Here is a 117,864-nt window from a genome sequence, read left to right on the forward strand (position 1 = left end):
GATTGTTTGTCTCTACATGTAGAACTGTGATAGAATGGTGACCTGTCCAGGGTGGCCCCTGCCTTCACTGTAAGTCAGCTGGGATAGCTCCAGCCCCCGCGACCCTAATGAGGATTGAGCAGTGTATAGATAATGGATGAATGGATGACTCCAGATCCACCGAGATTAAAACTGGCTGCCTGACGCAGCAGCCACTCATACATAGTTAAACTGTAGATATTAACTGTTCAGTGATCATCTACACTGCTTTGTACAAATTCAGCCATTTGTCACCAATTTTAGGAATATTGCTTGTGCAGTAATGTTGCATTACAGCCACATAGTTGTGGTAAAACTGCTGTGAAAATGTGTTTTCTTTTTTTAACCTGATTTGGCAATAAGCAGGTAAAGAACTATTTAAAATGTTGAGTCATGGTCTGAATGAATCAAATGTCTGCTCTCTGTTTGGAAGCTGTAAGTGCTGCCAATAAATTACAAAACTTCTGGAAAAGTCCTCAGGCCTTATGACTGTCAAGTGGAAAAAAGTAATGACATAATGACAGAAAGAAAACTTCAGATTTCAAAATAAAGTTGTTTTCTTCAATTTCTAGAAGAGGAACTGAGTCTAAACCAAAGCCATATAATCTATTGTCGAAACAGAAAATCAGTTATTCAAATTGGAATTCTAATACAATTTTGACAAAAAATTATTTAACACCATTAGAAGCAATCTACTGATAATATATTGTAAAATGAAATAAAAATTGAATAGGCTATTCATTAGAAAACACTTTGACAAAGAAGTAATCAAATTGCTTAAATTAAAAGTAATTTAAATAATGCACAGGATTTGTAGGTGTAAGCAAATAATGAAGACTAATGTATTTCTATTGTTTTTGCTTGTTTGTTTTTGACTTTGTCTCTGCTTGTATGTTAGCATTAAAGTAAATTTATTTCAAAAATATTTAAATACACACTTACATAGCACTTTTAAATCTTATTTTAAATGTATAAAGTGCTTTTCATTCACCTTTTCACATGCACACTCACCTGTATTGATTGATAATGAGAATAAAATGTACAGCAAGAAAATCTCTTAAATCACCTTGCTTTTTGACTATAAAGTTTGATATTTAAATATGATGTTAGCAACCTCTTAGCTTAGCGTAGCATAAAGCCTAGAAGCCAACCGCTGGTATCACTCTCTCCAAAGCTAAAAAAAAAATGTATCAACCAACAAAACTATATTTCCTTAATCATTTGTTGCATTTTTTATTTGGTACAATAAACAAGTGTTTGACAAAAAAACGTGTTTTTCAAGACAGTAATTTGACATTTGTTATATTTCCCAGTAATAGTAAAATGATGTTAGCGAGCAGTTAGCGCCACAAAAGCTCACTGGTTAACATATTATTACTCTGCCAAGGAATGCGATGTAGTTATGTGACGATCAGTGTTGGTTTGTCCATCTGTTTGTCCATCTGTTTGTCTGTCCGTTCAAAACATTACTCAAAAATGAACAAGTGAATTTGGATGAAATTTTCAGGGAAGGTCAGAAATGACACAAGGACCAAATGATTAGATTTTGGCAGTGATGCGGCTAATTGTCTGGATTCACGGATTTGTCAAGGATTTCCTTATCATTGCGAGATAACGGCACAGCGTCACTGTAACTATGACTACAAGTGAACACTGTGTCAGCTGCCTGCTGACGATCACATGATTGTGATCCTACGACAAATCAACCACGAACTGTTTAAAGATTTCATCCATCAGAAATCATACAACGACTGAGCAGCCTTGTTGGAGTATTTCACTCTCTTGGTGCTTTTCTTGTTTTTAATCTGTGCAAAATGAATGAAAAGAAGAGTTTGTGGTGCTATGTAGTGGCCTTTCATGGTCAGGTGAAGTAAGCTAATGTTTATCCTGCAAATTTGAGCCTATAGATAAGCTAATAGGCGTACTGCACAAACAAACAAGCCAGTGCTCCCAAAATGTTGAGCTATTCTGTCAGTAGTTACAGGCTTTTAATGCCACTTGAGATTTTAATACACTGAGCGAAAAATAAAATAAAGAAAAAATTATGTATCCTTTTATGAGCACATTGTGAAGTAACCAGTTTGCTAGTGATTTATTTTGAAGCTTACTACAGGAAATGGGCTTGTACATGGCGGCAACTTCACCATCGGAGCAGCGGCAGCAGGCTGCTTAGTGAATCACATGTCTGCACCGTCCCCGTTATCCGCTGTATAAAGAGCAGCAGCAGAGAGTCTGGACAGCTGCAGACGGTCTGGAGTGTCAGGAAACACACGGAGGTGAGTCACTTTATTTGTTCAGTGTCGCAGCTAAGTGATGCTCAGAGGGAAAATGCTCTTTTTATGTGCAGACTGTGATGGTTTCTTCTAGTAAATTAAAATAGAAAAGACAAGAAGACACAATGCAAGACATTGTATTTTTCAGGTTTAGCTGATGAAATATCAGACTGCAAAAAACAAACAATAAAAAACTTGATAATTAGAGGGTTTCTCATTCATTTTACTCCATGCAGTTGTTTTCCATGGTGCAGAAATGCTGCCTTCATGGCTGTTATGATGACTGCTGTTTTTATTGCTTACTCATGGGTGTGACCTCCATCTCTGGATCAAAACAACTGGATTAGGGTGGATGACGTCCTGTTGTGGTTGGTTCACCTCATGCAAGTTAGCTTTAAAAGATGCAGCAATTCTTGCTACAGAAATTAAAATAAATAACCAACCTGATGATGAACTTTTGAATGATGTCATTTTCAGATTGACAATGTGTGAAGGAATAAAGGATGCCTGCAGGGCATTATATTCTAATTCTATTTCTGCAGTACGGAAGAGAATGACGCTTTTACAGCACTGACAATAGCTTAGAACTGACCTTAATTTCTCCATAGGACAAGTGACTCCTCTGTATGCAGAAATCCCCAAACACTTAAAATAAGGATGAAATTAGGCCATATGTGCCAGTGTCCCATTTATGACAAATGAAGGCCCAGATCATGCAGATTAGTTAATTGTTCCTTCTTATTCTAGCGTTGGGAAATTTGTTTGTGGGGGATTGAAAAGGATATGGAAGCAAAATTAATTAACAGCCACAACAAGCACCTATAGGGTAACCTCCAAGTGTCAAGTGCCATTTACCATGCAGGATATTGCTGATTAAATTTACATGTTTCAGCAGCACACAGACAGACAAAAGGGTAAAATTAAGGATGAAATGAATAATAGAATAAGAAATGAGACAAATTACATTTTACAACATCTACACTACCGTTCAAAAGTTTGGGGTCACCCAGACAATTTCATGTTTTCCATGAAAACTCACACTTTTATTCATGTGCTAACATAATTGCACAAGGGTTTTCTAATCATCAATTAGCCTTTCAGCACCATTAGCTAACACAATGTAGCATTAGAACACAGGAGTGATGGTTGCTGGAAATGTTCCTCTGTACCCCTATGTAGATTTTCCATTAAAAATTTCCAAAAATTAAAAGTTTCCAGCTAGAATAGTCATTTACCACATTAACAATGTCTAGACTGTGTATCTGATTAATTTAATGTTATCTTCATTGGAAAAAATGCTTTTCTTTCAAAAATAAGGACATTTCCAAACTTCTGAACAGTAGTATATGTTACAGTATATTCAACTATATGAGTGAGTGAAATTTTTTTTCCAAAAATAGAGTGAGGGGCACCCATGCCAACTAAAATTGTATTAATAAATACAATTATGATAATATAAGAATATCTTACACCATGTAGGTGTTACAGTAATAATGCTACACAATGAAAGAATGTTATGATTTAGCATATGACACATTCTACAAGCAAAGTTAGGACTGCAACTAATGATTTTGATAATGAAGCAAGGGACTGTTTTTGTGGCTATGAAGTAAAAACTGAAAGTAGGAAATGTTCATGTGTTCAGACGCTTCATTTTGTCTGCCCAAACACCAAAAATATACAGTAAACTCTAATATAAAACAAGAAAAACAGCTGAAACTGGTAAATATTTGCTTTAGAGATGTATTAAGCAATGAATCAATTAGAAAAATATTGTAAATAATTCTTTAAATATGGACTAATTGATTAATCAACCAACAGTGTCAATCCGCAGAACAAAAATAGCAACTGTGTGGCAATGTTGTGTTATTGTGTAATAACTCTGAAATCATTTTTTTTAGAATTCGATTTGTAGAAAACACCTGTGAAAGTGTTCACCACGAAAAACAGGTTGTGTGTAGCACCATGTTCTGTCATAAAAACTGAGTGGTGTTTCGCTTTTGTAAGTTGAACTTTGTGTAAAGCCTTGCGGGCAACATCTGGAGTGGAGGAGTGTTGATGTTGTAGTTGTGTAACCAGGATCCCTGCAGCTGCTATTCAGAAAATAATACAACCTGGCCCCTGCATTGTAAATGACCTTTTTATTTGTCTAATTTCCTGTGTGCCTCTCATTTTTCCTCTGTTTAACTCTCTCTGGCTCGGTCTGCGTTCCTCTCCTCTTTAGCGTTGCTCATTCTTTCTCCTCGGTGCACATCAAGACTTATTGACTCATTAGAAAAGGCTGCTGAAAAGCAATAATTCCCTGTTTACAAACCTTTCCCTTCCTGGCGTTGCTGTAATTCAGCCAGAGGTTTATTATCGTGTGCAGAATGAGCTCATTGTGTGTGTCGTAGTTTATGTGTTTAACTCCTGAACACATGAGCTCATACAGGGAGGAGTAAGTGGGACATTTCTTTGCTCTCGGTGGACGTCCAGTCCTGCTGGGTTTGGAACAGGCGATGACATCGTTTGGTTTTTCACTGCAGATTATAGTACCGCAGAGATATCCAGGAACATTATACCATCAAGGCTTTGACTTTATCTCTAGTGCCGCAAGAACGTAGACTCCACAAACTTTCATTGTGCTGAGCTGTGCAAAGGTGAGAAAACCCAACCCTGCCCCAATGCAGGACTGAATTATACATCATCCAAAAAGGCAATGATGTAGCCTATTTTAAGATAGTACAACAACAGTAACTCCTTACTATGCAATACAAGGAAATATACACTAAAGTTGTAGTTTTTTATCTTTTCTGTCATCTGTACAGGCACAGACATGTTGAATCATTACATTGTTTTCAGCTTACAAAATGCTTCAAGGCTTTTTGTAAAAAGAAATAGAGGGATGGAATGGGATTGAGATGTAAAAGTTTCTAAGCATCTGTAAGGCTGAATGTTTGGGGTAGTTTATGTAAAATGATGTGGAACAAATCTAAAGTAGTCCCTTTTTATTGAGTGATGCAGTCACAAAAATGCTGTAAGTTTGAATGTGTCTCAGCACAAACATTGTGAAAGAAGCTGATCCTGCACATATACAGTCAGACAGCGAGGAATGAAACGTGGAAGTGGGGAAATTGTAGATTAAGAGGTAAGCTAACAAACTAATGTAAAATGTTTTTGTGTTGATTGGATAGATTTATTCCAAATCTGGTGCAAAGACAACATGCTCTGCATACTTTACTTTGCCAGTTTCCATAGAAACAGGAGGTGGGCGAGCAGGTGACTGAGCTAACACTCTCTTTCTCACTGGAATTAGTTTTACATATGAACTTAGTTATATGAGATGTTTTGCTTATCTGACATTCAGTATAGATTAGTTAATAAAAACCAATAACTACACATACATTAGTTGACACAAACTGGGACACTGATGACAAATAAGGTAGATATGCAACAAAGCCAATTAACTAATTATGTGTTGAAAAAATATAATAGAACCTAAACTAACAGTGGCAGGGGTAGGTGAGTGCACACGTGGAAAGATGGAGAGTGTTGTATGGTGCAAAACTAGCTGGGTGTCCCAGGGAGGAGAGCACCAGTACCTGAGCACCAGAGAATGTTTAGGAAGCAGCACTGATACTCCAGACCTGTGTCCTGCCAGTGCTGCTGATGATTCCCTCCTCCACAACCTGCCTGGAAAGCAGCAAGTAAGAGGCAGGGACAGAGTGGGTGGTCACATCGTGTACTTTTAATATTTCATGGTTTGGGCAGAACTCCTTAGTTCTAGTGAAAGGAAATCACTTTCACGTGTAGTTTGTTACCTTTTTTTTTCCAAAACATGGTTTGTTTCAAGTTCACTGACTCATTACAAAGAAACAAGAGGCACAGGCTTGCCTTTGTATGCATTTTGTCAGCTTCCAACTTTGCGGCCACAGTTAAGGAAAGAGTCTGTCCTGTTTCAACATGACAGATGCAGCCAGGCACAAGCTTAACTTTACTGTGGAAAGACACAGAGCCGACACCAGGAACCTTCTTTATTAATGAAAACAAGTTCCTGCAGTCACAAAAAAGGTCTTTTAGGCATCCTTTCTCTTATATAATATAATTCCTGCTTCTCCCTGGTCTTACTGTCACCAGCATCAGGCCAAAGTGACTCCAGCAAACTGCAGCAAAAAATGTAACTCCAAGTTCCAAAAAAAAAGAAAAAAAAAATCCAAATTAGAAACTGAAAAATCGAACTGAATTGAATTTAATTGAAAACCGGCCTGCACAGTGACTTGGTGGTTAGCACTTTTGCCTTGCAGCTAGAAGATCCCCGGTTCTCGTCCCGGCCTGGGATTGGGATCTGTCTGCATGGAGTTGACATGTTCTCCCTGTGCATGCGTAGCTTTTCTCTGAGTACTCAGGCTTCCTCCTACAGTCCAAAGCTCAGGTTAATTGGTAACTCTAAATTGTCCGTAGGTGTGAAATTGAGTGTGATTGTTTGTCTATGTGTAGCCCTGTGATAGATTGATGACCTATCTTCCTGCCCTCACCCTAAGTCTGCTGGGATAGACTCCAGCCCCCTACAACTCTAATGAGGATTGAGTGGTCTATAGATAATGAATGGATGGATGGATGGATGGATGGATGGATGGATGGATGGATTGATGGAATCGATGGATGGATGGATGAATTGGAAACCAGCTTTACACCTGTGAGTCAGTAGACACTGGAGTTATTAACTGTCTCCTAAATATTCTAAACTGTGCCTCTACCAAATTTAATGTAACAGAAGCAAAGCTCAAACATTCTTAAATTCATTTTGATCATAGTAGATAATCTTTCTGCTACATGTGTGTGCCAAGCTTTGCAACCTTCTCAACATGGCTTTAATAACAGATTTGAAAACCTCTGACTGCATTCTGTGGCTTAAGTAATTATGAAGATAGTTTAGTGGTTCATTACAGGTAGACAAACAGATGAACAATCTGACAACTGATCAAGCTTCTCCCACTGACGAAAGCTTCAAGATGTGACAGAAAGCCGCATAACATAACAGTGAATCAGCAACGTTCCAAGGTCACCAGTGACCTTTCAAGATCAACTATTGTAAAATAGTGTCAGTTAGCCTGCTGCATTTGTGTTTGGAAGAAAAAAAGAGGATCATGGCTGACTGCAGAAATATTCAGCAGAGATTAGACTGACACAGAGAGATATTTGTATTGCCTAGGAAACGCTGCGCAGAGAGCAGAAAAAGCCCGTCCATGTGTCGGATGAATTTCTCTCTCTTTGTCCATCTTGTCTGTGTGTGTGAGGAGAAAGAAAAAAATATCAGAGGCCACAGTCACCCTCTGCTGAATCTGTCATTGTTGAATAAACGGGCAGCTGACCAAGCACACGTCAGAGAAAAAATGGGTAAACACAGAAAGAGCCTGCTGTTCTCTTTATATAATAGGTTTGAAAGGCACACTCAGTATCACAGGAAACACTGATCTGAGGTCAGTTTGGTCAGAACGTCTCCACTCTATTGATTGAAATTGTAGAAGAAGAAGGTGATCCTTTCATTTGGCATAGCTTTGAATTATTTATTAGCATTGATTTGTTCAGTTATTTTTATATTTTGCTATGTAAGGCTGGAAACTGCTGAGCAAACACGGTCATTTTTCCACTGCGTAGCTCCGTCTGGTTTCTCTGCAGCTTATGTCGCTCTCTGGTGGACATGAACCGTCATTACAATAACACCAATCTGTACACCCAGTCTGTATGGCAAAGCACTGAAATAGCGCTTTTCTTCCTCAGTGGTACTCAGAGTGCTTTCCAGTGTGTTTCTCATTCACCCATTGACACACACATGGCGACAGAGCTGCCATGTAAGATGCCTGCCTGTCACTGGGAGCAACTTCAGGTTCAGTGTTTTGCCCAAGGACACTCTGACATCTGGAGGGGCCAGAAATGGAATCTTCAACCTTGTGATTAGTGGAAAATGTGCTCTATTAATATTTTTGTGCCTTTTGCTTTCCAGGTTTTTTTCATCATTGCCTGCTGGCCCTGTGAGAGTCAGAGAGGATGTTAATGATGATGATGATGATGAAGAAGAAGGGCTCGAAGGGGTCTTTGGCCGTGGTGGCTCTTCTTCTGGTGTCAGCCAACTGTCTCCTGCTGCCATCAAGAGAGGATCTCAATCGTAAGTTTATGGAATGAACTGGGATTATTTAGAGTGATTTTTTTTTTTTAATGAGCATATTAACGAAACTCAAAACCACAAAATATTGGCTTTAGCTTGTATTTTGGTTGAACTGAACCCTTGAAATCATCCTATTTTGTCAGAAAGTAGTAAAGCTTTTGGAGAATGATAGAAAAACTACCTCAGGTGATTGTTAATGGAGATGTGAAAATGGTGATCTAGGAGACTGTGTGAGTGATATTAGTGCATATGGATCAAGTTAAACAAACTCTCACAATAAATAATAAACAGAAATATTACAAGTAACTCTCATAGTCTGTTTGGAAGAAGATTCAGTTTCACAGCAGAAGTGCAGAAGCACGTTGCAGAAGTTAACCGATTTTCTATGTGGTTTGCAGAAATCTCCCTTCAGGGAGAAAAATATCTGGACAAACAGATCGAAAATGCTATTAATGGAGTGAAGGAGATGAAGAGTGTGATGCAGAAATCTTCAGAAGACCACAAGAAGTTTTTGGATGCTCTGGAGAAAACCAAGGAGCAGAAGGAGGTGATAATATTATGATAATGTGAATGAGAACTGTGCATTCATGTCATGTACTAAACAGTGTAACAGTGATCTTGCACACATTGTGTCGGTACAGTAGGTGGAGATGAAGCTTTTTTGTCACGACTGAGGTGTCTGGAGATTGTAGGACACTCGCTTTAATCTAGCAATTCACCGTTAAGTATTAAATCCAGTGGTTTACGGTGACGTGTTTTGCTGCAGGAAGCGATGCGTACGGCTCAGGAGATGGAGGCCAAGCTGGCGCAGGAGGAGGAGGTTTGTAATGACACCATGAAGGCTTTGTGGGAGGAGTGTAAGCCCTGTCTGAAGAGCACCTGCGTTAAATACTACTCCCGCACCTGCAGCAGTGGATCTGGACTGGTGGGACGCCAGGTCAGGCACTAAATAAGATACTGTGTACTGTGTTGCCACTTGACTGTTGTCTGGATGGTAGCTGGTCAGTGTTGTCCTTTATAGCTGATTCAGTGCAGTTGATTACACATTCCTGTTGGTGATCTATAAGACACTCCTAAGATGAAATGTTTTTTTTTCTTTAAATATGTAAGAATATGTTTCAGATGAGTATAGTATACCTCTTATCTCTCTCCTGTCTTGCTATCCTGATATAATATGCTAAAAAATAAAGATGGTTTAATTTGAAATTAAACATGATCCTCGTGTCTGTAGCTGGAGGATGTGCTGAACAGAACATCTCCTTTCTCCATCTGGATCAACGGGGAGAAGATCGACGACCTAATGCAGGAAGGGCAACGACAGAACAGAGAGTTCAAAGACCTGGAGGAAAAATATACAGAGATGGCCGATGGTGTGGATACCATATTCTCAGACAGTATGAAGGTACTGTTTATACGTTTCTCAGTCATGAGTTTAATGCACAATTAAAACAAAATCTGTCATTGTGACTTTCTTATAAGATATTATGTAGTCCAATAGATTCTGAACCCTCACTGTACCTGTGGAACAGAATTCATTCAGGAAGACTTTTTAAGTTTGAAAGTTCTTTTTTAAGAACGATCTGAGATCAGGGCAAACGTTTTGTAATGCCCCCCTTGACTCTAGGATGTGTGATGGGTGTTACTTTATTTGGGTGTTTGAGCTTTACTGTATAAATGATTTTGTATATAGATAGAAATAGGGAGCAGTACCTCTTCTCTTATTTCAGTATGTACATCTTTGATTCTTGTCCTCACCTGCTCTTTAATCCCTTCCACCAGAGAAGAGAGGAGACAATGAAGAGACATAAGGAGAGAAGAGACCAGGCAGCATGCATTTCAAAAAATTAGACATCCTTTGCTTCAGAGCTGTCATATTAAAGCAACATCATGAAAATATGATATGTGATACAGCTGCATCATCTGGTCATTCACTGTTTTGTTGTAGTTTATTTTTCATGTGCACACATTCACAGTGAAAAAAAATCATACACAAATTATGATTCAAAGTTAAATAATTCTGTGTTTGATCATGCCTGGAGGCATCTTTAAATAGAACACATAGCACGTCTTTTCACTGCAGTCATTTTGAATTTGTCCTGTTAGGAAAGGCGTAGGCATTATTAGTAACATACGTAAGTGTAATGCACAAGAGACCTCTCTCACTGTGTCAACAGCACTTATACTATAGTTCCACTAAATGTCCCAGGAAGCCAGGAGAGTGAAGCACACTAGCAAGACCTCCTATAGATGGAGTGCAGCCATCGTGCTGCATGCCCAAGTGTCCTTGGGCAAGACACTGAACCCCAAGCAAACACCCTGCATAGCAGCCCTGTTGCCATCGGTGTGTGAATGGGTGTAAGGGAAACATTGTAAAGCACTTTGAGTACCACTAAGGTACAAAGGCGTTAAGTGTAGACCATTTACAAAACTGAGAATCAATATATGAGCAAGAGCAACAGTTAACAGGGTCATAAGCTTTAAAATCTCCACAAGGTAAAGAGTACCTTAATCCAGTCCTGCAAAGACTGGTATATAGATAAAGAATATTCAAGGTAGAGTAATGTGTGAATTGTGCCTCCTACTTCACTGTGATTAAAAATTAGAACTGTGATGTTTATTGGAAGCTTTACGAACAGGAGAGAAACACAAGAAAGCTGAATCAAATTTTTAAAGTCTATTAGCAATGAGAGTGAGCAGATAGATGAGCATACACACTCCTCACTGTCACTGCTGGATGACATCAGCTCCCTGTGTGTTTGTTTTTCAGGTGGCTGATCACATTCACGACACTCCTCCCGTGTTCTTTTTCCCTAATTTCCTGTCACCACACATTCGTCGGAGCAGGAGCGTCCATTCTCTGTTCCACGATCCTTTCCATGGCTTCCAGAATTTGTTCTCCCCCATGATGGGAATGAGCAGGAACTTCTTCAGTTCCATGGGCTCCATGATGGACATCGATAGTGACACTCCTCCTAATGAAGGTACGTTTTTTGCTACCTGGTTTACTTTTTGGTTTGCAGGACATTTGGCTGACAGTAGCTATGGCTACATTCAAACAAGATGAAAACATGGGAACCACAAGTTTCTGAAGTCTGCTGTGTGTTTGGGTCTGGACACAGATGGCAGTGTGAATGAAGATGTCGTCATCACCAAACCTTTTGGTAACGGCAGGATGACGTGCAGAGAGATTCGTCGCAACTCGGCTGGATGCTTCAAGTTCCGTGAGGAATGTGAGAAGTGCAAAGAAATCCAGCATATTGGTGAGACAGCTCTCTGGTCAAATGCTGCTTTTTAAAAAAATTCTGTTCACAACATAAACTTGGATACAAGCATAGAGATAACAATGACATAGACTTTGAAAACTGTAGTTAAAAGTTGGTTGGAAAACTACATAAATGAATCATAAATTGCTGTTAATTAAATACATTTTCTAAGAAGCCATCTAACAGCTAATAAGGCCTGTTAAACATCCTTTCATCCAGCCTCCTCTGGCAAGAAGCCAGACAAGGAGACTTGAATAATGATGTTTTTATAAGACCACCACAATTAGGATTTATGGTAATGTTGCTTCGAATAAATGACTGGGGATTCACAGAGAGACTAATTTAATCATGTCTTCCTTTGTGCTGATGATGTTTTTGTTCCTTTGCCGTGAACCAACAGCACAGGTCTCCAACAGAAATGATGCAGAGTCTATTTAGAGACATTTGGAAAATACAAAGAGGTTCGTGCTGGTTTCACATTCCGAGAGATGTCTCTGCTAATTGATAGAAACAGTAGCTCCCCAGATTTTCCTCTGGTGAACCCCCACAGCCCTGTGAGATGCTCTAATGAACACCTTCATCCAGAAGTGTTCATTTGAACTTGTTTTAAATTGGATCTTATTTAAGTCTCGGAACCTCAAAACCTGCTAGTGAATTTGAAAGGCATGTGTGATATATATATCCATCCATCCATCCATCCATCCATCCATCCATTATTTATACACCGCTTTATCCTCATAGGGTCACAGGGGGGTCTGGAATCTCTCCCAGCTGACTTACGGTGAAGGCAGATCGCCAGTCTGTCACAGGGCTACACATAGAGACAAACAATCACTCTCACATTCACACGTACGGACAATTTAGAGTTATCAATTCACCTCAGCGTGTTTTTGGACTGTGGGAGGAAGCCAGAAAACCCAGAGAAAACCCACACATGCACAGGGAGAACATGCAAACTCCACACAGAAAGATCCCATCCCCACGCCGGGACACGAACCGGGGATCTTCTAGCTGTAGGTGACAGTGCTAACCACCAAGCCACTGTGCAGCCCTCATGTGTGATTTAATCCTTTTTAAAATGCCAAGCAATATTAAAAAACTCATCCTTCTCTTAATTGATATGAGCCTAATGTAGCAGTGAAGGGATTTTTCCAGCCTCTTGTGATAATGTTGGTTTGCTGGGTGTTTTCTTCACAGACTGCTCTGGGAAGAGACCTCTGGAAGGCCCTCTCAAGGAAGAACTGGAGGAGGCTCTGGCCTTGACCGAGCGCTTCACCCAGCAGTACAACTCCCTCCTGAAGAGGTTTGAGGAGCAGATGTTCAACACCTCATCCATCCTGGATATGTTCAACAGGCAGTTTGGCTGGGTGTCATCTCTGGCAAACAACACTCAGGACGGCATCTTCCGTGTTCAGACAGTATGTAGGACCTCTGGTTGAATTCATCTGTCAGTGGGATTCACTGTAGTCCTGTATCAGTGTTTGTTTGTTTATCTTTCTCTTCTAGAGATTGAACGTTGATTGCTTTATTTGTGAGATCAGAAAAAGAGAGAACACATGAGAGTAGAGTACATAAGTGAAAAACAGTGATAAAACCTGAAAAACTCTGAACCCCAAATCCCACAAGTGAGTTTGAAAGGCATGTTGGCTTTTATAAAATTGCTCAAAATGAGGAATTTTTAATTCATCAAAGCAGGAAACTGTAAAAACAGAGGGAATTGTTGGATTGTCAACTTTCTGACAGTGCTTAAACTACTCGCCTATCACATGTTGGGAAACAGCAAAATTTTAGTTTAAAATCATGATATCTAATCAAAATCATTAGTAAATCCTAAAAAATTCTGCACGCCTTGGCACATCTGGGACGCAATTAGTTACTCAGTTGTGACCAATAGTGAGAAAAATTCAGTGACTTCTTGGCTGAACTGCAGGATGTGTTTACACCAAGCAGACTGATACAGACTGAAACAGTTTTTGTAAAATAATTGATCAGAGAAATGACATTTTATTTTTTTTATTTTTTCAAAATTCAAGATTTTTAAAAAATTTATGGCATTATAGCTGTGTCATACTGCTTAACTGCATAACTGGGTTCTTTTTACTTGTAGTCATGGTTGTGCTGTTTCCATAGAGATGCTATATAAAAAATATAAAAAGAGAGACTATATGTACACTACTGTCCAAAAATTTGGGGTCACCCAGACAATTTCATGTTTTCTATGAAAACTCATACTTTTATTCATGTGCTAACATAATTGCATAAGGGTTTTCTAATCATCAATTAGCCTTTCAACACCATTAGCTAACACAATGTAGCATTAGAACACAGGAGTGATGGTTGCTGGAAATGTTCCTCTGTACCCCTATGGAGATATTCCATTAAAAATCAGCTGTTTCCAGCTAGAATAATCATTTACCACATTAACAATGTCTAGACTGTATTTCTGATTAATTTAATGTTGTCTTCATTGAAAAAAATGCTTGTGTGCAGAAAACACTCAGAAACCGCTTGGGATTGAGGGATTAAGGTTGCAATAAATACATTTCAGAGCATCTCTTTAAAACTAAAGAGAATTCCAAATAATATGATGATACAATGTATGTGTAGTCTCAAAAAACTTAAGTTTTAGAAGTTAAAACATGCGTAGCTCTCACTATGCAGCTATGTAGGTATAGTCATGCTGTTTGCAGAACAACCAGCTAAAAGGAGACACTGCCTCCTTGTGCTGCAGGTGATTTGCAAGGACACCGAGGAGAAGACAGGTGAGGAGGACCAGCCTGCAGAAACCAATGTCTCTGTGCAGCTTTTCGATGCTCCAGTCCTGAACATCACTGTGCCGGGCGACATCCCCTGGACCGACCCGAAGTTCTCTGAAGTGGTGGCCCAGGAGGCTCTGGACCGCTACAAGGAAACCAGCGTGTGAGTGTCGGACAGGACGACATTTAAAGGGACAGTTCAGCATTTTAGGAAATAGCGTGATATGAGGAGATTGATACCACATATTACACCGATCAGCCACAACATTATGACTACCGAGAGGTGAAGTGAATAACATCAATCATCTTGTTATAATGCAACATTCTGCTGGGAAACCTTGAGTCTTGACATTCATGTGGATGTTTGACATGTACCATCCACCTAAACATTGCAGGTCAAGCAACCTCTCAACAATGCTTATTGAGCATCTGTAGGGTGTACCAGGATAAACCTGATCTAGGTAGGTCTCACCCTGTAACCCACAGGACCCACAGAATTCACTGCCACCATCCCAGTGCCACAAGACGTCCCCAGAAGTCCTGTGTCCATGAACCACTGGGTCAGAGGAGTTTTAGCAGCATAAAGGGGACCAACACAATATTAGGCAGGTGGTCATAATGTTATGCCTGATCAGTGTAAACTGCTGTGCAAAGTAGGTTTGGTTAGCTTAGCATAAAGACTATAGGCAGGAAAACTGCAAACGTAATCAATTATTAACACATCATATCTTGTTTTTTTTAAGTTTTGTGGTTTTCAGTGGGAATTTTCATTCATTAACAAGTGTAGCAAGGACAAAACCTGTCCTGCATACCAGCCAAATTAAAACCATATTTTGTATTTTTACACTTGGATTTTCATACAGAGAGGCACTGCTAGGAAGATATTTTAACCTTTGTGCCGAGTCAGATTAGCAGTTTTCCCCTGTTTGTCCGATTTTTAATGCAAAGTTAAGCTAATCGGCTGCGTCAAGTCAAAAAATGTGGGTCACACTCTTTTTTCAATAAAAATGTGAGGCAGTATTTGAATTCTGAGAGATTTTGCTACTACATTTATAGTTCAGAAGGATGTATGTTACTTATTGCAATGAATTTAACTAGAAGTTTCAGTTTCTAGGAAATTTGTTGATAAGGATTTTTTACCTGGTAAAAGGTTATTAACTCTTAATTTATTCTCTTTCTTGATTCCTGTTTTCTGCTTTTTTTCTGTCTTTTAGTTCTTTGTTCTTTTCTTAAAGTAACGTAATTCTTTTCTTCTTTTCCTCATTTTCTTCGACAGCTGATCTAAAAATATAAAAATACCCAATACTAGGGCTGAACAATTAATTGCAAATCAAAATCACAATTTGAAACACTGCAATTAGCAAATCACAAAGGATATATGTGCAGCGATGGAACCAGACAGTTTTTATAGGCAGGTTAAATCACTGGCTTATATACAAAAACTTTTCATGTAACCCTTATTTAAATTAGATTTATAAAATCTAGAACAGTTGTTCCAATTTGTGTTTTTTTATTTTATTTTATTGTAAATATTAAAATTTAAATCACGTTAGGGTTAGAATGTAACACCAGTTCTGTGGGTGTGTGTCACCCTCAAGCTTCACTATTTTTAATATGGGATGGCTAGATTTTAGACTGTACTCCAACTCTAGGCTGTGGCTGTCAAACAATGAGACTAATGTGGTAATTCAGTTTTACTAAGTCTGAGCAGATTGAAACTTTGATCAACATACTATATACCACATGCAAGAGCTACACCTGTTCAACTGTTGAACTAAAGCTTGGCTTTAAAAAAAAATTGATTGCAAATCAAATTGCAAACCATTAAAATTTGATTTTTTCCCCAGTTTCATTTTCATTCAGCCCCACTCAGCACAGGATTTAAATAAAAATAAAGCTCTTTTTAACTTTAGGCATATGTTTGAAATCACATTTTCTGTGTAATGGCGTAGCTTTGCACTTCCACTTAAAGTGATTTTATCTTTAAAATCGTATTCGTTTCGGTCTGTTTGCGAATTTATTATCCTGCTATCGTGCTGCCCTCACTTACGTTACCAGCAGCTGTATTACAAAAGAGAAAAATTCACATCAGCTTGTTTTAATGGCAACACAAAGCATCTCTTGTAAATTCTGTTCATCCTCTGTTTCTTTTTCCCCAGGGTGGTGAAATAAACTTCAGTTCAACCAGATTTGCAGCCGAACCTGCAGTGTCTGCTGACAAGAAAATGTTCTGGATTCATCAAAATACACTTGAGATTCAGACAATAAACGCTGCTGGAAAACCCTCCTGAAGCCAACCCACTGATTCCACTGTTCCTCTTTAAGTCCTGCTTTTGCAAACAACACAGTTTAACCTCAGTGGTTTATATTGTTACATTAGTCCTGCTGTAAGAGAAGATATTAACTAGATGACTGGCCTGACTCATGTCTATAGAGCCTCCAACGTAAGGCTTTATGTTGGAGGTGTACCATAGCTGAGCTGGGCTTTGCAAACAAGGGCCATAGTGCAAACACTATTTGTGCTTGTTTTACTTGTGTGAATTATTATTCTTCGCATTCAGCTGTTGTAACACGAGATATATTCTCATAGCACAGTTCATTAAGATCAAGTTTTTGATGCAAAAATTTGTAGGAAACTAAAGTTTATTCAGTATGTTGCAGTGATTTTTTTTAATCTGATCTTCCCTTCTACAGAGCTCAGATACTAATTATCTGAGTTGGTTCAAGTGGTGGATTTAGCAGAATTAAAATCATTGATCTGAAAGATTAAAGTTGTAAAATGGAAACAGAAATTGATGATGTCCAGGATGCTTTGAGCCACTCTGTAAAACAGCCTAGCAACAAAGCAAGATGTAGAGATTTAAATAAAACCTGCTCACACCTGTTCTGTCTCCTGTTCTGTTTTTACAATTTGTTCTTCTTTTACAACTTGAAGCACAGTCATTGTTGTCTTTTAAATAAAAAAAAAACTCATATATAAAGCAATGCAGAGTGAAAACAAGAGCATCAAACCTAGAACATAACAAGACATTCCTTGATTCCTCAGAAGTGCTTTCATCTGCCAAATTATTTGACACCAAGTCCTATAGTGGAACATTCCGTATTTTTCCTATTGATGATTTTAAAAAAGTTGTTGTAAAATGCCAAGTCTGCACCACTACCCCTGCATCAGTTCATTACATGATGTGCATTAATATGATTCTTCTGGTGTAGTTTTTGGTTATGAACAAGTACAGAAATGACAAATGAAAGTTATTTAAAATGTATAAATTTGTTATTAAAATGCAGATCAATGTGTTTATCTTTGACTCTATTAAAGGATAGGTTCAGTTTTTTCTAAGTCCGTCTACAATCAGGAGTCCGTCAGTATGGTGAAACTAGTTTTGCTTTCTGAGGTCATTGCTGCTGTTGAGAGTCCACGCAAATGTTGGATTTGATCTTCTGCTCCATGTTGATATGTTTTATCACATTCATACAACAAATCCCCTGTTCTGTCACATCCCAAAGGTGTTCCACTGAGACCACTGAAGTCTGCTGAACTCACCGTCATGAAACCAGTTAGATATTGACGTGTGCTCTGTAACATGATGTAGGAAGTAGCCATTAGAAGATTGTGTTCCTAAAGCGGGGATGTCAAACATACGGCGTGAGGGCCAAATCCGGCCCCCAGAGGGATGACTTTGCAAAGTGTAAAAATTACAGGGGTGAAAATGAATAGATACTGTGAAAACTTTTAAAGATATTGAACATTTTGCAGTATAGTCAGTCAGCACAGCAGCTTCATTACAAAGAGTTTGATTTGGTGGAACCCTATTGTTCATGTACTGCCACAACTTTTATATTTTCAATGTAGAAATTTAATACATCTACAAGACAGGAGGGCGACTTAACCCTCTTCCTAAGTTGTTCCCACTTTAGTTTATATGATGTTGGTTCAGGTGGTCAGGATTAACACACAGATGTGAAAATTTCTAGATCTTGACGTTGTTTCAATCATAAAGTAAAATACTATATGTTCCAAATACCTGAGACAGAATGTTTTGTGCCTTTGTAGATATTCTGTGATCTGTAAGTTGTAATGTGTAAATGATAAACTGAAGCATAATAATATATTGTTGAAATTGCACTTATTTTTCTTAGGAAATTTCAGTTTGTTCATAATGTTTTGTAAAAAGGTAGTTCAATAAATGTGAACATTTTTAGTGTACTTTTTTTGCACTAAAACAAAGGGGAGTATATGGAGTTGTGGTTATTCATAGGTTATTATGCTCTGATTTTACAGGTCTGGCCCACTTGAGAATGCATTAAAATGCCCCTGAACTAAAATGAATTTGACACCCCTGCACTAAAGAGATGCGTTTTTGCAACAATACAGCAATGAGTAAAGAGAGCAGTGTTTAAAATATTGTGCCGTTTTTTTTATTTTTGTGTAAAAATCACACAGCTGCTAGTTGACTCTGCAGAGATACAGTACATCCATGCAGTTAAACATCTAGGATCCCACAGCCAAGAGAGAAGGAATTAAATAGAATATTCTTTCGCTGTTAGTCAGCAATTAATGCAAATTTACATATGAGTCCAAAAGTGTGTATCATATACAATATACAAGACAGATCTGGGAGCAAATAGCATTCAAATCCCATCAAAGACTTCAGTAATGACTGATTGCTTCTGCCTGCCTGGATTGCATTTTGGGTTTAGGGATGAGGAGGGAGCTGTTGTGCTGGCAAACATCAATCAATCCCACTCGAAGGCGTTTAATAGGGTTTTAAATGGTATTAGTTCCAGGTCTGCAAACAACATAACACACGCACACACACGCACACATACACACCAAGTACATCATCGTCCTCAACAGCAGAAAAAAGAAGGCGAGCCTTGATACAACAAGGAAGAGAGGTCAGTCAGCCACCGTGGAAACCTGAACGCCAGTCGGGGGGAGTAAGGCTTTAGAAGAAGACTGATGCTTCACCAACACATAGGGACAAAACATTGATAAAAAAAAAAAAACAAAAAAAGTGACCAAACAAAATAAGACATTTAAGGACACGCTGGCACAAAAACCTTACAGTTTCCAATCTGTACTGTAGAAATAAAACTCAAGTGGTTCGTCCTGTTTTTCTTCTCATAGTATCTTTGTTTTTTTTTTTTTTAAATATATGCAAGAGATGAGAACAAACATGTAGGTTAAAAGTAAGCAAATAGGAACATAACAAATAAAAGTAATAATGAGGGAGGTGGGTGTGGGGGGAGGGAGTTCAGTTCAAAGTGCAGTTGGGTCATTCAGGTCTCCCATTCTGTTGACTGGTCTCCTGCTAAGCTTCATCTACACCCAGCAAGGATATTATCTTGCAGACTTCAGGTGAAACTGCCCTGATAAAAACACTGATCTGGAGTTTACTTCCCTCTGGAGCGGAAGCAGGGGGAAGCGGACCGCTTGTCAGTACCAAAAAAGGCAAAATGAGTCACAAACATACAGTAGATGGCGTTCTGGAAGATCTACGATACAAAAAACAGTATACTGTTCACACAGTTGCTACTATCATAGTACAAACAGCTAAGTATAGTTGGTCTATGAGGATGTATCGCCCATACTTGCATAGTGCTGACTGCCCGATTGGAAAACAGCTCAATTTTTAAGTCAACTCTACCTGCACCATCAGTTTGGATCTGAAGAGAAATCACAGGAAAACTTCTCCCTGATCAGCAACGTGATTCTTCATAAACGCTGCCTCCTGCAGTCAAGCAGCTGGAATATCTTTAAGCCTTTCAAATGAACGCCTGTTTAGACCAAATGCTATCCCAAACAGGTGAAGTTAAGATCGAAAATAACCGCAGCGTTCAAGAGTAAGAGATTAAAAAGTAAGCTGAAATGTGGAGCCACAGCAATGTTTCAAACAAAAATCAAGAAAACCTAGTAGGAAAGGAGAAGAGGTTGCATTTTTCCTCAAACACAGCCCAAGTAGAGGTGAGTGATAGTTCAGTCATTTGGCATAAAGTTAAACCATTCAGTCACAATCCTCAAACACTGTGTAACATTGAGAAAAGAAAACAGAAGACACAGCACTTCCATTCACTGCATCTACCACACACACACATACACACACATTTATATATGTAGTCTTGAAGGGGCAGTAATAAGAGGAAGGTGGGCTGAATTCATGTCACAGGATGAGTCAAAAAGCCTTCACCATGATGATTTAGCCATTAAAGGCCTCACACAAACATACACTCAGTCCTGACCACAAGTCACCCAGTATGTTTTACAAAGGAGGTGAACACACCAAACTCCATTCAAAAAAATGGCAATTTATTATACATTGCTCACTGGCCTCTATAGACTGTGGGCTTCCCTCTGTTTTCAAAGCCTCTTTCAAACAGTTTTGAAAAATAGTGGACAACCAAGGACAACCAGGTAGCAAATGTTCAGCAGAACAGACTATTTCTGACGATATTCGAAAAAAAAATACGACCTCCAAGCAGCTGACTATTGTCCAGTTTTCAATAGTATAGTATAAAAGCAGACTATACTATACTACTATAGTATACTATAGTAGTGAGATTTAAGGTACGGTTTTGAACATTTTGGGAAATAACTGGATTCACATTTTTTCACAGGAAGTTTTAGCCTACTTTTACGTGTGTGTGCACTTTAAATGAGTGAGACCAGACATGTTAATTGGTAACATTCAGAGGTATTCGTAGGTGTAATATTTATGTTGGAGAGAGCCGGTCTAGCTGTTTTCCCCTGCTTCCAGTCTTTAGGCTTAACTAGGCTAGGTATGTCCCAAATTGTTTAACAGTTCTTTAAATTTACCTGATATTTAAAGGGAGTTTGGTGCAGCAGTGTCAAGCATACTGACACTAGCCTCCAAGTAAGTCACTAAACAGGAACACAAATGCACGAACAATCACACACAAACAAGAAATACACTCTGCAATACACTCTTTCTTCTTCAGTCATTCAGAGAATAAAGTAATCAGACCCCAGCAGTTTGTCTTCAGACCAGACTCAAAGTTGAAGCGTCATGTCCAACACTCCTAACCGTCTCTCAGTTTGCTGTCATCCTCACCTTCACCTCTCTTTAGAAAAAATTGAAAAGTGCCAGTTTGTAAAATCCCCTCTTGTCGCCTCCTCCCACTGTGAGACTCTGCTCTCATGTCCATCCGGTTTATGATTCAGTGTGTGATTGAGCATGAGAGTTTTAACGGGACACCCTGCGGCAGGTCAGTGCCTCCGGGGCAAGTTGAGGTGATGGAAGGAGAAAAGAGGGGAGGGATGGAGGGGGGAGTCACATCGAGGGCCACAGCCTTGCTTCGGATGAACTAGAGCAGAGTTTTCCTCCATAGGTTGGTTAAAGATGAGAGAAAGGTCTGAGCTGCTCCAGCTGGACTTCCAGAGATATCCTCTCTTCAAGCAGGTCCTGCAAGAAAACAGCACAAAGTCACGGGTGAGACGTCTCCTATTTACCAAAACTACAAGTTGCTAATTTCCTCCATACCTTCAGCTGCTGCTGCAGTTCACTGTTCAGTCGTGCCAAAACTGTGTTTGTCTCCTTGTTCCTTCTGATTGAAGCTTGAATTGCCTTTTTGTCTTTTCCAACTGACCTAGAAACAGAAAGACATAAAAATTCAGCCACTAACAGTTACAACACCCTGAAAAGTCTTCTCAAACAGCGCTAGTGTCCTACCTGGGGATGGAGGGCTGAGTGGCCAGGACAGCAGCTATGACATTTGATTTCTGCGGACCGTGCTGCTCGTCCTCTGGTCGTAGCTCATCTTCAGACTTCAACCTCCGACGTACAGGTTTTGGTGGAGGAGCTAGTGGGCCAGAAGAGCCCTTCGTCTGATGGTAAAACAAAACAAAAAAAATATGACATTTCTTTACTGTTGATAAGTACGACTAGCTGTTTGCAAGGAAGCAGCTTTCAGGTTTCTGTTGTCGTTTTACAATGATTACACAAGACGTGACGTGCACTTCCACTATTTCCTCCCAGATGTGCAGTTGTAACTGAATTGTTGTATTGGATGATGTATTTAATTTTAAATTTTAAGATGCTGACGTACAGAGTTGACTGTAGCTGAGGCTCTCTCATCTGCTTGGCCATCGCTTTTCACTGTTCTTAAAGGGCCAGCACCCTCCGATGTCTTGTCCACCTGTGGACGCACACACAAAAACCTCACACAATGTTGTGCTAAACAGCATTCTGGCAGCTGAAGAAGTCTTCATCAATGTGCATCTTTTCTAATTCCCTATAGTGTGATCAGGACTTTGATTTTCTGACACCGCTATGCTCTCAGTTTACCAACATAATGGGAAAAAAATGAATTATAAGCAAAATAGCAAAGAGATTTAAATACTAAAGTGCTCTGTCCATCCTGAGATTTTTTATTAGAAGCTTCAAGCTTTGTTGCTTAATGACAAAAAGCAGAATATTCATCGAATACCATATAAATCAATATATAAATATTACAGGATTCAATCAGTGTAATTTGAAGTCCTAAAAGTGCAAAAAAAATTATGAAATGCTACAGAAGTAACGGTTACATTTATTGGTTGGAAAGTTCTCAAAGTATAACTGAAACTCTTCTGGTTGCGACATCATTAAACTTTAAGAAATCATTCAGGCATACAGATCAAATTTGTCAAAGAATACATTTTACATCCCTCTACCTATTATTATATGGAATATTTTATGACAAATAAATTTAAAAAATGGAATAAATAACTAGCACAGAATGGCTGTTGTTCACTAATACAGCAAATGGAATGAATATCTCATTAATTAACTTATTAATGCATAAATCAAACAAAAATCCATTTATACCGCAGGCCCAAACCACTGATTTACAACACTGCCTACAATGACAGACTTAGAGACACTAAAGTAATGGCTACCACTGTATAAGTGCTTTGGCAACATTCTGGAACACTGAAAAATTACATTATCTTGATGTATGCATCATTATAATGCCCAAGCCTGTCTGCAGAAAACAACCTACCTGTCCTGCCTCGCTGTGTTTATCGACCTCTGGCAGGCTGGAGGGCTGTTCAGAAGCAGCAAAGGCCTGAAACTGACTGAAGTCTGCAAAGTTTGGCTGCTGAGGAATCTGCTGTGGGGAGGTGGTGGTGAGCACCGCCCCACCTCCTGGCACACCTTCAGCCTCTACACGATGTCCAGTAAGTGGTACTGACGTCTAGGGATATGGCAGGAGAAGGCAGATGGGGGGTGACTTTTGACTATTGAAAGGTCAAAACCACAGGTGATGTCATTAACTGGTGAAGCACACAGACGCTGCAATATCCTCAGTTGTCTTACCTGTGTGGGTAGCGGTCGAGGAGGCACAGCAGGAGGGTAAGCTATCGTAGAGGGCTGAGGTTGTCCTGTAGCAGATGTGGCAGCGAAGGTGCGGTTCATGTCCAGAGACGAGGAACGAGAGTGGGAGGGGTGGGGGCGGGGTGGAGGGGGAGGCGGGGCTACCACCTTGAGAGCCTCTGGAGACGTACCCGACTGAGACCTGGACACAAACATTATGCTTCCAGATTTATGGAATGATACAAATTGTTATTCACAATGAGGACAGACGGTCAAAGACAGGATTCCCCTTCAAATCCATAAATGTCACCAACGGTGAGATGATGCCAGAGACCCAATAGATGAGGCAGTAACAATGTGAGAAATATGGTGGTTCTCACAGCAAACTGTCATTTCCAGTACTTGTCCAGTAAAAGAAAAGAACTCACCTTTGCCTGGTGATAGGCTCCTGGTCAGAGGTGAAGGAGTCTGAACTGCTGTAACCGTCACCTTCATGGAAATAACACAATCTGTAAACACTGGGTCAACCTACTGACCAATAAACCAAAAACTGTGCAACTCACAACAAAAGTATAGAAAGTAGAAAGTATATTGACACAACACACGTCAACTAGGAATTTATTACAATTCATAATGTGTTTAGAAAAGGGTGATTAATTGTTTGTTTTTTTTTGTTTTTTTTTTTATACAATGGTTAGTTATGACCTAAAAGAGAACCAAAAACATCTTCATCATAATTTTTGAAAAGATTAAAACTAACACATTAAGGACTGCACTGAGATCCAGCAGATCCCACAACACCCAACGCTAATCTCATGGGAAAGGGCAGTTTAAACTTTGAAGCTGGTGGGAGCAGGTGTTCAAAAAACAGAAACTACTCACCTACAGTGTTGGCGGCTACAAACTTCATAGAGGCAGGTAATTTGGCTTCTTCAGACAGTTCTGGAGGTTTAGTCAGCAGAGGACTGGTAGGGTGGTTGTGGTCTAAAGGTTTGAGAAATAACACGAAAGCTGAAATGTTAGTTGATTTCAATAAACATTAAAAATTAAAAGTTAGCAGTCTTGCTATCAGTTTTGACCGAAGGTGCTTTAGCAGCAACCAGATTTGCTGCTGTTGAAACTGGCAAAAAGATAATTCCACTGCATGTTCATGAATAAAAATTGCTGTGTAAATATGTTTAAAAAACAGGTCAGGTTTTGATTACTGATAATTAATGGAAACCTCTTGGATTGTTATATCTATCTGCAAAACTGAGTCTGCTATCACATCTGGATGTTTTCACACCATATCGGACTTTCCAAAATGTGCTGCCATGGATTCTTATACAACTTGCAGCTCATATTAGCTTTAAACCACAATGCACACATGCAATGACATCAGCAATTATAAACATGTAAGTCGGGATTGTATACAATCAGGCTCAATTCAATTCAACTCAATTCAATTCTATTTATATAGCGCCAATTACAGGTCAAATTGTCTCAAGACGCTTTACAGAACCCATATGCCTGGCTCGAGGCCAGAAGGCGTCTCACCGCTGCCAGTCCTCTTCAGCTCCATCTCCTGCATGTGAATCTTGCTGGGCGTCATCCGGATGGGAACAGGGTGGACGATGGCTGTGTCCTGGAGGACAGACAGAGACACAGAGGGTTAGACAGACAGAAATGCAAGGAGACAGACAGGTTTGACCGAAGGCGAAATGGTTTGTACTCATCAACAGTTTAATTTGTTAATAGTCTCCTGTGTAATGAGTCGGATAAATAACAGCTCTGTGTAATTCATCAAACACATACAAATTGAAGATTTGAATTTGTGAATGTTTCAGGCGTGTCATGTTCTAAAGGCTGATTCTTATTTTTTGCTTTAGAGGACTAATCTCAACTATTTGTAACTGTTGGCATTTCAAGAGTATAAACACAAACAAACTGTCCTCTTGGTTGCTTTATCTGAATATTCAAATTGAAATATCACAGTCATGTTGTTTCCCTATCCCCTCAAACTGGCCCTGGTGGTCAAAGACTCTCTCTGCATTTTGTTGTCATTTCTCCTTGCTTTAGTTTTTCTTCTTTGTGAAATGTCAGAAAGTCAGGCCAAAATATCTGTGGTTTTTCTAAAACACACTCAACCCGAAAGTGGCGAGAGTGACCAGGAGACTGCTGCTGATGGTAGGGAAGGTTCTACCCTGAGCAGTAGCAGCTCTCCTGCTGACACTGTTAGAGCTGCATCTCCTGACAAGCACAGGAGGGCAGCCTTTAACCCATCTATGCGGTCAAATAATAAACATTCCTGCCGGCTCTACAAGGTCAATATTGCTTAGGTTAGGAGAAAGGTAATTAAAAATGTACAGTTATTTTTGCTCTATGCAAGCACTTCGACTGCAATAAAACTGTAGTCCAGATATAACAAAAAATACCCAGCAGGGGGCCAGCTTTGGGCCCCCTGCACCAAATCAGTCGATCTAGGCGAAACATTGACTGTGATAACACAGGCACAATGTTTAACTCATTCAGACAGAACACAGGGCTCTAGGGACAGCCCATCTGTTAGATGGAGTGAGCCGTTTTGTTTATGCTCTTATGTGGAGCAAGAATATGTCTGTGTAGATCCTCAGTCATCCAGGACATTATAACCCTAACAGCTTCAATAGAAGACAACTGGACTTCTCGTTCTGGTTCTTACAGGTGTTTCCCCTCTCATCCAGGAGGCCTCCTCAAATCTACCTGAGTGGTAGGGAGTCCCAGGTATTTATTCTTGTCCCCAAATCACAAGGCTCAAGGACTGTTAAGGACTCACATGACTCAAGGTGTAAATAGGTGGAGAAACTACCTCGCAAAGGACAACTCAAGGTGGTGACACAGCTGAAAAACCCTGAGGAGGGATCACAGGACTGTGGTACAAACACCCAGTAAGTGGTGTCATGCACCATCTTCTCTGTGTACCAATGGCTGGAGCATCCCTCCCCAGGCAGTTTCACAACATTTCACACAGGGCCATGAGCTGTGCATTAGAGGAATACTTTGGACTTTCCACCAGTTAGTTAGAACTGAGAAAGCTTCTTGGGTGAGTAGTAAAGGGTTTTCAAGTACCAAAAACAGAAGTCCAGTGTCTCTCTACTAACGCATTCAGGTTTGTGTGTTAGGAGGAGGGTAATGTGAACACCTTATTTAAAAATAAACCATATCAACTGGCAAAAGAAAGGAAAAGATTGAAAGATTTGAAAGGTCCTGAAAATATGTTTTCTCAATCACCTTTGACCATCTTTTTTAAGTTTAGGTTATTCTAGAGTGGTTCTCTGTATTTGCTTTGTTTGTGCTCCTCACTGTTCACAAGAATATTACTCGTACCCTGTTGAGCACCAATCAGCAATTTTAAACAACACTTCAACATAAACTGTGTGGGCATTTGTAGGGCTGTTTTTTACCTTTTGTGTCTCTCCACTGTCATTAAACGTTGATTCAATCATGCTTATGCAGTGCCAATGAAGCAGGTAAGATCGGTGTTTGGGTGTTTAAATCTTAAATTAAGTCATTATAAATGTTTTTTTTGAATGTTATCTTTGATTGTCGTACATTTAATGGATATTTAATCTCATGGAGAAATACTGACTTACTCAAAACCATGTTTTGAGGAGATTTACATTTTATATTATTGGCTTTTCCGCTGGAGTTTCTGCCCAGGGTTACAGCGCGTTGAAAAGCAATCTAAAAAAGATGCACACTCTAGCAAAAAGGCAAACTGTGGTTGTCAATACTGTTCACCAGACTAATTGTGCAGAGCTATTCCACACTCAATTATTGCTGTAGAAAAATTATATTCTGCCAGTGTGACAAAAAAATCGCAAAGGACTTGGGACAGTTCAGCAGTAAATGACAAAGCACAGCAAAATTGAACACAAATTTTAGTACTTACAGCACTGACCATTTGTGGAAAAAATGTATCTCTGACAATCTGAAAATGCACTAGTGATTGGTGGATGTCACCATAGAAAAAAAAGTGAGGTCCAATAGAAGCTAAGCCAGCCAAATCACAACACACACTGCTGCTGCAGTGAACTGTACTTTGGAAGAACATCATGCACAGAGAGAGAGACGTAGAGAGAGACTGAGAGAGAGAGAGTGAAACGGCAGAGAGACCTAGAGAGGGTTAATGCCTGTTCATTAATGGTGAAACCATGCATACTAAGTGATTGACTTACAGGGTCAGCTGGTGCAATGTTAGAGTCAAATTGGGTCAGAGTTTGTGAGCTGGAGGAGCGCTCGCTAAACGTCTCCCACTGCTGCAGGAGACAGACAGACAGTGAGAAAAAAACATGTCAGTCAGCCAGTGCAGTGACATCACACATTTACAACATCAGTCTGAGCCTCTGTGGCAATGTGACTTCACCAGTCATCGCTGGATGACATGGTAACGTGACATCATCAGCAGACACAGAAACAAAACATCAGACATCACTGACTTTCATACAGAACCGCAGGCTACTGTCACAGTCCCAAGAAGTGAGAGAAGAGGTTCTGAATTATCAGTAAATATGTTTGATGATGAAGAGGATGGAGTGGCAGTCAAATCATGATGGATGAATGGATAAAGAAAGCGCAATTTGACCTTTATACCCTGAGCAATTAATGAAAATTAATCAAATGCAAACACAGCAAAAGCAAACAAGCACAGAGTTTGCAGTGTGTGTGAAACTACTACATAATGATCTTTTGTGTGCATGCTGGAACCTCATTGCTCTGGTTCATCTCTGGCCAGGCCTGGTTGAGTGAAGGCATGGAGGGAGACTTGTTGGGGGTCACCTCCACTGGCGATGCTGAGTATCCAACATCAGCAGTCGGCTCCGGGACTTCTGAATGCCACATTAGACACATGTTAGACTGACACATACGGATTTCAGACAAATGTGACAAATAACCTGCAACAGTCAAAACCCTTGGAGGCCCAAAACGCACAAATGGGTCTGAACAACATGTTATCCTAAGAAAAAAAGATGACTAAGAAAAATGTATCAAAGCAGAAGCTGTAGTAATGGGTACAATCATCAGAAGAGAATTCCTTGTGTGACATGCAGTTAAATAGAATCTAAGTTTTAAATCCAGATTTTTCATCAAAACCACCTAAGATATAGTGTTTATACTAAGTGTTACTCGAAAACAAAAAGTGTAAAACGTGCTTGATAAGATAAATGTTGTATGGTTCAAAGTAAATATACAGAGGAGCAAGTTGTCTGCAAGTCGTTCGAGGGTACATTAAGCATGGCAAAATATCTCTCTAGAGTTGATGTGCAGGGTAGTGTGAAACATGCAGGAGGAACAGGGGGCAAACAGCTTTTCTGACTGTCTGAAGTTTATCCCAAAAACTGCAGAATCCAAAGTGTAAAAACAGCATGTTTTTTTTACATTAAGTTATCTGCTGGACTATCTTTTGGTTGAGGACAGTGAGGCCCTGGAGTCTTTGCTATTCGACTTCAGGAGGATACTAGTAACTGGTTGCTATCAATGTTCTCATCCAATCATCAGCAATCAAGAAAAAAAGCAGCTTATCCCAAAATATTAAACAATTTATTTAAATATCAGAGGTTGACTTGTTGCTTCTGCACCAAACGGCAGCTGAAATAAAGGAATTCATATTTAAAGATTAAAAATGTAGAGGGGAAAGAAAAGTTTAGAAACCCTCATATGCACTGCCACTCGTTGCCAGATGGTCATGGTAAGCTTTTGTTTTACCCATAAACATAAATTATTAGAACTACTAGAGCTATGACCATTGTCAACAAATTGCAATTTGGTAATTTGCAATTTGTAAAAAGAGAGTATTTTCCTGTACACTTTAGAGGACACAATGTCATCAGCAGGTGTGGATAAAACATTTTTAGCGAGCACTATAAATAGCAATGATATACAACTATATTTAACTACCCACGGCTAAAAATATGAAACCACAACTGTTTCAATTTTTGTCTTTTGAAAATATTAAAATAAAATATTAAAATAAAATATTTATTTAAAAAAAAAAAATTTTTTTTTATATATATATATATATATATATATATATAGAGAGAGAGAGAGAGAGAGAGAGAGAGAGAGAGAGACACTATATTATAAATATATATTAAAAATTAGCTACATAAAACTAAAAATACTCTTTCTTTGCAGTTTTGCCATTGCTGTATATGTACTAACAAAGTAACTACTGAAAAAATAACAAACATGCTAGTTATGTCACACTAAGAGGAAGAAGAAATATGAGCCACCTCCATGGAAAATACAGTCCACTCAAAATCAATTAACTCCTACAATAATGTAAAGTTTTCAAACTGTTGTCAGTGCCGTAACCTCACAAGGTTCACAGGTCTAAATTTGGGAAGTTTGGAGAAAGTGAGAAACTGAGAAATGTGAGCTTGTGTACCTGCTGAATCATCCAGGTCAATCAGCTTTGGCATGAGGCTCTCAGGCAGCTTCTCTGGGAGGTCATAGCCATTCTTCCTGGCTACAACCAGGTGAAAGGCGGCACAGAACTCATCCAAGGTCAATGCTCCGTCTTTATCAAAGTCTGACAGCTCCCTTCAAAACACACATTAGCAGGCGTCACAATGGTAACGGAAGCTTCAGCAGCAAGATTATTATATCTCTTAGTACAGCTGCCTTTCAGTCTAGATGGCACAGTGACACAGTGGTTAGATTCAGAACATCCGTCTCACAGAAACAAGGTTCTGGGTTTGAACCTGCTGGTCAGCTGGGGCCTTTCTGTGTGACTGTATGTTCTCCCTGTACCTTTGCTGGTTTTCATTCTTTCACAATTCAAAGACAAGCATAGCAGGCTAATAGTTGACTCTGAAGTGGCCATAAGTGTGAGCATGCATAGTTGTCTGTCTATTTGTGTTAGCTCTGTGAAGGACTGGAGACATTTCCAGAGTGTACCTGCCTCTTGCCCAGTGTCAGCTGGGGTAGGCTCTACCTCTCTGCAAACCTCAACAGGGTAAAGCAGGTGTAACTAATGTATGGATGCCTTTAATTTTAATTTTGTCTACATGTGGGCAGGAAGTATATGCATATAGACCATTTATACAAACAAAATCCATTCTACCCAGCCCTTAGTTCTCAGAATTAGTGATACTTGTAGTAGTGTGTCCAACTCAAAACAGGTAGTGACAAATGCAATTGCTGTCTTCTACACAAATAATTCTGTAAGAATTGTAAAAAGCGTGCAGCAACTGGTTTTGATTTGCAGCAATAAACTGTGCAATTTTCCAGGAACATGCTACTTCTCTTTAAAATACTGGCCAACTGCTACACTTTGATTTAACAAATATGCAGTGAGACAAAACTTTGTACTAATTAGATAAGTGACTGTACTGTAACAAAATGAGGATTCTTCTCCATGTCATATCACATACCAGCTGTAAAACAGTAGGTTGTACAGACTAACTGATCAATTTCGCTACACTGTGACAATCCACCTTCAAAGTAAAGAAATCCCTCGAGCTTCTCAGCCGTCTTCTATCTTTAACTTTAACTGCCATGCACTGTACTCCACTACCAACAAATGAACTAAATTAAGACAGTTGCACAACAGCCTTTACTAGCGCTCTATATCAAAGCAAACAATTATCAAATTAGGAAATTTTGTAAACACTTTCATTCTGCCCTAACATACACATACATATTAACATATGCAACGTGTGCCTAACTGTCAAGTCCTTTCAGGTGGCTCAAACATTTACACTGTACACATAAATCTCCGACAAACTAACACAGCAAAGACAGTAACTGACAGAACAGTGAGGACTTACCAAATATGTGACAACTCTAAAATTGGTAGTTTTGATTTGGTGAAGAATTCTTTTGCTGCTGAACCTGAAACATACAGAAATAGAGTAAGGACTGTTTAAACAACCTTTGTTTATCCTCATTCGCTAGCTTTCTCTGGTTATGTCTGCTTTTTCCTACCTGGTATGAAACCAGTGAGGTCAGGCTGAATAGTTTTAAACTGGTTAATGTAATACTGTCGCTGCTCATCTGTGATCTTCCATGGATCATCGTAGGTACTGGACTGTCGCTGGATCTCATTGGTCGTTGCAGCTGAGGCCACTGTTCGTATCGTTGTGCTTTCCTACAGGAAAACATAGAGTACATTGACAGAAAAATCAAGATACATTCAAAGAAATGTATAATTGACTATATTAGCTAAGCAAAACCGGGTGAGTAAAACTGCTCTGTAAAACTTTTGTTATACAAACACATAATTCAAGGAAAAACAAACATATAATTCAGGGAAATTACAATACTAAATTGTAATAGTACAGAACACAAAATTGATGGCAGCATGTTTAGGTCAGAATAACAATAATATGATACTAGAAACTAAAAATGTTAACAACGCCTTCCTAAACTTTGGCACTGACTATAAAGACCTTTGCCTGAGCAATGTCACACAAACTGCTCGAGTTTCAGTCCAGCAGTCCTGGCAGATAAAGCACTGATATAAAATGCTGTGTGATGTTTGAGACATAACTGCAGTTGTTTACGATAATGTGTGCAGTCATTCTCATAACTCATTAATCTACATTTAGTGCCTGTAGAATTGTATCACCCACTCTAGTTCTGCATCCTGGTTATGGATGGGTATTGCTAAGATGTTATTTGGGTAAATAAGAAATGCAATGCAAGACAGGCAATCAAAATGTGCATGTCTGCCTGTATGTGCTGAACTTTCTCTCTTACATGCATGATACTGTACTTGTGTCAATGTGCATTGTCAGTATTGACTCTAATGAAGTGTACCAACACTTTTGAACATTTACTTCTCTCCACCATTGTCATCAAGTGTGTGTGTGTGTGTGTGTGTGTGTCCCGAGTGACAACGCACACTCTTACTATGTCACACTCTCTGTTTCACTCTCTGTCTGATAGTGGTAGAACTTAGCTGTACAACCCGCTGAACTGAGGGAGGACGAATACAGATTTGTTTTTGATTTAAAATGAATCTCAAATAATTCTAAGCATTAAAACACATTTATAGTGATAATGACTGAGCTTTAATTTAAATTACAATCCAACCAACTTTGTTGACACAACGGTAAAAAAAAACATGGGGTATGTTTGCACAGTAAAGCTATGTTGCTGCCCCAGGAAGTTAGCTGAACAAAAGGGAACTTTTTTTGAAATAGAAGCATAACACCGCCCTACCTGGACTGACGAGGGATGCATTGCTGGGAGAGTGCTGGATGGTGGTGTGTCTGCTGTAAAACTGACCCAACTTTCCTGACCTGGAGGTGGAGGTGAGTGGGATGACCACATGCCATCACCAGTCACTGGACCTGGAAGACGAAAGTCAAGAAAGTTTACCTTAAAACATTACATTTCATACATTGTGCAGAAAGTACTGTTTTCATACTATCATTTTTTTTGTTGAATATCTAAACCAACTTTATGTGCTGACAAAAGCAGGGCACAAGTCATGTGAGGTCTACTTTGTTCCTCTAATGACTAACTGCAGCAAACTGTATTAACAACATCTACAAGCTGCAAACACCAGGAAGTAACACAAACACAACTGATGTGTTTCACATGCTAACTCTATCACTTATCACTATCTAATAGTAACTTGTGTAACACATCTGTCACTTTTTTCAAAATAGATTGGTGATATCATCATCATAATTTGTGGACATATTCCCCTGTAAAGAATTACGTCTATGTAAGAAAACATTATTATTCAGCTTGTGGCCTCTTCCTACTGACTTTAAAGCTGAAGAACTTTTAGATATAAATGAACATCCAAGCCACAGAAGTTCACACAACACAGAATAAGACTGTCAGTGCCAGGTAAATCTCTCAGTATTTCACAGTATAGCTAAGTTTTTAATATGGGTTCTGTAGTGAAATTCCTATGAAGGTAAATTCTGCTTTATGTCCACCAGCAATGACTGCTTTGCCAGAAATGAACAGGGGAGAAACCATGGAGACAGAGTAGGCTACAGCATCTAAGACTATTGTGGAGTCTATGATAGAAAAACCAAGTAAGTGAAGAAATTACTACTGAGCAGCAGATCAGTGGATGTTACCCGTTTGTGGTTCTCTGAACTGCGTCCACACAGCTCCAGTTGCAGCCACGACTGGTTGTCTGTCTGCATTTCCTCCACTGTGTTGCCTCTTGTGTTTCCTCCAGGAGTGAGGGGACGTGGGGGGAGACTGATGAGGCGAGACCACCGGGGATGTTGGTTCGGGCTGGTAACACATGGAAAAACAATCACACTCTTGGAACATATATGTAGAATAAACAAGATATTCAGTAGACATATAAGAAAAATGCAGTATTTTATACAGAAACCAATAAGAACGATGAGTTTGAGTAACAAAAAGTAATTTGAGCTACAAGTAATAAAACATCTTCAGGAAACAGCAGCACTCCAGCAGCAGAAATATAAGGGGTGTGTACGATATTGTGAAGTATGTTTGTAAAAGTCATTACTTTCATTTACTGTGTGTGCCCATATATATTTTTATATATATATTTTATATTTTACATATATATATATATATATATATATATATATATAGATATATAGATAGATAGATAGATAGATAGATAGATAGATAGATAGATAGATAGATAGAGAGAGAGAGAGAGAGAGAGAGAGAGAGAGAGAGAGAGAGAGAGAGAGAGAGAGAGAGAGAGAGAGAGAGAGAGAGAGAGAGAGACGCATATATATATATATATAGAGAGAGAGAGAGAGAGAGCCGCAAAGAAGTGATATGATCTCTCCTGTTATCATGTATGTTTGAGTCTTGGAGGAAGACAGGCAAACATGGTAGAGTGGTATAAACTATTAGCAAGTTCAAAGTGCTAGTAGTTATGACAGAGTCCTGTCCACAAGGGACAGTAAAGTTACCGACCTGTGGTTCTATGCTAGGTGCTAGTGGCTGGATGACCTCGTGGACCGGAAGTGAAGTGGATGAGGGGGGACCTTTCTTGTTCTGGTGGCCCCTGCCCGGGGGTCTGGGTATTACTGCAGCACCTGGGGCTGGGTACAAGCCCTGGCTGTCTGTATCCTGGTACAGTGCAGCATGTCTCGCCTCTGCCTCGTTCTTCCCCACCACAAACCTGGGCAGCGGCAGGTCCTTGACTGGTGAGAGACACACTAAAGTCAGGTGACATAACATACTAATCTTGATAATCAAATCACTTTCTAGTGAACTACAATTGTCAGATACCATGAGTCTACGATGTTTATTTTGCTAATGTGTTTCCCTCATTTGATTCTACCTCAGTTGCTGATTCTCAGCATTTCCCGGATTGCCTAAAGTAGGATTATACATTTGCTGCTATCAGCTGGCGTTGTATGGCTTGTAAAGAGTGACAGCTGTATAATGAGAACTAACAGTATAAGTTATTGCTTTCAGAAAGGGTTGCTTCCTCAATATGAAGACGTTGATTGTTGATCTACCCAACATATCACTGTGCAGTAAATACTGCATTTGTCTTCTCCATAGTGGAGTGACAGATGATGTTAACTGTCAGAGCAAAATATAGAAATTTTACATCTGATGTACATAACTGAAAACATCTAGTATAGCTCTTGTCTGTATACAAATTTTGGAAATCTGTGTTACAAAATAAATGACAAAACCACAAGAATAAAATAAGCAAGCAAGAAATTGGTAATCCAGATGTGCTTCAAAGAGGTCAGATGTAAAGAGTATATGATGACTGGAGAGCTATCATTTAAAGGAAGTGACTTGTCATGGACTGTAACCATGGGGATGTCAAACAATGTGGACTCCTAAAATTCAAAAACCTCTGTGTTGTACTAGATTCTTATACATCTGTAATCTGAAGGGAGTCTAGTGGGCATATGAAGCCCAACCAATGTTTAAATTTTGATACTGATACCAACACATATTTTCAAGAGTTTAAAAACAGCCATATATCAGTTTTTAAAGAGCTCAATAAAATATCAATAGAATCTGTTTTTTAAAGAATTATGAGTAACATACAAACTGGGACAAATTGTACCTGAAAATGAATTCATCAGTGCTTTCTAGTAAACAAACTGAATCTCAAAGGCGCCTCCTTTGGCGCCTAGTTAGCGAACATATACACTACCATTCAAAAGTTTGAGGTCACCTAGGCAATTTCATGTTTTCCATGAAAACTCACACTTTCATTCATGTGCTAACATAATTGCACAAGGGCTTTCTAATCATCAATTAGCCTTTCAACACCATTAGCTAACACAATGTACCATTAGAACACAGGAGTGATGGTTGCTGGAAATGTTCCTCTGTACCTCTATGTAGGTATTCTATTAAAAATCAGCCGTTTTCAGCTAGAATAGTCATTTACCACATTAACAATGTCTAGACTGTATTTCTGATTCATTTAATGTTATCTTCACTGACAAAGCTGCTTTTCTTTCAAAACTAAGTACATATCTAAGTGACCCCAAACTTTTGAATGGTAGTGTATACAGACATAAGCAATATCTGGCAGTGAAAGGATTCAGCAATAAACTGATCAGCAGAAAGAAAATTAACTACCAAGTGTTTCAATATTCAGTCAGTGTTTTTAGTTTTTTTAGCAAAACGCTATTTATTGGTTTCAGTGTCTCATATGATAAATGATAGTATATCAAGTATCTTTCACTTTCTAATGTTTGAAGCTGCAAAATCAGCACTTTAAGGACATTAATTTGTAATATTGTGAAGAACATTACACAATGTTTTGAATCAATTATCATCATTAAGGAATTTAAAATCATTATGGAATTTCATTGCACCGCTTATAATGACAATAAAGCTTCTGAATCTTAATTAATTACAGGCCCATAACCCACTAAAAATATCCATTTTGAAAAGACAGGTGTATTGATCTGGACTGTCGTTAAGTAAACAGTAAAGACACAACAACTGAATCAACATTATCGCTATATTCTATGAATAGAGTTTTTCCTGAATGCGCATCATTCACGCATGAAAGCTTCAGCTCCTGCAACAACATTCAGCATTTTGGCACAATCGTGGTGACTTCAGGCTTTCTGAGAGCACAGAGTAAACTTTTTTTTTTTTTTTTTTTTTTTAAACCAAATCCTATCAGGAATTACCTGTCAACTGGTGGGATAGCAACAACTTTAAAAAATTAAAAGTTCAAACATCCCTAAACCTAACAACCATCGTGTTGTGCATTCTGTTCATTTTGCTAGGAGGAAGTGGCCTCTGAGCTTCCTTATGTTTTAATCAAATTATGAAATCCTTTCAGGATGTTGCAATATTTCAGGCGAAACAAGTAAAATTGTACAGTGAGTGACTGTCACATCTTCCTGGTGACACCAGAGACAAACACAAAAACACTGTTTTGGCATTAAACCCTCCAGGGTTTAGAATACAAACAGTATTTGGTTAAGATACATAGAAAACCAGCTGAAACAGCTTTCGCTGGCCCAGTCATCTAGTAACAAAAATATTAGGATATCAGCTGCACAGAATGGACAGTAATTTTTTCTGTGCACAAACATAATCAGCAATTTGGGGTCATCCTGTTTTTCATTTACGATGATGTTTTTATTGACAACACGTTAAAGCATCTATAAGGTTTAATTAAGGATTCTCAAAAACGTCTCATTTTAAAACTGATTTCAAAGGCCTCAGCTCATGTGTTTCTTAGGCTTAGTAGCACAGTCTGTACAGATTATAAGACCTCCATATTTGTTGGGCATCAAGAAAAGACGGCATGCACTTTCCAGTAACACATATACATGAGAAATGCAACATGCATCATGTTTATACATGTTTGGGCCTTTTCCAAGAAGCTGGAAAATTTAAATGTTTCATACAATATTTTTTTAACTTAGTCTTTCATAATAATCCGGAGTCAAAATCATTTTTTCTTGCTAAAACTCTGACTACACAATTTCCTATTTAGAAGGACAACAGACAACTGGCTTTGTTCCAATAGATGACCCTTAAGATTCAGTAAGCTGTCACTTAGAAAATAAAAGATTTTAACCTCCTTCGTATAGCAAAAATCGAAAATTAAAAAGAGAAGTCCAAAAGCATTTGCCAGAGCTGTTACGTGATGGTGTTATTTGGTAATCTGTGCCCGTAAGATCAGGGAAGAGAGCAGGCCAAAAAGGTGCCAGACAGTGACAAGGATTGAATTCAATTTTGAACTCACCCGAGTTGAGGCTTTCCACCCTCAGGGGCAGCCCTGACTGGGCGATGGCAATGAGCTTCAAAGCAATGTAGAACTGGCTCCGTCCGAAGTGACCCAGCCGAGTGGCTCCACATAGCTCTGTGATCTAAACCCACGCACAAGGGCAAACATTTAGCAACAGTGTTTTCATCTGAAAATCTGATACCAACCACAACTGATCAAAACAACAGAGCTGGTCTTATACGGGAAACAAACCATAAAGACAATAAACAACACATGACTAACATTTTAGGGTATGCTTCTACGATTGGATTCCTGCATCGTGATCAAACACAACACTGTAAACACTGACATGTACTTGCTTTAGGTCACCAGTACACAAGCAACAGTCTCATTTGCTGTGTTTACTGGCAGACGCTCAATGAGTCTAGACAGTAATAAGCCAGATTATCACATAGTTTGTTGTGCTGTACATCATACTGAGCAGGTTCATAATGGCAAATAGGGTAGCACAAGAGAGCTACTTGAAATGTGCACTTTTCTATACAGGAGATAGTGTGGTTACATGAAGCTGAGCAACATAACTACATCTGAAACCTGTGGATGTTATTAAAGTTCACAGCAGTATGCTAACTCATGAAGTGTGAGTCCAACAGCACTGAGAGCCACACCACCACCGGCTGCCACAGCTGACTGATCCCTTTCTTGCTGACAAAGGACTTAATGTGAGTATGTGTGGATACAAAGCACCAGTCACTTTTCTCAGCCTGTTACAACATGACACTGTAGCTGTATGTGTCTCACAGGGCAGCAGAGTGTTCACTGTAGATTTTGAAAGTGGAGGATTACAAGGCTGCCTAATTCTTTCACCACACAGCTCCCCTTGTTGACCTTGAAAAGGATGCTGACTCACAAACTGCAAATATTGGCCTGCTGAGAGACCTGGAGTCACAAGAATGAGCTGCTGCAGTTTAACTGGCTGCTCATGACTCGCAGTTAACAGAACGGGCAGGGATCTGCTTCAGATGGGATTATCAGTGGTGTAACCATAACATGAATACTGCAACTTGACTATAAACTAATGTAATAGAGGGATAATACGTATTTATAAAGTCTGTGTAAGGAACAGACTGTCAGGGTACATAGTAACTGTTATAAATCACATTGACTAGTAGTCAATGTGGCACTGGCTCTGCATTTCCACCATGTCAGTTCAGCTCAGTGACTAACACAAAGGCAGATGTTCATAGAGCCAGAGGACAGGAAAGAGTGGGCTGTAATATGAAGCAAAGGGCTAATGAGCACGTTGTTTCTTATATATTGGACGTTTATCAACACATACCCACAAACGAAAACCATGGGCAGTTATACCAGCTTCCCTTTTATGTATAAAATGTCAGGTAGAGCCTCATTTTTCAGCTCTGGTTAACTATGTGACTTGGCTGCCTACTCTCTTTGGCTACGGCTAACATTAGCCAGAAGAAGGTGTGTCTCTTTTGCTGCGCAGCATTGCTAACTACCCAGGCTAACCACTGCTAAAGTGGATGACAGGTCAGCTCTAAGAACCAGCCAACTTTACCATTTATCCATTAACAGCGCCTCGCTTCGTTCTCAGTCTCACAGTCTAATGTTAAGTTTGAAAACTGGTACTTGCTAAAGCTAGCTTACCTGCAGGACAACTTCGCTGGGTAGCTGGGCCGCCCGGAAAAGGTCAAGAACTCTTCCATTGGAAGCCACTTTCTTGGTGTTGTCCGTGTCGCAGTAAACGAACAAATCCGAGTAATATTTCTGCTCGACATCACTCAGCGTTAGACTTTCCATCGTAGTACCAATTGACCCTGAAAAGCAGACTAGTTGGCTGTTGATTAGCCCTTAGCCAATGGCTGGGGCAGGATCCAAAAATGGGCGAGACTTCAGAATCCCAACTTAGCTAGTGCCGAGCTAACGTTAAGGGTTAGCAGTAATAATGTTCAATAGGCGCCGTGTCGACTTGTTGTCGTGTGCTCCCAGTCTCTGTAAAGGTTCAGAATACTGTCTACTGACCCAGAGCACACATCCTAGCCCGAAGATACAAATAAGGAATGCTTTCACACAGTTAACCACTAAGTTAACTTGTTGGGCCAGCCAAGCCAAGTAGCCAACAGCTGGCTAGTAGTGCTGCGAGCTAACAGCTACCTTCAATCAAAGTCAGCGGCACTAACGTTAGGCTAACTAGCAAGTCGCAAAGTGCGTCCACCTCCTCAACCCGGACATCTATCGCGTTAATCTCAATGTGAAGCACTTCTTCTCCCTATAATCTGGCGTAGGATGGAGCTTCTACGTTTAGCTGGAAACAAATTCCTCTGCGGGGCCGTTAGAAGTAAAGTTTCAGGGTCTTTGGGTTCCTTCCTCTAGTAATCATAGCCGCCATTCCTGCCACTAGCGTCAAGTCAGCCCGAGTCAGCGCAGGACTTCCGGTACGACTTTCCAAATTAAAACACGTGGTGACGTTACACAGTTTAGTCAAAATCACAAGTGTTATTAGAATCTCTACACACTGGGGATTTAGCACAGGGTTAATTCAAGTTATGATAGTATTACAATAGTTACAATAGTATTACAGTGAGTGATGATAGCTAGACCACTGGTTCTCAAACTATGTGCCATAGAATTAATTTAATAATGATGATTTATTTTTATAAGTAAAGGTGTGTGTTAGAATTACTTGTTTTTATGAATTGTATTTAGTAGTAGTATGGGTGACTAGCCCTTTAAATAATCCAGAAGAATTGTTGGAGGTGCTGGTGGGGGGAAAAAGTTCACACATAAAGTCCTATGACACAAGACCCCAAATAAAAAATGACTAATATTCCTAACAAACCTGCTGACTGTGTTACTGCCAAAAACATAATGAGACCAGTCTCATTATCTAATTTTTCAAACTACAGCAACTTATAATAAAAATAAAATATAAAGCAATAAGGATGCTTTTCTTTCAATCTTATTCAGCTACCCATTGACATATTTTGTTAATTATTTATCAGATGTTATGGGGATCACCCACAATAATTTCACTGTTGTGAAAAATCTCAAAAAAGTAATGTAAATAGAAAAGTACTGTCCTGGCATTTTCAACCAGCTGTATCAGATTATTTTTGAGGGCTTTAACACGTCTTAGGAAGAACAGATGAATAGATCCAGAGCTACTTTTTCACAATTCTTATTTTTGTGAAACAAAAAAAAAAGGGGGGGGGGCGGTCTTCGCATATTACACACTAGGTAATGTTCCAGCATAAAAAAATGTTTTTCAGTCAGTCTCACATTAGTGTGTCGTTTTTTTATGCATAAAGAAAAGACAAAACAATCCATTTAACTTAGTGAGATATAAAATTCTGTGATAATAGAGAAACATTTAATTTGGTGTCAGGTAAGAGCATAAACAAAAAAATCTACCCTTATAACCAATCAAATCTCCCCTGAATGTTGCACTTTATTTAATAAATCATAGGTACTAAATATATAAATAAACGAAGGGAACTGTCAAAGATAATCACCCCAATAGCAGTAAACTTGGTTTCAATAATTGCAGTGCCAAAAAAGTATTTTGTTCTGAAGGCAGACTGTGCACACTTCCGGTATCAGCTCAAACTCATGTGATATAACTTTACATCTTTGACGTCACTGGGCTCCGAGCAGCGCGAGCTCGCTTGGCCCGCTGGGACCCGGATGAATGATTTCACAATAAAAGCTGCGCTTATTTCAATAGTTGCAATTGATAGAGAGCGAACCTTGATTAGAATACAGATGTTACACTCTGTTCCTCAAAAAGATAGCCAGAAATAGGTCACTCAGTGCTGCTTTATGTGTTTAAAAATGTCAAGATACATAATAATGCATTAATTCACAAGTTTTACTCATAAAAACTGCACACTCATGATTTCCTGAGTTATTTGTGTTAAACAAAACTGTCCAGATTATGTATCTGTTAGTTCGGTACCTGCAATAAATTTTAATATTAATTTATGAAAATGTGAAGTAAAGGGCGAAGACTGAAATGATGAGGGTTATCAGCCTATAGTTTGACATGGGGACCATCCTAATATTTTGAGATCAGGTATTGCATACTCACAAATCTAAAAAAAAAAAAAAAAGAAGAAGAAAAGAAAAAAGAAAAGAAAGAAAAAACAAGCACAAACCAGTAGAAAAACAGAACCCTGGAGTTCATCTGTTGACTTGGTTTGTCATAATTTCCATACACAGCACGCAAAGGCACGACTTTTCAAACATTATGATGATGTTTTATTACATGAGTGAGGCAAGGATGGGGCAGAAGATGAAATAGAGAAGAAGAAGTTTATACATAAGAATCATGGAGAGGAAGAGGATCAGAGTCATTTGTACTAAAGCAATAGCATAGTGGAAAAGAAAGTCTTCCCAAATACATCATTAGTAGTAACACAGGAAATAAGAATGGAAGTGAAGCTGCACTCTTTGACCAGAAGGGTTTGCAGAGACAGGAAAGGAGGACAAAACATCTCCAACCGCTTCACAACCTTATATGGGCCAATGCCCCTGAAAGCATCGCATTGTGTCACGATGAAGTCAGATGAGCTTTTGTGTTGCCTTCAGGTGTTATGGGAAATGTGATCACAACACCACGGAATAAAAAACTGCACTTAAACAAACATACTACATTTTGAAATCTTGCAGTTGCCATTACGCAAGAATTACTTAATCTTGGTTATGTTTAGCTTGTTGCAAACATGTATACAGTATTCTCAGAGTGGCAAGAAGGACTACTTCAGTAATGCAGCGCTTTGGAGGGGGAAAAAAAGGAAAAATTCCACTCATGCAAAAATTTCTGGAGCTTTAAGCAGCAACTCATGGTTTCACTGATTAACTTTTATTTATGGGGCCATTTTTAAAAATTCAGTTCGATTCCATATTTTCATACAGCCACAATTTGCCGCAAAAATTATCTCACAGCACTTCATTACTCCCCCAAGGAACACGACAGAGTAATGTGATGATTGGCATACATTTGTCTGTCTGTCTGTCTGTTAGCAACATTACTCAAAAACGGACAAACAGATTTGGATGAAATTTTCAATGAGGTCAGAAAGGACACAAGGACCAAGTGATTAGATTTTGGCAGAGATGCAGCTTACAGTCTGGATCCACGGATTTGTTTAAGATTTCTGTATCATTGCAAGATATTGGCATGGCATCATTGTAACTATGACAACAAGTGAACACTACGTCAGCTGCCTGCTGGCGATCACATGGTTGTGATCCTATTTCAAATCGACTGCTGCGGACCACAATTTTTTTTTGAAGATTTCATCCGTCAGAAATCATACAATGACTGAGCAGCCTTGGTGGAGTACTGCACTCTCTGAGTGCTTTTCTTGTTGAATAATGTGAAGATCTTGCAATATATTAAAGAGAGAAACCAAACAAATTCAAACTGTTCCTTCAAGTAACTCTTTGGTAACAATAAGAAGAAAAAAAAATCCCTTTTAACTGGCAGAAACCTCCAGCAGAACCAGGCTCAGGGAGGGTAGACATCTGAGGTGAGGGTGGATACAAGGAGATAGATAGATAGATAGATAGATAGATAGATAGATAGATAGATAGATAGATAGATAGATAGATAGATAGATAGATAGATAGATAGATAGATAGATAGATAGATAGATAGATAGATAGATAGATAGATAGATAGATAGATAATTCGAGTGGGAGAGAACAAACAGAGCAGCCGCAGTACCACAGATACCTGCAGAGAGGACAAAACATAAACAGAAACTTGGAAACTTTGACAGAGAAGACACAAAGTTATATTGTAAAATGAAGGAGAGTAAAAGAGTGAGGTGCTCAGTGCTGCTGAAAACAAAATATTTAAAAAATCACATTCCTGGTTCAGCTTCTTTTTTATTGTTGTTAAAAAAATTAATTGACGTACAACACATTGACACTACCAATCAAATGCAATTTTAATGCTTTTTAACATATATAGAAAAAAGTAAATGTGTGAGTTCTGCGCCACTTCAACACTTGAATTTTTTTGAAGTGCTTTTTTCCCCGAGGAGACCTGAACGCAGCAACATTGTCCACCGGTTCCGACTGATGAGAAAGTCGTCCATCACCTCCTTCCAGACAAAGGAAGCTCCAGTGATCAGGTAAAACATTGGCGTGTTAGTGTTGTGTCTGTACTGGTTCTTTGTTGACTTTTTAAAACGGTTTTCCGCTCATTAAATCCGTGCAGCGGACTGAACCCGGTTCTTCTCAAATCATTTGTCTGACGGTACAAGCTAGCGTTACCGGCGAGCTCATGTCTGCTGCTCACAAGAGTATTTTCTCTTTGCCTAAAGTCAGAGGAAACATTACTGAGCTGCGAATATTATTTAGACTTGAAAAAGAACCGCACATCTGTAAATTAAATGAAGAGTAAGCAGCCTTTGAGCTTAGATTTAGCTAGCCGTGAGTGCTAATCCTGTACTTCCGCATTGACAGTCCGCCCTGCTCATGTTGGAGCTTGTTACTTGATCTCAGAGCTGCAGTCACTCCTGCTCTTTAATTCAAGGCTCACTGAGGTGTTTTTTGTAACCACATCTAGTGGAACTGCTGACGTTTCTTTCTGCATTACAGCCTTTTTTTTAAACTTCGGCACACAAAGCAGCGCTCAATGTCACTTAAAGATGCCATATCAGTTCAGAAAATTGTTTAAAATTGTACTGCTGATTATTGTCACTGTTAATTAGTCTGTCGGTTTCTTTTATCGGGTAGCAGATTAGTTGTTAAGCCTATAAAATGCCAAAAAAGTTTGTTTTTTTTCAAAACAAAAAAAAAAGTCAGTCAGGGACTGAATCCATCAGATGTGCTGATTTATCCACAGCCCAAAGATATTCAGTTTACTACCACAGAGGAGTAACAAAACCAGAAAATTCACATTTAAGAAGAGGATTTAGATTTTGTCTTTAAAAAAATACCCAAACTAATCAGTATATTAACAAAATAGTTGCCAATTTATTGAGTAGTTGACAACTGATTGATTAATAGTTGCAGCTCTTCTACTTCCTGCTAGTAAATTCAATTGTATTAATATGTTTCTCTCTTGATTTTGTTTTATCTTTCAGCAACAATGGATGTCTCACATGAAATCAATTTGCTGGTGCAGGAGATTCAGCGGCTCGGCAGTAAAAGTGAGTCAAGGCTGTTATATGTTGTGTGATGCAATACAGAATCACCAAAATTTTAACAAAGCACAAACTTGCAGTAATTCAATGCTGATAAATAAGTCACAGCTCATCACTCCTAATGCTGGAAGCATGAATAACCTCCAGCCCTGGGTCACACTGCCTCGAGAACATTCAGTGAATCACTCCCCACAAGTCTCAACTCTCATTAAGTTCTGCTACTGATAACGATTCAGGCTTATTGTGAAACAGTGGGCTGCTGTCTGAGATAAAGAGCTGGCCATCTGTAATCGTACTGTTTTACACAGTTCAACTGCTGTTAATTAAAATAATTATATAAGTTGTTGAATCGGGCTGCACAGTGGCTTGGTGGTTTGCACTTTGGCCATGCAGCTAGAACATACCCGGTTCGCGTCCTTGCCTCTCCAGGATGTTTGCATATTCTCCCTGTCTGGCTTCCTCCCACAGTCCAAGAACATGCTGAGGTTAACTGGTGATTCTAAATTGTCCGTAGGTGTGAATGTGAGTGTGATTGTTCGTCTCTATGTGTAGCCCTGTGATAGACTGGTGACCTGTCCTGGGTGTCCCCTTCCTTCACCCTAAGTCAGCTGATAGACTCCAGCCCCCGACCCGAATGAGGATTACGTGGTGTATAGATGATGGATGGAAGTTGTTGAATCACCTGGTGCTTTTGTGTTCGATTTGTTTTCCTATTTTTACATTTTTACTTGTAAATTTCCTACATTGAACAACTAAGCAATCACTGGCTACTTGTTTAAACTCTTACACTCTGCTCTGTTCGAAACTCATTTGGTGTGATTGTAATAACTGTTTTACCCTTCTCTTATTTCAGATGCTGATGGTCAAACTATGGTAAAGTTTGGAGTTTTATTTAACGACGACCGTTGTGCCAATATCTTCGAGGCATTGGTGGGCACCCTGAAGGCAGCCAAAAAGAAGAAGCTGATCAACTTCCAAGGCGAGTTGCTTCTGCAGGGCGTCCATGACAACGTTGATATCGTCCTGCTCCAAGAATGAGACGGATGTTCGGACAGACGGCCTTCCAGCAGCTGTGTGTCCTACTGAATCCTCCTAAATACTGAGCTTCTGCAGTATACCGGCCTGTCACTGAGCTTCTGTTTTCACTTATTTCCCTTCATTTTCACAGCTCAGTGTTTCAACCGAAACACAGTCACCAATCAGATCAGACCTTACCTATGGACCCAGCTGGCATGTGTGCATATGATTTTTGTTTGATTTCAGTGTGCCACATTTGATAATATTTTAAGGTTTTCAGGGCTGAGCTGTGAACAGTCACACTCAGAGTTTCAGATTATATGAAAAGTGGTGTTTCTTTCTCAGGCACTGCCATTTTATCAGCCACAGGTGTCATTTTGCTACACTTTTAAGACTACAAATGTACAAATCAGGAATGTAATATTTGATGTAAGGCTTTTTTTTGTTTATTTTGGGTGAAATTACAGTGGATCACAACCAAATGCCTCTATTTACAGTTTAGGTATCAGGATAAATGACACACAGGATAAGATGCTGGCTAAATTTAGCAACTATAGCAAACTTCTTCACATTTCTAATTGGACCTGTCTGATCTTGACTATTGTGTTGCACTCTGCAAATTCTCCCTTTACACTCTCAAAAGGCAGTGGGAGTTAAGTCCTCATTACCTGAACAGTATGTAATGTAATGAGTGTTACTGCAGGAAAGTCTAGTGTATCTGTAAGACAGAGGATAGTCTGTGTCCACAACGGCGTCACCAAATGGCAGTTCCATTTATTGTTTACATGAGCCATTTCTACTACCTCTTGTGGACTTTGTAATAAGACGTTATCAGACCAGTGCTTTTGGAAATTCCTTCACAGAAACTACGACTACACTGACGGTTCAAGTGCATTTCAGGAAAGACGATGCAGCTTTTTGTACTCATTGCAACGTGCTACAGTAGTTTTTATTTCGTCTTTTTATACGTAGTCATTAATGAATTTTCTCTGCTAAAACAAATTCCAAAAATTGCCTTTTCATAAGAATAGCTGCTGAGCAAATGGCGAATGTATTTCTGTGCAATTTTTAATAGTGTATAATTACAGGATGATTGGTGCCAAATGCAAAAGATGAATTTGTATTGATTCTCAGGACCAAATCAGCACAACCAAAATATGTTTAATAATTTTCCTGTGACTTAAATTAGTGACACAAAATGTGTATTTAGAGTTTCACTAGTGTTTTCAATTTTAGCACTCTTTATTCTCTACTGTAGGTCCAATGAAACTTGTAGACCAGATGTGAACACTTTCCTACCATCACAATTAACCACTTACAGTTGGTTTGTTGTGTTTGTTTTACACTTTGTTATTATTTTAGCCAAAATATTAGCAAGTACTGTCAGCTCTGTATGGAGGCCCAAAGCTGTCAAAATTTGTTAAACAAGTAAGACAATGTGAAATAAATCCTAATATGAATAAATACAGACAAATAAGCAGCGAGCAGAATTGAAAGACAAACTGCTGAAATTAAATATAAAATGTTGTATAATAAATAAGCAGAATGAGGAAATATTTCATGTTCTTTTGCTGAGCTTGAACAAATTGGGCCTCTTTGGGCCTCCGTATTTAGCCAGTGGTTGGAGCCGTTTTTGATGTCTTTGAACTTTTTAACCCAAAAGTAACATTTAGTTTGACAGCTACTGTGCTCATTTTCATAATATCAAACTTTGTGACACTCGTTCATTAAATGGGGCCTTGGTCGTGTTACCATCCACGCACTATTTGCTTTTCATGTTGATAAGAAGCAAGTTATCAGCCTCGTGAAACTGTATCTGGTCTGGAAGTTTTGTGAGACCCATTTCATATTCACTGCTGTTGGATCAGCCTCGTTAAATCTTTTATGTTCAGGAACTAAGTTTGACTTGAAATGTGTGATTTATTTCTCAGCATCAGTGGCATAGATGAATCAAAACTTTGGTGAAATCAAGAAAATTAGATGAGCTGAATTGTATTATGTTGTTTTGAATGAACCTGAAGTGTAACCTGGTTGCATGACATATAATCATCATGACTAAAGTAATGGGAGAAGTCTAAAAGTTGTAGGACAAACAGAGAAAAGCAAGAGTGAAGAAGGTACATGCCGCTTGCATCGCTGTAATGAATATATCCTGCTGTTGCTCTGGAGTGAGTTTCACGTGACTTTCTGATATACAAATTACAAAGTCGGCATTTGGCAAGAGAAGGAAAGTTATGAGCAGTGCCAATACCTCGAGACATTTATGTGAGCGAGTGGAATGCCTGTGCGATGTGTTCAAGTACATCATTACTGTCTTTTGTACTGGCAATAACACACTCCTAAAAGAGGAGAGGTTTCTGTTACTGTGGAATACACTCCAAGGAATAAAATCTTTACACTTGAAGCTTTGGACCTGCTTTGTTGAGTGTTCTATTTTAGATCTTAAAACTCTGATTCACATTTTACCATAAAAAAATATGTTACTGATATCAGATACGCAACATTAATACTTGACTTTGGCATGTTGGTTTCTGGTCAAAACACAAGAAGCTTAAATTATTTTTTTGTCTTTGTGTTGTATTCATTCTGGTTATTGTACCACTACTGCCTCTGAAAAGAGCAGATTTTAGCCATCAAAGCTTGTAATTAATTGCTCTGGAATAGTGTAATAGGTTCACACTGATTTTTTTTAGCCAGTGAAGAGTAATAATAGTATCACTGAAAAATTTGTTTATTTTTGTGTTGAGAGTGAGCCAAATTGTAGAGATGTTTCTGTTCTCTAGATCATCTTTAGTTGTGCTTTTAACAGCCTGGAGTGATATATGACACACAAGAAATCCTTAGAATTTCAGATTTATGAATGGACTTTGGTGCCCTAATCTCTTTTTCATCATGTTTATACATTTCATTCATTCTGTTGGTAACATATTTGGTTTAAATGTAAATTCTTCAGTTATTTCACAGGGATTTTCTGTGGAACATCACCACCCAAGCTGATGAAATATGTGCTGTCATAATTACTGAATAAGGCAGTGATGCCTCCCTGCAGGTATGTGATGCTGATCTCTTCTTATGGGACCATTCTCCTCACAGAGTATACTGCTGCATTCAGGCACTGTGGGAATATCTGACATAACAGCTTTACGATTTCAGTTGGTAACCAGAGATTATATATTGCTGTCAAACAACAACAACAACTGCACATCCATTGCACATATGCGTAAATCTTTAACAAATATAGCCTGTGTCTGATAAGTTTTTATTTTCATTTTTTTTAGCCTTTATTTAACCAGGTCGGTCCCGTTGAGATACAGTGACCTCTTTTTCAAGGGAAGCCTGGTCAAGACAGCAGCCTGAGAAACATTAAAATTGCAACAAATAAGAACAGACAATACCAGCTCACTCAACAAAAAAGAAATAAAATGCATTCTAGATTAAAGCGCAGGACTAAGAATTTACATTAAAGCAACAAGTGTGAAAGTAACTGCTGCAAAATCTTTCAGCTGGTTTTTAAAAGTTTCAATGGTGATAAGTTCCTTCAGATTCAATGTGTTCTGCAGTGAGTTCCAGGCAGCAGATGCAGAGTACTTAAAACAATGCTTCCCAAATTCAGAATGAACCTTTGGAACATTTAATAAGTACAAATCATTAGTAAGTATTAAAGTTATGTATTTGTATGGCATCAGTGTTCATCTTACAGACAGTCTGATAAAAACCATTTCCACTGTGGTTGATCTCTCAGTGCCCCCTGACAAGTACAATGATTAATTTTATTTCCAAGAATCTGAAAATCTCAAAGACACGCTTAGTTTCAGTTTCCAGCAAAGACTATATTGCAGAGAAAAAGGGGTTAAGTTTGAGTTTCCAGTAAAGAAGCTGACTGGCTGCAGCACAGGTATGAGAAACCATTACTTTCCAGAATGAGCCTGTAGCTGAAGAACAGGGAATCAGTCACTGGAGAGTCAGAACCAAGTCACTAAGAGGCAAATACTGTACGTGTTTTGCTGAAAAATAAACAATGTTTCCATATTGTTGATGCCAGAATTTGGCTAAGATGTTAATTTATTAATTTACTGTCAGCTGTTCTCACCAACAAGAGCTAAGACACCCAGTAACTTTGCCCCGTTTTTTGTTTTGTTTGAGTTATAACACTGTCTCTTGACTTGCAACCCTTGCTTTCTTTTTAAATCTTTGTATCTCTCTTTAAAAATTACCTGCTTGTTAGCGTTATGCCCCATGTAAAATTCCTCCTATGTTAAAATTTGCTTGGCAATAAAACCGTTTCTGATTGTGAATCTGTCAGTGTTACACTAGGAACGATAATGGTTAACTAACCACCTCAGGTTTGCTCAGTTTATCAAAAACAAGCAAATATTTGACATGTTGGCGCTTCAGGTTATTGTGTATAATACTACCCGACTTATATCACTTTGACAGTGATTTTCATTAGTTGTCCCAACCCCACTGAAACATACATGTGAATCACTGACTCAAATGCAATATCTATAAATAGCAATATTTTGCACTTACCTCTTGCCTGTTCACACATGACAGTACTGTATTGTTTACATACGACAGTATTGCATTGTTTACATATGACAGTATTGCATTGTTTACATATGACAGTATTGCACAAGATGCTAACATTTGCATAAAGAATTTATTTTATACTATTTTTATTTTATTTTCCTTCTGTTTTATGTTATAGAATATAATAGGTCTTTGTTGTCACTGTTACAAAAACAATGAAAGGCAGTTTAGTGCTCTCTGTATTAGCAAAGAGCAGAGACCAGAATGTAAGCATATATACAATGTGGAATCAGTTGTGTGGCTATATACCGGCTTTATGCATGATTATTGCACATAATATGAATATTACACAACCATTAATAATATTATTCTATTTAATTTAATTTAATTTAATTTAATTTGTCTTTCAATTGTGTGAAGGGAATTCGCAAAATAAGAATCTCATTACTCAGTGTAACCATTGTGTTTCTGCTGTTTGTATGACAATAAAGGTCTTGTACCTTGAAGCAGCAAATTCCGAGCATTCCCACGGGCCTGGAAGGCAGCTTCAATGGTTGACTGCCAATGCTGGGGGGGCGGGGCCCGTGACGTCAGGGGGTGGAAGAAAACAGCAGCAGGAATCAAAACAAGCATCGGACACGCCTTCATCTTAAAGGTTATAGCAGCTTATTTCTTCTAGCTGCTGCATAAAAGCAGCCCGTCGTCCACGAGGAACCTCAGGCAGAAACACAAAGAGTCTCTGCTGCAGCACTGAGCCCTCTGCCAACATGGAGTCCACGGAAATGTCAGACAGCGCTGACAGGAGCCGTTGATAGAGGTCGAAAATAACACTGACATCCGAATCCTGTAAAATGCCCAACCAGAAGAGCAACAAGGGAAAGAAAAGCAAACGCACTAACAGTAGCGGAGATGAGCAGGAAAATGGAGCCTGTGCGGCCGCAACAGGAGGCGCGACCGCGGCGGCTGCACCCAGAACCGAGCGCTCAAGTGGTAAGAGAGGAAACCCTCACAGATGTAGGGAAGTTTGGTGATGCTGCCTTCCTCACACTCCGTCTGCACGACTGTCACATACATGCACTGCAAATGTTTGGACCCCCTCCACTTCTCTCCTATATGGAGCCAGCGCCATGCCAAACTCCGATTAGAAATGCTGGCATTTAATGGTTCCTCGATTACTGACACATATAGGCTCCGCTGATCGACCACGACTGAAGGCCTTGTGTAAATGATGTGTCTCTTGCATGTGCACGATCCAGCAACGAGGTATTTCTCAGCTGCACGGAAATCTTGGTTTGCGACACTGATTTTTAAAGCCCCCTGGGGATTGTTTTGGTGCAAGAAAATAGTGAAACAGCAGACGAAGCAGTGGAAATATCATGGAAGTAGGTGTTGCTCGGTGTGTTGGATGTAAGCCGAACTTGATAGCGGGTGTTGGTGTTTCATAAATCGGATTCAGTCACGTTATTGCTTGTTTCAGTAGAAGATGGCGAGGGAGCAATTCTTAATTTGTGGAATTTATGAATGGAGTCTGTCGCCCGAGCTCCTCTGGAGACAAACGATTGTTCCTTTTACAATAATATGTCTTGCTGTCAAAAGTAGCGACCTGAAGTGTTCCTGACACAATGGGGCCCTTCTCTGAACGTCTCTCTGTCTGATCGCTGAGCAGGCTCTCCTGCAGGCCTCAGCTGTCTTTTCCTGACGCGCACCTTGTCCACAGTTGTCGGCTGTGGCCTTCCTCCTCAACGGTAATACTGACAACTCACCGCTTGTGAGCGCACTCAAGTTCAACTTCATCTCATGCACACGTACAGCAGCGAGAAAGAGTCGTCCTGCTGGGCTGCATGCGCTCCGAGAAACAGCACAAATGTAGTTTAACAGAGACTTTGAGTTTGGAAAACCATGTCACAGAACAATCTATTCTCCCTCTTGATAGATCACCAGTGCAATGTTACATATAGTGAACAGAGTCGCTTTTTACTTTGTTATAAGACTTATAAATGAAGACCTGCTTTAGCTGTGGTCATTGTTGAATGTAAAAAAAAAAACATAAATCAGTGCACTTCTCTGTGTTTACTGTTGAACCTAATAAAATAATTGAGCATGCTGTAAGTAGGGACTTGGTAATTACACTGATCCAAATTTAATGCATACATACACCCCTTTACAATATCACTTAAAGGTCCAATGATTCTAAATTCTTTCATCTTACAATAACTACACTGCCGTTCAAAAGTTAGGGGTCACCTGGACAATTTCATGTTTTCCATGAAAACTCACGCTTTTATTCATGTGCTAACATACTTGCATGCATTTCAAATATTGCTTTTCTTTGAAAAATAAGGACATTTGTAAGTGACCCCAAATTTTTGAACGGTAGTGTAATGACTTCTAAGATGAACAGTAGGTATTTGCACTTTGAAAAGTAACAGCTCAGATTTACAAAAATACAGGCCCTGCAGTAGCAACTCAATGCAACAGAAGTCCCCAAAGGTGTTCTGTTGGACTTCAGTCAGGTGACATACTTGGCCAGGTCATAGTTTTGACTGTTTTTGACTGTTCTTCTTCAGAATATCTCTTGTTTGATTGAGACAATGTGCTTCAGATCACTATCGTACAGGAATATTCCTCTTCTGCTCAGCTTCTACAGACTGGGAGTCATCTTGTCAGTCAGTATTTTAGTAGATCCCCAGACATTCATCTATAAATACCATTTCCCCAACACCTTTTACACTCGTACAGCCCCATATTATCACACTTCATTGCTTCATTGACAGGACGATGCATTCACGGTGGCTTTTCTGACCAGGTTCACATCAACATGCTGGACTTCATCTGAGCCAAACAAATTTATCTTGAGCTCATCTGATCAGAGTGTGCACCTAGTGTTCATCACATCAACTGTGAAGTGCATTTGTAGTAACAAACTGCAGGCAACACCCCTACAGAGTACTGCTGAAGTGAGTCAATGAAATGATTGAGTCATTTTTTAAGCAAAAATGGTAAACATCAGATGGCTTCTCAAAGGTGACCTCTTTTTTTTTTTGCTATTTTTTAACAGTATATGACCCAACAGCTAATCAAGAAAACAACCAGTAATTAATAAGTAGCCATTCATTCATGCTGAAGGTTGAACTCAGTGCAGCACTTTGCTACCAATAAGATGTTGCACAGGGTTACAAAAAGCACAGATAATTGTATTTTTCCCTGCCGTGTGGAGAGCCAGAAAGATAGAGAGAAGCAAGCAGTGACAGTATACCGGAAAAGGAAGGAGGAAACTCCCCTCCCTCCCCCCTCTCCCCCACACACACCCACAGTGTATTATCATGAGCTACTCCTCGTAGAGACTGTGTGCCCACAGTTGCTTGATTCACATCCAGACTTGACAATTGGCAAAGCTTGAATAGAGCTGCTCACAGGCTTGGATGGCCTAGTTGAAATTCATAAATAGATGCCGATGAGGCTGCGACAGGACTGAAATCAGTTTTTTTAACATTTTCACCTCATGTTGCGTACGTGATAATGAAGCCTATGATGGAGAGAGTGCTTTAAAGGCAGAGTTGCCAATTTTATTACAGCACTGTTTAGAGATATAATGTCACCCATAATGCTTTAGTGCTGGGATATAAATCCATTATTGCCATTTGTCGCTCAGCAGGAACATTGATAGGCATTTTACAGCTGTGCATCATGGTTAATTTGCAGAATGGAATTGTCAAAATGCAAAAAACATCAAGATATTCAGTTTATATAAATGTAAGTCGGTGACAACCAGCAGCACGTCAAGAAGCTGAAACCATCAAATATGTCATTTATAGCACTGCTGATTAATTTAATTCTCTGTAGCTGTATGGGTGTAAGTCCCCCCCAGGATGTTTGATAACTGATAATTAATTATATGTTCAATAATTTTAAATCTTCCTTTTGAGCTTCTCAAATATGGGGCTCTATTATATCAGTGGTGCCCCCAGACAGTTTTCATGGGCCACACCACATACAGAAGGGTCATTCCAGAATTGGAGGACATTTGGGCTTTAAAACTTTTGAAAAATCAACCTTCTCTTTTGCAATTTTCTGCTCCATATTCATCAATAATAGATAACAAACTATCAAAGGCTTGATTGGCTCAGCTTACACATCAGTGGTACCATTTTTTCCCATGTTCTATTTGTTGTTTGCTAACCCTACTCTAATCACAGTAACAGGGTTGCTAATCCATGCTAATGTTAGCTTTTTCTCAGGAGTAGAAGCTAGATATTTATCTAGCTGTTACTGCTGACCAAGAGGACAAACTTACTGATGGACAACAGTAAAGAAAAAAAGAATTTGTCTCATCCTGATAATATGCATAACAGTGTTGCATGAGGTAGAGTGAGACATTCAATCAAGGCTGACAATGTTATGAAAATATGAAAAATAGAAGAGAGACCTTTGCTCTACCCATTCTTTTGGAAAACTGTTTGATGTTGTTAATTCCAGCCTATCATGTGATTCACTGTTTTCTTCTTCTTCTACCAGCGAAAAAGGCTATGGTAACATGTTGTGGGACACACGCTCCATGCATAATAATTAGTATTTAAAATATTATGTTGATTAAGAAATGCTCCCACAATTACAAGACACCAATAAAAAAAAAAATAGCAAAAAAAGGAGATTTAAATTTCATTTTAACTGTTTTATTTGAGATTCAATTTGTACATAATCAGGGTGGGACAAGAGAAAAATGGTATTTTAGGGGGAACTCCAGACATATTTGGTATTTTAAAAATATTTTCTAACGTTCTTTTCTCCAAGTTTTTTTTAGATTTAGTCTCAGGACAAGTAAATTTACACAACTGCATGTTTTAGTGTTTTGCACATGGATTATTTGAAATTTGATGGGCGGGATGCAAAATGGACTCCAATTCTGGAATGACCCAGAAGTCATGGCTGAATTTCAGGAATTCTGTTATGGTGTTGTAGTTTAAAGGCTACTTAAAAAGCAGCCTATGTTAAAATGAGGCTTGCCGAGTCACATCCTTTGTTTCTTATTGTAGAGTCAATGTTACTTATTATCTAAAGTACATAGGCTAATACAGTCAACATTTTAGTCACTAGAATTTAAAATAGTCCATGGGAAGAGATGTATTTGTGGGGTAAAGTTTGTGCATAGCTTATATATGATTTCAAAAATGTAATTTTTTCCATCTATGATAATAATTTATATAACTGCATCCAATGTATGGTACAGTAAAATTACATATTTTCATAGTTACTTTATTGATTAGAGAGGTCATGATCTGTAACGTATTCATATACAGTATAATGTCACTGCTGCAAATATTCTGCTGTTAAATGGAAAAATCCCCATAACAAATACCCTTGATATAACAAGAAATGATTAAGACTTTAGTAAATGGATCTGATTTAACTACAGCTTACAAACTGCGAGTCACTTGTCTGACTTGAAAAACAGTGCACAGTATCATTTACTGTAGGATCCAGACTGACTCTATCTCCGTAATTACAGATTTTATATGATTCTAAGTAATTAAGGAAATGACTGCTGTTTTTTTGATGTGCACATGATGCAGGACTCCTACGAACAGCCGGAAGCTTCAGTGCAAAACCCAGGAAGTGAGTCTTGTCATTTTGGAGAGGTCTTTGTGCGTCTTCTTCAGTGAAAGGCATAAACTTTACTTTTTATGCTGCATGACGCCCGTCAGCTGTGCAGCCCATCCATGCCATTCCCAGGCATAGCTATTGCATCACCTCATGTTTTCACTTGCACTGGGACACTATAGTTGCACTTTATGAAACTTGGGCATCAGAATTTCAGTGAATGAACTTCGCCAAGAACCTGCCAAATTGCAAATGAAAGCAACATGAGATGATGCAATACTACGGCATAGCTATTGCTTCATCTCATGTTGCTTTCACTTTCTCTGGGATAGCATAGTTGCATTCACTGAAACTTGGACAGTGGAGTTACATTGAATGAACTTGGCCAAGTACCTGTCAAGTTTGGGTTGGTCTAGAGCCTTTGCTTTGACCTCTGGGGGCTGGTAATGGGCCCACTTTGTAACATTTTAAATAAATAGAGGATTTATTGATTGATTATTTGCAGCACTAAAATGTATGTGTGAAGGGGGAATAAAGAAGCTGTGGTGAGAACACAGTAAAATCCATGTCTTTCTGATGGGCTTTTGATGTCATATGTTTGGTTATGTGCAGAAACACAAGCACTTTTTGTGTCAGATAAACTACATTTGAGGACTTCTGTTGGACTCTAGGGAAATGTGGAATATAGTTTTAGCAATTTTTGGCAATGTAATAAACCAAACTGTTATGTAATAAGCAGAAAAATGGATAAATATTGTATGTTGTGTTTTACACTGTTGCCCTGTGTCAATAGGAATGTTTTAGAGTAAATTTACAGACCAAATGTTTAATAGAGAAGCTGCAGCTATAGAATTGATGAAATATTACACTGGTGAATTGAATTTTGAATAAACTAGGTGTTTTTTTTGTAAAACTGATGAGAACACAACAGAATCATCTCCCTTCTCTTCTCTGGCTACTCAGAGGTCCAGTGTGCGACCCCTCTGGGATGCAGCTTGGGCCGTGCCATCGACCTGGAGAAGGACGACTACCAGCGGGTGCTCTGCAACAACGAGCTTTGTCCTTACGGCAACTGGATGCATCTTCAGTGTTTCTACGAGTGGGAGAGCTCCATCCTGGTTCAGTTTAACTGCATAGGCCGTGCACGGTCCTGGAATGAAAAGCAGTGCCGGCAGAACATGTGGACCAAGAAGGGCTACGACCTGGCCTTCAGGTTCTGCTCTTGCCGCTGCGGTCAGGGTCACCTGAAGAAAGATACCGACTGGTATCAAGTGAAACGCATGCAGGACGAGCGCAAGAAGAAGCCGTCAGAGAGGAGCACGGGCAGGACTGGGTCCAGTGGAGGTGCTGCAGGGTCTGGGGATGGGCTTTTTGAGGAGCCCAAGAAAAGCAAGCCACCAGGAGGAGCAGGAGGAGGAAAACTAGCTCACAGGGCCTCTAGTCAGGAGTTACCTCGTAGACAATCAGTGGATCGTCAGAACTCTATGGAAAGAGGAGCAGCGGCAGCAGGACACACCACAGGGGGGCCCTTTCCTCTGGGGCCTCCTCAGAAATCTCCATGTGACTCCCCAGGACAGTCCCCTCCTACCGGCTTCACGTTCTGCCCCACTGCTGCCCTCGGCTCAGGAGGTGGAGGAGCAGGTCTGCGGGGTTCTCGTCAACTGGGAGAGTTCCTCAAATCAGCCGTCCACATGGACCCGCAGAGGAAACACCTGCTGGTGGGAGGAGCCCTCAGTCGGGGCGGCGGCTGCTCTTTGGGAGCCTCTGGCGGTGCAGCTGGTGGTCCTCACCTCGACCCAGGTTCTGTCCTTCCCCTGCAGCTGTCCTTCGCCCTTCCGCTTCATCACCGACTCACCTCCGGCAGTGTGGGTGACGGCACGCACCCTCATCCAGTGCAGTTCCTGAGGAGGCTGGACCTCTCGGAGCTCCTCACCCACATCCCTCGACATAAACTCAACACCTACCATGTCCGCATGGAAGATGATGCCCAGGCAGGCCAGGGGGAGGAGCTACGCAGGTAGGGCTTCTAGTCTCTGATGCATGGTTGAAAAAATGGTGCTATATTGAAATGATCTGTCAGGGTGAGTGTTGGTCCTGAGGTGCTCAGACATTGTTGTTCTTGTCAAGGCAGCACAGTTTGGTCATCAGACATTTTCAGTTTTTGAGAATATTGTGATACGATAAACATCAAAATGAAAAAAGTGAGTGGTGAATTTGAATTTTGAAATATTACGCTCTGTATGTTCAACTCAAACATACAGAGCCTAACTAACATAGTTTAAAAATAGATAAACTACAAACTGTACATTATTTCATATAGCATGATAAAATGCGACTGGTGATGTTTTTATTATAAGCATAGAGAATAAGACTGCACAAGCTGACACTGGGATTGCAGTTGTGAGCAGACCGACTACTCGCAACTGGTTGTCAGGTTACGATTGAATTTTAATCACATAACAGGTGTTTATTAACATGATTAGAGACAAATATCATTTAAAAGTGTCAGTTGTGATGTGTGATAAAAGACTCAGCAAGAATGAAAGGAAAGGTTTACAAAACAGTGGTGAGACCAGAGATATTGTATGGTTTAGAGACAGTGGCACTGAGGAAAAGACAGGAGGCAGAGCTGGAGGTAGCAGAGATTAAAATATTGAGGTTCTCTTTGGGAGTGACCAGGATGGATAGCATCAGGAATGAGTACATCAGAGGGACAGCGCATGTTAGATGTTTTGGAGATGCTGCCAGAAAGGGCAGACTGAGATGGTTTGGACATGTACAGAGGAGGGACAGTGAGTATGTTGGTAGAAGGATGCTGAGTTTTGAACTGCCAGGCAGGAGGCCTGGAGGAAGACCAAAGAGGAGGTTTATGGATGTAGTGAAAGAGGACATGAAGTTAGTTGGTGTGAGAGACGAGGATGCAGAGGATAGGGTTAGATGGAAGCAGATGATCCGCTGTGGCCGTATTTTAGGAAAACAATCCTGTTTATATTCAGAGAAAACTAGAAAAAGCTCCACTAGAGTTCTGTCGCTTTGTGTGTGAAAATTCCTCTAAATTTTAATCTGTGTTCAGCTTTAGTTAAACAAGAAAAGCACTCAGAGAGGGAAGTACTCCGCCAAGGCTGCTCAGTCATTGTATGATTTCTGACGGATGAAATCTTTAAAAGATGTGTGCTACGCAGCGGTGGATTTGTAGTAGGATCGCAACCATGTGATCATTCAGCATGCAGCTGATGTAGTGTTCACTTGTAGCCATAGTTACAGTGATGCCGTGCCGCTATCTCACAATGATACAGAAATTTTTAACAAGTCTGTGGATCCAGACTATAAGCCGCATCACTGCCAAAATCTAATCACTTGGTCCTTGTGTCATTTCTGACCTTCTGTGAAAATTTCATCCAAATCCGTTTGTCCGTTTTTGAGTAATGTTGCTCACAGACAGACAGACAGGCAGACAGGCAGACAGGCAGACAGACAGACAGACAGACAGACAGACAGACAGACAGACAGACAGACAGACAGACAGACAGACAGACAGACAGACAGGCAGGCAGACAGACAGACAGACAGGCAGACAGACCAATGCCGATAATCATGTAACTCTGCTGCGTTCCTTGGCAGAGTAATAACTTAATTTCCTATTAAATTTTTAAAATCTCTTTTAATCACCATTGAATTAAACTCAGTGACTGATAAAAGAGCTTTATTGTGTTCATTCCAATCTCTATAAACAGTAACATTAAGATAATGAACAGCCTCTAGTAGCTGTTAATTTTGAATTTTATTAGTTTATATCAGCAAGCCATTATTATCAAATGATATTGTCAAAATTCTTCTTTTCTCAGCTTTTATCATCACAGTAATTTTCTCCACATTTTAAAATGTTTTCAAAAATTGATTACAATTGCTGTGAACGCAGTTCACTTTGTAACAAATATAATATATATAATACAGAAAATATTACCTCTCAATGTAATGAACTTTCTCACAGTTTGAGCCAGAAACACGCTTTTTAGTTTTTAGTGTTTTTAGTTATTTTATGTGCTTTGCTTGTTTTTATTTATTGTACTGTGTTTTTATGTGTGAGGGTGCTTGCAATGTTTTAGTGTGGTTTTTAAAGTTTGTCTTACAGCCATGACAAAAGGTGAATTTGTGTTTTTACTTGGAACAGACAAGTTATCTATTCTATGCTATTCTAAACCATCATCATCACGAGACACTAAAACTATTTACTGGAAGACTAAAACCCAAATCATCCAAGGCCTCATTGTTACAGTTTATTAATTTTAATCTCTTATGTAAAACATTTATAACACATGAAGGCTTGCTGTGGACGAAAAGAATGTAAATATCAGTTACTATTTGTATCAGCCCTAAAAAGTTGGCAAACAGAGGATTTGTGAATTACTTTAACCAAAGTTTGTGCTCAACAACTAATTTTCTTTCTGCAATTGGAAAATCCTGAGGGGCCACAGTTTGGGGTCGACCCACAACAACAAATCTAAACAATATGACAGAACCAACACTGACGTTCCTTGTGTTTGTATGTGTGTTATTCCCCCTGAAGATGCAAATACCACCTGCCTCATATTGGTCATTTTCCCTAATGCAATCAAACAAGCTCTTTCCCATTGAAGCCTAGCCCGTGCAGGACTCTGAAGATGTCCTGGGGTTTCAGGCACCAAGATGTTAGCAGCAGACCCTTTAAGTATTGTAACTTATGGTGGACTAATGAAACGGACTTACCAGCGCATTCCATAAATACTTGACTGAACTGAGATTTGAGGATGTTGGAGGCCAAGTCAACACTTTGACCTTTTTGTTGTGTTCCTCAAACTGTTCCTAAACATTGTTTGCAGTGTAGCAGGGAGCATTTTCCTGCTCAAAGAGGCAATCAGGGAATACTGTTGCACTGAATTGTGCACTGCAGTAATGTACACCTCTCTGCAGGCTTGGCTTCTCCACATAATGCATCCTGCTGCCGTCCACAAAATGGGAGAGCAAATGTGATTCATCAGGCCAGACCACTTTCTACGATTGCTCAATGGTCCAGTTCTGTTGCTTGTGTACCCACTGTAGGAGCTTTCAGTGGGGTACATTGGTCAGCATGGCCACTCTGACCAGTCTGCCGCTATCCAGTGTGATGCGCTGTATGTTCTGACACCTTTCTGTCATAGCAGCATGAATGTGTTCAGCCATTTGTGCTGAACTGTTCTATGGGATTTTTTCAGCCTTCACTCACCACACACATCAGTGAGCTTAGGGTGCTCATGACCCTTTTGCCGGTTCACTGGCTGTTCTAGCTTGGACCACATTTGGTGTGTACAAACCAGGAACACCCCACAAGACCTGCTGGTTTTAGGATTTTCTGACAATTTGGTACTTGTCAAAGTCAGTCAGATCTTGATGCTGTGTTTACTTGCTGCCTAATATATCCCACTTCTTGTCAGGATCAGTGTTATTCATGTCACCGTCAGTAGTTTTAATGTTATGGCTGATCAATGTGTCTTCCAGGGATTTTAAAGCCTTAGTAGTTTCCTCAAACACCTGGATGCTGTTTTTAGTAACTTTTCCTCTAACAGGAGTCAACTATGTATTTGTTTGGGACTATTTTCAGCTGCAGATTTGGTGCACTAGTGACGCAGCAGCAGGATGGTTTATGTGGGAGTGCCTTAAAGTCAACTACAATGCCCATGTCAGTCAAACATCACAGTCAAAGTGTGGAACAGTAGCTCACTGATGTGTTTTAATGATCAAATTGTTGTCGATTTTGGTTTTTGTATGAGACTTGTTATGAAAAAAAAAGACATTTCTTCTAGGATCATACCTGAGAAAAAAACGTCACATAAATCTGCCTGAACCACTCAGTGTGAGTGACTTTAGGATGGTGAATTAATTCTGTCCATGTCGTCCTGTAGGTTCATCCTGTCAGCCCTCAGTGCGAGCCAGAGAAACGTGGTCAACTGTGCGCTATGCCACCGGGCGCTGCCTGTGTTTGAACAGTTTCCTCTGGTGGACGGGACGCTGTTTCTCAGCCCATCACGCCACGATGAGATCGAGTACGACGTCCCCTGCCACCTGCAAGGTCAGACTGGGTGTTCATGGGATGACACCTGTGCTGAGCTTACAAAATTAAATAACACACTTTTGTTTAAAGTTATATTTTTGGCCTTTGTTAGACAGGTTAGTAGAGAGGCAGACAGGAAAGTAGGGAGAAGACCTGCAACAAAGGACAGTGAGCTGGAATCGAACCCAGGCTGCTCTGCTGCATCAGGGACCCTGTTTATGGGCCGCCCACTCAACCAGTTGAGCTATCTGAGCACCAGCGCAAAATGTTTGTACATGTAAGGTTCACAAATATGAAAAAATGCAAAAAACTATTGTGACAATTTGCATTTGTTGTTCTCACCATATGCACACAAACTCATAAAGAGACACAAATAATATTAACATTACGAGGAAACAGGAAATTGGTAGAAATCTGAGAGTGGCATGTAAAGTCCATTTAGTATCTGTTCTGGTGTTTTTGGTTGTACCACATCATTGTCTTCATCAGACAAAGTTGCCCAGTTGTGAATGCAGATGTTTAATTTTGGTTTCTGGACACTTTAAGAAATGAAAATTTACACTCTGAGCTGGTCCATCTGCTTTATGACACCATGTGATACAGTCCAAAGCTCCAGCGCTGCTACTAACTCGACCAGCTGTTTGATACTGTGAGTTTTTAATAACTTCAAAAACAATGAGTTTGAAAAAGTGAATTCTGTCAGATATTTTGTGTCTTGCAAACTATTGAAAGCCTCTGAATACACAGGTCTAATATGCTTATTGTTTTGCAGTAGGATGCAGTGTGATATGTAGGGTATACTGTTGGAAAGTCCAAACACAGAACATAGAGGCAGGAAACTGGGTGAATGGTAAGAGGAGCTGGGTATGTAGGAGGAAGAGCAGCTGAAGAGGAGTTTGGGTAGGTGGGCAAAGAACTGGAGCCGGAATTGGGGGAGGTAGCTGGAGACCAGGGCTTACGTAGAAAGCTAGACATACAGGAAAGGAAACTTTCAGAGGAGAGCAGGGCAGAGTGGAGTCCAGAGAACTGGGAAGCTGGAGAGTTTCACTGATGATGCAGTGAGTCAGGGTGAGGTATGCTGCATGTCGAGGAAACAGGAATTAGTAAAGAGAAAACTCTGACGAATTATCTGACTGACGGTATAAAGGAGAGCAAAATCTGGTTGAGTTGAAGTGAGGCATATATGGCAGGACTGCATGAAATCGGACTGACTGTCTGCACTCCTGTAATTAAGCATTTACCACAGACAGTGGGAATAGCTGAGTGTGTTTTCTGACTTTGCATTTTTCACAAATGCTGCATAGTGGCTTGGTGGTTAGCACTTTTGCTTTGCAGCTAGAAGATCCCCGGTTCACGTCCCAGCCTTCCCAAGACCTTTCTGCATGGAGTTTGCTTGTTCCCACAGTCCAAAAACATGCTGAGGTTAATTGATGATTATGAATTGTCTGTGAGTGTGATTGTTTGTCGCTATATGTAATCCTGTGATAGACTGGTGACCTGTCCAGGGTGTCACCTGTCTTCACCTTAGGTCAGCTGGGATAGACTCCAGCCCTAATGAGGATTAAGCGGTGTATAGATAATGGATGGATGTCTTCATTAGGCCTTATTTATTTGTTTTCATTTAGTTTATTTGCATGTGTTTTCTTAAGTTGCGTTGCATTGAGATATCCCTAAACTACTACACAGTGCAACAAAAGCACATGAAATGCCAGGATTACTACCAAGCGTGAAAAATTTACACGAGCAGTTATAAATGAATCATTAAAAGGCTATGTCGCTGAGTTATTCATTCAGTCTCTATCTAAAGAGTTCAAACTGTGTTAGCTTTCCATAAAGAAAAATCGATCCGTCGCTAAGCTCATTCCACACTGTGTATATAGACATAAAAGGGTTTCTGCTGGCTTCTGCACTGTCCAACATGAATGTGAATTAGCACGGCAGCGGCAGGAAGCTTCTTTGATGTGCTGGCCAACAAGCTTTGATATGTATGTCGATGATATGCATCAGTATGACAGGATTATTTATTCAGTTTTCCTTTTTTTTTCTGTCCAGCAAAATATAAATGTTGAGAAGTGGTTGTATTAAGATATATAATAAGGTTAAATGAAAATAATTTTGTCAGCCTGACTTCCCATCTTTATAAGTTTCCAGTAAGAAATTAAATTTGAATGTTGATTTTGCCCCAACAAAATGAAAGTGGCTCCATAATGTGGCTTAACAGACATATTTTTTTCCATTATTCAGGTCTTTCTTAGCACTCATCACAAAGAGCTTTGTGGTTCTGATTTAAATGATTGAGCATATTAGCTGTGTTGACTCAGGCAGTGGCAGCTATTGCAAGACACTGCTGACAGAGTACCTGTCAGCAGTCATTACTGAAAAACTTCCATCAGTAAGGTAGGAAGTGAACCGCATAAGTGTGGTGCCACTGATGTGAGCATCTTAGCTCAGATGAGACAGGAGGACTGTATGGTCCACCATGTCAAAGGCTGCTGTGAGGCCCAGCAGCACTAGAATCATAGGGCACTTGGCATCGACAGACAATGCAATTTCATTGTGGACCTTTAACAGAGCAGACTCAGTACTGTGATCAGATCTGAAATTAATAATCATACTTCTAAATCATTATTTATTAAGTCAGCATTATTTATTATATCAGCATTGATCATGATTACTGTTCCATGAATTGTGCATCCCTACAGCTGACAGTATTTTTCATACAAAAAAAATCTTTCTTTACAGTTGTTCTCTCGTGTTCCAAACTCATGTTGCTGTGCAAATGTGGAGCCTGTATGTTTACAAACTCGGTGTCTCGTTAATAGATTGAAGGAGCAAATGATGTTCTATCAGACAAAGTTTTCTTAGAGATCAGTCATGGAAAACTGTCTGAGACTTCTTTTTGTATTAATTAGCCAAAAAAAAAAAGTAGTATGATGTGTTTACTTCACTTACAAGGTGGCTATTGTGCACATTACAATGTTGGTGTTAAAATGACATATTTTTTATTTTTACCCCTATGTAGATATTCCATTAAAAAATCATTAAATTCATTTACTACACTAACAATGTCTGACCCCAAACTTTTGAATATTAGTGTATAATCTTACTAAGTAGGTAGAAGTGCGTTAAATAGTTTTTCATCTGTTTCCTACCTCCTTAGACTGCTTATTTTACAAATATAATGTACATTACTGTCCCCAGGGATGGATGTGATCATATTCCAACCTCTGCCTTTTAAGCTTACTACTCTTAAGTCCAAGCTAAGAAAGTTTAATCTTCCTGCTGTTTTAGGAAATTAAACTACATCAGTGGGGAAATGTGGCATTCTGGAAGTCAGTTATGATCAACCTTTTGTGGATGTTGAGCTGGCTCAGTCACCTGCACTGCTCAGGTCTAGACATGCATTGATAAGTTCATTAGTTGGTTAGTCTGAAAACTTATATTTATCATGCAAAAATATCAAATATATTTGGATTTTGGACTAGCAGCTGGATAAAGCAAGACATTTTAATCCATCTATTTATCATCAGCTTATATAACCATTAGTTTACTGTGGTATAAAATCTGCATCAATGGACACAGAGTCACTTTTTTTCTTTTGTATAAAACCATGACAATGAGCCTTTGAAGAATTTGTTGTTTTATAGATTTTCTTGGCAGATCTAATTCTCCCTTGTTCTTCTTCCAACAGGCCGGTTAATGCACCTCTATGCCATCTGTGTGGACTGTCTAGAAGGTGTCCACAAGATCGTCTGCATCAAGTGCAAATCACGCTGGGATGGCAGCTGGCACCAGCTGGGCACCATGTATACCTATGATATACTGGCTGCTTCACCGTGTTGTCAGGTAGACACACTGATCTGTGACGGGCGTCTATGAATACAGTATTTTTAAAAAAAAAACAAAACAGGAGCACTAACAGAAACAGCAGTGTTCTTGTCCTTCTTTTCAGTGAGAGCGTAATCAGGTGTTTGTTATTTAGCACCTTAACAACTGATAGAAGTCAGTGCTGTCAGCTTGTTCCACTGTTGTTCCAAGTTATTAATACCAGATGTGATCAGCGCAGTTTGAGATTATAACTGGTGCATATGCACAAAGCATGACACATTTATGTACACACAACATGTGCAAACACTAACAGTCAGGATCATCGCTGGTGACCAGAGGTGAGTCTGCAGCTACCACTGAGAAAGAAACAGTAATTTTCACTGTGAAAAAGCTGAAGTCTCCAAGACTGGACAAAGTACAGTAGGTCAGGAGCACCAGGAGCATCCTCGTTGTTTTTTTCATCAACTGTCACATGACTGTGTACTGTCAAGGCAAAGTTGTATTGTATCCTGAGGTATCCAGTGGAGAACATTCATGACATGTGGGTGCTCCATTATGCTATGGGCCCGCTCACAGCACTGGGATAACATACAGATTCTTTTGGCCACAACAACACATTCATTGCTCCAAAAAGCTCTCCAAAAGGATCACTGTTCTCAGTTTAGAGAGTGAGTGCTCATCACAGATGCTGCATGACATGGGACACCGTAGTGGCCAAATTTACATGAAGTTCAGTTTTTAAATTTTTATAGCCGACCTAGCTGACCTGTCCAGGGTCCAGGGTGTCCCCTGCCTGCATCTTAAATCAGCTGGGATGGGCCTGCAGCCTCCCCCAAATTTATTTTACAAACATACCAGTAGCTGCCAGTAGTTGTTCACAGCTGCTAAAATACAGTAGTTGTCAATATGAATGTCCCAGTACCTAAAATTTGGTGGTTAATACCAATAGAACTGAAATCCTGACACCAAATTTGATACCTTAGTCTTTTAGTGCAAAAAGCTGTTACAAACATCCATCCCCTATACACCACTTAATCCTCATTAGGGTCGCAGGGGACTGGAGTCTATCCCAGCTGACTTAGAGTGAAGGCAGGGGACACCCTGGACAGGTCGTAAGTCTGTTTGCAGGGCTACACTTAGTGACAGACAAGCACACACATTCACACCGATGGATAATTTAGAATCACCAATTACCCTCAACATGTTTTGTTGGACTGTGGGAGGAAGCAGGAGAACCCGGAGAAAGCCCACGCATGCACAGGGAGAACATGCAAACTCCATGCAGAAAGATCCCAGGAAGGCTGGGACTCAAACCGGGGATCTTCTAGCTGCAAAGCAACAGTGCTAACCACTTAGCCAATGTGGAGTCCTGTCACCAACACTAACAGAAAATTTCAGGACATGAAAATGTTGACAACCTTCATTGTTGAATGAATTAATATATCATTTTGGTTGTGTATCACTTGTCCATGATCATCCAATTTAAACACAAAATATCTCCACTCCTGGTGTATTTTTTCCCCCATTAGTAACATTGTACCTGTTGCTGCAGCTGCACTTGCTGCCGCCTTTTCACATTTTGTGGTTAGTGTCCAGTATGTCCAGTACCAACTGCATGTTTGGTACAAGACAAAAACAAGTACAGTCACCTTTTCTGAATTTAGCAGCAGCTCAGTACCGAAATGTAGGTTCTCATGACTTCCCTAGTTGTCACGGTAATAAAATCTTGACTTGTGCGGCTGTCATTGAGCCTCCTGTGAGCTGACCTATGTCCTGTGTGTCCTCAGGCCCGTCTCAACTGCAAGCACTGCGGGAAACCAGTGGTAGACGTTCGAGTCGGAATGCAGTATTTCTCCGAGTACAGCAACGTCCAGCAGTGCCCTCACTGCGGCAACCTGGACTATCACTTTGTTAAACCCTTCTCCTCCTACAAAGTACTCGAGGCTTATTGACAAATGTTGTTCATGCATGTTAGTTAAGCTGCTTTTGTTCAATTTTTTTTTTCTAACACAATCTAGGAAAGATTTTATTTTTTGGGCCTTAAGGTGGTTTTATGTTTTTAAGTTCTCTCTCTTTTGATTTCTTTTTTTAATGCATAGGAAAAGTATGACTAGTTAAAAGAGAAAAAAAAGTTCCAAGACAGTATCTCTGCTGTTAGAGGAAAGTGTTGATAAAAGTGTGGAACTGACATTTAAGTCAAGCAAACACATTTATCTGTGACAAGTGAATGTATCTGTATGCCAAATTTGCTTTTATTTTTTACCAAAAACAATCTTGAATAAAGCAGAGAAAGATCCACACTGGAGCTGGTTTCATGCATTCCTCACATCTAGAGGGCTTTTTGACAAGAATATCTTCTATTTTGATCTTATGTTGAAAATCATCATCATCAGGTTATGTATCTGTATGTATCTTTAATTACCTCACAGACATATGGAAACCGTATTACCTTACCATTTTTTAGTAGATCTAAATTGATAACATAATCTGCTGCTGCAAAATAAGGACATTTCTAAGTGACCCCAAACTTTCGAACGGTAGTGTCTTTTTTTATTTATGCCTTTTATATAAGGATATATATGACTGAAAACAGTAAAGGAGACAATAAAGAGCATTCAAAATGTATTAGAACAAGACATTTACAGCTAAGAAGCATCACTGCCCACCAGTACAGTATCATCACACATTGCAAGACAATGTTACAATTCAGTTTTATTTATATAGCGCCAATTACAGATCAAATTGTCTCAAGATGCATATATTACATAAGACTATATTTTAGTGCCAGTCCATTCTGTTGCTTTACTGCTTTATACAGCATCTTTCATGAAAAATGAAATAAAAATAAATGTGTGTAGCAGACTTATTTCCCTTATTAAGTATCTTATATGTTACTAAAAGCGAAATGAGCAAAATGATAACGTTTCTGGCAGAAGTCACTGCATACAATAAATCTAAAACTGACAACAGACTCACTGATGCTGACGTGTCATGAAACCCAACCACGACATTCAATCTGCTGAGGACTAACAGTGTCACCGAGCTGCCACGACCTGCCGGCTCCACCAGGAGGATCATGGGAGGCAAACATCCCCACTGCATTAGACTCAGACCTTTGCAGTTGGCACATTGTGTCTCTTTGTGGTTCTCTTCTAATTATTTTTAATGTCCATAGATGTCTTATATTTTTGTAGTTATCGATATGGTTAATTTGTGTCTTTTTCAGGTAATTTGGTCTTTTTGTAGTCATTCCATCTTTTTGTGGTTGTCCGTGTGGTGATTTTGTGTCTCTATAGCTATTTTGTGGCTATTTCTGGCAGTTCAGTATCTATTTGTAGTTGCTTTGCATCGGTTTGTAGTTATTTATGTGGTTATTTTGCCCATGTTGGTAGTTGTGTTGCATCTCTCTAGCTGTTGGGCCTTCCTTTGTCATCATTTTGCATCTCTTTGCAGTATTCTGATTGACTGTACAACCAGCAATGTTAGGAGCTTCTTTTGATCCAGATACAGCATGGCCCCTTCAGCCCCTGGTCTTGTGCTCAGCAGGCCCGTACAATAATCCACACACGGCATTTGCTAAATATGTTCACGCTACAAACAGAGCATGACATGTAGGCACAGACTTCAACTGGTTTTGTGAAAAAGTTTTATTTCCCTCAAATCACTGCTGTATGGATCCTTCTGTTGTTTCTGTGCTGGTAACAGCGGACGTTTTGCTCTGAGAGGCCTTTGAAGTGGAGCTGACAGACTGCGGCTCTGAGACCTTGTTCTTTTCTTTTAGTTCCTTTGCTGAAGGCGGTCGGAGGATGCACGTGGCTGCTCGACCATCACGGACGACTTTCGGCTTGGCGACGAATCCCACAATTACCTCCATTTGTTTCACCATTTCCTCTAGAGTTGTGTCCTGTGGGGAAAAAAAACACATTATGTTTACGATATTCTTTACTTCTTACAATTCAAAGAAGTAAAGAAATGGGACCAACATATGTACAGATTATACATTTTACAGTCAATGTCTTACAGTCATTTAACTTTGAATTTGTGCATAGTAGCGTCTTATAATGGAATGGATGATCTACCTGGATAAACCAAGAAAGTTATGCTAAATCCAGACAGTAGTATCTGGGCTGCAGACGTTTGAACTGAGCACTAAGAACTAAAACAGACAGCTGCAGACTCGACCGATGTGTAGTTATTATACAACTTTCTACTCCATTTGGAGTCTGCTTGGAGGACCCTGCTACATTATGTGCACGAAATCATGTCTGTGTATGACATGTATGCACACTTTTGGTGAACATGCAGACTATTGACTTTTGCAGACTTGAGCGAGTGACAAAATTTAGACTCTAGCATACTTGTAGATGTGCAAAGTATAACACTGGCATAATAAACATCTTAGAGTCAATTTTGAATCTTGCTGAGGTATCAAAAGAGTAAAAAGGCCAGAAATGGCCATTTTGTCCACTATGTACACTACCATTCAAAAGTTTGGGGTCACCCAGGCAATTTAATATAAGCTTTACTGATCCCACAGTGGGGAATTTTCATAAGTATTATTAATAAGTGGTATTCGTATGTAAGGGGAAAAAAACTGCAGCGGTAACAGAGGTAGACCAGTTTATAAGGTGGCATTGTAAAGTCTAACAGATGTTGGAATAAAGGACCTGCGGAAACAGTCCTTCTTACACTTCGGGTGTAACAGTCTGTCGCTAAAGGCGCTTCTTCAGGAGTTCACAGCCTGATGCAGGGGGTGGGAGGTGTTTCCTATGATAGTAGACAGTTTGGCCAGAGCCCTCCTCTCTCCCACCACCTCAATGGAGTCCAGAGGGCAGCCACAGACTGAGCTGCTCTTTTAATCAGTCTGTTGAGTCTGTTCTCATCACGCTCGGAGCATCCCCCTCCCCAGCACACCACTGCATAGAAGACCATGGATGCCTCCACGGTGTCATAAAAGGTCCTCAGCAGTGGCCTGCTCACACCAAACGATGCGAATCTCCTCAGCAATGTCATGTTTTCCATGAAAACTCACACTTTTATTCATGTGCTAACATAATTGCACAAGGGTTTTCTAATCATCAATTAGCCTTTTAACACCATTAGCTAACACAATGTAGCATTAGAACACAGGAGTGATGGTTGCTGGAAATGGGCCTCTGTACCTCTATGGAGATATTCCATTAAAAATCACCAATTTCCAGCTAGAATAGTCATTTACCACATTAACAATGTCTAGATTGGATTTCTGATTAATTTAATGTTATCTTCATTGAAAAAAAACTGCTTCCTTCAAACACAAGGACACTTCTGAGTGAAAATCTCTGAACCAGTAACAGAGGGTTAGAAATCTGCTTTTACATTAATACACAGGGTTATTACTTTACATTTTTAAATATACTTTCCCGACACTGTGAGAAATTCTATCAACATTGTTCATAAATGATGTCATTTATGAGTCTGCTGCATTTGTACACATATTTTGTTTAGACTCACTCCCATTCTGATGTGAGTAATAGAACAGTGTGAGATCAGTCTTCCTCACCAGGTTGACTGCAGGTGCATGTCCTGACCGTAGAGTAATCTTCACATGGTGCTTCTTCTCCAGCCAGCTCTCCGCTTGTTTCAGTTTGGTGCTCAGGTCATGAGATGCAATGCCACATGAAAAGGTGAGCTCCTTCACTTGCACAGGAGCTGTGAAGCAATGGAGTCAGCTCCATTTAATAATATAGCTTATATATAGAAGTTAGTCCACTAATACTCACATTCCTGAGATAAAACTAAAAAGGTAATATTGACTAATAGAGTAACGGGGCTTTGTTTTGAGAAGACTCTGGACTAGATCCTAATTATATATACTATAGTTTAAAGCTAAAAAAACAGAAACAAAACTAAAACTTTATCACAGAACACTTTCAGAAAAAACTAGACAAAAAACTAAAAAACAAAAAACTGTAATATAGTGGCAGCTGGAACAAATAAAATACTGTCAAAATAACACACTTTTGCTGTTTTTTTTCAAAACTTTTCCAACATGCAATTCTGACTAATTGACTAAACAATGGATATACACCCTCCACACCACTCATCTGCACAAAGACACTCTGGACATTAAGGAAGTGTGGCTTCATGTCAGTGTGGGTTTGGTCTGGTCTTCACTGGTCATCAACCATCTCCAGCAATACAGTCATTTTCCACGACTGAAACACATTTTCTTGTCTTTATTTTACGAGATCATTTTATTTGTCTTTCTGACGTTTAGATAAAGGATATTTACATGCATTTTTCTGTTAATTGTCCCTAACCACATATATTTTTAGAAATATGTTTACAGTAATAACCTTGAATTAGCAGTTTTATCTATTCAGTGAAAAAGTAAGTATTTCTGACATTATTCTAAATTTGCTAATGCATTTCAGCAGTCTTTTGATGGCGAAAATTACATTTGCTTAAAAAAGACATTTTATTTGATATTTTATTTCGAAATTTTATCCTAAATTCAGTGGTTTTGATGTTATTTGCATTAGACGTGACTTCAATGTGGATTTTTGTAATTTTCTTGATATTTTTGTGTATTTTAAAAATATTGAAAAAAAATACAGTGGGTACGGAAAGTATTCAGACCCCTTTAAATTTTTCACTCTTTGTTTCATTGCAGCCATTTGCTAAAATCAAAAAAGTTCATTTTATTTCTCATTAATGTACACTCAGCACCCTATCTTGACAGAAAGAAACAGAAATGTAGAAATTTTTGCAAATTTATTAAAAAAGAAAAACTGAAATATCACACGGTCATAAGTATTCAGACCCTTTACTGTGACACTCATATTTAACTCACCTGCGGTCCATTTCTTCTGATCCTCCTTGAGATGGTTCTACTTCTTCATTGGAGTCCAGCTGTGTTTAATTAAACTGATTGGACTTGATTAGGAAAGGCACACACCTGTCTATATAAGACCTTACAGCTCACAGTGCATGTCAGAGCAAATGAGAATCATGAGGTCGAAGGAACTGCCCAAGGAGCTCAGAGACAGAATTGTGGCAAGGCACAGATCTGGCCAAGGTTACAAAAGAATTTCTGCAGCACTCAAGGTTCCTAAGAGCACAGTGGCCTCCATAATCCTTAAATGGAAGAAGTTTGGGACGACCAGAACTCTTCCTAGACCTGGCCGTCCAGCCAAACTGAGCAATCGTGGGAGAAGAGCCTTGGTGAGAGAGGTAAAAAAGAACCCAAAGATCACCGTGGCTGAGCTCCAGAGATGCAGCAGGGAGATGGGAGAAAGTTCCACAAAGTCAACTATCACTGCAGCCCTCCACCAGTCGGGCCTTTATGGCAGAGTGGCCCGACGGAAGCCTCTCCTCAGTGCAAGACATATGAAAGCCCGCATAGAGTTTGCCAAAAAACACATGAAGGACTCCCAGACTATGAGAAATAAGATTCTCTGGTCTGATGAGACCAAGATTGAACTTTTTGGCGTTAATTCTAAGCGGTATGTGTGGAGAAAACCAGGCACTGCTCATCACCTGCCCAATACCATCCCAACAGTGAAACATGGTGGTGGCAGCATCATGCTATGGGGGTGTTTTTCAGCTGCAGGGACAGGACGACTGGTTGCAATTGAAGGAAAGATGAATGCGGTCAAGTACAGAGATATCCTGGAAGAAAACCTCTTCCAGAGTGCTCTGGACCTCAGACTGGGCTGAAGGTTCACCTTCCAACAAGACAATGACCCTAAGCACACAGCTAAAATAACAAAGGAGTGGCTTTGGAACAACTCTGTGACCATTCTTGACTGGCCCAGCCAGAGCCCTGACCTAAACCCAACTGAGCATCTCTGGAGAGATCTGAAAATGGCTGTCCACCAACGTTTACCATCCAACCTGACAGAACTGGAGAGGATCTGCAAGGAAGAATGGCAGAGGATCCCCAAATCCAGGTGTGAAAAACTTGTTGCATCATTCCCAAGAAGACTCATGGCTGTACTAGCTCAAAAGGATGCTTCTACTCAATACTGAGCAAAGGGTCTGAATACTTATGACCGTGTGATATTTCAGTTTTTCTTTTTTAATAAATTTGCAAAAATTTCTACATTTCTGTTTTTTTCTGTCAAGATAGGGTGCTGAATGCACATTAATGAGAAATAAAATGAACTTTTTTGATTTTAGCAAATGGCTGCAATGAAACAAAGAGTGAAAAATTTAAAGGGGTCTGAATACTTTCCGTACCCACTGTATATCAGTAAAACAAAAGGGAAAGATTCCCTTACTTATTTCTCACAAAGGGACTATACTGTATATCGAACAAGCTGACAAACAGATTACTTATTTCTATGAACTGTGAGCATGTTGAACATGGATTGATTTTTACCTTGATAATTCATTAAATCTTAATATGCTTAGAGAGCTACTAATATAAAACGTTGTTGTATTTAACAAGCAAGTAGCAAATATGTAAGAAATAACATGGCCTTCTTCCTCGATAATCACCTTGTGACCTCATGGAAGGAATCGCTGCATTAAACTGACCTGGGTCCCTACCAGCACTCCACATACCTGCTTTCGCTTTCTTTTTCTCTCGCAGTGTCATCTGTTCTTCGTGGATCTGTTTGCCACTCATCAAGCGGTACACTGGAGGATCTTTGTTTTCACTGAGTAGCACCAATTTCAGACCCTCCTCATCCATCATCCTGATCACATCTGCACGGTGCATGGTGCCCAGGTTCTCACCAGCCTCACTTATCACTTGGATCTGACGGTAAGGGATCTTACGGCCAACACTGCTGATTGAGTTACGAGCTCCAGGGTCCTTCTTTTTTTTCTTAGGTGCAGGAGTCTCTTCTGCAGTCTCTTCTGCACCATGCCCTTCTGTGGAGAACTGAGACCATCTCCAGGAGGGAGCAGCAATGTTGTATCTTACACGACATATTGTAAATCTTGATGCAGATGTCCAGTAGATAGGGCTGCCAATACACATAGTTCTCACTGCGTGACTTAGCACAAACCTCACACAACCTGCAGACATGTCCTAGAGGATGAGAAAATATGTGATTATTTATAGGCTACGTAGAATTTTTCCTCTTAAAGGGGAGAGTTTGCAAGTCAGAACCAGATGTTCTACAGCGAGCTGCCTGAGGAAATCAAGTTGGCTGAGTCAGTGATCACTTTTGATTATCTTCTCAAAACATACTGTTATTTTCAAGCCTTTCCTGATTCTAATTGAGTTTTATTTTCAAAGAAGCTGACTGTCATTTTTTTAAAATAATGTTTTTACCATTTCCAACAGAATCCAACTTAATTTTATCATCAGTTGTAGTTTCTCAAACTGACAACACAGTCTATAATCAGCAGGTTCAAACATTTGTGAGAACATTCCCCAGTTTCTTCATCATACCCACCAGACCATCCTCCATTCAAAAATCGTCAAATTAAAGGATCCCTCACTTGTGTATCACTTCGCAAAGCATACACGCCCTAAGCAAAAACATTTCTCCATATTGTCAATGCCCACTTTGTTAATCGGGATATACTAGGGGTTTCTTCATTGCCTGGTTTCGGATGTGTTACTGAAAGCATTACCTCTTCAACATGACTGTAAAAGCTACAACATAATGGAAAGTTCATCATTAAGGTTATGCCGAATCAATGACAAACATTTTATTTATTCATGAAACACTTTCTAGTGTATGTAATGTTTGTCTGGGTGTGGAATTAACACACAAACATTAAACGACAACATTTTAAAGGAGACTCTGGGGCTGATAGCAATGTTTAATGGCTTGATGGACACACTAGGTTCGGTTGTCATCAACAGCAACTTTCAGCTGTCCAGTTAGAGGCACTAGTTTAGAAACATCAATGAGGAACAACTAGAGAAACAGACTAACCTCTACAGTAAACAAATCCCCCAGTTAGTCCTCTAACATGAAGGTTTACTCACTGAAGCTCAATGTCGTGTAGCAGTGTGTCTGACTGCAGCGGGGTGACTGTGGATCTACTTCCGTCATCAGCTTCTTCATTTGATTGGGCTTCAAACGATGCAGCAAAAGCCTAGTGCTGCCCTCTTGTGGACACAGTCTGACACAACTGCAACTCATGTAGTCTCCTCAGACCCAAGCTGTGGTTGGGTTCGTATTTACATTTCTTCTAGTTATTTGGGATAAGGACTAACGAATAAATATAATAATATAATAATTAATATAATAATGGGATATTATTATATTTATTATTATAGAATAGAATAGAATAGAACAGAATAGAATAGAATAGAATAGAATAGAATAGAATAGAATAGAATAGAATAGAATAGAATATCCCTTATTAGTCCCACAAGGGAATATTTGCAATGTCACAGCAGCAAAATGACAGTAAGAAAAATCAAGAGAATACATCTATAAATTAAAGACATAAGATATATACACTATATATATATATACAATATAAATAAGAAAAATGAGGAAAAATACTGCATACAATAAATCTAAAACTGACAACAGACTCACTGATGCTGACGTGTCATGAAACCCAACCACGACATTCAATCTGTTGAGGACTAACCGTGTCACCGAGCTGCCACGACCTGCCGGCTCCACCAGGAGGATCATGGGAGGCAAACATCCCCACTGCATTAGACTCAGACCTTTGCAGTTGGCACATTGTGTCTCTTTGTGGTTCTCTTCTAATTATTTTTAATGTCCATAGATGTCTTATATTTTTGTAGTTATCGATATGGTTAATTTGTGTCTTTTTCAGGTAATTTGGTCTTTTTGTAGTCATTCCATCTTTTTGTGGTTGTCCGTGTGGTGATTTTGTGTCTCTATAGCTATTTTGTGGCTATTTCTGGCAGTTCAGTATCTATTTGTAGTTGCTTTGCATCGGTTTGTAGTTATTTATGTGGTTATTTTGCCCATGTTGGTAGTTGTGTTGCATCTCTCTAGCTGTTGGGCCTTCCTTTGTCATCATTTTGCATCTCTTTGCAGTATTCTGATTGACTGTACAACCAGTAATGTTAGGAGCTTCTTTTGATCCAGATACAGCATGGCCCCTTCAGCCCCTGGTCTTGTGCTCAGCAGGCCCGTACAATAATCCACACACGGCATTTGCTAAATATGTTCACGCTACAAACAGAGCATGACATGTAGGCACAGACTTCAACTGGTTTTGTGAAAAAGTTTTATTTCCCTCAAATCACTGCTGTATGGATCCTTCTGTTGTTTCTGTGCTGGTAACAGCGGACGTTTTGCTCTGAGAGGCCTTTGAAGTGGAGCTGACAGACTGCGGCTCTGAGACCTTGTTCTTTTCTTTTAGTTCCTTTGCTGAAGGCGGTCGGAGGATGCACGTGGCTGCTCGACCATCACGGACGACTTTCGGCTTGGCGACGAATCCCACAATTACCTCCATTTGTTTCACCATTTCCTCTAGAGTTGTGTCCTGTGGGGAAAAAAAACACATTATGTTTACGATATTCTTTACTTCTTACAATTCAAAGAAGTAAAGAAATGGGACCAACATATGTACAGATTATACATTTTACAGTCAATGTCTTACAGTCATTTAACTTTGAATTTGTGCATAGTAGCGTCTTATAATGGAATGGATGATCTACCTGGATAAACCAAGAAAGTTATGCTAAATCCAGACAGTAGTATCTGGGCTGCAGACGTTTGAACTGAGCACTAAGAACTAAAACAGACAGCTGCAGACTCGACCGATGTGTAGTTATTATACAACTTTCTACTCCATTTGGAGTCTGCTTGGAGGACCCTGCTACATTATGTGCACGAAATCATGTCTGTGTATGACATGTATGCACACTTTTGGTGAACATGCAGACTATTGACTTTTGCAGACTTGAGCGAGTGACAAAATTTAGACTCTAGCATACTTGTAGATGTGCAAAGTATAACACTGGCATAATAAACATCTTAGAGTCAATTTTGAATCTTGCTGAGGTATCAAAAGAGTAAAAAGGCCAGAAATGGCCATTTTGTCCACTATGTACACTACCATTCAAAAGTTTGGGGTCACCCAGGCAATTTAATATAAGCTTTACTGATCCCACAGTGGGGAATTTTCATAAGTATTATTAATAAGTGGTATTCGTATGTAAGGGGAAAAAAACTGCAGCGGTAACAGAGGTAGACCAGTTTATAAGGTGGCATTGTAAAGTCTAACAGATGTTGGAATAAAGGACCTGCGGAAACAGTCCTTCTTACACTTCGGGTGTAACAGTCTGTCGCTAAAGGCGCTTCTTCAGGAGTTCACAGCCTGATGCAGGGGGTGGGAGGTGTTTCCTATGATAGTAGACAGTTTGGCCAGAGCCCTCCTCTCTCCCACCACCTCAATGGAGTCCAGAGGGCAGCCACAGACTGAGCTGCTCTTTTAATCAGTCTGTTGAGTCTGTTCTCATCACGCTCGGAGCATCCCCCTCCCCAGCACACCACTGCATAGAAGACCATGGATGCCTCCACGGTGTCATAAAAGGTCCTCAGCAGTGGCCTGCTCACACCAAACGATGCGAATCTCCTCAGCAATGTCATGTTTTCCATGAAAACTCACACTTTTATTCATGTGCTAACATAATTGCACAAGGGTTTTCTAATCATCAATTAGCCTTTTAACACCATTAGCTAACACAATGTAGCATTAGAACACAGGAGTGATGGTTGCTGGAAATGGGCCTCTGTACCTCTATGGAGATATTCCATTAAAAATCACCAATTTCCAGCTAGAATAGTCATTTACCACATTAACAATGTCTAGATTGGATTTCTGATTAATTTAATGTTATCTTCATTGAAAAAAAACTGCTTCCTTCAAACACAAGGACACTTCTGAGTGAAAATCTCTGAACCAGTAACAGAGGGTTAGAAATCTGCTTTTACATTAATACACAGGGTTATTACTTTACATTTTTAAATATACTTTCCCGACACTGTGAGAAATTCTATCAACATTGTTCATAAATGATGTCATTTATGAGTCTGCTGCATTTGTACACATATTTTGTTTAGACTCACTCCCATTCTGATGTGAGTAATAGAACAGTGTGAGATCAGTCTTCCTCACCAGGTTGACTGCAGGTGCATGTCCTGACCGTAGAGTAATCTTCACATGGTGCTTCTTCTCCAGCCAGCTCTCCGCTTGTTTCAGTTTGGTGCTCAGGTCATGAGATGCAATGCCACATGAAAAGGTGAGCTCCTTCACTTGCACAGGAGCTGTGAAGCAATGGAGTCAGCTCCATTTAATAATATAGCTTATATATAGAAGTTAGTCCACTAATACTCACATTCCTGAGATAAAACTAAAAAGGTAATATTGACTAATAGAGTAACGGGGCTTTGTTTTGAGAAGACTCTGGACTAGATCCTAATTATATATACTATAGTTTAAAGCTAAAAAAACAGAAACAAAACTAAAACTTTATCACAGAACACTTTCAGAAAAAACTAGACAAAAAACTAAAAAACAAAAAACTGTAATATAGTGGCAGCTGGAACAAATAAAATACTGTCAAAATAACACACTTTTGCTGTTTTTTTTCAAAACTTTTCCAACATGCAATTCTGACTAATTGACTAAACAATGGATATACACCCTCCACACCACTCATCTGCACAAAGACACTCTGGACATTAAGGAAGTGTGGCTTCATGTCAGTGTGGGTTTGGTCTGGTCTTCACTGGTCATCAACCATCTCCAGCAATACAGTCATTTTCCACGACTGAAACACATTTTCTTGTCTTTATTTTACGAGATCATTTTATTTGTCTTTCTGACGTTTAGATAAAGGATATTTACATGCATTTTTCTGTTAATTGTCCCTAACCACATATATTTTTAGAAATATGTTTACAGTAATAACCTTGAATTAGCAGTTTTATCTATTCAGTGAAAAAGTAAGTATTTCTGACATTATTCTAAATTTGCTAATGCATTTCAGCAGTCTTTTGATGGCGAAAATTACATTTGCTTAAAAAAGACATTTTATTTGATATTTTATTTCGAAATTTTATCCTAAATTCAGTGGTTTTGATGTTATTTGCATTAGACGTGACTTCAATGTGGATTTTTGTAATTTTCTTGATATTTTTGTGTATTTTAAAAATATTGAAAAAAAATACAGTGGGTACGGAAAGTATTCAGACCCCTTTAAATTTTTCACTCTTTGTTTCATTGCAGCCATTTGCTAAAATCAAAAAAGTTCATTTTATTTCTCATTAATGTACACTCAGCACCCTATCTTGACAGAAAGAAACAGAAATGTAGAAATTTTTGCAAATTTATTAAAAAAGAAAAACTGAAATATCACACGGTCATAAGTATTCAGACCCTTTACTGTGACACTCATATTTAACTCACCTGCGGTCCATTTCTTCTGATCCTCCTTGAGATGGTTCTACTTCTTCATTGGAGTCCAGCTGTGTTTAATTAAACTGATTGGACTTGATTAGGAAAGGCACACACCTGTCTATATAAGACCTTACAGCTCACAGTGCATGTCAGAGCAAATGAGAATCATGAGGTCGAAGGAACTGCCCAAGGAGCTCAGAGACAGAATTGTGGCAAGGCACAGATCTGGCCAAGGTTACAAAAGAATTTCTGCAGCACTCAAGGTTCCTAAGAGCACAGTGGCCTCCATAATCCTTAAATGGAAGAAGTTTGGGACGACCAGAACTCTTCCTAGACCTGGCCGTCCAGCCAAACTGAGCAATCGTGGGAGAAGAGCCTTGGTGAGAGAGGTAAAAAAGAACCCAAAGATCACCGTGGCTGAGCTCCAGAGATGCAGCAGGGAGATGGGAGAAAGTTCCACAAAGTCAACTATCACTGCAGCCCTCCACCAGTCGGGCCTTTATGGCAGAGTGGCCCGACGGAAGCCTCTCCTCAGTGCAAGACATATGAAAGCCCGCATAGAGTTTGCCAAAAAACACATGAAGGACTCCCAGACTATGAGAAATAAGATTCTCTGGTCTGATGAGACCAAGATTGAACTTTTTGGCGTTAATTCTAAGCGGTATGTGTGGAGAAAACCAGGCACTGCTCATCACCTGCCCAATACCATCCCAACAGTGAAACATGGTGGTGGCAGCATCATGCTATGGGGGTGTTTTTCAGCTGCAGGGACAGGACGACTGGTTGCAATTGAAGGAAAGATGAATGCGGTCAAGTACAGAGATATCCTGGAAGAAAACCTCTTCCAGAGTGCTCTGGACCTCAGACTGGGCTGAAGGTTCACCTTCCAACAAGACAATGACCCTAAGCACACAGCTAAAATAACAAAGGAGTGGCTTCGGAACAACTCTGTGACCATTCTTGACTGGCCCAGCCAGAGCCCTGACCTAAACCCAACTGAGCATCTCTGGAGAGATCTGAAAATGGCTGTCCACCAACGTTTACCATCCAACCTGACAGAACTGGAGAGGATCTGCAAGGAAGAATGGCAGAGGATCCCCAAATCCAGGTGTGAAAAACTTGTTGCATCATTCCCAAGAAGACTCATGGCTGTACTAGCTCAAAAGGCTGCTTCTACTCAATACTGAGCAAAGGGTCTGAATACTTATGACCGTGTGATATTTCAGTTTTTCTTTTTTAATAAATTTGCAAAAATTTCTACATTTCTGTTTTTTTCTGTCAAGATAGGGTGCTGAATGCACATTAATGAGAAATAAAATGAACTTTCTTGATTTTAGCAAATGGCTGCAATGAAACAAAGAGTGAAAAATTTAAAGGGGTCTGAATACTTTCCGTACCCACTGTATATCAGTAAAACAAAAGGGAAAGATTCCCTTACTTATTTCTCACAAAGGGACTATACTGTATATCGAACAAGCTGACAAACAGATTACTTATTTCTATGAACTGTGAGCATGTTGAACATGGATTGATTTTTACCTTGATAATTCATTAAATCTTAATATGCTTAGAGAGCTACTAATATAAAACGTTGTTGTATTTAACAAGCAAGTAGCAAATATGTAAGAAATAACATGGCCTTCTTCCTCGATAATCACCTTGTGACCTCATGGAAGGAATCGCTGCATTAAACTGACCTGGGTCCCTACCAGCACTCCACATACCTGCTTTCGCTTTCTTTTTCTCTCGCAGTGTCATCTGTTCTTCGTGGATCTGTTTGCCACTCATCAAGCGGTACACTGGAGGATCTTTGTTTTCACTGAGTAGCACCAATTTCAGACCCTCCTCATCCATCATCCTGATCACATCTGCACGGTGCATGGTGCCCAGGTTCTCACCAGCCTCACTTATCACTTGGATCTGACGGTAAGGGATCTTACGGCCAACACTGCTGATTGAGTTACGAGCTCCAGGGTCCTTCTTTTTTTTCTTAGGTGCAGGAGTCTCTTCTGCAGTCTCTTCTGCACCATGCCCTTCTGTGGAGAACTGAGACCATCTCCAGGAGGGAGCAGCAATGTTGTATCTTACACGACATATTGTAAATCTTGATGCAGATGTCCAGTAGATAGGGCTGCCAATACACATAGTTCTCACTGCGTGACTTAGCACAAACCTCACACAACCTGCAGACATGTCCTAGAGGATGAGAAAATATGTGATTATTTATAGGCTACGTAGAATTTTTCCTCTTAAAGGGGAGAGTTTGCAAGTCAGAACCAGATGTTCTACAGCGAGCTGCCTGAGGAAATCAAGTTGGCTGAGTCAGTGATCACTTTTGATTATCTTCTCAAAACATACTGTTATTTTCAAGCCTTTCCTGATTCTAATTGAGTTTTATTTTCAAAGAAGCTGACTGTCATTTTTTTTAAATAATGTTTTTACCATTTCCAACAGAATCCAACTTAATTTTATCATCAGTTGTAGTTTCTCAAACTGACAACACAGTCTATAATCAGCAGGTTCAAACATTTGTGAGAACATTCCCCAGTTTCTTCATCATACCCACCAGACCATCCTCCATTCAAAAATCGTCAAATTAAAGGATCCCTCACTTGTGTATCACTTCGCAAAGCATACACGCCCTAAGCAAAAACATTTCTCCATATTGTCAATGCCCACTTTGTTAATCGGGATATACTAGGGGTTTCTTCATTGCCTGGTTTCGGATGTGTTACTGAAAGCATTACCTCTTCAACATGACTGTAAAAGCTACAACATAATGGAAAGTTCATCATTAAGGTTATGCCGAATCAATGACAAACATTTTATTTATTCATGAAACACTTTCTAGTGTATGTAATGTTTGTCTGGGTGTGGAATTAACACACAAACATTAAACGACAACATTTTAAAGGAGACTCTGGGGCTGATAGCAATGTTTAATGGCTTGATGGACACACTAGGTTCGGTTGTCATCAACAGCAACTTTCAGCTGTCCAGTTAGAGGCACTAGTTTAGAAACATCAATGAGGAACAACTAGAGAAACAGACTAACCTCTACAGTAAACAAATCCCCCAGTTAGTCCTCTAACATGAAGGTTTACTCACTGAAGCTCAATGTCGTGTAGCAGTGTGTCTGACTGCAGCGGGGTGACTGTGGATCTACTTCCGTCATCAGCTTCTTCATTTGATTGGGCTTCAAACGATGCAGCAAAAGCCTAGTGCTGCCCTCTTGTGGACACAGTCTGACACAACTGCAACTCATGTAGTCTCCTCAGACCCAAGCTGTGGTTGGGTTCGTATTTACATTTCTTCTAGTTATTTGGGATAAGGACTAACGAATAAATATAATAATATAATAATTAATATAATAATGGGATATTATTATATTTATTATTATAGAATAGAATAGAATAGAACAGAATAGAATAGAATAGAATAGAATAGAATAGAATAGAATAGAATAGAATAGAATAGAATAGAATAGAATAGAATAGAATAGAATAGAATAGAATAGAATAGAATATCCCTTATTAGTCCCACAAGGGAATATTTGCAATGTCACAGCAGCAAAATGACAGTAAGAAAAATCAAGAGAATACATCTATAAATTAAAGACATAAGATATATACACTATATATATATATACAATATAAATAAGAAAAATGAGGAAAAATATGAAAAAATATTTTTTTAAAAATACACACGAGGACACTAAAAACACAAAATTTAAGAATATATACACACACTTCTCTAACAGGCTGCCACTCACACAGCGCCAGAAATAGTTTTAGTAGTAGTAGTAGTTGTAGTTGTAGTAGTAGTAGTTGTAGTAGTAGTAGTTGTAGTTGTAGTAGTAGTAGTTGTAGTAGTAGTAGTTGTAGTTGTAGTTGTTGTAGTTTTTGTAGTTGTTGTTGTTGTTCTTATTATTATTATTATCATTATTACTATGAACAATAGTGTTTTTGAAAAAAAAGATGTCCACATATGTGGACGCCAGGGGTCCGTTTCACAAAGCAGGTTCAACAAACTCTGAGTGTAACCCTGAACTCTGAGTTGATCTACTCTGAGATAGAAAACTCTGAGTTTCCTTCATTTCAGGGTTAACAGACTCAGAGTTCTCACTAAACCTGCTTTGTGAAACGGACCCCAGTTCTCCAATTAAGCAGCGGGGATATAAGGGGAGTGATATAAGACAGGAAAAAAAATGTAAAAGTGTTCAATTGTTTAAATTTTTGGAGATTTAGATATTGTTAAAGATGTATATATATATTAGTTCAGGTTGTTCAGTCATTATTTTTTGAAGTTCTGCACTTTATTTTAAGATATACAGTTATATCAAAAGTTATTTACTAATAAATGTTGTCAAAATGTTTTTGAACCATACTGAATTTATTTGATTTGATAGTCAGTTATTGATTACATGCAGACTCTAATAAAACTACTAGCTTACATCAACATATATCACACTAATTCAGTTAGACATGATGTTCTGGACCTTTGCTTTAATATATTTTCTCTGACTGGACCTCTTTGAATTTTAGTTGAATACTCCTGCTCTACTGGATTGCAATTTTTTTCCCAACTTGCCAACAAGTTTGTATAGGTCTTGTGGTGTTTAAAGAAGATGTGTATTGTAAGAAAACAAGGATGCATCGTTAAATGCCAATTTAGGTTTACGGTTTAGTGTTGCTACTCATAACCACCACAAGAGGGCGGTAAGGCAACCGGGACTGCTCTGTATCCGACAATGTAACCGAACAAGAGAACGAGAAGCGGTGTGATGACCGCATGGAACGGGCAAAAGTTGTTTGCTAACTTGTTCCTCTTCTACGTCGTTTTTCACCTTTGAGCCAACTTCCACTGTATCTGTTATAAACACAACAGGTCTCTAAAGAGGTTTTTGAATTTTTGTTCTGAAATCCAACCTTTCTGTCAGTTTTTGTCCTTGCATTCAAAAATGAGTGCTTGATTCAGTCAACCGATAATGTTGTGGGCCGGTCGGGCCAAAAATGCCAGGGCTGATTTTTTTGCCCTAGTCCACCCCTGGGTGGCACAGTGTTTCTGTCTTTTAGTATATTACTGGAGGCCAAATAGTTCTTTTCATTTTTACTTATTCTTATCATTTTCTTATACAGGCAAGACATGGAGAAGTACTTGACAACTCAGATACAGAAAAATTATCTTTTATGTGCAATCCTGAGTTGATTAAAAATTTGGGACAGTTGCAAAAGTTCTGCTTTTAAACAATGTTGATGAAGCTCATAAAAATATTGCGCTGGGTAAATATACACTGCCATTCAAAAGTCTGGGGTCACTTAGAGATGTTCTTATTTTGACTTAAAAAGCTTTTTTTTTTTCAATGACAGCAACATTAAATGAATCAGAAACACAGTCGAGATATGGTTAATCTTGTAAATGACTATGCCCATTTAGTGGCCCATTTCCAGCAACCATCACTCTTGTGTTCTATGTGTTAGCTGATCGTGTTGAAAGGCTAAATGATGATTAGAATACCCTTGTATGAATATTTTAGCACATGAATAAAAGTGTGAGTTTTCATGGAAAATATGAAATTGCCCTGGTGACCTCAAACTTCTGAATGGTAGTGTAAGTAAGACTCTTATGTCCAAAGTGTTCCTGTTCAGCTCAGGACACCGTAAACCTGAAGAACACCACAGTAAGACCGAAACAGTAATCAAACACATTTGGATCTGTCTGAGTCACATTAATAACTTTATTTTGACAGATATTTTCATATACTGTGTAGTGACCTAGACATCCGTGGGTGGTTGCTTCCTTGACACATGCTGTGTGGCTTGGTCGCCTGGGGGATGGTGTGGGATGTTGCAAAACAGAAACTGCATGATGACCTTCAAAAAAAAAATCACTGATGATGTGTTCAGATGCATCAACATGAAATAATACACTACCACTCAAAAGTTTGGGGTCATCCATAGAATTTCATGTTTTCCATGAAAACTCACACTTTTAGTCATGTGCTAACATAATTGCACAAGGGTTTTCTAACCACAATTAGCCTTTCAACATGATTAGCTAACATAATGTACCGTTCAAACACAGAAGTGATGGTTGCTGGAAATGTTCCTCTGTACCCCTATGTAGATATTCCATTAAAAATCAGCTGTTTCCAGCAATGTCTAGACTGTATTTCTGATTCATTTAATGCTATCGTCATTGAGAAAAACTGCTTTTCTTTCAAAAATAAGGACATTTCTAAGTGACCCCAAACTTTTGAACGGTAGTGTATATGTTGAAAGAAGTGTAGGCTAAAAGATATCCAAAGCTCTGAAAACTGCTTGGCTCACTGAACTGAATAACTTTCCAGTCTGTAAGACATTATTGTGTTGGATATGTATGTGAACGTGCAGTGACATAATCCCTCCCTCCCTTTGATGCTCCACATTAAGTTCCTCTCTGTTACATTAGTGCTGAGGACCAGAAACGTGGGGTTGAGCTCTAAATGTTTAGGGCAGAGAATCAGTGGCCCCAAGGACCTTTGGGACGGACACAGAGCTTTGGAGCACGACCCCACCAAACACTGCATGTTAACTTAAATAGTGATAGAACCAAAAGCACCGTTTTGTCCTGCACTGGTACAGCTGACCTGAGCTGAGAGTTATAAGAGCACAGGCAGATTAACACAATATGTAAGCAAGTAGAATGCAAACTAACATGCAACCAGTAAAAGCACAAACTGTATAAGCAAACACTACTACAAAAAATAATTAAAAAAAAAAAATAAAAGTGAAAATTTCAGTTATGTATCTGAGACTGAAATGTAATGCATGTAAATTATCTGAGGTATGCAAAAAAAAAAACAGATCCCACAGTGATGCTGCAATTTCTACTGGAAACATATTTGCATCTCTTGCAGTAAATGCAAAATATATTTCAATAGTGAGATCTTACCAGCTGATAGGAGCTGAACTTACTGGCTCTGTTTCATAAGAAAACAGAAGTAGAAATTCCCCAGCTTAAGCTCTGTTAGAAAGATCGGAACACACCTGCATTCATGTAGTATCTGATCAAAATTTCATGATAACTATCTTCCAGTCCTTGAATTCAACATCTGTCCTGCAAAAGGAGAACAGTGACTCCAGAAAAGCTGAGAAAAGGAGTTCAAAGTTGAATGAACTGTAATGCAAATACAAATACAAATTGTCTTTTGGGTTTCTTTTTTTCTTTCAGTAAACCTTGTTAGATATTTGGAAAAAACTTCAGGCAATATCACAATATGTACAAAACATGCTCTTTCAGCTTTCTGTCTACCGTTACTTAATAACTGTCTTAAAATTCATTTGCACGTGAATACATTCAAATTAGTGATTCAAAACAAGCTTAAAAACTCTGAAGTGTCATTCCATCTCAGATCACTAGGGACCTTCAGCTTGACCATGTCTGACTTACTTGAAAGTTTTGTTTTGTTTTGTTTTTCTGTTTTATCATCAAATAGTGTTGTATGCCTCTATTCAACACTTATTTCCTTAGTCATATTTGGAGAACTGGCTGCAAGATGGTTAGCACTTTTGCACTGCAGCTAAAAGATCCCCGGCATGGAGTTTGCATGTTCTCCCTGCACATGTGTGGGTTTTCTCCAGGTACTTCGGCTTCTTTCCACAGTCCAAAAACATGCTGAGGTTAATGGGTGATTCTAAATTGTCCATAAGTGTGAAGCCAGCTGGGATAGACTCCAGCCCTGCCACGACCCTATGGAGGATTAAGCACAGACAACGGATGGATGGATATTTGGAGAACCATTTTGCTCCATAATTCTGTTCTACTTGGATCAGGCCATGTACCAATATTTGTGTTTTTGTGGTAGAAAAATGAAAATAAATAATTTGAAGCTTCTTTTCAAATTGGCGACCAATTGTTTCATCTTAAAAATTATGTCATAGGTTTTGTTTCGTATTATTGTGACGTGGAGCTACATGTGGTTCAGATCACAATTATCACAAATCTATTCCTGCATTGAAGGGACTTTTCATGATGGCTACAATTTAAAAAAAACAATTCATCTCATCCATAATCAGAGACCTTTGATCTATTTGTCCAGTGTTGCAGATTCTGAATGAGTGATGTAAAGGCAAATAACGGTGAAAACTTCAGGCTTTTACCTTTAATAGTTCCTGAGATGTTATCATTCAGCCTCAAATTTCATTGTGCAAAGCAATATGCTGAAAGTGGATTCAACTTGCATTAAAAAGCATTTGATATTGAAGTTAAAATTTTACAAATAATTTTATACAAATCCATATTTCATAGAAAATAAAAATTTCAAATTGGAGTTAGTCAAGCAGAAATCGTTCTAAAAATGTGATGAATATTAGAGAGAATGACCCCGAAATTACTTGGGAATTCAGACTTGGGAAACTACCAGAGGCTATGATGCTCTCAAAGAGTGACATTTTTTTAAGAGCAGATTTTTGGTTATTTCATTTTCAAAGGCACATAAAAATTATGAGTTTTAAGATCCGATTGAATTGTAATTGAACTGTCACAAGGTTAGAATTCTTGTCTGAGAGATGATCCTGGAAAACACGTAACAGTTTACTTTACATGGCAAATAATACTGTGTAAACAAGCAGCAGTACATTACAATAACCAACTGTTCATTTCTTGAATATCACTATCAGCGCACAAAGGATGCTTTCAAACATAACAGGATTTCTATTTTGAATGGAAGAGTACCACATTTAGTGTCATACATATTCAGGAGATGTGAATTTGTAAGACAAAATATCTGCAACAGGTAGCTATATAAACCTCTAGCCACAAGCTTCTGTTGCTCTTGTTGACTCCTACTTTGACTTCAGCCAGAGAAAGGAAAGATTTGAAATACTAGGGCATTTTTGGCAGATGTTTTGCAGATAAAGTACTTTGGAACAAACATATAATTTATTTACTATATCTATCAATAGACCACACATCCTGACCAAGACTTAATGCCACGGAAACAATATGAAACAGCAGAACTTGAGCTGCGTTTTGTTGGTGGGTCTTCTGTGGATTTGTCCTGTTTGTAAGTAGACTCAATCTTCAAGTACTAAGACTCAATAAGAACAGGTGCCTGGGTTCAGTGTATTCTTCTATAATAGACTTATTTTTTTCTGAAGAGATAAAACAAGAGTGGGAAAGCATTAAGATCTTCTATGGTTTTTATAATGTCAAATATACTGTGAAACTACACTACCAGTCAAAAGTTTGGACACACCTTCTCATTTAATGTTTTTTCTTTATTTTCATGACTATTTATATTGTAGATTCTCACTGAAGGCATCAAAACTATGAATGAACACATATGGATTGGCGCAGTCTCCTCTCAACAGTAGATATAGAGATGTGTCTGCTACTAGAACTTTGTGTTCTAGTGGCATTTATCTGGGCTCTAATCTGAGGTGCTGTTAACATGTAATTTCTGAGTCTGGTGACTCAGATGAACTTATCCTCAGCAGCAGAGATGACTCTTGGTCTTCCTTTCATGGGGCGGTCCTCATGTGAGCCAGTTTCGTCATAGTGCTTGATGGTTTTTGCAACTGCACTTAGGGATACATTCAAATTTTTTACAATTTTCCAGACTGACTGACCTTCAGTTGTTAAAATAATGATGGACTGTCGTTTCTCTTTACTTAGCTGATTGGTTCTCGACATAATATGGAATCTAACAGTTGTCGAATAGGGCTGTCAACTGTGTACCAACCTGACAACTGCACAACACAACTGATGGTCCCAACCCCATGAAGAAGGCAAGAAATTCCACAAATTATCCCTGACAAGGCACACCTGTGAAGTGAAAACCATTTCAGGTGACAACCTCTTGAAGCTCACTGAGAGAATGCCAAGAGTGTGCAAAGCAGTAATCAAAGCAAAGGGTGGTTATTTTGAAGAATCTAAAATATAAAACATGTTTTGATTTATTTCACACCTTTTTCTGTACTACATAATTCCATATGTGTTCATTCATAGTTTTGATGCCTTACATGAGAATCTACAATGTAAATAGTCATGAAAATAAAGCAAAATCATTAAATGAAAAGGTGTGTCCAAACTTTTGATTGATAGTGTATATGACATTTCTGTTTAATTTGTTCTGATTTCTTTAAGATCTTTCCAGAAGAAATGATAAATTCCCGATAGAAAATCCAATGGAAATAAGAGAAAAGTGTTTCAAAGACCAAAAGAGATGTTTACTTGTTCCTGGTAACTTCAATGGCTTCATCACCGCATCAAAGCACTTGAATCATTGTGAGTGTAATGTGTTAGAAACACATGTTTTATTACAGTAGTTGTAGTATTTTATCATAAGCTATGATATTATTGTCAGAGTCCAGTTTAGTTATAACCACTGTATTCTGTGAAATCTATAAAGTCTTCAGAAATCAGTCAAAGAACAGATCACCATAGAAGAAACGTCAGTAGTGTCAAGCGGACCGGGGGGTTTGAACCCAGAGTGCAGGCACACAGGAGGCAGACAGGTGTTCTCAAAGAAGGATTTATTCCAAAGAAACACAAGATACTGGGAGAACTAACTAAGGCAACCAAGCTCCATTCAGAATTTAACAAATTAAACTAAAACTAAACAAAATTCAAAATTAACTGAGAATAATAAAGGTAACTGGCCAATACCTGGGCTGAGCACTAACTAAACACAAAACGGCTAGACTTACGACTAATAAGTCCAAACGGGGGCAGCAGACCGGTACAGAAGCCGGCAGTCTGTGGGGCGTGAGCCTTGGGATGCCGACATGCAGCAGAGACAGGGAAATAGGACAGCAGACTTCCAACTGCAATCAAGCTGAGTAGGCACCAGTAATCATTGCCAGCGGGGGAAACACTAATACACTAATGCTAATTAGAGGATTTTTTTAGGCTGAGCACCAGGCAAGCAATTGTCATTGAAGTGACTGGATCACTTTCAGGGCCATTTTCGGAGCAATAATTGTGACTAATTGTGTAACTAATCCTTCCTGAACCATTAAAGCAGTCTGTAATGTAGTCGGTCCACACTAGGTGACCAAGGCAAACTCTATTTGCATCTGTAAAACTTCTGTAAATGATAAATTTACCTTGATTTTATTATTTGTAGATATCAGATGTTGTTCGTATGCAATGTTGGTTTTTGGAAACTACTGTTAAAATATTGTGCAAAAGTACACAACCATTCAAATGTTTGGGGTCACTTAGAAATGTTCTTATTTTTGCAAGAAAAGGAGTTTTTTTTCAATGAGGATAACATTAAATGAATCAGAAATGCAGTCTAGACATTGTTAATGTTAAATAATGTTAAAGGCTAATTGATTATTAGAAAACCCTCCTGCAATTATGTTAGCACATGAATAAAAATATGAGTTTTCATGGAACACATGAAATTGCCTGGGTGATCCCAAACTTTTGAACGGTAATATATGTTTAAAGAGATTTAGGACTGTATATTTACCATGCTGTCTTTACCTCTCAGCAGGGGATGCTTGCATAGTATTTCTGCAGAAAAACAAAACCAGAAACAGTAAGTTCAGCTTACCTGTTATGTTCCTGCCCAGTCTCACAGTAATGCAGTGCGATGAATGTATTACTCATGTTGGCACAAACGTAATTTTCCAAAAATTACACTTTCTCCAATGTCCACTTAAGGCTGGCTCCAAAAATGAGTCAGTCCTGTAGACCCCCGTTTTAAAATGTCCTGCTTTACAGCTAAAATCAACATATTTACAGCCAGGTACAAAAAACAGTTTTGGTTTGTATTGGTAATTTTCAGGTTGATGGCAAATTATAGGGGGTCACTTTTTATGGAACTCATCCATCTAAATTTTATTAGACTTTAATTTATCTGTAATTAAGGTCTTGGCTATTTTGAGTGGCAGGTGGGTGTCGTCATTGGAAAGTCCATGCCCCAGACACGTTTACATGGCCCTCCTCAGTTTCATTCACACTTCACCTGTTTGCTAATTTTTGGATTAGCCGTGAGTGGGAAAGAGTCAGGCACTTTTAAGATGACACAGCTGGAGTGTCAAAAACACTGTCACAGAGAGTTTAACATCTTTATATACAGTCAGAGGTTTGCACCAACACAGCGCGTAGCCTCCAGGTCTGAACAGTGAAGTCAATGCAGAAGGGCCTTAAATCAGCACTCTTTGTAACATCCAGCAGAGGGCGACTGTTGGTTTCAAAAAGAAGTCCAATTGTAAAAAAAGGTCTTTTAAAAAACGACCCTACTTCTCACTCAGTTTGTTACATGAGTACAAATTATCCTAATGAGTTCATGGTTTCAGGCAGTAGTTCCGATCCTTTTAGTATTCAATATGATGTTCATTTTGTAAATGATGGTCACATTTAGAGTAAAATAAATTATAAAAGCACTATTTCACTGTGCATTGTGTCCTTGGGTTTCCAGTCAGATCCATCTCTTGCTTATTTACATCCTATTTCAAAAGACCAACATTGTCTTATAAAAAAAAGTCTATGGCTAAAATGAATAAATAAGTGTTTTACTAACCTTTGCTGTTACCATCATCCTACACTTGCTAGTGAGCAAAATGTAAGAAGACTTAAAGCTAAAGTGCATCATATATTCAGGATCATACGTTGACACAAAGTGGCCAGTTGTGCCTGGCTATAATATTATTGGGTGAGGGCTGAGGCTGAAGCTGCCACAGCTGCCAATATGTTAATCTCACCACTGTTTGTAATTTAAAGTTGTCTCCTAATAGTGAGAACAAAATGGTAGGAAAGCTTCAAATGCATTAACATGACACACAAAATGTTCTGGAAGTGGTATGCTATGATTTAATATTATTTTAAAGTTGTGTTTTGTGTTGTTTAATTGTACAGAGACAAAGACACCAGTCAGTCATGGAAAGATCTGAAATTAGTGTTGTGTGGTGATGCAAATTTCTTCTTGGTTCATTATGTTTGCAGCAACACATATGCTAACATATTTGCACAAGGGTTCTCTAATCATCATTTAGCCTTTCAACACAATTAGCTAGCACAACGTACCATTAGAACACAAGAGTGATGGTTGCTGGACCTCTGTACCCGTTGTAGATATTCCATTAAAAATCAGCCATTCCCACCTAGAATAGCCTTTGACCAATTAAACAATGTCTAGACTGGATTTCTGATTCATTTAATGTTATCTTCATTGAAAAAATGCTTTTCTTTCAAAAATAAGGACATTTCTAAATGAGCCCAAACTTTTGAACGGTGGTGTATAATTCTGTAACTGTTTCATATAATGCTGTAAGATATGATTGTATGTTAGAATACTGGGGTTTGTCAACAGCATTTCAGCTAAATAAAAATGTCACTGCAATTTTGTTTTTAATCAACTGAAGATTTTGGGGAATGGTGGCCACGAGTGGAGAAGAATGGAAGTTCTTACCTACTTTACATGGCAAAACAACATGTGAAAAAAGACCAGCGTATGTACGTTCTGTATGGGAAGAACTGCAGCTCCACAATATCTACCATGACAGGTGATATTGCAGAACTGTGTTTTGCATTATTCAGAGTCACTTTTCAATATTAGAAGTACCACAAAAGTTATTAGATAGTTAAGCTGATATTGCTTTTTCTTAATACATTTTTTAGAGTGTGTCTTCAGTCACACTGTTACAGGTAAGTTCATCTCTGTTACACTTCAACATAATAATAAAAATATTATCATAAAATTGGAAACTTTGAATGATATTTCAGCCTATTTTAATTAAGTTTCAGAAATACTAGTGAAATGAAGTAAAACAATAATAAAAATACTGACTTTTCTCCACCTCTCAACTTATCAATTTAAGAACCTAAAATAAGTCATTAGGAACACAATGTTATTGTTCTAGATTTGTATTGTCCGTTGTTGTTTAATACAGTGTTACTTCTTTTCTGTTAGGCACTTGTCAGATAAGATGTGTGCAGACAAATACTGTATGCAAACAATCTCCCTATAAGGAAAACGACTGTAAGGGCCATGTAGGTAAGAAAATAATAAATGTTGCTTCTTCTGTACTTGAATTATTTCTGGCTTTTTTTTCTTGCTGCTACCTAATAAGTGCACAATATATAAGGAACAACATGTGAGTCATGCTATGTTTTTAACCCTTTGATGCACAACATGGATCAAGACATTTCCATTGAATATTGGTCACTTTTGGCCCATGTTGTGCATCAAAGGGTTAAGAGGCTGTCAGGAAATCTTCAAATCTTCCGCAACAACCAAACTACAATTGAAGCTGTAAATATCTAAATTGATGAACACAATATGTATCAGAACAATGGAAAAAACTCAGAGACAGGAAAGTAATCATGTCTCTGATTCTGGCTACCTAAGAAAGCAAAAAGAACAGGAGGCCTATAGCCTTTTACTGGCTTTACTGATCCTTCCTGCAGCACACTACAGGGTCATTCCACCTCAATTCACCAAATGTCCACAGCTGACCATCCTCAGTTGGATGGATTTTTTGTTTTTAAGCGTTGAGTATTGACTGAATTGATCATCTATAAAATCAAGGCTCATAGTGACCTTAGTTTGTGAGCTCAAAATTCTGAAAGAGTGGTGGGGTCATGTCTGTTTTGAGTAGTTTCTTTGTGCTAACTTGTGGAGCAATGTTTGACGTGCCATAACTTCAGAAATGATGTAACTAGAGTCCTGAAATTTGACAGGCTCATTGATATGTACATATGATCTTCAGTGGTTGATAGAATGATACAAACCAGTTATATGATGAAAATGTCATAGTCCTTCAAACATTTTGCAATGTTTATTATCTACTGTATATGTCAGAAATATATATTTTAACTTGTTTTGGGTGTATCAAGGAATGTTTCACTTAATATTACACATTTAAAATAGATTTAATTGAACATGGACAAAATTGCTTATGTATCGCTTTTCATAAAATTATTTGAAGGACACCATAATTTTTCCTTTAGGCCAGTAACAATGTCATATACTGTAACTCTTCCAGTTGGCGCATGATTGAAATTGGAATTGAATTGGATTGGATTGCCCAACGCAAATTCAAATACTGGCCACTATACCAGATGGTGAGACGTGAATTTTTTGGCAGATTGAAGTGGTATGACACTACAGTTTTCTGGAATACAGTATCTTTCTACTTTTTAGCCAAGTTATGCTGCCATGCAGGCATTGTGTTTATCATTTAGGCAAGTCAGGCTGGGACTGTGTCGGTCATACATGGTTATGTGCTTCTAAACAAGGCTGATATCAAAGGTGAAAATTAAACCACAATGCTAGCAATAGCCAATTTGAAATTACAACAAGAAGGCACCATTACCTTAAACATGCTAAATAAGCATTTTATTAATTATATCGCCAAAAGGAAAAATTCTACTTTTTGATTTATATTCCAGTAAATTTTGTTGTAAAAAATGCTAGCATGCACTTGAGATGAAGCTCAATATACTTCTCTTTCAGCTTCCTCGGCCAAATACAGAATCAACTTAACAGAAACAAGCTCCAGCTGCCTCAACTGTGACAATCCAGTGAAAAAGCCTGACAAGACTATAAATCTGGATAAAGCAATTACAGTTGTTGGAGGAAAGCTTGATGCAGTCCAAACTGTGTAAGACATGCTCAAGAGATTCATTAATATTAATATTATTTCTGGGGTCAGTCCATCTAAAAACAACCAAAGCTCAAAAAAGTTTTCACATGCCCCCCCGCCCCAGAATCAGTAGCTTTTTTGTACAGTAACTTGAGTACATATAATGAAGCCCTGTAAAATTCTATCTTCATGCTATGAATATTTTCTGAGTCACAGGCCCTCGAAGTGCATACGGGTGGAGAAAAAGTCAGAATTTTGTGCTTTTCAGTTACTTTTTCTAACATTTTTGAGCCTCCCTTTAGGATGATGTTTTGATGCTGCTCTCTTTGAAAGCAGCTTCTATTGAAGTTATTAGCCTTGAAGTGCACATACCTCCTCCAGTCTACACTATAAATGTTTCAATAATATATTTAACAATGACCAGGACGTTCAAATGTCTTGTGTGTTATATGTTGGAACGAATTGTTCTTAATTAGAATTTGGATTATCGGACTATATTTTTACATACATTTACACATGAATAGAAATAATTTCCAAAGGGTCAGTCACATTTTTTTTGTTATAGGTTTAGATTTCAACACTGAAAAATCTATTAAAACCTTTTTTTAAAGTAGTGATGTCAGAGTTTCACTATGACGCATTACATCTGTAAGGTATGAATACTCTTTTATCTGTCAACAGTGAACTAATCAATGGAGTGGGCAATATTGTTACCAATATGACTGAACTTTCTGCTGTAATATCTGTGGGAGAACACATCAAGGGAATCATAGAGAAAAAACGTGAGCCTGAGGATGTAGACGAAGTATCCTTTGCAAGCGTGTCTCCACATGACCCCATAAACGTGGGTGCATTACTTTTATTGGACCTTTATACATGAACTGTATAAAATGTCTATGACACTCTCAAAACAGAACATTGAATGTTAGTATGTTTGTGAACATAGCGATTTCTTCAGCCACGTGCTAATACAGCGTCCATGTGGTTAGCTTAGCTTAGCATAAAGATTGCTATAAAAGGGAACCAGCAACCCTAACTCTAGGCTAAAAATAATTCTACTGGCACCTTAAAATTTCACAATTAACAAGTTGTATTTTGTTTGCTTAGTAGTTTAATGTAAAACTGACATTTTGACACTTTAGGGGTTGTTCCACCCTGAAACTTTTTCTTGGGTAACGACAGCTGGGTGCAGGAAGTTCAAGGACCAGTGGAAACAGAATATTTTACTCATGATGATTTGTTTATTAATGTATAATCACCTGTATTATGTAGTGGCTACAATATGTTTATGGCAGGGGCTCATCTGCCAGCTCACTTAAGTGTCACTGGCTGTTGGATTTTTAAATTATTTGTTTATGTGAACATTAATTAATGCAATTTTGACTACAAATTTTGTTGCATTCTTCCCTGCAGATTATAGAAGACAAAGAAATACTGCCTACATTTTCAAGATCTGTTACAGTCCCAAAAGAAGCCTTTGAACAAGCTATCAGCTTAAATGTCACTACAGCACATGTAACTGTTTTCCGATTGTTCAATTTCTCTTTGGTAAGGAATCCCCATTCAAATATTGATTTTATTCTAAAGGATATCTGCGCAATTGTGTTAATATTTTGTAGCTGTTCTGATTTTTTAGGATGAGTTCAACAGCACTGTTTTAGGTGATGAGGTTGTATCAGTTGAGGTGGGAGTCGCTATCGCTAATCTTACAGACACAGTAAAAATCTATTTAAGGAACATCGAATATGTAAGTGATGCAAAATTAGCACATTATTTGGACTTCTTCATTCAAGAGCTCATAATTAATGCAGTTCTGTTGTTTGTTCACAGAAAGGGATTCCATCTTGTCAATCATGGAATGGTGAAGGTATTTTTCCCCAGTTGCATGTTGACATATTGATATTGAAATTGCTCCAAAGACAATAAGCCTTTTAAAGTTGCATTTAAACCAGCATATGCTGCAGGAGATGCTTACAAGGTCGGCTAACAGCACGCACATGATTAGGGAGAAGTGTTGCACTGACCAATTGAATATATCCATTTTCCTGGTGGACTAAGGTGTAACTCACTATTTCCCTGGAGAGTGTCATTAAAAAAGATAAAATTATTGTCAGCAAGAAAACCGCTCAGAGAGTGAAGTACTTCGCCAAGGATGCTCAGTTATTGTATGATTTCTGACAGATGAAATCTTTAAACAAAATGCGGTCCGCAGTGGTCAATTTGTAGTAGGATCGCAAGTGTACATTTGTAGTCATAGTTACAGTACCGCCGCGCCGCTATCTCACAATGATACAGAAATATTTTACAGATCCATGACTATAAGCCACATCACTGCCAAAATCTAATCACTTGGTCCTTGTGTCTTTTCTGACATTCTTTGAAAATTTCATCCAAATCTGTTGGTCCATTTTTGAGTAATGTTGCTAACAATATCAAATGAACTACGCTCATGGGGAGTACAAAGCTATGACCTGATAAATTCTGGGTGATACTTGAGCAAACTGGAATGACTGATACTTAAGTTTTCTTGCTGTTCCTTTGCCCTGCTAATATTCTTCATTCTTGTCTTGTAGGAAGCCGACCAAAATGGACTAGTAATGATTGTGACACAATAATAAGTGGCGACAACGTTACATGCCAGTGTACACATTTGACATTCTTTGCTGTCTTACTGGTGTGTTTTCCTCTTTTGTAATACTTGGACTTGTACTAAGCATCCCCACTAGCATTTGCATTCCAAGTTTAAAGTCATTGTCTGGATCTTTCCCCCACATTGTCTGCTTTCACCAATTTGTAATGAATTTGATCATAAACCAGTCTGGATAAATCTGTGCCAAATCACATGACAAAATGCCAAAAAGCATTAATGTTTTGCTTTTTGCAGGCACCCCTTAATGAAACCATCTCTAGTTCTGACTTGAAGCAGCTCACCATCATCACCCAAGTCGGCTGTGGCTTGTCCACGCTGTTCCTCAGCGTAGCCCTCTTCATGCACTTCCTTTTTAGGTACAAATAATGAATCTTTATGTATGTGGGATATTTTAATCAAACAGAGCCAATGCAACTTTTTGCTTTAGCTTGTCAAAACTGACACAAATAAAACTTGAGCTTCTCTAAAAGATGATGACAGATGGTGGTGAAAGCCATTTGAAAAGACTGTTCTAAAGATATTCCAAGAACTCTTTTAATCATCTGACATTAAAAAAAAATAAAACACATTTACAATTTGAACCCTTTCCCAAGTTCTCAGATTTAATCAAAACAGTAATTTCTGATAGCGCAGAGAGGTGCTCAAGTGATTTTCAGATTACTGTTGTACATATTTTGTTGATTTTCGAGCTGAAAAAAATATAACCCCTAGACAAAACATATATTTTTCAGAACTTAACAAATTCAGACTTAGGGATGGCAACAAAAAAAAGAGAAATCAAAGTTTTTCTAGCTTTCTGTTGTCTGCAATGTCATCAAGATACGGCACTTTATACAAGAGATGAAAATTGCTAAATTAAGAGTGGAAAGACTAGTTGCAAACTCTGTATCTGCCAAAAGACAGTTCAGACTCAGCGGAGTACCCAAATACATCACAGTGTTAATCTAAATTCATGAAATATAGTTTAACAATGTATTGAAATTTTTTAAAAAGATCTTAACGTTTTAAAGCCTCTTTGTTTCAAGTGTGCAATTTACTGCAGCAATACACACTGAGATCTTTACTGTACATAAAAGAATGAGACATAAGTCTTGGTTTCTATAGTTAGTTTATACAGGGTGAGTTAACTAAAAACTGTTGTAAATCAATTCACTGTTACTGCAGTAATTTATATTTTGTAAGATTTATATTCCGAATCAGTGACACAAAAGTGCTTGAATTTTGCCAAATTCTATATAAATGAAAAACAAAATAACAACAAAAAACCAAATGCCATAAGAATGCAATAGTGTAAAACATCCCACTAAAACTAACGTTAAACTAAACCAGGAAACACTGATACCTCAATAACTGTGCTGTTCTGTGTTGGGCAGATTGAACTGTTTTCCAGGAAAGCAGAAAACTGTGACTAGATCCATTCAAAGCAAAGTATAGGTTTCAGGAAAATGAGACTTTTAAATAGTTGCCTCATTTTTGGAAAAAAAAAACTTAATTATGCATACTGCAAAAATCTCATGCAAATAAAATAACATCTGTTCCTTGTGGAATGGAATACTGTCAGCAGGCCACAGGAAACAAGACTCTGACTCAGGTCATCTATTGTACCTCTCACACTCCTAAATTCACCAAATGTAAGCTTCAATTGTGATATTTCATCAAAATTACTTTTTTCTATGTTTCATTTAAAAATCCACTAAAAACAAACCTTTCTGACTAGATTGTGTAAAACAACAACAACTACAGTAAAACGCTGTTGTACAAATGTCAGTAATAAAGTATCCATGGTCTGCAGAGTGGAGAGTTAAATTGATAGGACCAATCCCTTCCATCACAGTACTTTGCTTGAGGCTTCACCAAATCTCACAATATTCACAATGTAATTTTAATCAGTTTCCTTTGTCGTCTATCTGTTGCTCTGTCTAAAATTGAATGACTGTCAAAATCAACCGGTTGCTTATTTGCTTAAATATCATGATTTCAAAACATTTGTGATGTTGCAATAATAAATTGATATTTGCCTATTAGCAATCAAAAAATCCCAGGCACACAAAACAAACTAATCAATTCTGTGTATCCTCTCCCTTTAATGAATCTCTCCTCAGGAGGACCATGGCCAGTAAAGCCACAATCATTCTCATCCAACTGATGTCAGCCATGTTGCTGCTGAACCTAACTTTCATGACCAACAACTATGTGGCACAACTAAAGAACTCTGTGGGCTGTAAGATCATGGGAGCTCTCATGCACTACTTTATGTTGGCCACTTTCACCTGGTTTGCTGCACAGGCCTTCCACCTCTGCCTGCAGCTGTACACAGGGGGCAATATTCTAATCCACAACTACTTGCTGAAAGTCTCCATTATCACCTGGGGTGAGTTCACGCCTCTATTTTACTTTTTAAAAACAGAAAGTCTGTGAACTACTCAATAGCTTCCAACTTTTCATGTAGCTGTTTGTTGTAGTTTTGTGATTAATGGGTCATTTGTTTGCTTTTGCAGTGGTACCAAGTATAGCCGTGATCGTCCTGTTCAGCACTGGGAAATACAGTCAACAGGTCATCCACACTGATAACACTGGAGACATCGTGACCATGTAGGCTGAGAAATCATTTTTCATGCTGTAGCTCAGATATCCAGCAGAAGTTCAAAAAAGCTGACTAGTCTCTTTGTTCCAAGGTGCTGGATAACAGACAGCGACGTCCACTACATCGTCAACATTGGCTACTATGCGTTGGTTTTCCTCTTCACCTTTTCTACATTCCTCATCATAGTAACTTGGCTCTTTCAACTTAAGAGAGTCAAAGGACCTAATGTACCATTGAGCCAAAATGGCAGAAGCATCGTAACCATCCTGGGTCTGTGTTGTATTCTGGGTATCACGTGGGGTTTTGCCTTCTTCGCCCATGGTGTCCTCCAGATCCCTGCCTTCTACATTTTCACAGTCCTCAACTCTTCCCAAGGTATCTGCAACCGTGATAGTCCTATAACTCAGCATTCTAATAATCTTCCAGTTTATATCTCAAGCATGTTTTAATCCTGTTTTGTGGGATTTTACTTCTTTTCCCAGCAGATCAATTCACTTTGATTAATATTGTCAGCAACAAATGAAAAGACTGCGTTAATATAAAAAGGGTCTCTTATTGTGACAAAGTTTGTTAATTACCAGTTGAATCTGCAGTTTTCTCCAGAGGTCTGTACTATGGAGCAGGACTTCAGGTTATCAAGGTAACTTCAGGTTTAGCTCTGCATTTTCAGGTTTGCAACAGTAGGTCACTTCTTACTGGGGTACATCGCCATGGTAACCTATGCTGCAAACCTAACCTGCTCTGGTGTTTGAAATATTAAGTCCACATGTACATCACCTTCTGATAAATCAGTTCTCTTCCAGTGGAGCTCAGGACCCATACAGTGAGAGAATTTTTTTGGAAGGCAAGACCTTTTGGAGACCATTTACACCTTTTCTTACCCTAAGCATAGATATGACAGATTTTTCCCCATGCTTTCCTTTCTAGCTTTGGCTACAGCAGCTGGGTTGCTTTTAGTCTATATTATGTGTTTAAATTCCTCATATCGGTTAAAGATTATAGCTTTTTCATTTGCTTTTTAAGAGAAACATGCAGCTCTTCACCTGTCCATGTTTGGTCATCTGGTGCCAACACTGATTGTTTTATGTGATCATGTTCATAGCTAGATCCACAAACCCTGTGTTGAATTAGTTAATAAGCCACCTATCCTGAGTGCCGTTGTTAGGTATATTAAAGAGAGACAATGAAAAAAATATCCGGGCATTTTTAACCTGTTTCATTTTCCAGGCCTCAGTTCTGTTAATGCTCTTGTTGTGGTTTAACTCCACCTTTCTCATTAGCATAATTTCAAGATGCTTTCAGCAAAACAGAACTTTGACAAATCAGTTGTACACATCTGCTCAGAAGGACAAAGCCAAATAGACAGTAGAGCATGTAGGTCTAAAAAATCCAGTCTGAGAGGGGTTGCTGGAGACCAAAGCAAAAGGGGGTGCCTTTTCTGTTGGAATTCACAGCAGTGACACAACATGAACATAAATAAATGTCGCTCTGTGTCTGCTGTATGTGCAGCTGTTGACAAATGCATTTACTATGGAACCTTTTAACATGTTTTGTTACAGCTAATTCCAATGCCCCAAGTATTGAAATCACACATTAATGCAGGTGTAATCAATCTTTTTTCCCCACATTTGATGGTTTTACCAAAGCAAGTATGATGCCAGAGATTTCAGTTTAACCAACTACAATATTTGCATTTGTACTTATTTTAAATGAGTCATTTCACCCAAATCATAAAAAAGCTTTTTTTTTTTTTTACACTAATTCAAAATATGCAACCATTCTTTCCGTCCCCACTCATACCAGTGATAACACTCAGATTTCACTTATAAGACAAAAATCTCTGTTAACATCATGTAAGGTACAGTAATATACCTGGGGCTAAAACTTGTGCAAAATAAGGTTTTGCACTGAATAATGACCTTGTATTAGAGGCCCATAAGGTGCATTTAAAGTTGATGGGCAAACAGAAACTATAACTATAACTATATATATATATATATATATATATATATATATATATATATATATATATATATATATATATATATAGCAAGCTATTTTGACGGCCTTTTTAGCCTTTACTGTACTGCACAGTGGAGAGGGAGGTAGGAAGCATCAGGAGAAGAGTGGGGGAAGGACATACAGCAAATGGCTGTGGGTCAGACTCAAACCCATGACCCATGTGTCAGGGACTATAGCACCTGTTTATGGATTGCCCGCCCAAGCTGTTTAGCTACCGGGGCACCCTGAAACTACATATATAAGTGAAACAAAAGGATAGATAACTGAAAAAAACACACCGTGCACTAAATGATCAACAATGACAAAGAATTCCAACGATCTCTGTTCTGTTCTGATGACCTTCTCCTTCTGCCTGCCAGGCCTCTTCCTCTTCATTTACTACTACAACACCAGCCACCTGAGAGAGATAAATGCTGGTGTGAGTAACCTCAACAGTACTGGCAGCACCATCGTCCTAAAGAACAGCTTTGACAGTGAAGAGAACCCTTACGGTAATATGCCAGGCCAAAAGATGAACAGGGAATGAGGAGCGATTAAGAGTTCATGTCCAGCTCTAAGTGCAAGAAATGCAATTGCAAGTCAACAAGATGTACAACTTTGTTATCCAGTGCAACAATGAGAGGAATCTTTCTTATCATATTATTATTATTATTAATATGTAGGAAAAACGCTTGTTTATCTTAAAACCAAAATTAGTTTTGAGCAATTTTATATAATGAATCTTCAGCTTTTATATAAAATGTCTGCTTTGGGTATATATTGTAAAAATAAAAAGGTTCTTCTCAAATGACACATAAGCGATGCAAAATGAGATGATATATAAAATACTGTTTCATATTCTACTCATAAATACCTGGGAAGGGCAAAACCATGTTTTCACTGTTTGAAATATGAAGGAATGAGCAACATGAGGAAATAAGAATTCTCTATTTAGTTTCAGTTACCGCAGCAATATCATACATGCCAACATATAGAAAGCTTTATTGAAAAATTAAATTGAGGAATAAACACTTTTACACTAGGAGGGCTTCTGCTTCTTTGAGAGCTTTTTCCATTTCAGCCGCCTGCAGAGAGAAATCTTCCCTTTCCTGCATCATATGTTCTCGAGCTTTCGTGAGGCCTGTCATTGTTGTCTGGATCTCCTGAAAGGTTGTAAAAAAACATATATAAAATGAATTCACAGCGAACCCAAATATCAGCTACGGCAAATATTAATATTGCATTGGTCAATTAAAGTAACAGGACAGGAAAAACTGGGAACAGAACATGGCTCACCTCGAGCTGAACAAGCTGCTGTGATGCAATATCACCAAAGGCCTTCAATTCACTCAGCAGGTCAGAGGAAATACTCTGAAATAAAGGCAGTAAAGATGTTTAACTGGATGTCTAAGTTTGTGTGTGTGTGTGTGTGTGTGTTTAGATACAAGTATACTGTGTATTTACAATATTTTGTCTTCATTTGTGTGGTTACATAGCATGGAACCATTTAGTAAGAGCATGTTTTTAATTCTACTTATATTCAATTTTAAAGTTATTTCTGTGAGTTTGATTTGAAGTTTGTTACAAGAAATTCAGCATGACTGTACATATACCATAAATCTAAATAAAATAAAAGCACCATAACTTCCTTCCTTTGATCCTCGTTCTTTTGTGCCGCATCTCCGACTCTTTCTCCTAAAACTAAAAATCAAACAAGTTAATTTCTAACAAGTAATGTGGCTGACAAAATGAAAGAACAAAGTGGGGCGGGGACATAAATAAATTCACCTGGGTCTATTTTGGCAGAAACTAGGAGAACATGACAGTCTTTCAGGTGTTTTTGAGCCTCTGCATTCTCCTTTTCGAGGTCACTGAACTGCAGCTCCAGCTCAGCTACTCTTTGCTGTGACATAAAAAAATAACTTTAGATTTTATATAATATGGTTAAAATATAAATAAATGCTGTACAACAGATATGACATGCATTCTATGAAGAGACAGTTGCTTTTAAAAACAGAATTTCAGTATAAATTAGTTACATTCTGTCTTAGTAAATGTTCTCTGTACCTGTGTCTCTGACAGATTTTTCTGCAGCTCCTCATTTGCAACCATCAAATGTTGATTTTGCTCCTTGAGCTCTGCCTGTTGGCCGTACCTGGTGGATACCCTGTTAATAAGTGCAGTAAAGTTGTGGGGAAAAAGGGGCTGAAACTTACTGCATGTTCAGCATGTGTATAAATGACTTACCCTTTGTAAACTTTAGCAGCAACATTTTTCCTGTAAGACAAAAGGTAAAGAAAAGGACAGAATTTAGTTGCAAAGAAGCAGAGCCCAGCAGCTATCAGGGGACACAGTTAAGTTTGCAGGCATGTTTGTTTGCTTTACACCAAATGTTACCTAATGGACGAGAAGAGATTATCTGAGAGTTCATTTCACTCTATGTTTTGTGCCTCCTTTTGCCTTCTTACCTCACTAGGGATGTTGGAAACATGTATGATTTTTTTTACTCTGCTATTCTTACCTTGCTACATTTTCTTTTTGAGGTTTAAGGATACCATCTGATTTCTGGACAGTATTTGCTGCTGTGGATACAGTTGCTTTGTCTTTGGATTCATGTCTATGACCTGTTTTCTTTGCTTCTGCAGGTAAATGGAGGGCTGGAAGAAAGATGATTGTTATTCATTTAACACCTTTGTTTAAATCATGTACATGAATTTAAACCACCAGCAAAGTGAAAGAACAATTGATTCAAGTCACCTCTTGGAATTTGTGACATGGCTGTTTCCACAATGGATACGATGCCAGCAGTGATAAAGGTCCCTAGATGGAGAAACAAATGTGTCCAAACACAGTATATAGATATGAAAGCAAGACACAGAGGAAGTTGATGAAGCTATTACCACATAAAAGGCCAAATATTACCTTTAAGTGTTTCTAATTTCACTATCAAGTTGTTTAATTACTATTTTCTGAAATAAATGCTCAGAGCTACATTTATTTATGATGTTACTCCTAAATCTTATTTTTGTAAAGAGTAAACTTGCTTCACAAAGGCAAGCATTTTGCCCTGTTTGCTTGGGCTGAAAGATGAATTGATTTTTAAATTAAGATTGAAGTTTTAAACTAATCATCAAGGCAGCAATTTAGGATACACATCATGCTGCTTGTCTAACCCGGGGTTTAAACTATTGGGTAAATGGCTTTACAAATTCATGTTGCTCTCCTTGTGATAGTCATGTGGGATTTAAAGGAATTATATCGCAAATCAGATTACAAATAGAGCTGCAACAAGTAACTACTTTCAACTATTGAAGAACTGACAACTATTTTGATAACTTATCAGTTTAAATGTTTTCAAGAAGAATAAAGTCGAACTTCTTGGATTCCAGCTTGCTCAATGTAAACATTTTCAGGTTTCCTTGCTCCTGTGTGCCAGTAATGTGAATAACAATAAAAATGTCTAATTGCAAATTAATGTTTGTCAAATTAATTTGCAATTAGACATTTTCATCAAAACATTCAGTCATACTGCTTGCTGATGGACAGATGGATAGTGCACACACACAAATCAAAACATGAAGGCAGACATTTTGAGAAAAAAAAAACACCCTACACATTTCCAGATCAGTGAAATTACACATTTTATTGACATAACATAATGATAGACACACTGACAGATAAATAAAATTACCAATGACTGTCGTGTAATTTCATGTATTTTTGTACATTCATTTTTTTCTTAGGGAGCTCAGGTTTCTTTTGGTGGAGCTACGATCTCCACTAAGAGCTTTACTACCACTATTTCTTCTAAAGATTTAATAGGTTATAAATCACAAGGCCATATACGTGAACTATTACCTGGAGCATAAAAATTAACTGATTTTGAATGGATTTAGGTTAGCTGTCCTCAAAACAACACTCGTTGCAGCATAGTGGAGCTAGCTTCGTTTTGGTGAGAGTTAAGCGTTTAACATAACCGACACATACAACTATGTGTGACTTTATTCAATAAAATTATATCAATGCCTACCTTTATGGGCACGTTGAAAATGAGATTTGCCAACAGTCAAACAAACGGAGCCGCAACAATTTTAAAAAACGTCCCGCCCTCTGCGGTCACTTCCTGTTTGCCTACGTTTTTTCCTGTGTACGTTACACTACTTTTTGATATTTCTGGCCTTCAGAATGTTTCTATTTCTTCATTAAATAAAGTGAAGAAATATACACTCACTTAGACATACTCCAGTCACCGAAATAAGCACAGAAATCGAAGAAATTGAGAAAGGACGAGACATTTCCTCACAGGACTCTACTGCGCAAGCGTGGAGGCGGCTAAATTCAAAACCCAAGACGTTAGCATCGAGGCTCGTTGACGTTAGCTTCATGCTGTAGGTTCGCACATCGATCCTGCTAAAAAAAAATAAGCAATATGAAAACTTTTCTAAGTTAGGAAACAACTGAAAACACGATTTTTTTCGGTGCAAGACGCGGAGATCGGCCCACAACAATTACAAGGTATGGGCTGCTATATTTCTTTGTTTAATTGTTTTCTTGTTCACTTGTCAATAGCAAGCTAACGCTAACTAAATATGTACACAAGAGTTGATATTTCTATCCTAGTTAGTGAGGTCACTGTACATTATATTTGCATGTCTTAAAATGGAGAGAAATGCAAGATGTTCAGAATTAGATTTTTGCTTTAACAAAAGCGGTGTTTGTTGACAAAAGAAAATGCATAATGTACGTAGTTGAAAATACGTTTCGCAGGAGATTAACACAGTGATCTTGATGCAAAAGTTAAACCGACATTAAAAGCATATAATCTTTTTAAGACGCAGCGAGACATATTTGACTTGGTCTGTTATGAAGCTGAGGGCATTATTACGATTTCCTTCACGTACCAGTCAGGACCGTTTCTGTCAAGCCTGGACAATTATCCACATGTCTCTGCAATATTTTGCCTGCGCTGTGCGCTACATTATAATCAATCCAGTTGTTTATCTTGCCTGAAATAACTTTAAAGGAGCAATTCAACTCATATAATGCAGTGATTGCAGCCACTACATCCATCCATCCATCTATCCATCATCTATACACCACTGAATCCTCTGCAGGGTCGCTGGGGGCTGGAGTCTATCCCAGCTGACTTGGTGTTTTATAGATCATAGCCGATAGGATAATTGCAAAAGTGATAATTTCTGTATTTTTTATACAAACCCCATCTGTAAAGTATGTTCATTACAGTCTTGACAATGATATTTGACACCCCAAACACTTTTAGCTGAAACATGAGAATCATTACTATAATATTGCCTGTAATCATCCTAAATATGGACATGTTTTGGGTCAAAATTATTTGGTCACAAGAAATATCAAAGTTTCACAAAGACACACTTTTGATATTACCATGACACCTGTTTTTTACTCTTGCACATCTGATCTACCTACAATCCTTAAAAAAAAAAGAAAAAGTTTTTGTATTTCTCCTGGTAAATATGACCAGTCATGCAGTATGTCAATGGAAGTCAACTGAAATTTGCCAATATGTGACTGAGAATGCTGTGACTTGAGTGTTCTGTTACTGCAAAAACTATGATTTGTATAGAATGCTATTTAAAATGCTATTTTTATATTCTTACAGTTGAAGATGGAGCCTCTGGATCCTCCCAAGAATGTGTGAGTGGAAATTATGATGTTGAGAGAAAGCAGTCATTTGTGCTTTGTGTCTGAACTTCAAAGCAACATACATTTACCTCTTTACACACTGTGTTAACAAAAACATACTTTGTGTTGTAGTGATGGCAGCGGATTTTCCAAAAGACGCATTTCCTCGGTAAGTGTTACAACTGATTTCACAGACACAGTACTTTTTATAACCTCTTGTGAAGAAATGATTGACCTGATCTGTTGTTTGCATATTGGGATTTTTTAGATTTTAAAAGCACCATGGAAGTCAACCAGATTCCCTGACCCAGAGCAACAGGAAAATGTGGTAAAAGGATTGTTTTCTGATTTTAACAAGGCTGTGACTCCTCCTTTTAAGCATAAAATTAAAAAAACAAACAAACAAAAAAAAAACTGAGTGATATTAACTTTATTTGTGGTTATTTACCTTACCATCTATATTATCTTTGTTCTTTATTTTAACTAAGGTGGAATGTGCCAAGCCAGTGGAAAAAAGGAATTCAAGGAGAGTCAGCTTTGCCCCTGCCAATGATGTTCTCCTGTTTTCCAAGTGAGTTGCTCAAAAGAAGCCCAGACTTTATTTTTACACTTGGATGCTGATATTTCAAATTAATTCATGTTTTTTTGTCATAGGGATGCCAAAAATGCCTCCCCTGGCCAAACTCCGTCACAAGAGTTAGTAACAGCAGGTATGTATCAAAGTAATACGTATGCACATGCAATTAAAACATTTTAAGCAACTTTGTAATAGTTGTGCTGTGCTATTCCACAGCAGCAGAAACCACACAAAACAGGTAGGTGATATGACCCTTCAGGCTCTGCCAATTCAGATTACAGTTTTGTGAATCCAGTTGAATTAATGTGTTTTAATATAGATACTCTGTTTTCTTACGTTAGGATTCAGGTGGCTGTCGCTGAAGATGGGAGCCAACAAATCCTGGGTGAGGATATTGTTTTTGTTTTATTTTGTTTAGTTTTGTGTTTGTACTTACTTCAAACCGCAGATACACATGTTATTTTTTATAGTCTAAGATGACTATTACTAAATTCAGGTGTTCAAATTTAGGTATGGAAAATCTTTTGAAGGCCCCTCTGCATACTTCTCAACAAAGGGATAAGGTAAATTTGACATCTCTTTCTTGTTTTACTTTATAATTTGCTAATTTTGTGTTTCTCACCACTGTCACAGCCACCAAATGGTTAAAATAATTTATTACATTATCAGAATTTCACAGTCTGTTCATTGACACAAAGTTATTTAACTTTTCTAGATCAACTTTGACACTGTGGATGACTTTGGGGAGAAAACAGTCATGTTTTCCACAGATGATGCATTCATGGACATGACCCATAGTCACACTATAAACATTGCCAATGATGCAGAAATACTTGGAGATATTTCCCTTCAGAACTATGACATTGTACCTACTGTCAAAGAGAAAGATCGCATGTTCACTGTGGGCGATGGATTGACAGATATGACTCTAAGTCAGACTGTAAACATGACCAGTGGGTTATTATCCACACACAGGAATATGGATGTAAGTGGAGAGAAGAGAAACTCTCTTGCATCAATGCCTTGTCTGGATCCTGGATTTGAAAACTTCCTTGCAAGTCTGTCTAAACCAAGCGGTCCCAGTACTAATGCCATGATCACCAGAATGGCACCTTCGGTTGGAACATCCTCAGAGGAAACCAGCGGCTCCCTGGCCCAGATTAAAACAAAAAGGGCCGATGTGGATAAAGAAAATCAGGCTCCCGCTTGTGTTTACGCTGTGCTTGAAAAGTCACTAAATAACAGCAGGAAAATCAGAGAATCCTCTTATGGAAGCATACTGTGTCCAAAAGATGACGTTAGCTTGGATATAACTGAGGCTCAAACAGGCCGCATTCAGCCAAGTGGCCCCAGTAGTAATCGTGTGAGTACCAGAATGACATCTACTGCTGCACTGTCCTCAGCAGAAACTACCAACACAAACAGCTCCCTGTTCCAGCTTAACACACCAAGGGCTGATGTTGAATATCAGTTGCTAAGCACCATCTGTCCTGAAGATGACACAAACATGGATATGACAGAAGTTCAAACAGGACGCATTATAGGCAGCACTGGTTGTGATGACCCTTTTCAGTTTCTTTTTCCCACACAAGACATGTACCCCCACTGTGGTCATCTGAAGACTGCAGATATTACTCCAGTACACCTGAGCAGTGAGACACTGGGATCATCTAACCATAAAGGTAAGGAAACCACAAGATTATCATGACTCAAGTGAACTGAGGACCAAAAAGAGTGATAAAAATGAATGTTTCAATTAATTGGCAGACTGTTGTCTCTAATCATTTATGATTGTGTAACTGAGCATTGTGTATAAAATATCAAAAAATGGGGGAAAATGATGGAATGTCTAAAACCCAATATAAGATGGCATCTTCAAATGTTTTGTGATGTCCAATCAACAATCTGAAACGTTAAGATAGTAAGTTCCCTCTTACACAGAAAAACACTGCATCTTCATATATCAGAAGCTTGAAATATTTGAAGTTTTTGCATAAAAAATTATCAACCCAATAATTGACTGTGTAAGTAGTTGCTGAATATGTTCTGCCAGGAAACTGATCAATGAACCAATTGTTGCAGTTCGGTTGATTTTTTTTAAATGGGATGTCTTTTGCCAAATTTCTTTTTCTGTAATTCCGTATCTTCACATTTAGGTATGGAAACTTCATTGAAGCCGTCTTTCAAGGCCACAGCGCAAAAACATCAGGTGAGATAAATATTCCTTTACAACAATTTTGTACAGTAATATACTTACATTAATGTAAAAGTACTTCAGTGTGCATTAATGTACTCTCACGGAATAATGAGAAATCAAAAAGTTAAAATCTTAAAGCTGAATTCTTGTTCTTATTTTTTAATACTTGTTTTTGTAAAGCTGTTTGTTGTTTGTTATGCTGTGTTGTATTTTAAAAGTTTTGTTGTAGAAATGCAATGACAATAAATATCCTTGATCCTGGTCTATACTGTAACACTGTCTTTTTATTTTGAAATGGTTATATATACACTACCGTTCAAAAATTTGGGGTCACTTAGAAATGTCCTTATTTTTGAAAGAAAAGCATTTTTTTTTTTTTTTAATCAATGACAATAACATTAAATTAATCAGAAATACAGTCTAGACATTGTTAATGTGGTAAAAGGCTATTCTAGCTGGAAATGGCTGATTTTTAATAGAATATCTCCATAGGGGTACAGAGGAACATTTCCAGCAACCATCACTCCTGTGTTGTAATGCTACATTGTGTTAATGGTGTTGAAAGGCTAATTGATGATTAAAAAACCCTTGTGCAATTATGTTAACACATGAATAAAACTGTGAGTTTTCATGAAAAACATGAAATTGTCTGAGTGACCCCAAACTTTAAATGGTAGTGTGTGTGTGTGTCACACACTAAATGAATTAATATGCGTGATTGTTTTTTTTTTCATTTCTTTCTACAGGAGAAACTTGACACTGAGGACAACTACAGAGAGACAACAGTGAGGTTTACTGCTGATGAAGCTTGTATGGATGTGACACAAAGTCACACTGTAAACATTGCCACTAATTTCAGCCTGCAGGCGCACCAAAATTTGGACTTTTTGCCCACATGTGGCGAGGAAACTTTGAGGTTCGCTACCAATGACGCAACTATGGATATGACCCAGTGCCTCACTGTAGATATTGCCAGTAATTTAGTATCAAATTCAGGTCTTCCTCTGAAGAAACAAGAAGGTGAGACATTTGGTCCACCTAAAAGCAGGTCTTCATCAGCACACAGTTTGAATCCAGCATCTAATAGCTTCCTGCCACCTTTCTCAAAACCAAGTGACCCCAGCGTCAGTGTTGAGGTGGCAAGAATGATGCCAACTGCAGCGACATTCTCTGGAGGCACAATCTCTCCTGTGGATGACCTAAACATGGATATGACTGAAGCTTATGTAGGATGCATTTTGGAAGGTGATGCGTTCATGGATATGACAGAAACTCAGACAGGCCGAATTATAGAAATCCTAGGCACAGCTGATCCTCTTGAGTGTCTTTTTCCCACCAAAGACACATACCCCCAAAGTGGTAATATGAAGAAGGCAAAGATGACTTCAACTGAGCAGGACAGTGAGGCATTTGGACCGTCTAACGGTAAAGGTATGGAAATCTTCCCAGTTGTTGACTTAACTGTAGACTAAACTCTGGAGTGAGACTTATCACTAATCTAAAATTAAACTTTTGGGACAATGACGAAACTGAGAACACAAATCTCTAAACAAACTAAATTTGACAAAAAGTTAACATTTTTATTTGGATGATATGAATTATGGCGTTAAAATGTTTTGAAAAGCTGATTTATACAGGGTTTTTTCTAATATGAGAAATGGACAATGGACAGCAAAGACAACAATAGGAGAATTATTGTGAGATAGCCGTTTTGTACAAATTTGACCTGCTTTTTCACTAATTTTCCCATCTGCATTTTAGGTATAGCAGCCTCATTGAAGACTTCTTTAAAGACTGAGACACAAATACATCAGGTGAGCTTGAACATGTACTTACTTTGGTCTTTTTTCCCAATGAAAAAATAGCTGCACTAATTTTTGCATTGTGTTAATCAGTCAAATAACTGTTTATTTGGTTTATACTTTGTAGCTGATGATATTATATTGCTATTTTTGAGTAGACTTTTGTTTTATTTGGTCTCTTTATCGATAGGGGTAAAATATTTCAACATTAATGAAATTAGAATGTAAATAAAAGCATTTTTTAAGAAGGTGATTAATGTTTTCTCCAATACTGTCTTCCTAAGGTCGAGAGTGATGTGGAATTTGACTGCAAAGAGAAAACAGTGAGGTTTACTGCTAATGAAGCCTGTATGGATGTGACACAAAGTCACACTGTAAACATTGCCACTAACCTCAGTATGGTCTCACAACAAAAAATGGACTTACCTGCAAATGGAGAGAAAACAGTGAGGTTCACTGCTACTGATGCAAATATGGACGTGACACAAAGTCACACTGTAAATATCGCCACTGATGTCAACCTGCAACCTTACCAAAATGTGGACTTACCTGGCAATGGAGAGAAAACAGTGAGGTTTACTGCAAATGAAATGTCTATGGATGTGACACAAAGTCACACTGTAAACATTGCCACTGATTTTTATCCAAAGTCGAGTCAAAATGTGGACTTTCTGCCGACAAGTGCAGAGAAAACCGTGAGGTTCACTGCAAATGAAGCAGCAATGGACGTGACACGAAGTCACACTGTAAATATCGCCACAGATGTCAACCTGCCACCTTACCAAAATGTGGACTTACCTGGCAATGGAGAGAAAACAGTGAGGTTTACTGCAAATGAAGCGTCTATGGATGTGACAAAAAGTCACACTGTAAATATCGCCACTGATCTCAGTATGGTCTCTCGACAAAAAATGGGCTTACCTGCAAATGGAGAGAAAACAGTGAGGTTCACTGCTACTGATGCAAATATGGATGTGACAAAAAGTCACACTGTAAATATCGCCACTGATCTCAATAGGTTGTCACGCCAAAGTGTGGGCATATTACCTGCAAATGGAGAAAAAACAGTGAAGTTTCCTACTAATGAAGCCTGTATGGATGTGACACAAAGACACACTGTAAACATTGCCACTGATTTTGAACCAAAACATGAAAACGTGGACTTCCTGCCGACAAATGGAGAGAAAATGATGAGGTTCACCACAAATGATGCCACCATGGATATGACCCAGTGCCTCACTGTTAATATCACCAGTAATGTGGCGTCAGAGTCCATTTTACCACATGTTCTGCCTCCCCATCAAAACATGGATTTTCCTTCTGCTGTAAATGAGAGAAAAAGTGAGACCTCTGGCCCGCAAAGAAACATATCATCAATACAAGCTTCAGATCGAGAATTTAAAAAATCCCAGTTTAAGACGAGTGGGCCCTCAGCTAGTTCTAAAGAAGAGGCCACTGATGAAAAATTTCCTCAAGAAACTATTGATGCAAATAGCTTTCTGGTCCACCTTAAAACACAGGAACCTGACGTGAATAATGAAAATGAAGCACCAGTTTTGGTTTCAGCTTTCACAAAGAAGCCAGTAAATAAAAGTATGACGGGCTGTCCAGAAGTCAATGCAAGCATGGATATGACTGAAGCTCAAACAGGCTACATTTTGCAACAAACATGCACAGATGAGCCCCCTCAGTTTCCTTCTTCAACACAAAACTGCAGTTCTGAACTTCTGAAAAAAATGGAGGTGACTTTACCACCAAGCAAAGAGGGATCATCCAACCCTGATGATGTGGAAATCACAAAACTAACACATTCTCCATACCTAAATGAAACAGAGACCAGTAAAGAACCTGAACCAAGAAGTGCAACTTGTCCTGTAGCACAGAAGATGGAAAGTTCACGCAGTGCTGCTGACCAAGATGATGATGTATTGTGTTCTCGAAAGTCTAGACGACAGAGTTTAGCCGATCTGAAGTCAAGAGCAAGGCGTTTAAGCTGCCTGATAAATGCAGCTCCTGATGCTGTTGCCATTGATAGCTGTACAGCACCTTTGCCACAGCTGGACCACAACCTGGACAAAAACTCAAGAGATAAAACTATCCCCCTACCGGAATTGGAGCCAGAGCCAGCAGTCAAAATGGGTTTGGTAAACACTGAAGATAAAGTTCAGAGTTTTACACAAGAAGAGCAACCTTCTGTAAGTGCTACTACAACTCCTTTCAGTTTGAAGACTAAACTTATATCAAGACTCTCAGTGGGAGGGTTCAAGCCGAAACTCCCCCAAAGAAGCAAACCTAATGAGGCAAAGAAGGGGAGTTCTGCTGGAGAACATACAATGACAATTTCTAGCAATGTTGCCCATAAGCTGAGCAACTTTGACAATGATGTGAGTGACATCTTCGATGAAGAGCTGGGTAGTTATGAAGATGTGTCAGAAACACTGGATACCAGGAGTCCTGAGAAAATCTCTGAAATAGAGAGTCCTTCTTGTGAGTTCAATGTGGTTGAGCCTTTAGAGGAAGATGTGTTTGAAGAAGACATTATTAGTACCAACCATGGACAAAAGAGACCTTTGCCTGAAGATGAAAATAATACGGAGGATGAGAAGAGAATGAAGGCTTCCCCAGAGACTGCTGAAATGGTAGGTCAGATTTGACTGCTGAATGAAGGAAGATGTGGAGTTCTGTAAATATTAAAATTGCAGTTGTCTTTGTTTACCTTATTGTACCTGATCTTACAAGAAAGATTTATACTGAAGATGGTTCTTAAAATACAAAATGGCTTTGTGTTTTCAGTATATGAATGCATATGCCAATACAAAACCTCTTCCATGTGTACTTGTATTGTTAAGTCAGAGCAATGTACATTTCTCCAATTATAATGCCATCCATTTTTCAGCTATGCCAAAGTTTTAGTTTAACATTAAAAGGTCCCTCAATGCCCCAAACAATATTATAACAGTAGTTTTTAAATTTCATGTTGATTTGAAGTTTCACTGATGGTACCTTTACCACACTTCTTATTATTTGTAAATGAAAGCAGTAGAAGGTTCTATAATACAGCTTTTATTTGGAAATTTTCTCCATTATGTATTACAGTTATGTTTGTGCAGTTTTTAAAAACATTATCTTATATTTTTTTCTTTGTTTTATTTCTTCCCAGGCATCACAGTCTGATGCTGTAGAGTGTGAGACCTTGAATTACTACAGCAATAGTCACACAGCCAGCATCAGATGTGAGGCTGCATCTGAGTCGAGTAAGTTCTTTTGGTTTCAAATTGATGAGATGATTAAGATTTTTCTTTCTTGAACTTTATGTTTACTGAAAGTATTGTGCTTCTTTTATCTTTGATTTACTTTTTTAGCTATTAAACACAGCCTGTTTGAATCCCAGCTTGAAGACTATACCAGTGATGCACAGAAGGTTTGATGTTTTTAGTTATATTTTTAAAAAATATCTCAGAAATATTTTTTTCCAAGCTCATTATTAAGTGCATTCAATGTTTTCATTACAGAAACTTGAAGATGGCACCATTACAGTGTTGGAGTTCTTCAAACTCTTCAATATAGACTTTGTCATCCATAATCCTCGACAAAGTGTGCTTCCAGGCAGAGTAGGTTAATCTTCACTGATGTTGCATAATACATATACAAAACATTGACCAACTGTAAGTTTGTGACATTTTATTTGGTGTTGCAGCTTTTGTCAGACACAGATGCCACGTCGATGGATTTATTGAAGGACAGGCATATCAGCCGTCCAAAACAGATGGTCTATGAGGCAGACGTCCTGAATCTCACAGAAGAGGTGGAAAGGTATATACAATTCATGTTATTAAACATATCTAGGATTAATAAGACTAAAACGATACATTTAGTCATTTAGCACATTTAACTGTCTTAATTTTTGGTTTTGTTTACATGACAATAGTTTGACTTTTTGGTGGTATGGGCCCCTTTAAGCCTAAATATCCCTTTAAAACTCGGAATTCACACAATCAAACTTGAAGTAGCATGCACACGCTTTTTAAATAAGTTAAACTTGTCTGTTGAAACTTAAATATTACGAATGATGCTTGTAAACACGCATGTTTTGTCCACTTTCCAGGTTGAAGGTCCGTATGTGGGATCTCGACAAGCCTCTTAAGACTGTTAATGGACCTTTGTGGGAAGAGATGAAACATTCTTCAGAGAATCAGGTATTAAAGGATAATTGAAGACCCCTCTCATGCTGCAGTTTGTTTTCCTGTTTTTTACCTGTGGCATTTTTATAGCGCCATATGGGTGGTGTGAACTCTGCAAAAAACAAAGTGCATATGTCTC

At 38.7% G+C, this 117,864-nt stretch overlaps 9 protein-coding genes across 15 annotated transcripts in view; 5 read left to right on the forward strand and 4 right to left on the reverse strand.

The window, feature by feature from the left end:
- Positions 1–2,166: 2,166 nt before the first annotated feature.
- Positions 2,167–17,339, forward strand: clu (clusterin). Its single transcript, XM_035943605.2, has 10 exons — positions 2,167–2,294; positions 8,275–8,436; positions 8,835–8,983; positions 9,203–9,373; positions 9,668–9,838; positions 11,204–11,417; positions 11,556–11,696; positions 12,897–13,117; positions 14,431–14,618; positions 16,615–17,339. The coding sequence occupies exons 2-10, from the start codon at positions 8,319–8,321 to the stop codon at positions 16,625–16,627; spliced, it is 1,386 nt and encodes a 461-aa protein (XP_035799498.2). The 5' UTR covers positions 2,167–2,294; positions 8,275–8,318; the 3' UTR covers positions 16,628–17,339.
- Positions 17,340–19,590: 2,251 nt separating this feature from the next.
- Positions 19,591–40,360, reverse strand: reps1 (RALBP1 associated Eps domain containing 1). 2 transcript variants are annotated; one of them, XM_023299707.3, is made up of 19 exons: positions 39,593–40,360; positions 37,946–38,069; positions 34,669–34,898; positions 33,837–33,999; positions 32,959–33,089; positions 31,720–31,882; positions 31,563–31,626; positions 30,179–30,333; positions 28,498–28,619; positions 27,969–28,049; positions 25,309–25,396; positions 24,655–24,756; positions 24,201–24,261; positions 23,776–23,974; positions 23,459–23,653; positions 22,523–22,612; positions 22,147–22,301; positions 21,958–22,063; positions 19,591–21,879 (listed from the first exon to the last, which is right to left on the reverse strand). In XM_023299707.3, the coding sequence occupies exons 1-19, from the start codon at positions 39,743–39,745 to the stop codon at positions 21,811–21,813; spliced, it is 2,451 nt and encodes an 816-aa protein (XP_023155475.1). In that variant the 5' UTR covers positions 39,746–40,360; the 3' UTR covers positions 19,591–21,810. The 2 variants fall into 2 exon arrangements, with proteins under 2 accessions (XP_023155475.1, XP_023155477.1); XM_023299709.3 differs by lacking the exon at positions 27,969–28,049.
- Positions 40,361–43,976: 3,616 nt separating this feature from the next.
- Positions 43,977–48,523, forward strand: abracl (ABRA C-terminal like). Its single transcript, XM_023299727.3, has 3 exons — positions 43,977–44,085; positions 45,043–45,108; positions 45,956–48,523. Exons 2-3 carry the CDS (start codon positions 45,048–45,050, stop codon positions 46,138–46,140), a joined length of 246 nt encoding a protein of 81 aa, XP_023155495.1. The 5' UTR covers positions 43,977–44,085; positions 45,043–45,047; the 3' UTR covers positions 46,141–48,523.
- Positions 48,524–51,243: 2,720 nt separating this feature from the next.
- On the forward strand, positions 51,244–68,442 carry heca (hdc homolog, cell cycle regulator). 2 transcript variants are annotated; one of them, XR_008603535.1, is made up of 5 exons: positions 51,244–51,639; positions 57,211–58,264; positions 62,166–62,332; positions 62,427–62,591; positions 66,006–66,114. XR_008603535.1 is itself a non-coding variant. In XM_023299710.3 (5 exons), exons 1-5 carry the CDS (start codon positions 51,501–51,503, stop codon positions 68,092–68,094), a joined length of 1,680 nt encoding a protein of 559 aa, XP_023155478.2. In that variant the 5' UTR covers positions 51,244–51,500; the 3' UTR covers positions 68,095–68,442. The 2 variants fall into 2 exon arrangements, 1 of the variants encoding a protein (XP_023155478.2); XM_023299710.3 differs by lacking the exon at positions 62,427–62,591 and adding an exon at positions 67,930–68,442 and having other exon boundaries at positions 66,006–66,160.
- Positions 68,443–68,749: 307 nt separating this feature from the next.
- Positions 68,750–76,205, reverse strand: LOC111589029 (translation initiation factor IF-3, mitochondrial). Of its 2 annotated transcripts, none has more exons than XM_023299719.3 (4): positions 76,077–76,205; positions 74,693–75,164; positions 71,685–71,833; positions 68,750–70,046 (listed from the first exon to the last, which is right to left on the reverse strand). In XM_023299719.3, the coding sequence occupies exons 2-4, from the start codon at positions 75,159–75,161 to the stop codon at positions 69,804–69,806; spliced, it is 861 nt and encodes a 286-aa protein (XP_023155487.1). In that variant the 5' UTR covers positions 75,162–75,164; positions 76,077–76,205; the 3' UTR covers positions 68,750–69,803. The 2 variants fall into 2 exon arrangements, with proteins under 2 accessions (XP_023155487.1, XP_054871961.1); XM_055015986.1 differs by having other exon boundaries at positions 76,024–76,129.
- A 1,089-nt stretch (positions 76,206–77,294) lies between these two features.
- Positions 77,295–83,725, reverse strand: LOC129350198 (translation initiation factor IF-3, mitochondrial-like). 2 transcript variants are annotated; one of them, XM_055015987.1, is made up of 4 exons: positions 83,597–83,725; positions 82,213–82,684; positions 79,205–79,353; positions 77,295–77,566 (listed from the first exon to the last, which is right to left on the reverse strand). In XM_055015987.1, exons 2-4 carry the CDS (start codon positions 82,679–82,681, stop codon positions 77,324–77,326), a joined length of 861 nt encoding a protein of 286 aa, XP_054871962.1. In that variant the 5' UTR covers positions 82,682–82,684; positions 83,597–83,725; the 3' UTR covers positions 77,295–77,323. The 2 variants fall into 2 exon arrangements, with proteins under 2 accessions (XP_054871962.1, XP_054871963.1); XM_055015988.1 differs by having other exon boundaries at positions 83,544–83,649.
- Positions 83,726–89,293: 5,568 nt separating this feature from the next.
- Positions 89,294–104,136, forward strand: LOC111589030 (adhesion G-protein coupled receptor G2-like). The gene is made up of 17 exons (XM_055016138.1): positions 89,294–89,534; positions 90,617–90,757; positions 91,971–92,018; positions 93,847–93,987; positions 94,103–94,129; positions 94,395–94,478; positions 95,940–96,087; positions 96,751–96,913; positions 97,483–97,617; positions 97,706–97,816; positions 97,900–97,936; positions 98,643–98,743; positions 98,954–99,075; positions 100,822–101,090; positions 101,218–101,311; positions 101,395–101,678; positions 103,685–104,136. The coding sequence occupies exons 1-17, from the start codon at positions 89,474–89,476 to the stop codon at positions 103,849–103,851; spliced, it is 2,133 nt and encodes a 710-aa protein (XP_054872113.1). The 5' UTR covers positions 89,294–89,473; the 3' UTR covers positions 103,852–104,136.
- Positions 104,137–104,282: 146 nt separating this feature from the next.
- On the reverse strand, positions 104,283–107,472 carry knstrn (kinetochore localized astrin (SPAG5) binding protein). Of its 2 annotated transcripts, none has more exons than XM_035943635.2 (9): positions 107,335–107,472; positions 106,062–106,124; positions 105,826–105,961; positions 105,552–105,581; positions 105,372–105,459; positions 105,093–105,207; positions 104,944–105,005; positions 104,601–104,675; positions 104,283–104,467 (listed from the first exon to the last, which is right to left on the reverse strand). In XM_035943635.2, exons 2-9 carry the CDS (start codon positions 106,078–106,080, stop codon positions 104,339–104,341), a joined length of 654 nt encoding a protein of 217 aa, XP_035799528.2. In that variant the 5' UTR covers positions 106,081–106,124; positions 107,335–107,472; the 3' UTR covers positions 104,283–104,338. The 2 variants fall into 2 exon arrangements, with proteins under 2 accessions (XP_035799528.2, XP_023155490.2); XM_023299722.3 differs by having other exon boundaries at positions 105,372–105,471; positions 107,335–107,460.
- An 11-nt stretch (positions 107,473–107,483) lies between these two features.
- Positions 107,484–117,864, forward strand: part of knl1 (kinetochore scaffold 1) — a 16,634-nt gene continuing 6,253 nt past the window's right edge. The window contains exons 1-19 of one of the 2 annotated variants that reach the window (XM_035943633.2): positions 107,484–107,819; positions 108,946–108,980; positions 109,101–109,137; positions 109,237–109,296; positions 109,457–109,539; positions 109,623–109,678; positions 109,765–109,783; positions 109,887–109,930; positions 110,056–110,108; positions 110,261–111,227; positions 111,702–111,754; positions 112,489–113,173; positions 113,504–113,556; positions 113,829–116,183; positions 116,705–116,798; positions 116,907–116,965; positions 117,057–117,155; positions 117,242–117,357; positions 117,650–117,740. In XM_035943633.2, coding sequence (XP_035799526.2) covers positions 108,952–108,980; positions 109,101–109,137; positions 109,237–109,296; positions 109,457–109,539; positions 109,623–109,678; positions 109,765–109,783; positions 109,887–109,930; positions 110,056–110,108; positions 110,261–111,227; positions 111,702–111,754; positions 112,489–113,173; positions 113,504–113,556; positions 113,829–116,183; positions 116,705–116,798; positions 116,907–116,965; positions 117,057–117,155; positions 117,242–117,357; positions 117,650–117,740 — 4,953 coding nt within the window. In that variant the 5' untranslated portion in view covers positions 107,484–107,819; positions 108,946–108,951. Of the gene's footprint in view, positions 107,820–108,945; positions 108,981–109,100; positions 109,138–109,236; positions 109,297–109,456; positions 109,540–109,622; positions 109,679–109,761; positions 109,784–109,886; positions 109,931–110,055; positions 110,109–110,260; positions 111,228–111,701; positions 111,755–112,488; positions 113,174–113,503; positions 113,557–113,828; positions 116,184–116,704; positions 116,799–116,906; positions 116,966–117,056; positions 117,156–117,241; positions 117,358–117,649; positions 117,741–117,864 lie in introns of both variants that reach the window. The other variant, XM_023299731.3, reaches the window with a different exon arrangement.

The sequence above is a fragment of the Amphiprion ocellaris genome, chromosome 12 (assembly GCF_022539595.1).
Source record: "Amphiprion ocellaris isolate individual 3 ecotype Okinawa chromosome 12, ASM2253959v1, whole genome shotgun sequence".
In the NCBI taxonomy this organism is placed as follows: domain Eukaryota; kingdom Metazoa; phylum Chordata; class Actinopteri; family Pomacentridae; genus Amphiprion; species Amphiprion ocellaris.

Excerpts from the sequence above, each read along its gene's own strand:
- clu (XM_035943605.2), top strand. The coding sequence starts at position 8,319 with ATGTTAATGATGATGATGATGATGAAGAAGAAGGGCTCGAAGGGGTCT. Across the intron at positions 8,437-8,834 it reads ATCAAGAGAGGATCTCAATC|AAATCTCCCTTCAGGGAGAA; the intron begins GTAAGTTTATGG and ends TGTGGTTTGCAG. Across the intron at positions 8,984-9,202 it reads AAACCAAGGAGCAGAAGGAG|GAAGCGATGCGTACGGCTCA; the intron begins GTGATAATATTA and ends GTTTTGCTGCAG.
- reps1 (XM_023299707.3), bottom strand. The coding sequence starts at position 39,745 with ATGGAAAGTCTAACGCTGAGTGATGTCGAGCAGAAATATTACTCGGAT. Across the intron at positions 31,627-31,719 it reads CCTCACTGGTTTCATACCAG|GTTCAGCAGCAAAAGAATTC; the intron begins GTAGGAAAAAGC and ends TGTATGTTTCAG. Across the intron at positions 30,334-31,562 it reads TTAGAGTTGTCACATATTTG|GGAGCTGTCAGACTTTGATA; the intron begins GTAAGTCCTCAC and ends TGTGTTTTGAAG.
- abracl (XM_023299727.3), top strand. The coding sequence starts at position 45,048 with ATGGATGTCTCACATGAAATCAATTTGCTGGTGCAGGAGATTCAGCGG. Across the intron at positions 45,109-45,955 it reads TCAGCGGCTCGGCAGTAAAA|ATGCTGATGGTCAAACTATG; the intron begins GTGAGTCAAGGC and ends CTCTTATTTCAG.
- heca (XM_023299710.3), top strand. The coding sequence starts at position 51,501 with ATGCCCAACCAGAAGAGCAACAAGGGAAAGAAAAGCAAACGCACTAAC. Across the intron at positions 58,265-62,165 it reads CAGGGGGAGGAGCTACGCAG|GTTCATCCTGTCAGCCCTCA; the intron begins GTAGGGCTTCTA and ends GTCGTCCTGTAG. Across the intron at positions 62,333-66,005 it reads CGTCCCCTGCCACCTGCAAG|GCCGGTTAATGCACCTCTAT; the intron begins GTCAGACTGGGT and ends TTCTTCCAACAG.
- LOC111589029 (XM_023299719.3), bottom strand. The coding sequence starts at position 75,161 with ATGTCTGCAGGTTGTGTGAGGTTTGTGCTAAGTCACGCAGTGAGAACT. Across the intron at positions 71,834-74,692 it reads GAAAAAGAAAGCGAAAGCAG|CTCCTGTGCAAGTGAAGGAG; the intron begins GTATGTGGAGTG and ends ATTGCTTCACAG. Across the intron at positions 70,047-71,684 it reads ATGCACCTGCAGTCAACCTG|GACACAACTCTAGAGGAAAT; the intron begins GTGAGGAAGACT and ends TTTTCCCCACAG.
- LOC129350198 (XM_055015987.1), bottom strand. The coding sequence starts at position 82,681 with ATGTCTGCAGGTTGTGTGAGGTTTGTGCTAAGTCACGCAGTGAGAACT. Across the intron at positions 79,354-82,212 it reads GAAAAAGAAAGCGAAAGCAG|CTCCTGTGCAAGTGAAGGAG; the intron begins GTATGTGGAGTG and ends ATTGCTTCACAG. Across the intron at positions 77,567-79,204 it reads ATGCACCTGCAGTCAACCTG|GACACAACTCTAGAGGAAAT; the intron begins GTGAGGAAGACT and ends TTTTCCCCACAG.
- LOC111589030 (XM_055016138.1), top strand. The coding sequence starts at position 89,474 with ATGAAACAGCAGAACTTGAGCTGCGTTTTGTTGGTGGGTCTTCTGTGG. Across the intron at positions 92,019-93,846 it reads GAAAAACAAAACCAGAAACA|ATTTTGGGGAATGGTGGCCA; the intron begins GTAAGTTCAGCT and ends AATCAACTGAAG. Across the intron at positions 99,076-100,821 it reads TTCATGCACTTCCTTTTTAG|GAGGACCATGGCCAGTAAAG; the intron begins GTACAAATAATG and ends ATCTCTCCTCAG.
- knstrn (XM_023299722.3), bottom strand. Across the intron at positions 104,676-104,943 it reads ATCAAAGGAAGGAAGTTATG|AGTATTTCCTCTGACCTGCT; the intron begins GTGCTTTTATTT and ends CCTTTATTTCAG. Across the intron at positions 104,468-104,600 it reads AGCAGCTTGTTCAGCTCGAG|GAGATCCAGACAACAATGAC; the intron begins GTGAGCCATGTT and ends ACAACCTTTCAG.